The 144179-nt window shown below is 35.0% G+C and overlaps 1 protein-coding gene and 1 pseudogene across 11 annotated transcripts; one reads left to right on the top strand and one right to left on the bottom strand.

Moving 5' to 3' along the window:
* Positions 1-6225: 6225 nt before the first annotated feature.
* Ktn1 (kinectin 1) lies at positions 6226-121404 on the bottom strand. 11 transcript variants are annotated; one of them, XM_071608025.1, is made up of 45 exons: positions 121275-121404; positions 88656-88721; positions 78195-78747; positions 75742-75879; positions 74159-74251; positions 69863-69993; positions 64719-64835; positions 63444-63584; positions 60058-60164; positions 58849-58981; positions 57348-57435; positions 54878-55044; positions 54437-54505; positions 52927-52964; positions 52152-52242; positions 51745-51813; positions 51265-51302; positions 51032-51113; positions 50409-50477; positions 46020-46054; positions 45481-45571; positions 44739-44807; positions 44154-44191; positions 43404-43494; positions 43180-43248; positions 42038-42075; positions 40519-40609; positions 40373-40441; positions 39878-39915; positions 32534-32624; positions 30782-30850; positions 29006-29043; positions 27210-27300; positions 25112-25198; positions 21140-21229; positions 17774-17854; positions 16895-16984; positions 16686-16778; positions 15818-15889; positions 15331-15414; positions 15080-15163; positions 12559-12642; positions 10053-10145; positions 9013-9133; positions 6226-6716 (listed from the first exon to the last, which is right to left on the bottom strand). In XM_071608025.1, exons 3-44 carry the CDS (start codon positions 78715-78717, stop codon positions 9029-9031), a joined length of 3975 nt encoding a protein of 1324 aa, XP_071464126.1. In that variant the 5' UTR covers positions 78718-78747; positions 88656-88721; positions 121275-121404; the 3' UTR covers positions 6226-6716; positions 9013-9028. The 11 variants fall into 11 exon arrangements, with proteins under 11 accessions (XP_071464126.1, XP_071464124.1, XP_027785390.1 ...); XM_071608023.1 differs by having other exon boundaries at positions 45508-45571; positions 74159-74329; XM_027929589.2 differs by having other exon boundaries at positions 74159-74329.
* Positions 121405-126191: 4787 nt separating this feature from the next.
* On the top strand, positions 126192-139317 carry LOC114087888 (serine/threonine-protein kinase 16 pseudogene; annotated as a pseudogene).
* The last annotated feature ends 4862 nt before the right edge of the window (positions 139318-144179 follow it).

Genomic DNA, 144179 nt, shown 5'->3' on the forward strand with positions numbered 1-144179 from the left:
ATGGGTCCAAAGAACCTATATGATTTATCAACACAATTCATATGAGTTAAGTAAGCAAATTTCCATTTCCTACAACTTTAGTCTGTGGATTAAATCAACACCCCATTTTACATTGTGAAATGAATACTGTATTCAGGAACTTTGTACTTGGCATTGAATGAAATCCCAAGAATTTTGTATTGAATAGCTCAGGCAGAACTTACTCTTAACTCACAAACTTCTAACTCTCAGATTCTTCAAAGCAACAGCAAGAGACAACGAAGAAATTAAATGTAAATACAACCTTTCTCCAACTGTTTTTGTTTCCCATGTTTCTAAGACCACCAGAAGATATCCTTTAACTCCTTTCTCATTTTCTAACTGTAAAGAATAACAACCAGCCTGGTATAGTAATTAAAAACGCAAACTACTTCAGATAGTAAAATCCCTTCCTACCAAAGCTTTGCTTTCTTGCTTCTTTTACTTAAAACCAAGCCTGCCCCTCCCCTTCTTTTTTGGTTGATAATTGCTCTTTTTTCTGAAGTCAACACAAATCCAGGAAATTGATGTCATTCAGGTCATGTTCACTGACCAAATGCAATATCAGCAAACAATCCTAGGAAAATCTATGCATGTGAAAACCATAAAACACATCCACAAAGCTCTGAGCTTAAAGGAAACCAAAAAGAAAGTTACATAAAATTTTTATAAACTGCTGACTCTGCAGAAGAATTTATGAATAAATTATGGCATATTCACAGTATAAAATGAACAAATAAAATCTATATGCATAAATTTTAAAGCTAATAATGAGCAAATGAGGCAAATTTTTGAAACATTTACAAATTTATGTTGTCTATGGGTCCATGCATAGGTATTTAACTGTACAACAACAAAGAGTAAATGTTAAACCTCAACCTGAGTGCAGCAGGTGCATCTGAAGAGAGAGGTTTCAAACTGGTGTCAGGGAAAGGTATAAGATGCTTCAACTATACCTATTTTATTAAAAAAACAAACTCAAGTAAATATGACAAAATGTTAATATTTGATAAAGAGGGTACATATTGTTTCGTCTTATTTTTCTGTACTTTTCTATATGCTTGAAATAGTCATATTTTTAAAAAATACAAAGACACAAAAAAGTCCAAAGAAATACATACAGCATAAAATGTATTAGAAACAGGGCCTGAAGTTGTGGCTCAGTGGTACAGTGCTTGCCTGGCACGTGCACCACATAAAAATAAATAAAATAAGGGTATTGTGTCCAATTACAACTAAAAGAAATTTTAAAAATTGTATCAGAAATAAGAATTGAAAATAAATTTTACAGACAGGTTAGTAAAAAGCAGAACAAAAGAATAAATTTTGAAAACATAAATTTATTATAAAACAAAATACATCCAAACAAAAGTGCTGATGTGTTACCCAATAATTACATCTATTGAGGGGGGGGAAGCCAGACCAGGGGCTCTTAAATTTTTGGTCTTAGTACTACTTTAGACTTTATTAATAATTTTATTTTTTGGTACTGGGGATTGAACCCAGGGTGCTTAACCACTGAGTCACATCCCCAGCCCTTTTTACTTTGTACTTTTAAATTTTGAGACAGGGTCTCACTAAGTTGCTGAGGCTGGCTTTGAACTTGTGATCTTCTTGCCTCAGCCTCTGGAGTCACTGGGATTACAGGTGTGCACCACTATGCCAGGCTATTTTAGACTTTTAAGTTTTTTATTTGACATTTCTATCAATATTCAATGTACTAGAAATTAAAACCAGGAAAATTTAAAATTTTCATTTATTTTAATATAACAAGATGACTTCATTTTCCTAAACAAAAAGATCCGGTGAGATGGGTGATATTGTTTTACAAATTTACAAGTCTCTTTAATATCTGGCTTATTAAAAGACAACTGCTTCTACATTCAATCTGATATGTTGTTTTGGTTGAAAAAAAATGAGAAAAAGAAAATCTAGCCTCACACAGTTTATGTTCTTGGAATAAGGGAATCCATTTCAGATGATTATGGATATTCTTTGATTTCACAGCCAAACAAGTGGCTTCTCCCCCACCCCCACCCCGCACTCCCTCCCGGCCAAGGGCCTTACACATGGTAGGCAAGTGCTCTATTACTGAGCTATATTTCCAGCCCTTTTTAATATTTTGAGACACAGTCTCAGCTGCCCATGCTGGCCTCAAACTTGCAATCCTCCTGCCTCAACCTCCAGAATAGCTGAAATTATAGACCTGAACCACTATGGCTGTTATGGTTTGGAAGTGAGGTGTCCCCCAAAAGCTCAAGTGAGACAATGCAAGGTTTGGAAAAGAAATGATTGGGTTATAGCCTTAACCCAATCAGTTAATTTATTCCTAATGGGATTAACTGGGTGGTAATTGAAGGCAGGTGGGGTGTGGCTGAAAGAAGTGGTTCATTGTGGGTGTGACTATGGGGCATATATGGAAAAGTGGAGACCTCTCTCCCTTTTTTCTGATTGCCATGTGAGTTGCTTCCCTCTGCTGCAATGTTCTTCCACCATGATGTTCAGCCTCACCTCAAGGCCGGAGGAAAATGGAGCCGGCCTTCTATGGACTAAGACCTCTGAAACTGTGAGCCCTCAAATAAACCTTTCCTTCTCTACAGTTGGGTCTTTTAGACGCAGAAGAGAAAAAGCTGACCAAAACAATGGCCCACAAATAGCAGTTTCTTGAAGATTAATCAGTTTGGAGTGTGAAACTTATCAGTGAACTTTATGCAGTGTTACACTGAAATTCAATGGTGTATTGACTCTTTGCAGGAGTCTTTTATTCCTGTATGACTTTGTGAAACTGAGCTTTAGTTATTTGGAAAATATTGGTTAACTGAATTTTACAGATCTTCCAAGTATTGACATATTTCATCATACACACAGACAAAATCACATTCTTATCGCTATGGATTTCAACAGAAAATGCATTCTTCAGTGACTGATACTATTTTTACTGGGACTGAGGGGTCATGAAAATACAATAACTACTAGCACATTTCAGGGCCATTGGTTTGATATTTGCTGAGGTGCCATCAATGCGGATGTCAATACAGTGAAAAGGCAAATAATATCTTATGAAAATAACTTTGACCTTGCAAATCCCTAGAAATGGTCTAGGGGATGCCCAGTGGACTAGAGACCACACTTTTGAGAACAACCAAGGTAGATAATCCCTTAGAAAGTACAATCAAGAGAAAATAAGAAAAGGTACATTAACATCAGAAATGTATATAATATGAAAATTTTTCTATGTACTTAATTTTAAAGATACCCTAGTAACTTAAATTATATTCAATATTCTATTACACACACATGTGTATAGTGTATATATGTGTGTACACACACATACACTTTATCTACAAAAGGCAATCGAACCAGATAGCTTAGGTTGAAGATTAGGATCCTGAATTCTCCACTTAGTAGCTTAAAACCCTGGGAAATTATACTAAGTTTCCATAGATGTAAAATGAAGAGGATGATGTAACACTCTTCCTCTGTCCCAATATAACCTGGTTGGTGATACTGAAAAGCACTAATGTTAAATACTTTATAAAATGTCTGGCATGTTGCATAAGTGATGGTGGCTGTTATATAATAGAACTTTGCCAATGAATATGAAATGGCTTGATTTTTCTAGGAAAACATAAATTACAAAAACTAAGTGAATGAGAATAAGCTACCAACCAGTTTGGAGAACAGCCTAAACTTGGTCTCTTTTTGCAACTGTGGTTTCTGTGGAGCCTCCTGTGCCTCTTGTACACACTCAGAACAGATCCCATAGCTATCCAGTCCACCGGGTTATTAATCCAGTCCCACTCAGTTCAGAGTAGGTAACATCAAGGAATCATGTTAATCCTCCATTATCATCGCTTCTCTAGGGACCCATATGATGAATGGAGTCAAGCACAAACATCCCTTAACTGAGGTTGCTACTGCAGGTTCTGGTGGTCTTGGCTTCTCCCATACATGTAGGGAGATTCCACAAGTGGCAGTGCCCATATGCAATCTCTGTTCCAGGATATAAGACATGAGGAAAATCTGGCCCTAGCTTAAATTCTGTAGGAAGCACAGTTATGGCCTGCAGCTGTATACCCCATAACTTCTTGCTGTTGGAATACATTATCTCAAGGCAGCTCAGGCTTGGATGCTTTACAACACAGCATCAATGACCTCCAAAAAACTGACTAGTTTTGCCATAACAAACTAAAGGGTACAGCCTGCCTTACAGGTATGGCTATCTTTCCATTTTCTTTCTTTTTTTAAATGTTAAGGTAATTCTAGGAGGTGACTTCGAATCTCAGATTTTTTAATCTTAATTTATTTCTATGTGGTACTGAGGATTGAACCCAGGGCCTCACACCTGTGAGGCAGGTGTTCTACCACTGAGGTATAGCCCCAGCCCCTCTCTCTCCATTTTCTTTAGGGGTTATCAATAAGTCTGCTCCCAACTATACTCCTTATAAGACAGTAAGAAAAGGCAGACAGTTGGAGACAGATAAAGTGTCTAGTCTTTCATAATTCACTCAAACTAAAGCACTAGGAATATTTAAGTCAAAGAGGAATGGATAGAGCTACCTTTGTATACCTGAACAATCACTGAGTGGGAGTATGGCAAGCTTTTCCTATGTGATTCTGGAGTGAAGAAACAGGACAGACTGATGAAAGTATTAATATAATTTCAAAAAAGAACCATTAAAAATTATAGTTGTCCCAAATTGGAGTAGACAATGTTGTGAACTTCCTGCTACTTCACAGCCAAAAGATGCATGACTTGTGATGCTGTGATGTTGAGGAAGGGGTCAGAATTCAGGAGATTAGATAGTGACGCCAGTGTCCGTTTAAGTTTTAAAAATATTCAAAACAGACTGAAAAATAATACAATTATCCAATTCTTCTGAAAGCTTAATTCTGAAGGGAAAACAAAAGTAATAAGAAGAGGTTGTACAGTAGACAGCAAGAGCTGTTTGTTTCAGATAGCAGAAGCATGAGCACCTTTATAGGCAATGATAAAAGAAAATACAGAGGCTGATGATGTACTATCTGGCCTGCAGATCAATTTCCCAGTGGTGTGCTGCAAGCACTCAGCCAAGGGCTAAGCATTGGCTATGAACAGCCTCTTCAGTTCATCTCTGCCTACTTTAGAAATGTTATTTGGAATGTGTGCTAAGAGGAGAAAAGTTACCAGGCCCTATTTCAGTTAATCCTCAAATCAAAAAATGAATTTCATCCATTCATTTAACATTTGAGCACAATTAAGTGTTAGTACTTTCTTAGGGCTAGAAATACAGCACAGAGGGGCTGGGGTTGTGGTTCAGGGGTAGAGCGCTCGCCTAGCATGTGCGAGGCCCTGGGTTCAATCCTCAGCACCACATAAAAATAAATAAATAAAGGTATTGTGTCCAACTACAACTAAAAAATAAATACTAAAAACAACAACAACAAAAAATACAGCACAGAGCCAAAGAAACCAAGTCTGGCTCTCACAGAGGGATAAGGAGGAACCAAGTATCTATTATAAGACTACAGATATCATAGATAAAAATAAAGCACAATAGGGAGGGTAGGGGGGAATACAGGTTAGTCAGCAAAGACCTCATGAATAAAAGTGACATTTAAGCAGATTTCAAGATGGTAAAGGAGCAAGCCAAAGATGATAAAAAAGAAAAAAGTTTTAAAGAGAGAAACAGAAAAATGCGAAGACCCTATGGTAGAAGCGTGGCTGTTATGTTGAATAAATAGCAATGATGCCATAATATAGCCTAAGAGACACTTCAATTCTAAATGAGGTATTTCTCAATGGTTATTAACATCTGAAGAGAGCAGCATTTTCATCCAATAATGAAGAAAAACTTTCCGTAAAAAAGGTAACATGTAAACTATATAATATACTGCCTAAAAAGGGAAATTAAAAAGTTAATTAGCATTACTTTAAAAAATAGTAGTAATAATAAAAATAAACTAGATCTTTTCTACCAGAAGTGAAATACTAAGTCTGAAACCCTAAATGCCTGCCCCATCCTTTCTGTAGCCCCCAGTATGCTGGGCCACAGCTGATAGCACAGAGCAGAGAGGACCCAGAGCTCCAGTTAGAAAGGTCACAGGAACGTCAAGACCTATCTTATCTTGTTCCATGATTACAATTAATTATTGTGTTCTATATTATGTTGATCTGTAGTGCTAATGCAATCTGTTAAAGCTCAATGAAAATTAGAATAAGTCAAGTTTGAATAATAAGCAACCCTTTATTTGCTGACTGCCATTACAAAAACTGATTACATTAGCAACAAAAAAGTGTTTTCTTGAGTTGATGTCAGAGGCAGTTACTCCCCAAAATGTTAAGTAAAACAGTGTACAATATCAGTATTAAAATGTTAAATTTTACATTGTCTTTACCACTTTGATCTTCTGAACAATTTAATTGAGCAAAATAAGGTAAAAGATTACATGTTTATTTCATCTTCAGGAATGTAAAGGTCTAATTATTCAAACAGTTTTTATTATAAAACTAAACTCTGAAGGTGTCTACAGAGTTGGCTTTTTTAAAATGTTTTTCTTTAAATCAGTAGTCTAACAAGGATTAGAAAAGACAAAACTCTGTTCAGTGTTTCTGACAAAGTAGAAAGGGTGAAAACATAAATAAGGCTTTAATTTGGCAAAATATAATACAATGCCTTCTGTTATCCTCAAACGAATGGTTTCCCAGTCACTTCACTCTGTAAAAGATCAAAAAGAAATTCATTTTAAAACAAAGCAACGAAAGGCAATCTGAATACATTCATTGTATACGAATTCCATTTGATCTAGCTCAGTCCTTTCAAGTAGGCTCAAAGAAATGCACACTAATGATAATCAAAATAAAAGACAAGCCAGTGACACACACGTGTAATCCCAGCAGCTCAGGAGGTTGAGGTAGGAGGATTGAAAGTTCAAAGCCAGCCTCCGAAAAAATGAGGCGCTAAGCAACTCAGTGAGACCGTCTCTAAATAAAATACAAAATAGGGCTGGGGATGTGGCTCAGTGATCAAGTGCCCTTGAATTCAATCCCCAGTACCCATCCCTCCAAAAAAGACAACTGTCAGGATTCAGAAGTTTTCAGGTAAAAAAAATTAATAATGTAAGCCAAATCCTATTAGAAAATATTTAAGAGAACAACATTGGGAACCATTTTTATTAGCCCTATTCAAGAGAACATAAACCTAAGGCAAGTAAGTAGCACAGAAAGGAGAGATTGAAATTTACAACTATCCCCGCCCTCAAATAAATAATGATAAGGTCTAAAGGCATGGGATAAAAGACAATCTTATAAAAGCGCTCCTCAAATAAAACCCTTCCCTTACAACACAAAGGCCTGTTGGCTAACTTTAGAACATTGAGCATATTTAATAAACTTTTATTAGATCCAGGTTTAGGATATTACTAACAATGCTAGCAAAAGTGGTTTCTTTGGACTGGAGTAGGAGAAACCATTCTAGAACAGATATAAGAACTAACAGCAAGGAAAGAAGTTGCACCTACACTGCGAGGAGAGTTTCTTATTTTAAGAATCCCTTGTTAAAGGTGAAGTGAAAAATTAGGGTGCTGACTAGAAGGAAAAATATGATTAAAATAAAACGCTGAGCATGTTTTCAATACTGAACAAAGGGACCATAAAGAGAGAGTAAGGTAGCAGTCATGGGAAGGTGAGACAGAAGAGTTTCCCCATGAAGCCAGGTTGTTTCACAATTTGAAAACAGGAGAATGCAGCAGAAGGGTGACTTCAAGAAACTGAAGAGGTCATTTTACAAGGATGAAAGATGGAAAGGTAGAGTCATTACTTTTGCTAATAGGTTAAAGAATGAGGAAAGTCTTCTGAGAGTTAACGGACTTGAATCAGCATTTTAAAGACAGCATATGCTCAGTTTGGCCATAGGATGAGAAGTCTTTAAAAGTGAGACAGTATGGCCGCCTCAAAAGAAGGATACTTAGTTCATGTGTGAATACTCTACCCTAGGCAGTGTGACCTGAATCATTTATAAAGCAATAAAACCCAAATAACAAGAAGAACAAAACCTGTATATTCACCAGCTAGAACACAAGTCATTTTTAAGTGCTAATCAACTGGAGCTTTCTAAGGTAATATAGACAATAAAAGCTCATTTGGATTTATTTATCCTCAATTAAAATTCTCACTTCAGGTGTTAAAAAATAGATTTCTTAGATCACCCCCAAGACCAACTTCAGTAAAACAGCTTCCAACCTAAAGAATGGAAGTCTAGGGGCTGGGGTGGTGGCTCAATGGTAGTGCGCTTGCCTGGCATGTGTGAGGCACTGGGTTCGATTCTCAGCACTGCATATAAACAAATAAATGAATAAAGATCCACCAATAAATAATAAAAAAAAAAAAAAGAATGGAAATAGGGCTGGGGTTATGACTCAGTGGTAGAGCGCTCGCCTAGCATGTACGAGGCCCTGGGTCTGATCCTCAGTACCACATAAAAATAAATAAATAAAATAAAGGTATTATGCCCAACTACAAAAAAGAAGGGAAGTCTAATACATGCCTTAGGCATAATAAATTTTGTGTTCTTTATTCATGTAAAAATTAATTAATTGTGATGACTTGATTCTCAGATCAGCAATCTTACATCAATAAAAATGTTATGGTCACTTCATTTTACCAAGTCATAAACAGAGGGGAAATAAGAGAATATCACCCAAATAGTTCATTTGAACTAAGATCATAAGAAACTAATGAAGCAGTTATAAGCATTATGGCAATGCCCATACCCTGATAGCCAAGTGACAAAACAGAGTTTGAAAAAAGGTCAAAGTAGGCCTTTTTCTTGGAGAAAAACTCCAAGAAAAAAAAAAAAAAAACAGGCTGTAATCTGAAACTTCCAAGACAGATAAAGAATGAATATTCCCTTTAGTGAAATGATGAGTTTCTTTTATTTGTGGTAAATACACATCACCCTCCCTTCACTATGTCTGTTATCCTTAAACAGACAGCGGAACTTCAATTCTCCTTACCCAAGGCCTGGTAGTGTTATTTCTCCTTTGTGAGCTGTTGGTTTGCTGACTGTAGCAACTGCTGTAACTGTGTGAGAGTCTGATTTAGACTTATAAACATTTTCTCCTTTTCAGAAGACTCCTGAAAAGAAGATATAAGTGATGAACTCCAACACTAGGAAAAGGAATGTACAACCAAAACCAGAAAATATTTTATTATTGTTTCAAATACAAACATGAAAATCTGAAAACATACATGAAAATCAGCAACAGCAAAAAACACAGAGAAATGTTGACTGCTAACTATTAGTGCCAACTATTTGGCACCAAAAAAAAAAAACCTATGCTGCAAAAAATGTTCTCACTTAGCCACCTACAAAGAAATCTGTAATCTATGAATATCAGAAATAAATCCATTTTTTCTTTCAGGAAAAAAAAAAGAGCAGAGTCGCACAAGTCACAGTTAACATATATTGAATTCTTATTGGATGCCAGGCATTGCTACTCACTATCTTAGATATATTAAGTATTAACCCATTTATTCCTTCAACAACCTTACAAGATAGAGTTATTATTACAGGTATTATTTACATTGCCTTTTTTAGATGGGCAACTAAAGCACAGACTAATGAAACAATATGCCCAAAATTACACATGAAGGTATGAAGTCATAAGGCCAGGATTCACAAGCAGTCGAACTCCAGAGGCGTTACCCTTAAGCATTATACCATTCTTTTTCTCCACACAAACCTTGAAAATTAACATAATATGTCACTAGGCAACAGTAAAAACAAACATCAATCAAAACAGTGCATTTGAGAGGTGATATTTTGAAGAAAAGACTTTTAACTAAAAGCAAAATAGTAGTAGAGAACTTGCCTAGCATGCACAAAACCTGGGGTTCAATCCTCAGTTCTGTAATCAAAATAACAACACGAAGAAGAACACAAAATATCTGACAGAAACAGTTTTCTGGTCAGAGACAGATCTTGCAAATATTTAATCTCCACATAGTTTACAAGATATTAGCACAGAGATTTTGGGTTAAAGAAAATATGTACCGTTTCTGAGGAAACTTCACTATTCTCTATAACAATAGTGTCTCCAGCAGCTTTTACTATTTTGGACTGGATAAGATCCAGTGACTGTTGGGCCTGCAAGGAAAGCAATATAGTAGCCAATAAATAAATTTATGCAAAACGAGTGATTCTGTTACATACTTTATACAACATTAAGTCTCCTCTCAAGCCAAGGGCAGTGACACATGCCTGTGATCCCAGGGGCCCAGGAGGTTCAGACAGGAGGATCAAGAGTTCAAAGCCTGCCTCAGCAAGACAAGGTGCTAAGCAACTCAGTGAGATCCTGTCTCTACATAAAATACAAAACAGAGCTGGGGATGTGGCCCAGGGGTGGAGTGCCCCCGAGTTCAATCCTGGATACCACCAAAAAAAAACACACACACACACACACACACTCCTCTCAATGTAGAATTTTGGCATCAAAATGAAAATAGCTACATTCTCCCACCAGATTATAAGAACACATGCTCACTGTTTCAAAAAGTTCAAATCCAGAAACTGTATGAAGAAATTAAAAATAGAAAGAAAGATGATAGATACTTAGGTTAGAATCAGATTTGGGGTCAGTCAATTCTAGTCGACTTTTTGTACAGCTCACATCTGAAAATGTTTTAAATCTTTAAACATTTTTTAAAAAGAAACAAAGAACATCTGAGAGAAACCACATATGGCCCACACATCCTATAATATTCTGACTCCTAATCTAGATCCCTCTCTGTGCATAATCTGTGCTTACAGGAAACTGGCAGAAATTTTAATATAAATGGATTTTAACATATATACTGTTTTACAACGTGTTTTATTAACATTTTTCAGTCAAAATATATATATATATATATATATATATATATATATATATATATATATATGCATTTTCAATTGAGTATTGCACAGAAATACATTATCTGTTGTGTAAATCAAGACAGGTAACTGATAAACCTATCACTGCCATTTTAGCCATCAAAAACAACATGGCCTATCCAAATCTTTGAGCATCTGTTTAATATCTTTAAAGTATTTTCTAAGAAACTATGCTGCTAGATTAAAACTGCATACTTTTAATTTTGATTCAGGGGTCAAAAATTAGAACAACACATCAAAAAAATTCATAGCTCAACCCTGACAGTGTACCACGTATCAAGGTTTGTACTCTAAAATTCTCTAAATTCACATTTTTTTTCCTACATTAAAATAATGTGAAGCAATTCTGGATTCCTAAACTTTTACATAACAATAATTACAAGCTATAAGCATATAGAACCATCAAAAATACTCCTTTCCTACTTTAAAAGGTAATATTTTTAAAAATAAAATATTTATAAAAAAATCTATTAGAATATCAAATATTTAAATGTTTGACAGTATATAATACTGGTGAGGGTATAAGGCAACAAGAACTTGCAGGGAGGAATATAAATCACTATAGGATTGGGGGGTATCAATTTATAGTAACTATCAAAATTTAAGCTGAGTGTGGCAGAGCACACCTGTAATCCCAGTGACTTAAGAGGTTGAGGCAAAATGATCACAAGTTTAAATTGCCTTAGCAATTTAGGGAGACCCCCATCTCAAAATAAAAAAGTAAGAAGTTTGGAGATATAGCTTAGTGGTAGAACATTCCTGGTTCAAACCTCAATTCTGGAAGGGCGGGAGTTAAAGATGTGCATACCCCTTGATGTTGCAGTTCCAAGAAAGTGACATACTTGCTTTGTTAATGACTGTATCTCCCATAAACACTACCACAGTTTTAAAGCACATATGAACTTTACTATTAAAAGTGTCTCATGATAGGCGCTGTGGCACAAGCCTATAAACCAGCAACTTAGGAGACTGAGGCAGGAGGATCCCCAATTTGAGGCCAGACAGCAACTTAACATAGCCTGATCTCAAAATTAAAAAGGGCTGCAGATGTAGGGAGGTAGTTGAGTGTTGTAAAGCACTCCTGGGTTCAGCCCTCAGTATACATACACACACACACACACACACACACACACACACACACACGTCAGAAATACAAATAAACGGTAAATCTAATAAAAATAATAAAATATGCAACCCTAAAAATAATAAAATATGCAACCCTAAAAAATCATCCATTTATTATGAGATTAAGAAATATGCATTTGTACAAAGAAATAAATGAAAGCAATTTCTGAAACAACAGAAATATAGACATCTTTCAGTTTTACCCATAAAGATCAATAGATGTGTACTTTGTAAATGACTACACATGTGAAGTCCCAATTTAAAAAATATGGATGTAATCTGATTTTATAATTAAATTTAAATTTTTACTGTTTTATAATTATAAAATGTGATGAAATGAACTGAATTAAAAATAATGGAAAATAAGTCAAAACTATAAAAAGAGCCAGCTTCAATATATAAGGATACAAAAGAAAAAGTCCAAAATTAACTGTGTTTTCTTAAGATACAAGGTACAACACAGGCTCACAAAATATTGTGTCTCCATGTCAAGCAGCCTTACCTTATATAAATCACCAGCTACCTTCTGTCTTTCACTTTGTTCAGTTTTAAGTTTTATGACTGTTTCATTTAACTGGGTCTTCAACTGTAAAAAAAAAAAAAATAAAGGAACACCACAATTAACTTAATTTGCACGCTTCTTTGATTATACCGATACCTCTAGGACTTTAGAAACTAGAGTATGAAAGAACAGGATCACTAACAGTTATTATGCACAGTGGATTAGCCAATATGCTACACCAGGTGTACAGAAAAGCTAAGCAATGGAGGTTTCCATCTGTAGAGCTACACATAAGAAAAACTATAGAAATGAACTAGAGTTTGAAATAGAAAACTACAAATGCAAAAAACAAATCAAATTCCTGTAAAGCGCCTTTTAAAGGAGTCACTATTCAAAGTTATTGAAATCATCCCAAATTAAAAGGCAAATAAAAATGTTACCAATTCGTTTTTAAAGGCTTTCTTAATCTACATAGTTCAATTAAAGAGTCAATTGTATGTTATTTTTAAAGACACTGAATAGAAGATTACAAATCCAGTAAAATGAAGAACTTAAATGTTGATCATCCATTAAAGACTTGACTAAAAAAAGCAATGCAAGATCATACTTCTTAATAACCAACTTTTCGAGTTATAAAAATCTATAAAACTCTAGTGCCAATACAGAATGCCTCTTCCCTGACAACTGTTTGAATAAAATATGAGGGGAATGAACTATGCTGCCCAACAATAACTTTCTTTTTAAACTTAATCAAGTTAACTGTTTTTGTCTTGCACCCATAGGCATAACTGTCCAAACAGTTCTAGAGACTTAAAAGGGAAAAATATAAGATACTGACATTTAAAATTGGAGGGAGAATTACTGGCCAGGTGCGGGGAGCATTCCATTTGGAAACTGTATTTGGGGTACAACTGAAATACCAAAGTAGTGTTTGCTTCTTTATTAAACTTTGTGTTTAATACTTATGTCAGAGAGGTTAATCTTTTGGTCCAAGAACACAAAGTATGTACAGGCAAACAAAAATTATTCTACCTTAAAATGTGGCAATAGTTAACCTGAGCAAACCAAGACTAAAATAAGATTTCAAACTCAAGCCTAAGGGGAAAAAAAATGAAAGCAAGTACCACTTGAAATGGTTTTTTGACAGAACCATAAAGGGGCAAAAAAAAAATGTTACAAAAGAGAACACCAGGCTAAATGGAGATGTAGCTATAATCCTCTACGCTCCTTACAAGATAGAGGCTGAATCAGCCACTGAACACTAAAGTTAAAAGGCAAAAATCACTTTACAGCTAATTAGAAATGATAATTAAAAAAAAAAAAAACACCCCATTATTATAGGGTAAAGACTTACAACTGTGGCATATCATAATCCTGCTAAAACATATGAACAGATCCAGTCTTACACAGCAGTGGGAATGAGTTCAATTAAAATAAAGCATGGGTAAATAAAACAAATATTTTATTTAAAAAATAGAGATGTGTGTGTTGTGAGAAATAATTTCTCATATAGCCCAGCTCAAAAAACTGATTCTCATAAATCACTATCATAACATAGAAGAAAAATCACAAATGAATTAAGAAGTTTTAACTAGGTTTATATAGTAGTACTGATGAGAAACTTACTGAAATCTTCCTAAAACATGTTCAGGTACTTTAAAAAAAAAAAAAATCTAACTCCATATTGTAACAACTTTTAAGTTACAGGAAAATAGAATGATTATTGTTTGAAACAAAGTAAGATGGCCAACTTCATCTAAAAACTAAGCCTGTCAATAACAAGTATAAATTTCTAGAAACTGAAAAATGGGAATGCAGGTAACTATATGTTTTAAGACATTTAGCTAATTGTAGTCATCTGTAAACCTGTATTGTGTGGACTACTATGTGTTAAGTAATTTGTTGATAAGGAATTTTATAATCTTTTGTTATTTGTAGTTTATAGAAAGACTAGTTAAAACAAGAAACTAAAAGTTTCTGTCCTTGAATAAAGAGCATGTATCTTCTCCCAGATTAGAAAATAAGACGTCCAATTAACTATTGAAGTTAAAGAAGAGAATCTTCGGGCTGGGGTTGTGGCTCAGCAGTACAGCGCTCGCCTAGCATGTGTGAAGCCTTGGGTTTGATCCTCAGCACTACATAAAAATAAATATAAATAAATAAATGACGGTATCATGTTCAACTACAAATAAAAATAATATTAAAAAAATAAGAAGAGAATCTTCAAAACTCGGTCAATCTTTCGTTTCTTTATTCACTGAAAATATTGTGGTTGGAGAAATGAGGCTTTATAAAATGAAGGAAACTTTGAAAAAGAGTTGGAAGCCAAACATGCCATTGTTAGGAGCTAAGAAAAGAAGAATCATCTTAGGAATCATCAGAATATAAAGATTATCTTAAACTTACAAAAAATGCCAAGCTAAAGATGGTTAGCAAAGAATAAGTTTGGATGGTTTCTCCACATGTCAATACAAGTGTTTTCAGAGCCTCCTTGATACCCAGTGGAGAACAAGCTTCTTACCAAATTTAGCTCTTCATTCTGTCTTACTGCTTCAGAATATGAATCATCAAGTTTTTTCTGCAATTCAGTCAACAGATCTTTCAGCTGCAATGAAGTTTAGAGTTTAAGATTGATCTCCTTATGATATCCCATGTTTTGTATACTACTCGGAAGCTCTTCCACAAAAAAACTCATACTGAAATATTTTATCACTCTGTTATAAGCTTAATTTGAATTGAGAAGCAAGGTTGAAAAAATTCTGTTTAAAGTACCTCTCTGACTTCTGTAACATAGGTAGATCGTTCAATTTCTGCCTTCTCTAGTTCCATTTCCAAATGTTCTCGTTCTCTCCTCAGCTAGCAATAAACAAAGAAGGAAAAATTAACACACTAAAGATTTCCTTTTATGACATTTCCCCACAATGACAAGTTAGGACTTTTAGGAATATGAAATTATATCAACTCAAACACTGCCTAAGATATTAAGAATATAACTCGATCATTTTTAGATAAAAATTATCTTGAAACACAGATCTTTGGGGCTGGGTCTGTAGATCAGTGGCAGAGTGCTTATATCACATGTGTGAGGCACTAGGTTCTATCCTCAGCACCACATAAAAACAAATGAATATTTAAAAATATTGTGTTCATCTACAACTAAAAAAGTATTTAAGAAAAAAATTTTAAAAAACACAGATCTATGGACAACCCACAATGCCAAATATTAGTTTATAAGTTACAAGTCAAATAATCAACATACATTTTCAATATCTTTGTTTTCTCTTCTTAATCGCTCTAGCTCTTGCTCTGAAGATGTAAATGATGACTGCATCTGAAATGTGAAACAATTATAAGACCAAGCAAACCACCAAGGATACACATCTTATACCTTGTACAATTCTGAATCATTTAAAAGACATTACAGAGGTTTTGAAATGTGTCTCATTTAAAGTCATACTGATTTTTTAAAGAATTTAAAACATAAGAGTCATATGTAACTTGATTTAAATGTTGGTTAAAACCCATTTCATTTGTATGACAATATATTAGGCCCAACTAAAAGTGAGTAATTTTTAAATTAACAAGTAACTGACAATCAGCTGTATTTAATCCCTAAATGCATTAACACAGAGTACTACCAGTGAGACCCAAAAGTCTGCACATTTTGGCCCAAGAAAGTTAAGTAACAGATGGCAATCCTTCCAAATCCAAGCAAATGGAAGAATTAAGACTACACAATAACACTGAGGTCCCATGAACATAAAAATGAATTATTAATCTTTTCTTGAATATTATATATCATGGATTAATATCAATGTTTTAAAACTAGTTTTGAACCCCAAACTCTTCACCATATGGTATCACAGAGTAACTTCCAAAGCACTTTATATTCTATTTTATCACCCTTTAGTCATACTCTACAAGTGACTTTGAAACATGAGTGGGCCTCAGACACCCAGAGGGCTCATTAGATTAAACTGCTGCCACTCCTACACATTTCAGATTCCAAAGTCTGGGGAAGGGCAAAGACCACGCACTTCTCACATATTCCTAGGTGATGCTGCTGCTGCTGCTAGTCTAGACCACACACTCTCAAACTAATGCTTACGTTTTTCTATTTTCAATACCTGCTTAATAGTCTTTTGTGATTCATCAACCTTAACTTTCCATTTATTTTCTTCTTGCTCCACACTTCTCTGAAGCTTCTGTAAAATTCCTTCCTACAGACAAAGGTATAGTTGTTTGGAAAAATTCATGTTAAACTATTTAGGTTATGAATGAATAAGTTAATGATTTAAAAATAAAATAAAAATGGAGATTAAAAGTCATTTCATACTGTTTCTGCAAGGACAGATTTATATTTTTCACACTCCAGCTGTAAAAGTGTGTGCATTTCATCAGCTTCTTTCAACTTGTGTTCTAGAACCTGCAAAGAATGAAATTTAAAAAAAAAAATTCTAATTTTACAAGATTTGTTCTTCAAATTTGTTTTAGTATTTAATGTTACATTACAATAAACCGTTTCAGACTGTTCACAGTGAAGCACTAAATTTCAACCTTCCAAGCAGCAATGAAGTTAAACGACTTTTTGGTCATTCAGTGTTTACTAGTAAAACTTTTGAAGTCCACTCACTCAAAATAGATTACATAATTTTATAGTCAATTAGTTTATTGCTTTTTAGTCAGATGGTAAAACCAAAGTAGACACACATGTAAAGGTTACAATGTTCATCTTACAGACAGGAAAAGGAATTTTATTCATGCCACTTGAGAGTCAAGAGAAATATTAATATTAAATCCCCTCACTTTCAGTGGTCAAAGATAAACTCCAATTCAGTTTTTTAATACTATTAGTGGAACATATGGAGGCACTGAAGAAAACCAGGAAGACTCTACCTACCTACCTCAACTGATCATTACTTTTTAAACTCAAACTAAAAAGAAAGAGATAATCACATATTGTTTTAGAAATGATTATGACACAGAGTTAGAGAAAGGGAAGACATTAGCTTTGTACATAATCAGATGTAAGGAAAACTTAATAGTATTTTCACTAAACTCTATACAAAATGAAATCACCTTCTTATACTTTCCTCAAAAAATCATGATCCTACTAAAAATACATCTTTTATATCTTTCCAGAGTTTATGAAAACAAGTTCTGATTTACTCCTTTTTCCATGTTTAAATATGGACAATTCACTTTTTATACCAACCTTAACCTCCTCTGAACCTGAAGTTCCAGCTATACATTCTTTGGCCTTCTGTTCAAATCCACACAACCATTCACTGTAATTCTGTAGGGGGAAAAAGACAAAGTCACCGATTTCCAAAAAAAATCTAAAAGAAATAAATCAAATAAAATTCTTTGATAGCATTTAGGGGTTCCTGAAAATGCTACATCAAATTAAAAACTTATATTATAAATTACTTTTAAAGTCATAATGAGAAATGACATGCATGTGCAAACAATTCCTCAAATCCAACAAAAACCTCAACTTGTAAGATATGAAGGATAAGAAAATATTTATCTTGAAACATCAAGAAATAAGCTTCTTTGTTATTAGCATAATTTAATGAAATCATTGGCTTTAAAAAGGCTTTTACACATGAAATAAATATTTTATTGCTTCCTATTGCTGTTTTGATAAGTAGATCCGCATGGAGAGATTAAACTATAAAGACATTGAGGTGTGGGAGGTTAGCTGACATGAATAACACATATTCTAGTTTTAGACATTCTAAATTTCAGAGTAAATTATTCTAAATCTTTCAAGCTTCCTTTGTGAATTTTAAACTCTGATGAAAAGAGTATTTGTTCAACATTACAAATCAAAATTTCCTCTTATACCTCTCTTAAGTCTTCAGTTTAGTTTAACTCAAAAAGGAACACTACGTTTCTGTTAACTCTTATAAAGCATTTTACTTCTGTGGCTGAATCTGAGATGGTCTATCAACTATCAAATAAGAATAAAAATAAGATGCTGAGATCACCCCCATAGTACAATACCTTCAACATCACATTGTTTACATAGCTTTTCCATTTTATAAAAGAATGACATTTTTACATTATAAATTTGAACCACAACTCCAAGTATATGATTAAACTTCTACTTAACAGCTTCAAATATTGAGATTTAAAATTAGATGAAAAACTGATTTAATCACTTAACATTTATAAATCTCCCTCACCAAGGTCATATAGTTTAATCTCTCCATGTTTTGCTCAGCAAAACAGCAAGAGCAAACAGCAAATTAAAAAAAAAAAAATCTAATGTATAAAAGTCTATTAGTTAATGTATTTTTCAGATACAGACAATACGCAGAAGTATTTACTTTTTAATAAGTACATGAACAAAAGCCAAAGAATATCTTCCATGTTTTATTGGTGATTTATAAATTTTTAGTCATTTGGTTATTGTCAAGGGGTTACTACTATTAACAATGAATTCACTGAAATGGAGCAAATTATGCATCTATGAATATGTCAAAATAAACCCTGCTATTATGTATAACTATAGTACACTAATCAAAACTGAAAAAAAAATGAAATTGTGCTGGGCACAGTGGCACATGCCTGTAATCCTAGATAGTCGGGAGACTGAGGCAAGAGGATCACACATTTCAAGGCCAGTCTGGGCAATGTCTCAAAACAAAAAGGGCGGGGTATGTAGCTCAGTGGTAGAGCATTTGCCTACTAGCACATGCAAGGCCTTGGGTTCAATGCTCCGTACCAAAATTTAAAAGAAATCAAAATGAATATGCCACATTTAGAAGAAAATTTTTGCTGTTGGTAGTCTTTCACAATCTTTGAAAAACAGCAACTACCAGTCATTAACTCTCTTGGTTAATACTGCCAAATAAATAAATCTTTAAATTGTATTTCCATTAATAAAGTAGAAACAAAAATAGATATGGCCACAAAAGAAAATTATAAAATATATTCACAGTAAGCCCTCCTCCTAGATTCAATGTAACAATAGCATTTGAATTGACAGTGTATTTCTATGTTTACCCAGGGCTAGATATTTCATCAGTTCAACAATAAGTGAACTGATCTACTAAGCTGGTCAAGCCTGAATGTATCCTCTATAATTAAAATGGAAACAAAAAAGTTTTCTCTCTTTACTTGAATTAAATGTAGGTAGTATAAGACTACACATAGATTAGGCTGTTAAGTTTACTTACACTACCCTAAGCACCCACACTTAAAGGAACCAGAACTCCTTGGAAAAAGTTCACTCCATATTTGGGCAGGAAATGTATACAATAAATGAAAAGCATCTTGTTATACTACAAAGTATAGCTGCTAGCAAAGTTTAGTAAGGTTCTGTTAAAATAATTGTAGTGAAGCCTAAATAAGTTCCAATGGGCCTACAAAAAAGCAGACATTATTGACCTCATCATGATGGAAGCACACATCACTGACTATGAAGTGGTCTTGTACCCATACCACCAAAATATTAAAACTGAATCTGATCAGGCGGCTTCTACTAATACACAAAGGACAGGGAAACATACTGACACCCAGGATGCAGTCAAGCTAAATTCAAACTACAGGAAACTGCAGAGCAAACCTACCAAGTTTAAAAGATGGTAGTGGAGGGATGTTGATAAATAAAAGAAAACTGATACAATTTTAAAAAGACATCACCTTATTTGGGTTCTGATTCAAATAAACTATAATGAGTTATTATTTAATTGAAACAATTTTATATCACAACTGGAGAAATGCAAGCAATGACTAAATATACAAAATGAAGAATATATTTCTTAATGTAATACTATATTTAAAGGAATTCTTTTTTTAAAAAGAAACACTGTTGTTTGAATGCCTTCAAAATAATCCATGCAGTGCAAGATGGGAGGTAAAACAAGACTGTTTATATATTGATACATGGCATATATTGATAATTGCTCAAGAAGGATATTGGGCTCACTATTCCAGTATCTCTTCTTCTGAACACATAAACTATTTTCTATTAAAATAAAAAAGATGTACCCCACCACTTTAAGAAACACGTGCATATTCACTGGGCTTCTCTGCTCTCAAATACTTTCTGTGTAATCTTCTGAACCAAATTAACTTTTCTTTCCTACTTAAATTATGTACATCCTTACATAAATCAAGTTGTTTTCTATTATCTTTAAGATTTTTGCTTGAAGAAGTTAATAAGATGACCAAAATCTTGAGTTTTACAATGTAGAGGTTGGATTCATAGTATTGAGTACATAAAGAAATAAAATGTTGCTACAACTAAGAAGTAATCACTTAAAATTAAGTTCTACTTTGAGCAAAACCATTAAGAATATTATTTGTTTTATTGACCATTCAGAAACAATTCTTTCCCAGATCTGTTTATAATTCTCTAAATTTTATAGAATACAACAAAAGTTTCAGATGAATATATACATGAGTTGTGAAACAAGGTATCTTTTATAACTACTCAAAAGCACCCTGGGTTAATGAAGGGACAGATTAAGGTATCGACACACTATCAAAACCAAGTGTTGACAGCAAATACTGTGCTTTCAACTTTCTTGAATAATGTCATGTTAAAAAAGTAATAAATTATTCTTACCAAATTAGAAGGGACAGACACCTTTGGAAATAATTTTTTGAGAACTTCTTTAGCCTTCAACTCAACAGCTTCTACATGTTGCTGTCTTTCCTAAAGCAGAAAACAGACCAAATCAAACTTAGAAAATAACATTTTTTTAAAAGAAGAGAAAAAACTATGATCTTTTAAGCACTAACGGAGGAAAAAGTCAATGTAAAACAAAAATTACTTTAATACTGGCAAATGTCAGGATTTTTCATTTTAAAATATTAAAATGCTTTCAAAATTAGAAAAAATCTGCAAAATCTCTAAAGCATCCTAAGTAGCAAATAATGTTTTATATTAATCAAGCCAAAACAATATCTGATAATATGGACATTTTCCGTGGCATTAGAAATCAAATGATTTGCCTCTCCAGGAACAATTCCAAACATACACATACACACACACACACACACACACACACACCCCAACCAGAAAGAAGGGGGGCAGGGCGGAAACCACTTCTGTAGAGTTAAAACTTTATAAACTACCTTACCAAGAAATATGTATCTGGGCAACATAAATGACATTTACTAGCTACTAAATCTCGATTAAAAAAAAAAAATCAATCATAGGACTATAATGCCATGGTAATTAATTAAAAATAAAATGGGAAATTTCATATTTCCATCTTCGATATCAGGTGAAGCTATTTATGCTAAACAAAAGAACCACCAAAAATTCATGGGTGGGGGGCTGGGGATGTGGCTCAAGCGGTAGCGCGCTCGCCTGGCATGCGTTCGATCCTCAGTACCACATACAAATATGTTGTGTCCGCTGAAAACTAAAAAATAAATATTAAAAAATTCTCTCTCTCTCTCTCTCTCTCCCTCCCTCTCTCACTCTATCTTAAAAAAAAAAAAATTCATGGGTGGAAAAAAATGGGAAGAAGAAGAAAGAGAACAAGGAAAAACTAATGACATTATTTCACTAATGCTGAGCATCAAGAATACTAATTCTGACACTTGTACATGGACTCCATCAGCTGTAAATTTAAAGTATTACAAATGTATAAATCTAAAGTTGCTGATTCTAAATCCAACTTCAATGGATAATAAACTCAAAACCATTGTTTGTCAAAATTAGGGTGATGATTTGATCATACCTGTCCCCCAAAATCTAATAATCAAACTATCTCCTTAAAAGGAAAAACAAACTATAAAAATGTACATCTATACCAAGCCAAGAAAATCATCACAAAACAACACTTCTGAGGTTCAACAAGTGATAAGAAAGCAAACATGCTAGCAACATCTCAATTATATCTTTCTCTAATCATTTAAGATGGATCTTTGTAATCAATTACTGACTTAAGGTACATACACTTCAATTTAAGAAAATCTAATTACATGAAAATCTAAATTTGTATAACAAAAAGCTAGAGATTTCAACATATTGATATTACTTTATTAAAGACTTTTGGCAGTATTTTCAAATAGTTGTTTTACTGGGGCATTTTCAATAATTCAACAAAGTTCACTAAATTGCAGAAATACACCCACCAGCATAAAATAAGGTGTAGCCATTCAACAACAACAACTTCAGAAGCAATTTTGAGGGTGGTTTTTTTTTTTTTTTTTTTTTTTTTGGTGTGTGTGTGTGTGTGTCTGTGTGTGTTGTGCTGGAGATAGACCCTGGGCCTTGTGCATGCAAGGCAAGCAGTCTACCAAATGACTATATGCCCCGCCCAATTTTGAGGTAATTTTTACCATTTGATCAGTGATTGTCACAGGCAATCTTTAAAGAAAATTAGGAAAAGATTGTGGAACAGAAGCTTTTTGAAAACTTATTTTTTTAAAAAGAACTAAAGTGGATGTTTAACTTCTTTTTGTTTTATTTTGTGTGGTAGCAAGATGGAAAGCTAGAAGCATTCTATCACTCATCTACATCCCCAATCCTTTTTGTTTGGAGATAAGGTCTTGCTAAGTTGCTACGGCTGGATGGAACTTGAAATCCTCCTGCCTAAGCCTTTAGGGTCCCTGACCAGGGCAGTAGTGTCTAACTTGTAATAAGGGCCACAAAGATGAGAAGTTACTTTTATTGCCCACCCCCCAACCCTCAGGGATGAGCATAAAACCCAGGGTTATCACACATCGAGGGCAAGCCTAGGCAAGCTTTACCAATGAACCACACACCCCAACAAGAAGTTACTTTTATTCTATATTAACAATTTTAGCTAAAAAGTTTTCATTTGACATAATAGTTTGGTTATAATCCATTATTCTACTTTAACACCAGGAAAAGATCTAATGTTGGATATTGCATTATAATTTCCTTACCATCTTTAAGTGGTATATATATGTATGTATGTATGTGTGTATGTATGTATGTATGTATGTGTGTGTGTGTGTGTATATATATATATATATATATATATATATATATATATATATATATATAAAATCTTTCATGTAAACCTGTCATTTATAGTAGCTCCTCAAAAGTATTTTTTACTTTAAAAATAGTCCTGGAAAGGCAGTATGCCACCCTCTGTTACATCTTTGGTAAATTGACTGTTACTTATTTCTAATACCTAAATCACTGAAATGTGTTACATGGTTACTTCTTGCGATACAATTTGTGGCTGGGTCAATCAATATCACTTGACACATATGCTATTTAAGGACTGTCTAAATTTTGTTAAAATGGAGAAGACTGAATTTTATTCTCTGTAGATCATTAGCTGTGCAAAAAGCCATCATGCATACAAAATCTAGCTCTCTTTTAGAAACATAATATTCAAACATGCCTCTCGCAGGTGGCAGGTAGCTTCTTACAGGAATGGCAAGATCAGCACTTTCTAGACATCCAGTATTACTAGCAAAATAAATGGTAAAGGGTAGCTCTTAACAGTGAAAAACAAAAGTACAGAAACAGGCAGAACTGTGACTATACAACTGCAACCATTCACAATTAAACAATAATGCCCTGCCGATTCTAGATTTTTCTACTCTGTGGCCTAAATTTCTCGACTCCTAATACCTACTCAACTATTTCAAATTTAAGTTTTAGTAAAAATTACAATCAGGTCAATAGGCATATAACTAAATAACAAATAAGGGAAATGTAAAACTATATTCTACTAAGAAAAGCCTTCAAATGTCTTAAGATTTGTATTTAAAATTCATCAGATTACCTTGGCACATAAACCACTTTAAGAATGCTGAATTAAATTATATGGGTTCTTTCATTAACCCATCTACAAAATTCAATACTCCTGTTCCACGCTGATTCAATTCTCTCAATCTTTAAAAACTACTCCTTTGTTATAATTCATTACAAATCTTCACACCCAATAAACAAGTTAAGCTCAAGGAGAATGTCCTTCATTGTTCTGAAGACAATGAGGATTATGTGTTTCAGGAGTACTTTCCAAACTCTGGTCAAAATAATTAATGCTTAATACTAATATTCCATTTTAAACATGACTCATGTGTCATTACTATCTACCTGCCTCAAAATGTAGAAAGTTTAAGTCCCCTTCTCCTAAAGAACCATTTTCAATAACATACTCAGAACTGATATATCATTACTTGGAGTCTTCCTGGTGTAGCCCCCTTCCCCCAAAATCTTGTTCGCTGTGCATCACAGATACATGCTAGGTATGTGTCTGCTAAAACAGTTAGATTTCTTTGGTTTGGGGTTTTCACTGAGGTTCTCTTAACTACCCCCAATAGGCACACTCTCTGAAAGAAACCTATGTGCCTAGCATGGGCCTTCTGAGACTCTTCAGCAAAAGCTCCAACAGAGATCATCCCAACAAATCAGCATGCCCAAAACTAAAGCCTCAAGGAGTATACGAAAAAAAGCAGAAATGACAAGAGATGATAAATGTGGATGGTAAGATTTTATATTTAAATTGCAGTAAAATTAAATGCTTTAGTCTGATTTTAAGACAAGCTGCAGATTTTCTCTGTTCAGTGGATTGTTTCTAAGAGTTAGCATTACAACCTTGGAAGTCTTGTTCACTTTGTCCTGCAGCATTTTTTCAGTTGATGCCAATGCTTCCATTGCTTCCCAGTTTTTCTCCCGAAGGTCCTAATCGTTTTTAGAAAGAATGATTTCAGTTTATCCATTATTAAAAAATTTTTGCTTTTCACTTCATCAGTATTTTGCACTGCATTTAAATGCTGGTTACTGCAAAATCATTTCAATGGGAAAATATGTATATTAGCAAAAAAATAAAAAGCAATGTTTAGAAGTTTGAATGAGAAAATAAAGATGCCCGCCTTCCATGTTTTAGTACACACACCGAATATGCCAGCTTTAAAAGTAATTACTGTGCACACGTGAAAAAGAAGAAGCATTCAAAAGTAAACACACAAACCAAGATCACAAGTATGATTTCGGGTACGCTGAACATTAGAAGATTAAGGACAGAGCAAATACACAAGTATTGCAAAAAGCTTTTCATGTGATTTTTAAAAGGGCCCAATATTGTCATGGGACTTTCCACCGTAGCACATTTTTTCCTTTAACGTTTTAATAAAGTTAACATATTTCCAGTATACCTAGAAATGACACAGTAATTTACTGTGTTCCCTTTCTTTCATGGCATGGTCAAATGTGTATGCCACAAAACCAACCTGACATAAACTGTACAAACTAGTTGCGTGAGGCAAATAGGCAGCTGGAAAACTGTAAAACATGTTCTCGTACCGGAGAAACAAAGGTCATCGAAAAACTGAGCTCCAAAAGATCTTGATTTTAACAGCATTTCAATAGCAAATATAAGTAAAGACAATCTGCTAACTTTCAGTCTTACTTCAGAATCAGAAATCTAAATATAACCCAAAAGCAAAAAGCCAATATTCACCATGTATTGAATACTTAGGTGCCAAATACTGTATTTGGCATATCACAAATTCTCGCTAATGCTTACAACAATTTATAATATTTATTCCCATTTTATAGAGAGGGAACCATAACTGAATGTTAGGAAATCTGGCCACCAATACAAAGTAAATGAAGTGGCAGAACTAGAATGGACTGACGCTGCACTCTGCTGGCCTCCAGTGTCCTGGCTCTTTCCACGCTTCAAGGCCTCCAGTGCCGTTGCTATTGCTGCTGGTCCTGTATTAAACTGGCATTACCATGCCCTCCTTATCTCAAAATCCCAATAAAACACAGTTAAAATGTTAGCAGGCTATCGGCAAGTTCACCTCAAGTTCTGTTGCTAAGCAATGCTGTTAGTAATGTTACATGACATACGAAGGGCAACTCACGTACCTAATTTTGACAAACTCAGGGGTGCAGGAAAATGCCAACTTGTTAAATTAACAATTTGACCCAAATTTTTAAAAATCTAACTTATACTAGAAAACATATATATTTATTATCAACATCTCCTTAGATTTCAATAATAATTTGGTCTTATTAATCATATTTTTATGTACAAAAATGCATCCTAGAGCAAGAATTTTTGGACTCTATTTATAGGGATCACCTTCTATCTGGTAAGAGAAAATGTATGACATTCACCTAAATTCACCATTTGTCTACTCAGAAAGAATACCAGACTTAGAGCTCCTAAAGAACTATTCCTTCCCATTTTAGTATAAATGCATTCAGGTTCTAGGGCTTCTAACAAACTTAATTACCAAAACACACACTGCATCTCAGTTAAAAAAAAAAAAAAGGAAAGCTCCAGAAGGCTCTGAAAACTTAATTATTGATCAATACTGGCATTACTTCTTGTCTATAAAAAGGCTAGCCTGATCTAAATAGGAGTTAATATCTTTGATTTTAAAATACTGAGTTTGAAAGAAATTATTTTTCCAAATAAAAGCTCAATAAAAAGTCAATTACATTTTTAGTTAAAAAAAAATCCAAAGCTTTAATAGTTAAAATATTTCTATGTGTAAAAATTGTCCTTTATGTATTAAAAAAATCTACTCCTCAATAAAATGATTAATCATGCACCTCTTATCAAAAAAGTTAAAACATAGAAAGCAATAGTACTTTCTTACAAAGATTAAGAAAAATATTTCTGAAGCAACTTTTCAATGTTGAATAAAAAGAAGTTTTATTTTTATTTAGATTTACTTACATTATTTTTCTTCCTTTGGTGTTCAACAGCATCTTTCAAAGAATCTAACTCATTCTGGAGACCAGTTATTTCCTTCTCTCTGTCTGAAATTCTAAACCAGAATATTAGTACATATTTTAGGCAAACAGTGATTTTAGATGAACAGTAACACAACTTCGATATTAGGTGAACAATAATGTAATTTAGATACCTATGTATGAATATTTGTTATCACAAAATAGATGTTCTGAAAACTGTATTAACTTAGCTACTATTTACCACAGAAAGTCCATCATATGAATTCTTAATTTCAGAAATGATTTTTCAAAGAAGTTTACACACATGAAATGCTGAGGTTTGTTCTAAAAAGAAAACAACTCTTAAGAAATAGTTCATGAATACATGAACCACTGTCATCACAGTTATTTTCCTTTTTTACCTGGATCAGCTATTTTCAGAGGAGTGAAAACTGATACAAAGGCAGTCCCCTACATTAATTTTTCTTCCCCAGAAGGCAATGAAACAGTTATGACTTTAAGTAACTAAACCACAATAAAAGCATGATATTAAAATGAACAAGGAGTAATTTTGCCATTTTCACATCTTAGGATTCATTTATTTTTTCCCCATGGTCCTAACCAATGAACTAATTATTTCCCATAAATGCAGAAAGTCATGGCAAAGATTCATAGTTAAGAGTGGCTTGAGTATAAAGTTAAATTACAGATAGCTCCTTCTTAAGAATAAGGCTCTAAATAAGGGGTGCCATGCCCAGAGTCTGTTTTAGTATGGCCTTGAAATAAGCGCTGTTTTAACTTTTTTTTTTTTTAAAGATAAGGTCTCACTATGTTGCTCATACAACATTTTAAACTTAAAATAAGTTTATGCATGTAAATTTATTTTAAGTTTATATTGCTCAGGCTATAGTCTCAGATTCACGACCTCCAGTAATCCACCCACCTCAGCCTCCCAAGTACCTGGAACTACAGAAAAGCACCATCATGCCTAGTCTCCTGTTTTGTTTTTAAAGGTTGAAAAATAAAAAATAGTATGAAACAAAGACCTACGTAGATCCCCAAATCTAAAATATTCATTATTAGACCCTTTCATAGAAAATCTTTACAGATCCAGGATCAAGACTAAAAAATAGTAAATAATTCTAACCTAATAAATGACCAACTTTATAAAAAAGCCAAAAGGAAAATTACTATTTAGATTAAATCTAACCATTTAGATTATCAATATCACCTATTAATATTCTTAATGTGGCTGAGATTTAACACTTGACACATGCTATAACTTATCTGAAATGACCTCAAATGTAGCCTCCTAGCAAAAGTTATAGGTCAAAAAGAACTTTCAGTTTTGTTTTTTTTTTAAAGTTCTACCTTAAAAGAGAGCAAATGGAAAGATTATAAGTTTTCTTTAAAATCCAAGAGTTAACCCAAAATGTGAACCATTATATTGCACAATGAGATCTAGAATAAAGAAGACTCAGTAGGAAAACTGAGGTAACTGAAGGTGATCTAGTAAAGTTGTTAAAGTGTAGTTTGATTGAATATTTTCCTAATGCCTAAAAAAAGAGGAAAAAAATAATATCTCCATTAGCAAGATACTCAAAGAAATCTAAATACAATTAGAAGGAGCATCCACCAGCCAAAGACACAGCTAAACTCCACTGATGAGCAGTTCAAGATATGTAAACAGAACTGTAAAAAATAGGTGATCATTTGCAGTTCCATTAAATTATTTCTGAGAACTCTTTAGCACATAAAATGTTATCACTTCCCAAACTATGAATCAAACTTATTACTCACACTTTCAATAATTCCTCATGAGGGGGGAAAGAAGATACCTATTTAAAAAGAATTAAATGTTATTTCAGAACAAAACTTTCAAGAAAAAAATTTTCTCACATATAAATTAAGACAATACCAAAAGAGAAAATACCATTGTTCCCCATGTTAGCACCTTAACTTTGTGATTGTAATAAAAATCATGTACAAATTTGTAAGATGTACTGAGTACTAACTCTAATCTTCATTGTCACTATATACTTAAACTCTTCATTTAACAAATACTTATTAATTTCCTATGGGCAAAGCACTGAGGTGATATTTAACAAGACTTAAAAGTTGTTTTTGCTAAAAACACTGACTTTTCACCTGGGCTTGCAAAAGGAAAAACTTGACATCTCTGTCTCCAGTTTACATCTGACTGTTTTGTTCTAAATCACCTTGGATTCCAGGTATAAGAGGTATAATCGATAAACATCATGTAATGAGTCAAAACTACTCCCCAGGCAACAATAACTTTTTCATCATCCCAACAATGCCATCCTGACCAATTCTGAAATAATAAAAAACCAGGCCACAATCTGACCAAGATTGCTAAACTCTGCATATTTCTGGTTCCTCTTGTCTATATAATCTGGAAGCTCATGCCAGTATCCCCAAAGACAAGGCTAGAAACACTGATTTCCCTTTTACTTCCTGGTGTCCCACCAAGATTTAAGTTCCTTTCCTGATTTTTACCATTACTTTTTCTGTTTTGTGGGCAACTAGCCACATCTTATTTATTTGGATCCCTGGAGCCAGTCTTCCAGCCTAGGACTCCAGTAATAGAAATAGCTTGAATTTCCATACTTTATAATCCATATTTCACTATGTAAAAATTTTAAGCTTTCAAAAGTAACTTTAAAAAACCCTTAAATGAAAATGAAATCAAAAGGAAAGTTTGGAAACTTTCCTAATATGAAACAAAAAGTTAACTTTTACATAATATGCAAAGGCACACAGCCTTCACATATTTATTCCTTGATGACTTCAATCTCCCAACCTAAACTATTAGAAACTTCTTGTCAACCAGGATTCTACTTCCTTTTTTTTTTTTTTTTAAATAACCTTTATTTATTTATATGTGGTGCTAAGGATCAAACCCAGAGCCTTACTCGTGCTAGGTGAGCACTCTACCACTGAGCCACAATCCCAGCTCAGGATTCTAATTCTTTGCCTTTCAAAATAAATACTATTGTATCCATACATTTATAAATAAAATGGTGGGGAATATGCCATTTAAAATTTTTAAATTTTATTTTTATCAAACAGAGTTACCACCTTGAATATATATTTTAAATACTGGTAGACCATTACTTACAACATACTTGTTTTTCTCCAATTATTGATTTTTTTTTTGAGAAAGCAACAATAGTGTATACATGTTTAAAATGACCTCTGTAAGATTTTAAGTAACTTCATAAGAAAAGCAATCTAGAGGATCAGAATACACACAGACAGATATAAAAAAAAGGGCTAAATTCAGATAATAATATTATTTGGGTATATTTTTATATATTGTAGATTATTTTATCTTGGCTATGGCATAGCAAATTGCTTTGTCTTACAGGAAATTTGATAAATGCTTGTATAAATAATAAAACTCTTTAATCTCAATGAAAATGTAAAAAAAACTGCAAGACTAATTATTGTATAATTTTTATAATATATATTTATTATATTTTTATATATTATAATTTTGTTGGTTGTATAATTTTTACCACAAAGGCAAAAGGCAGGACATTTAATAATACCTACCTGTTGGTAATTTTGTTGCTTAAGCTGCTCAATCTGGGATTGAAACAATTTGTTTTCATCTTGTACCTCCTATTTCAACAAAAATAAGACATGAATACCCAACAGAGACTTTTGTTTTCCATAAGTTTTTGAAGTACATCATACAATCTAGAAAAATTCCAAAATAGTAATAATCTTAGAAGGACGTGATAGGCCTTATTTTAAATATGTAATTACAGTAATTATACTTAGTACTAGTCTGGCAGTGACACATCTCCATGAAACAAAATAGAAGACAGAATAGGCCCAAATATTTATAGGAATTTAGTATGGAGTGACATTTCACATTAGTAGAAATAGGTTTCTCAATTAGCACTAGTGGCATTTTGGACTGGATATTTCTTTGAGGTAGGAGGTTGCCCTATATATAGTAGAACATTTGGCAATTCATAGCCTCCATCTAGTAGGTGCAATAACACCTTTCTTCCAGCTTTGACAACCAAAGTTTTATCTCCAGATATTGCTAAATGTGCCCTGGGGAGCAAAACCACTTCAGAAAAGATGGATTATTTAATAATGGACCTAGCCTTTCTTGATAAAGAATTAAACTTCCAAAAGAGAGGGGAAAACACACACACATAAACAAAAAAGTCAAAAGAAAAACTCAGGCAAACAAATCAACTCATAATAACAAAAGGCTTATTTCCAGGTTTGCCTCGAATGTATGAGGCACTGGGTTCAATCCTCAGCACTACATAAAAAATAAGCAAATAAAATAAAGGCATGCTGTTCATCTACATCTACAAAAAAGAAAAGGCTAATTTCCATTATTGTGTAAAAAGCATATAATAAATTAGTAAGATTAGTAAGTCATTCCAGAAGAAAAAGTATAGAAAAAAATAAATAAAAATTTAATTACAAATCAATTTAACACATGAAGAATGCTTAACTTCTCTCACAATCAAACACAAATTTAAAACAATCTTAACAGCTTTCAAGAATAATATCAAATGTTATCATCTTTTGTCAGTGTTGGAACACTGGGAAGTGGGCCTCTATTAGCAAGACTAAATTAGTAGGAACATTTTTGGAGGGCAATTTAACATTACCTAACAAAATTTAAAATAAACTTACCTGGGAGGGAGAGGCATGTGACAGAACCAACCCTTACAGTATGAAATGTGAGCAAAACTAGTTCAAGACATATACTAACATGTAATGACTTCAAATCACTGTTCTGTAAGTATCTAAACATTAACTACATGAAGGTGACGAGATACTGACTTCCTATTTAAGCTCTTTCAAAACAAAACATCTGCATAAACCTTTGACCCAGAAATTTATAACACAGAGACAGGAGCAGAAGTATTCAAAATGTATTCACTACAGAATTGTTTGTAACACAAAAAACAACACTGAACAGTCTAGGATTCCATCAACTGGGATTGATTATATAAGTAATACAAAAGGCTATTCAAAGTTAAAGCCAGAAATGTACTTCCCTGGAGAGATCTCAAAAACATTGGTAATTAGGGAAGAAAACAAAACAAAAAAACTATATAAATAATACAAGTAAATATACATTTATATATTTTATGTACTGGTGATTTCTCAAAAGATATTAACCAAAAATGACAGCAGTTATCTCTAAGGAATGAGACACAATATTTGTTTAGGAAGGCTTGCTCAGTATTCTCGTCCCTTTTCATAGCAGTAAAAGCATTTTAAAGATAATAACTCACCCAATAATTAATTTTAAGTTATCATATTCACCTGTAACAGCTTTGTTTTGCTAGAAAGATCGCTCTCCCTCTCTTTTAGCACAGCTTCTACTCTCTTCATTTCATTTTCCTTCTCTTTCAACCTAGAATTTTTACAAACAACTTATCTTACTAATGTGCATTGAAAAGGAAAGCCAGACTCCAATATTACCCCTAAGAAAAATGATAGCATAAACAATGCCTACAATCTTTTTCTCTTCATACTACAAACTTTTGAATTTGTTCAAAAGACAGTATTTCCACATCATTCTACTCAAAATTAAGAACATCCTAAAATTGCTACAGCTTATTGTGTATATAACATTTTATGATTTTATCTAGAGAAAACTCTAAAAACAAAAGGTATGAGCAAAACTGTATTTCATGAAACTGTTAGAAAATGTATCACTTAAAAAGAAATGAGTATTGCTCCCAAGAATGTTAGCCATAATTCACTGGCCCTGGAAGTTACAATATACACAATTAATGTGCTAAAAAAGGTGTTACATATAATTTAGTCAGGTACACCCTTATAGTCTTAGTCAATCTAGCCCAAATGAATTCCACCTGACTTTGTCATCTAAGCAACACTTACCACCTTTTTTGTGAGGAGCAAGCAAGCCACTGGGGATTAAAACCAGGGGCGCTTTACCACTGAGCTACAGTCCCAGGCCTTTTATCTTTTATTTTGAGACAGGGTCTAAGTTACTGAGGCTGGGTTTGAATTTGCATATCTTCCTGCCTCCAACTCCTAAGTAGCTGGGATTATAGGTGTGTGCCCCAGCACCCAACTATACTGCTAAATGTTCGCTTTATCCATCTTACCCAAGCAGGAACCCAGTATCTCCAGTGTCTGAAGGTTCTCAGGTATTTGCTGAATGGAACACTATTTTTATCCCATTTAAATCCAAAAAGAATATCAAGATGCTTATAGGTCAATATGAAAAATACAGCCGCACACATAATAAATGTGGGATAAAAGAATGAAAAGACAAACCTTAAGTACATATTGCTAAAGTGAAAGAAACCAATCTGAAAAAGCTACATACTATATGGTTCCAACTATGACATTCTGGAAAAAGCTTAACTATGGAGATAGTAAGATGATCCATGGTTGCCAGAATTCAGGGTGAGGGGGATAGGAGTGGGGAATAAATGAAAGGAGGATAGATAAATGAACAGGTGAAGCACAGAAGATTTTTAGGTCAGCAAAACTATTCTGTATGATACTATAATGAAAATACTGTCATTATATGTTTGTTAAAATCTACAGAGTGAATCCCAACAAAAACCTGACGTTTAGTTTTAAAAAACGTATTGCTATTGTCTATAAACTGCTTTAAATATATATATTACTAATGAAAAATGTTAATAATGGGAGAAATGAAAGGGGGATATGGGAACTCTCGTTTTTTTTTTTTTTTCATATTTTCTGTATACCTAATTTCTCTCATTTTTCTGTAAACCTAAATACGTCCCCATAAAGTCTATTAATTTAAAAATAAAATTCAAGTAAAAGGTAAGGCAAAAATAAACCTAAAATATACACTTTTGTAATTTATATACCAACTACAAAGATGCCACAAGTGTCCTAAGCTTTCTCTTAGAAGATGAGAAAAGCACCTTGACAGTTATATAATGCCCAAGAGATAAATTAGTTGCACAAATGAGCCATCTTGTTGTCAAGAAGTCATCTTCCTTGTATTCATAAATGACTTAATAAATATTCACATTATCTTAATTTCAAAGACAACTTTCAAGAGGAAACTTCTTAAAAACAAACACTGATGAATATTGCTGGGCACCACATTAAAGAAAAATCCCTTTGAAGTGACTCTAGAGAGAACCAAAAAGCTAAGGTCCAGATACCATTCCTCACCAGTGCAGCCTCATTTAGCTTAAGAAAACAGATTTCACAGTATGTAAAATTGGTTTCAGGATGAGCATCTACAAAATCTGACACCTCCTATACTGACTGCAGTCAATATTTTTACTATTCAGCACAGAATAACAAATGTGACAAGTTCTATTTTACCAATATTACAACTATAATTATTTTCTAATTAGAAGTGTTATTCCTCAAATACTAATTTTAAGCTGTGGACATACATGTATGCATATTTATTTTTTTCTCATTTTTAGTATGTTTTTAACACAGTTACTTTTCCTTGCCTTATATTCTAAAGTTGGGGGTTTTTATTTTTATTTTTTTTGTTTCTTTTTCTTATTCCTTTTTCTCCTTTCTTCTTCTGCTAATTGCTGAATTCTCCTATTTTTTTCTCCCTCCTTTTGTGTTCATATATTTTCCTTCTTTATAACCATCATTTGTTGCATTCTATTTGTTCACATTTTTTTCACCAGCACATATCCCCTTTATTAATTAATTACCCAGTATATTCATATTCAACAACTGTGAATGTGGTTCAGGGATCACTCCAAGTAGGAGCTAGAAAGCCAGGGTTCATGAGTCACATTATTCAAAAGACCATGGCAGCTATGCTGTTGATGGTACCTCAGGCATCCCTTTGACCAGGAAACCTTGCTCTCTGGCTGTTCAACCTTGGGGAGGTTCTAGATAATCATTTGTCTGTGGGCCTTTGGGAGCTTGGAGATCAGGATACAGACCCTGTGGCCTGGCTATGGAGATGGTAAAACATTCTAAACTTTCTTCTACTTCCTATCATATAATCTTTTCTCTTAATGAACTGTATTTTTATCATCTTTTAGAACTATTTGTTTTATATAACTCCTGTCCCTACCATTCATGTTGTAATTATTACTGCTGTGGATGCCACAGTTGACACTTGCTGTTTGTTTTAATGCCATATCTAGTTTACAGTTATTTATTGTGTTTGCTGTTGTCAACTGCAGACTCCACCATTTCTGTATTTGAGATAATTAGTGTTGTAAACGTTACAGTAGGCACCTGTACTTATTTGAATGCTGTATATTATTTGCATCAAGTGTTGCTATTATTTCCCCCTTTTCTGTGAAGTGCCAGGAATCTACTGGGTCACTACAAGTTCACAGGGTAGAGATTCTGCTACAGAACTAAACTCAGCCAAAAGATGGTACACCTTGCTCCACAGACAAACTAACAATACTCAAACTTCAGCTATACTTGAATACGAAGAATAGAAGGGACAAAAACTTAAAAGACAAGGCCCCAAATAGGAAGGGTTAAGAGTGGGCCTTCAGGTCCGGATCACAGACAGCCACACCTACAACAAAAACAGAATTAACACAAAGGCTGTGGATATCACACTTAGGAGGGGGTCTCAATCTAGATCACTTAAGGACACTCTCACAAGAGAAGGCTGTGCTCTAAAAAGACCCACATAAGAGTGAAAGAGAAATCCATCCTGATAGATGCATAAAACCCAACATAGGAATGAGAAATTCCTTTAAAAAAAAAAAAAAAAAGAAGCTTCCTAAAGTTCATAATTCACCAGCAACTGATTCCAAAGATATTCAAGTGGAGGAAAGATAAGAATTCAACAGAATGATTAAAAAATGATCAATGAATTTCAAAAACACAGAAAAACTGAATATATTAAGAAAGTCAATATAGGTTATGAATGAGAAATTCAATAAGGAGATAGACATATTGAAAAAGAACCAATATACAAATGAAAGACCCAGTCAAGTCTAATATAGTAGACCATGCTGAGAATAGAATTGCATCTGGAAGACAAAGTGGCCAGCCTTGAACATTCAGACAGTTTTAAAGAAAGGAAGATAAGTAACCATGATCAGAATATACAAGAACTCTGAATATTAAGAGTTCAAATTTAAGATTCATTGGAATTGAAGAGGGCTGTGAGGTACAGGCTAACAGAAATGATAACCTCTTCAGAGAAATTTTCCAAACTTCAAAATGAGATTGATATCCAGATACAAGAGGCATTAAGAACCCCAAAAGACATACTGGTAAAGGGAACAATCCAACAAGAAGATATAACAATAGTAAATACTTATGACCCAATGTTAATATACCTAATTACACAAGAGACACTACTCAAATTAAAGCCTCAAACAGACCCCAGTTCAATAATACTGGGTGATTTCAACACATCTCTCTCACCATTAGATAGGTCATCCAGACAAACTCAGTAGACTCTTTGAACCTGAAAAATATTTTAAATCAAATGGACTTAACAGACATCTATAGAATACTTCATCCAACAACAGCTAAATACACTTTGTCCTCAGCACCTCATGAATATTCTCTAAAAAATAACATATTTTAGACCACAAAGCAATTCTTAGCAAATACAAAACAACTGAAAAAAATTCCTTGGATCTTATCAAACCATATTGGGATGAAATTAGAAATTCACACCAAAAAACAAAAAAAAAATCCTACAGAAGCTATATAAAAACATGGGAACTGAACAATACACATTTGAATGGTGAATGGGTAATACAAGAAATCAGAGGAGAAATTTAAAAATTCTTAGAATCAAATCAGAATAGTGATAAAACACATCAGAACCTCAGGGATACTATGAGGGCAGTTCTAAGAGGAAAGTTTATAGCTATGAATGCTACATAAGAAAATCAGAAAAGAGCCCAAATGAACAACCTAATAATGCATCTCCAAGCCTTTGAAAAAGAAAAACAAACCAACCTCAAAACCAGTAGAAGGAAATAATTGAGATCAAAGCCAAAAAAATCAATGACATTTTGAATAAAAAAAAAAAAACAATACAAAGGACCAATGAAAGAAATGGCTCTTTGAAAAGATAAACAAGATTGATAAGCCCTTTGCCAAACTAACCAAATCACCAGAGACATCACAGAAATCCAGAGGATCATTCGGGACTATTTTGAAAACGAATACTCCAATAAATTGGAAAACCTAGAAGAAATGGATATATTTCTAGACACATACAATCTGTCCAAATTCAATCAAGAGGATTGAAAACCTGAACAGATCAATAACTAGCAATGAGAAAGAAGCAGTAAGAAAAAGCCTTTCAACAAAGAAAAACCCAGGATTCTCAGCTAAATTCTTAAATTCTTAGACTTTTACAGAAGAACTAATGCCAATGGTCCTCAAATTATTCCATGAAATAGAAAGTGATGGAATACTTCAAAATTCATTCTAGAAGGCAGGTATCATACTCATATCAACCCCAGATAAGGACACACCAAGGAAAGAAAATTATAGATCAATATCCCTGATGAACTTAGATGCAAAAATACTTAATATTAGCAAATAGTATTCAACAATATGATAAGAAGATTGTACATCATGACCAAATCCATTTTATCCCAGGAAAGCAAGGATGGTCTAACATACACAAATCAATAAATGGAATTCATCACATTAATAGGATTAAGGACAAAAATCACTTAGTCATCTTAATAGATGCAGAGAAAGCCTTTAACAAAACTCAGCACCCATTTGTGATTTAAAAAATACACCACTGAAGAAACTAGGAATAAAAGGAACCTATCTCAACATTATAAAGGTTATAAACATAGAACCCAAAGCCAACATCAGAGTGAATGGGGAAAAAAATAAAAACATATTCTTTAAAATTTGGAACAAGACAAGGATGTTCACTCTCACCACTCCTATTTAATACTCCTATTTAATACAGTGCTAGAAATTCTAGCCAGAGCAATTAGGCAAGAGAGGGAAATAAGAAATTTAAAAAAAAAAAAAAAGGAAAGAAGTCAAATTATTACTGTTTGCAAAAGATATGATCCTATTTGTACCTAGAAGACCCAAAAAGCTCCACCAAAAGACCACTAAAGCTAAGAAACAAATGCAGCAAAGCAGCAGGTTACAAAATCAACATACAAAACCCAATAGTTTTCTATATACCAACATGAATCTACTGAGAAAGAAATTAGGAAAACAATCCCATTAACAATAGCCTCAAGAAAAATAAAATACCTAGGAATAAATCTGAGGAAGTGAAAGACCTCTATAATAAAAGTATAGAACACTGCAGAATTAAAAAGACAATGATACAAGAAGATGGAAAGACCTCCTGTGTTCATGGACAGGCAGTGTTAATATTGCTACAATGAACATATTACCAAAAGCAATATACAAAGCAATCCCCATCAAAATACTAATGACATTCTCCACAGAACTAGAAAAAACTCCTAAAACTTATTTGGAAGAATAAAACAATCAGAAATCAACTCAAAATGAATTAAAGAACTAGGAATTTGACCAGAAACTATGCAACTCCTAGAAGAAAAAAGCCAACACTCCAACCTATAGGCACAGGCAACAACTTTCTCAATAGGACCCCTAAATAATGTCAAGGAAATAATGCCAAAGAGAAATAAAAGGAATGGCATCAAATTAAAATTCTTCTGTTCAGCAAAGGAAACAAAGAATGTGAAGAGAGAGAATTTACAGAATGGGAGAAAATCTTTGCTAGCTACTCTTCTGACTGATTAATGTCCAGAATCTATAAAGAATTCAAAGAACTTGACACCAAAAAAGCAAATGACCCAATTAATAATGAGCAAATGAATTAAACAGACACTTCTCAAAAGAAGAAATACAATGGCCAACAAATATATGAAGAAACATTTAGCATCATTAGCAAAAGAGAAATGCAACTCAAAACTAGACTGAGATTTCATCTAACTCCAGTTAAAAATGGCAGTCATGTGGATAAAAAGGAACACTTTTAAATTATTGGTGGAACTGTACACTAGTATAGTCACTGTGGAAATCAGCATGAAGGCTCCTCAAAAGATAGGAATGGACCCACCATATGACCCAGCTATACCACTCCTTGGTATTTAATCTGAAGAATGAGTCATCATACAATAGCCGAGACATGCATAACCATGTTTAAAGCAGCACATTTCACAATAGTTAAAACTATGGAACTAGCCTGTGTGGTGTCCATCAATGGATAAATGAATGAAGAAAATGTAGTGTGTGTGTGTGTGTGTGTGTGTGTGTGTGTGTGTGTGTGTACGAACACACATGGAGTTTTATTCAGTCATAAAAAATGAAATTATGTCATCTGCAGGAAAATGGATGAAACTAGAGACCATTATGTCAAGCAAAATAAGCCACACTCAGAAGATCAAGGGTCATATTTACTCGTGTGGAAGCTAGGGAGGGAGAAAGGTGAAGAAAGGTAGGAGGGGTGAGGAATCTCATGAAAATAGAAGGGAGATAAGTAAAGGGTACAGGGGAAGGAGTAGGAGGGGGAAAGGGGAAATACTAGGGAATAATTTGGCCAAATTATACTGCTATATTGTGTGCATGTACAGATACATAAGAACAAATCCAACCATTATGTACAACTATAATGCATTAATAAAAAAAATATAGCAGGAGCTGGGGGAAGCTGGCTAAATGTATACTTACATAATTTCAAGCTCTTCAAATTGTGATGTAGAATACGCCTAAGAAACAGATCCACATTTTTTAACACCAACATCAAAATAAACCAGGTATTACAATAAAAATACAGAATCACAGACCACTAAAATAAAAACATAATTATGTGGTAAATTAAGACTAGTGCTTTTGTAAAACAAAGAATGAGTTTTCTTGATGAAATTTAACTTTTATTATTTATTTTTCAAAGGACTACAGATTAATATACAAACTAAACACAGTTAAAAATGAGCCTGCTGTGCAGTTGAAAAAGGAAGAAGGAAATGCTTATAAGCTTAGGCTGAGAAATCAAGCTGTTAAATATGGCTTGACTGGAATACAAGTTAAGATATTTTAATAATAACAATGGAAAACATGATTTTCCTGGTAAAGAAACTAAGAACACTTTAACTTCTTTACTTCCAAATACAATAAATATTTCTCATCGCTATGTAACAAGTTGGTAATTTGTCTATACTATACCTCCTGCAAGTTATGTTGTGCTGCTTCCTGCATATAAGTCTTCAAAGATTCGTTTTCTTCTTGCAGATCCTTAAAAAGAATAGATGTGAACTGATATTCAAATATTAAAAAAAGGTATTTTTAAACTTTTGTTTGTAAAGTCTCACCTGTAACCATTTCTCTCTATTGGCTAGGTCTTTCTCCTTCTCTTCTATAAGAACCTTCATGGTATTCACCTGTTCCTCCTTTCCTTTTAATCTGACAATAAATTAGTAAGAACTATAAATGAACATGACCATTAAAAGCAAAAAATACTTAAGACTGAAAAATCATATTTCGGGTAGTACTCACAGAAAGAAAGTGACTAAAATAAACTAAAACTTATGTTAACGTATAAAGGCATATAAGATTTTGAAGGCATAATCCAATTAAGAAGTATAGGACTGATTAAAGAAAATTCTAATCAATGAATATGCAGATACTGAATACAAAATAGGGTAGCTCCAATAGCTAAACTATAAAACCAACCTAGATGCCCTGAAACAGATGAATGTATAAAGAAAATGTGGTACAGGGGAGGGAAGAGGAGGGAGGGGACATGAAAGACGATGGGATGAGATGGATATCATTACCCTAAGTACACGTATAAAGACATGAATGGAGTGACTCTAATTTGCATACAACTAGAGATATGAAAAATTGTGCTCTATATGTGTAGTATGAATTGTAATGCATTCTGCTATCATATATAACAAATTAAAATTAAAAACAAGAAAATGAGGTATATATACACAATGAAATATTACTAAGCCTTAAAGAAGAATGAAATTATAGCATTTGCAAGGAAATGGATGGAGCTGCAGAATATCATGCTAAGCAAAACCCCCAAACCAAAGGCCAAATGTTTTCTTTGATAAGTGGATGCTAATTCATAACGGGGGTGGGGGGGTGAAGTAACTTTAGATTGTGTATAGGGTAATGAGGGGTGGGGATGGGAAGGATGGAGGAATAAGATAGGCATTATTACCCTATACACATGTATGATCACACTGCTGATGTGACTCAGCCCATGTACAGCCAGAGGAATGAGAAGTTGTGCTCTATATTGTATATAATATACCAAAATGCATTCTATTGTCATGTATAAATAATCATAACAAATTAAAAAATAAATAGAATAGGATAGTTCAACTCATACTCTTCTATATGACCCTGTTCAATTTAGACAGCTGAGAAAGGAGGGGAGGGAAATGACAAAGTACTGGGGAATGAGACTGATCAAATTATGTTGTTTGTAAGTACAAATATGGCACAATGAATCCCACAGCTATGTGTAATTATAACATCCCAATAAAAAATAAATTAGATGGTTGAAGCGGGAAAGTCACTTCAACAATATATATTCAGTTTCAGGTGGCTATTAAATAGTCAAAGAGCAATATCTCAGCTTAAGTCATACTCAGACTATAAGTCAAGATTAAATAAGACTTCCCATCTTTTCTTCTACCCCCAAAAAAAACTTAAAGAGATTAAGGCATAATAAAAAACTGAAGACTTTAAGGGCCTGTAAAATAATTTTTGATATTTTCTAAAAATATTATTTGAAGCAAATAAAAAGAAGCCATGACTTTCATTATATTTAACTTGTGGAAAAAGAGATATTTGTGGGAATAAAAGAGTACTTACAACTTCTGAAGCTCCTGAACTTGAGAAGTGATAGATAACTGAAATATAAGGAGAAAAAAGTAATTTATAATCCATTCAACAATACCAATAAGCTTTATGACATATTTATAATTCATACACTTCAAATTACAAAGATCCCAGCTGAATTTTTCATGCCAAAACAAGATGTGATTTAATTTCACCTTCCCTTGATTCCAATGACAAAGTTAACAAACTAAAAATAGAACAGGGAGGGGGAAAGACAAAGGAGATGGTTAAAAATGGTAAGTCTAAATATGATATTTCTATAATTGTGAAAATTATTAACTAACTCTCCATATACCTCCTTATAATTATATCAGAGCTTTTCTCCGGCCCAGTTTTAAAAGGTAACTCTTCAACAGTATTCTATATTATCCTTTCATTACGTTTCCTTTTTTTAAAAAAAAAAATCATACATCTTCTAATACTACCTTTTATTCCCATTCTCACAGTCCCTTCAGATCTTGACTTCATTTCCTCAAAGGAGCCTCTCCTGAATCCTCAATCTATATTTGAGAAGTATGATCTTTTCACAAGTGGGAGGAACTCAAAGAGATATTATTGAATGAATCTTTTCAATGAATAAATCATCTTTTCATGCAATTTCACCATCTTTATTCAATGAAGCCTTATCACATTAAATTCAATAAACCCCATCTATTTCCAGTAATCCCATCCACTTCTAGAATATCCCAGTAAAATTTGTGTTTTGTTCTATAGGCAGAAGTCTGAGCAATATATGTATTCTACCAAAAAAATTCAGTTCCATGTAGTTGGTTAGTTGGCTAGATTTTATAAATGGGAGGTTTTGGTAATGAAAGATTTACCAAAGTGTTTTGCATTTTATTTTTAAGTTGTAAACAAATGAAACACTAATCCAAAAAGAGAAGAAAAAGAAAACTTTCCAGGAAAGGACCTTTGATGGAAATTCCAAAAGATATATGGATTATAATATCAGACACTTTCTCAAATCAGCCGCCCCCCCCCCAAAAAAAGCATATAACCCAACATACTTAAGCATACTACTAGAAGGTTTTTTCCTGAGTTAAAAAGAAAAAAAAGTAGCTCATAAATATCATATACACTATAAATCTGTCATGCTATGGCTCTTAGATTTTTACCTGTTGAGCCTTTTCAAGCTGGATATTTCCTATTTCTTCTTTTAGAGTCTCTATTTCCTGTTTCAAATCCTTGACAATGACAAAACAGACAAGATTGGACAATGGAACACAGAAATTGACATAAATGCAATGTACAGACAAACACATGAAATTAAATGATGTTAACTAAAGTTGATAAACAGAAAGCCAAACATGTTCGTTGTTTTCTAAATCTCTTCCAATACCTGAACAGTTTTCTCCTTATTAGCAACTTTGAGAACTTCAGCTTCCAGAAGCTCTTCCACAGACTTGATCTTTCCATCTTTCTCATGGATCCTTAATAAACATACACAGTGTTAGTTTGAATAGAAATCACCAGGATCCACCAACTAAGACACAAAAACAACACTGATCATGAAAAGGCTCTTCAACTCCTATGTTAAGTAAAACAGCAACCTATCTTTGCAGGGAGAAAAAAAAGTGAGGGGAGGGACTTAAACCTACTCCTAAAATAGAATCAGTAACTACCAGATCATTAAAGCCTATGCAGACATGAATTTGGTAATGTGCTTCAACAGTTCGTAAGGAATATAAGATTTGTACCAAGAAGAACATTAGAGATAAGCAAGTTCCTCTCAACAATGGAATTTTCCAGGATTTTGGAGCTCTGGCAGAACTTGTACACAATTACACCAAACTTTACAGACACCTTAAGAAGAGGATACATGCAAGGACATAAATGTCTTATAATATTACCTGGTTTTTGAAAGACAAAAAATTAGCAGTTTGATGGCATATAAAAATAAATCTAATCAATTATGAAAACTTTTTTTAAAATTACACTTGGGAAACAATGACTTTCCTTAGTACATTAATGAAAAAATTTGTAGTATAAGTTAGCATACATCAGGTGTCTCTCCAAAAAGTAAAACTAGATTTGTGAGTACTAACAGGCCAAAAAATAAAGACCAGGTTGAAGTAAGGTTATCACTTACACTTTCTTAAGTTCTTCAACTAAAGATGCAAAAGAAACCTAGAAATAGGAAAATATCTTATTTAGTAAATTGCTCTATTAATGCATCAGAAATAGGAAAGTACAATTTATCCTTAAATTTTCCACTATACCAAATGGGAAAAGTAAACCCAGGAATTCTTTCTAGATGTTTCAAATGTCATAATGATGAAAATAACAACATACTAAAAGTAAAGAGTTTTAAAATTACTTGTAAGTGTAGGCCAAAAGAAAAATCATTAAAGATTTAAATCATTTAGTCATTCTAACTAGACAAAGAAAAAAATACAACTAGGAAACTGTCTAAATTTTAGTAACCTCTTTTAAACATTATTTATATTCCATTTTTATTTGTATACTCAAAACTGCAATGACTCTAATAGTGACTGGCATGCTATAAATTCAACGAACTATAGCAATATTACTGATAATCAAATAAATAGTCATTCATTGATTTAAAAACTATACTTGATAAATTCCACCTTGGAAGAGAAACAAACTTGATATGTTTTTATGTAAATTTCCACTGTTTAAAAAGAACAGTTGTAGAATCTACTATATGCATTACCTGATCATTTTGCTTAGCCTTTAAGTCTTGAACTTCTTTCGTCAGAGATGAATTTTCTGTTCTTATTGCCTTTTTCAAAGACACATAAGTACAACATACTTTTATCTTCTGAAGAATTAGATAGCTTCAAAATACACTCACTTCTCATTTTCCTTTAGCTACTGCTTTTCCTCTCTGTAAAGTCCCAAAATCCCACTTGTTGCATATGTCTACAATTTTGTAACTTCTTTTAGTGAAATGGGTTTTTTAATTCAATTGTCCCAGAACTATATCTATTTATATTTCCACAAATTCAAAAACAGAGTATACTATACCCACTTGTCAATTTTGACACGATCCTCTCTAAATTCAAATATATCTTTTATTTTACTTTACCCAGCAACTGCATCCTTATCAAGTTAGTTAAGACTGATGATAACAATAATAACATAGACCTCCAATACTATTCCAGAGACTTATGAAGTCTGCTAGTAATCATTTGTTTACAATTTGGACATGGGTGCAAGTGGAGAAGCATATACTACTAACTACAGCAACAGTATCAACCTCTTTAATGTAGTGAATGCTACAATCAACTATGCATTTTTCTATTTCTCAAAAATCATTTAAAGTTACAAATTTACAAAATGTCATTAACTAATATTAAGTTTAAGAGCTATGAGAAAATCTTTTACAATTACAGTGAAACTCCTTCGTGTTCACGGAGTAAGCACAAGGAAAACAAATCTACAAAATGCTTTACATTCAGTTCCTCCTCTTTAGTGGCCACCTGAATAAGTCCAGTTTCAAGTAATTCTTCTACGGTCTTTAACTTTTCATCTTTTTCTTGAATGCTGCAATTATAAATTAAAAACATTATAAACTATTGTTAAGGTAAATAATATCATTCCTAAATATTTTACATGAATCAACCCCTCTGTCCATCACTCCTTACAAACTTTAATCCAAGAACGGCTTCTTGAGGATCTCCACCCTCAAGAAGCCGTTCTTGGATTTAGGGTACTTCCTGGTTTTAGGGTACTTCTTCATTACCATTAAGGAAACTGTGCTCAAGCACTGCAGGCTTATATACCAGTCTAAAAGGTCAATCACCACTACACTGACACAGACCATATTATAAAATCCCAAATAAGCAATAGCATATCACACTTCTTCTACTACAAAGGATAAAGAGAATTTTAAGAACATAGATCAGTGTCATTAATAATCCTGTTATCACAAATTTGGTAGAAATGAGTCACTGAAAATTTTTTTTCAAAAAGGACAAATTTAAACTCTTACCATTTTTCCATTTGTTCCACAACATCTTTATTAGGCTGAAAATAAAAATCACCAAAAAATTTAATTCTACCAAGTTTGAATGAAATAAAACTAGATTCGAAACAGAACTCTGTGGAAATTATTTAGAATTCTAAATACATCCAAAATTTAGGGAAATGACCATTATTTGAAAACTGCTATTATAATTTTTAAATTCAAAAGACACAAGATGACAAAAGAGAGGTTATCTACACAAAGGACACAGATACAGAAGTATATGGGGCTGACAAAAATAAACTAGTAACTTATGAATAATTTTTGATCACTATGAAGGATAACCTTGAGGTTCAGGGAAAATTTGCTTCACTTCCCTTATATTAATTAAATTCTTCAAATATAAAAAATCCAAGCCTCTAAAGCATTACAAGTCAAAGAAAGGTTTTCTTTCTTTTTTTTGGACAAAGATTTTTTCCCCCCACATTAAGTTATAATACTTATCAGCAAGTGAACGCACCCTGTTTACAGCTCAATGGATTTTTAATATGTAAATATTATGTAAACACCAGTTAGACCAAAAATAGAGAATGCTTTAAAAAAGCTCATCAACTACAGAAGCAACATAAACATTCTCTTCAATGTCTGACAGATCCTTCAACCTTTGTAACTCACTCTTTCTCCCCATCTACTTTTCTAAAATCTTGGTAGTTCTTGCTTTTTACCAATCTTATTACAACCACTTCTCACAAATAAAAATAAATTTTCCATTGCCAAATCCAAGTCCTAAGGTTTCACTTCTTATATATTTCTAAAATCAACCCCTTCTCTTTAATGAGTAAGTTTAGGTCTAAACCTTTACTCATTTCAAATATCACAAGATCCTCATTCTTATCCCTGTTTGTATGGATTGATTTGTGCAGGGCACAAGAAGAAAGAATGTACTAAGAAAAAAACTGTCCCACCCTTAAAAAGGAGACAGGAAATGTCAATTAAATTAGATTTAAAAAAAAAAAATCATGCAGTAGTAAGTTTACAATCTTCCACAAAGATGGATTTTGTCTACCTTTATTTTTTATGAATACCATCTCACAAAAAGACTACACTATGAAGTCCAAATTACCTGTACCTTAATTATTTGGTTGTATTGTACTTTTAGTCCTCTCTGCTTCTCCCTCTCATAAATCCAAACACCTAGAGTTTAGGAAGATTACCTAGAGTAATCTTCCTAAAATGTTTGACTAAGGACTCATTCATCATCGCAAGCACCCTTTGGTACAAGATCACAGTACAAAATCACATTTGTGAACCTTGACTTCATACTATTTTGATCTAATTCAATCCTATTATTTCCTCTCTAGAAGATTTTCAAATCTGTATCTTATACAATAAGGAACTCTTCTGCAATTCAATACAACTAGGCATTCAGGAAAATAAAAAAAATTCTCTTACTTTTCCCTTAATATTTTTGACCACTTAATCTTAAAAATTCATTGGAATAAGAATTTTAAAAGTTAGGCTGGTCCTACACAAGTCAGGATACACGCCTGAAACTTGGGCTACTTAAAAGGCTGAGGCAGGAGGATTGTCATGTGAGAGGACAGCATGAGCAGCCTAATGATACTTTGTCTCAAAAAGATGGGGGTGAGGTGGGGAATGGGGAATGATGTAGCTCAAAGAGCACTTGCATCAAATGTTTAAGGCCCTGAATTCAATCCCAGTACTGCAAATGAGGGAAAAAAAAAAAAGATAACACAAGAATGTATCCCCCTCCAAATTACTTTGTTCTGAGTAAATGAGATTATTAGTAACTGATTTATCTGCATTACTAACCATTTGCAGGCCTATACCAAATGAAGCCTTCTTTTCTTTCCTATGAACAGGTTACCTTACCTGGTACCTGTTGTCTTTCTTCTTCCTACACCTGAGGAAACAACAACTTGGCACCATTATTGGTTTCTGCTTTAATAAGCACAATCTTTAACTCTAGGATAAAAATCCATGTGGCAAGAAGACTGAAATTTTTTACATAACCAAACTGTTCATCTTTCAACTGTCACTTGGAATTCTGACTAATGGGTAGGAAGAGGTTAAAGAAAGGTAGAAATGAAAAACTAGAAAAAAAACCACAATTCTAAGAATTACCCAATATCAGATCATAAATTAATATCAGAAGATCTTAAATTGGCATCACAAAAAGATTTTGTCTCATCAATAATTCTTTTAAATAAATCAAAAAAATGCAACTATAAAATTTTGTCATAAGAATGTAAAAGAATTTCATCTCATATTACAAGTTGTCATTTTCACAGAACATCTAAGAGTGTATAGAAACATTATAATAGGTAAAAGTCTGACTGAATTAATATGGAAAAAAAAATTTCATATTAATTTCCACAAATGATATGAAATTTTATATCAGAATGGTAATTCCCCTAAAAGAAAAGGAAAATTTAAGGCTTATAATCATAAGCCTTAAATTTTCAATCTTATCTGGTGATGGAAAACACTAGTTTTAGTAATGATAGATGTTTACTGTTTTTTGAAGATTTACCTATTTAAACACAGGTAAGAGTTGCCAGCATTCGGATAGTTAGAATACCGGAATTCTAGGTCAGGTTCAGAAGTTTTGAAGCATTTGTTTCACCTCCATAAAGTTAATTTTAGAAAGTCTAAAAGTTTATAAGTTGAAGTAGATATCACAAAAATCTCAGATCTATTATCTGAGATTTTAGAGAAACTAAATTCTGCTATTCTAGGTAAGAATTAACAACCCAAAACGTTACCAATAATATTTTGTCTAATCTGAACCACTAATGTTGCATCTTTCAGCTGGTATTTTATACTACAAATTAAAAATAGTTCCAAACTGTAATCAGAGACTACAGGATATACCCAGATTTCAGAGATGGTAATGGGGGAGGGGAAGTCTTACAAATTGACAGAGTATTATATCTTTCCTAAGCTATACCACAACAAAGGGAAATAAGAAGACTTAAAATAACATTTAAACTAAATTTAAATGCTCCTTAAACATTTTTTCCTGCTACTTCTAGTTTGCAAGGATAAAGCATATAAAAGAAATAAATAATATGCAAAGAGAGGGGAATACGTGAATTATTTGACAAGCAAACATGTTAAAAATAATTCCAGTGGCACAGCTACTTACGTCAATTCAATACTTGCATAAATGTGGATTTTAAAATAGAAAAGGACACATGCATCTGCCAAAAGTAGAGCTATCATTTACAGTAGCTTAAATTTCAGCTTCTAATAAAAGTCCATTCCAAAAACTTATGCAAAGTTTTTATTCTAATGTGTCGTCTTTTTTTTTTTTGAGAGAGAGACAGAATTTTAATATTTATTTTTTAGTTTTTTTTCGGCAGACACAACATCTTTGTTTGTATGTGGTGCTGAGGATCGAATCCGGGCCACACGCATGCCAGGCGAGCGCGCTACCGCTTGAGCCACATCTCCAGCCCCCTGTCATCTAACTTTTGATATTAAATATCAAAATTTTCTTTAAAAAACCCTAATTTTAAAGAGTTAATTACATGGGAGAAAAATATGAAAAGCCAGAGAACAGACAACATTGAGATCTAGTTTATAGAACAGTGTTTATTCAAAACTGCTATGTTTTTTTTTTGTTGTTGTTGTTGTTGTTCATTTTTCCTTTATTGGTTTTTGCAGGACTGGGAACTGAATCCAGGGGCATTCTACCACTGAGCTACATTCCCAGCCCTTTATATTTATTTTCAGTCAGTGTCTCACTAAATTGCCCAGGCTGGCCTTGATTTAGAATCCTCCTGCCTCAGCCACTGGGATTAGACATATATAACCAGGCCCTGCAAAGTTTCATGGCTTGTTATAAATATAGAAAGAAGAGTGATGATTTCTGGGGGTGGGAAAGAGATGGAAAAATAAATATTCTAATAGAAAGGAATAAAGGTTTAGATACCTGCCACATGCAAAGCATTAGACTAAGCATTTTAAAATTAACAAATTTATGATGTAAGCGTGATCTTAGTGTGAAAGACTTGGAACAAGAGGTATCTGAAATACTAAGCAACTTGACCAATATTACTCCACTTTTAAGTGATGGTAGTAGGTTTCACATCCGTTCTCTTTTCAATGAACCATGCTGCCTAGAAGAAAAAGTTGAGGCTCCAAAACTGTAAGACAGGACTTTTTCTCTATTTTTATATAATTAGAAGTTCTTATGAGCAGACTAGCATTAGCTTCATCTCACAGAAGAAAAAGTTTAATTTAGAAACATGATAAACACAAGATAAATAGAAATGCAACTAAAAAACAAGTTTAAGCAAAATTTCTCAATTAGTGAGCTGGTTAACTAAGAAGAATCAGATCTTATTATATTTTGAATAATTCTACCTTATAATTCATGAAAAGTCTTACCTGTTCAGAAAGAAGAGTCTGTAGTTTCTGAACTTCTAATTGTAATGCTTTGTTTTGGTCATTTAGAATCTGGAACAAAGAATCTCAATTTACCAAGTTTTTCAAGGAAAAAAAGTAACAAAGGAATCATTTCAATCTTTCTTTAAACAATCACACTCATATTATATATACTCCTAAGAACTCATAAAGAGACAGATGAACTGCATGCTGATGTAAAAATTCAGATCTCACTGATTATAGCCTAGCAATCAGATACTCAAATGGATTGGCATGACCAAAAACTAGCACTACAGCAACAGTGGAGATAGATAGAACAGTCACAAATATAAAACACCTGCTGAAAACTGCCCAGGAAAGATTGGGGCAAAATAAATCTCAAAAATTCATTACAAAAATAGATAAGACAGAATCTAGCCCAAATTAAAAAAAAAAAATCTATGATATAATGATATAATCTATGATATAATTTATTTCCTAAAGAAGAAATAAACTATAGAAATACTGTAGAAAAAAAAATACTGTAGAGAGCAAGTTCATATAAAAAGTAGTATTTCTAGATTCACTACAACTGAAAATTACACAAGGCTATTCTAAGAAAACAGTGTAAAAGTTTAATCACACACCTTAAATTCTTCAATTTTGTTTGAAATTTCACACTGTAGCTGCTCTTCCAGCAATCGTATTTTATCATCCTTAATATGAACACTATAGGAAAAAAGCATCAATTAAAAACACTTCACATTCAAAAATTTACATAACCTATGTACACAACTATCAGTTGTTAAGTAGCAACATTTTCTACAACAACTATACTTCAACATTAATGTATGAATACATACAACAACAACTTAATCACCTTTTTTGAATCTTCTCTAATTCATGTGCTGCAGCAGCCTGTGTTTGGAATAAAATAAGAATTTTATTTCTCAGGAAACACTCAAAACTACTTAAGTTTTATTTTCTATATTTAATGTAAAATAATGGCAATATCACACATTTCCGTAATATGTTTTACAGTCCAATATTTTTTACTTCTCCCTGATCTATCTTTACCCTAATAAAGGAGTTGTCCTCTTTAAATGGAAAAAGGCTAAAACAAGGTAGCTAAAACTCACTACTATAATATCTCAGAAATTATCAATTCATCAGATCTAACATTAATTTCAACATGAAATAGTAACATCTAGGTAGGTTGTGAAGAGGAGGCTTTTACAAACACATCACACAGCCAAACACAACCATTAATTATTTACACAAATAAAACTGAAGTTCACAGTACCAATGAAAATACTAGACAAAATTTTGAGATAAATGTTCAAAAGCAATAAAGACCTACCTGCTCATTTGCCAGGGCCTGTAATTTCTGTACTTCAGCTTTTAATAAGAAATTCATATTCTGTATATCCTAAAGAAAAAGAATACCATATTAAATATATTTAATATAATTAAATTTATGGCTTGAAGATATCTATTCTATTTAAGAATTAAGCAAAGGTCTCAAATTATAAGTATCCTAAATCAGAAAGAAAAAAACATCAATACCTGTTGGCATATTTCCCAACTTGCTGCGAATTATATCATGTGAGAAAAGCCATTTGAATTTTTTCTCTTAGAGAACTAAAGAGTATTTTATAGTTTAAAAAGGGGTTACTTTTCATATTTCATATAAATTCATACTGAGAGGAATCGGGGTAATTTAATTTAGAGTTCTGCAAAATATTGCAATCATAAGAATTATTGTACCTTAAGTTCCTCCTCTTTACTTGCTAAATGATCATGTTCATTTGCTAAAGAGTCTTCAGTCTGTTTTATCTGCTTATCCTTTTCTGCAATCCTTTAAGAGAAAACACATTTGTACATTTCAATAAATATTTAGAAGTCACATCACAAATCAAAGGATGAAAAGCTTTTTAAAAAGGGTCATCCTTATTTTCCCATATAATTATACCTTCTATTTCTATAATTCCTTTTCAGTTTACTAATAACTGACTCATGTATTACTGTAACTCCTTAAAATACATATCCCTATTTTAAAATTAAAGGTCAAAAAATTAAGTAGTTTAAGCACATAAGTCTAGCTATGTCAAACCAGATTTTAGGTCTACTGAAACCAACTGATCCATGTCTATGTAAAATTATACAGAACAAAATAATACAGAACTTTGTTTTGTGTATTCTACCAATAGGTACACCCAGAGTAGCTACAATTACTTCCTAGTTTTCTTCCACCACTCTCTCAACACAATTACTTCTTCCACATAATTTCCAACACATACCAAATGAAGGAAAGTTTCCCCAACTCTTTTAATGATGAACCTATAAAATCAGTACAATGTTTAGCCACCCAACACAAACTTAAGTTGGGAAAAGAAAATAAGAGCAAAAGTTGCTCTAAATCCCATTCAGAGTATTTTCCAAACAGGTCAAAGTGTAATGTTAATCATAAGTGCCATATCTAACAAGTAACGGTTAGTGATAAATATACAATTATAAGAGAAATGCAGAAAGGCAGGCTTACACTTTATGTAATTCTTCTGCTAGAACTGAAGCGGAGGTCTAAGAAAGAAAAAACATCGTCAACATAAAAGCACTTAAGAGAAAGTTTAAAAGCTGTAAAATAATCACAACACAGTTTAAAAAACTGTGGGAAATTAATGTATACAAAGTTGTTAAAGAAGTATCTGGACCACATTAAGTATTCAATAAAGAGTAGCTATCATTCTGAAAGCAAGTTTGATCAGCCAATATTAGGGACTTACATAAGACATTTAGAATAAAGCAAACTGGCAGGCCTGGAACTACATAATTGACAAACAACAAATACATAAGAAAAACTGCCACAGAGGCCATTTTTTATCCTGTGCTTCTTTTCTTAGCATTAACTTTTAATGAGCCACTTCATGATCATGATAATTGAGCAGATTGATTGTCTCTGCTCTATAGCTTTCTATATTTAATCCCTGATAAATTTTCTATATCTACCTCTCAGCTGATAAAGACCTCAATTCAATTTGAGTTTGATAAGTCACATACATACATAACCACACTCTCTTTCCTATATTAAATATCTCTTGCCCAATTAATTATACTTTATTATTTCTACCAATAAAGAATTCAGGGGGAAAAAATGTTTATTTGCTCCAAGTTTTGGGAGTTTGAACTTGCCTATACCCTAAAAACAAGTTTTTAATATAAAAAAACATTTTTTTAAATAGAAAAAGATAAGATTTAAAAGCTAGTACTTATGGCTATAAAATCCTAATACTTTTAAAGTTCAACTGAAATTGTAATTACCAGTGTGTATATTACAGAAATAAGCACTTAGGAATTTTCACTTTTTTTTCTGTCATATCATATATACTATGAAGTCTACCTACCAATCAGTTATGTCATAAAACAACGTTACCAAAGAAAAACAGGTCTCAACAATATCATTTCTTAAAAGTTTAATAAGTTTATCACTAAACTGAAATATCAATTTTAAACTTTTTTTTGGGGGGGAGGTTCTTGTAAGATGGACAGAATGCCTTTACTTTATTATTTATTTTTACATAGTGCTATGGATCAAATCCAGTGCCTCACACATGCCAGGCAAGTGCTAAGTCACTGAGCTTAGCTACAGCCCTTAAACTGATTCTTTTGAAATATAATCTCAGAGTTATGGTTAACACACTGATACTTCCAATGGGAATACAAGGTTTTTCATGATTAGTATTTTGTGAAGACCTTTTACACATAAGCAACTCTACTAAAAACCATTTAGCCAATTCTTCCTATTTTGTGATTGAACTGAGGGCATATTTTCCCCATATGGTAAGAGCTCTTTAACCCTCTTCTTTCCGATTTGAATTTGGACTTCTTAATGTATGTAATCATCAGTGTTTGGCACTCAGTATCACCATTTGTTGACTCACTGAAGAGTCTCCCAACTATTAATCCAGTGCTCAGCCCTCAATACATGCTCAGATGGTTGCTAAAATGGGTAGGAAGCCACAAGAAAGCCATAAGCAAAAATAATACATCATTACCTGGGCTGCCATCTGGGAATGGAACTGTTGAATTTGAGCTTTCAAAGCCTCATTCTGCTCCAAAATATCCTTTCATAAATAGCAAACAGAAAGGAAAAAGTGTGCTATTAATAAATATCCCAACATAAATGAATACGATGATTTTTACAGGTTCTCTGTTCATCTTTAAAAAGGCATTCTTAGATTCTTCATATTTAAAACAAGGATTAGACATACTATCCTGAGTTAATTTATAAGATAGAGTTTAAGGATGTTTTCTATTTCTTATCTACTACAAGAAACCTAAGACTTGTAGGATGAGCAAATCTTTGACACAACATATGCACTCAAAGATTAAGTTATATCCACCACCCCTTCAGAATTATATTGATGTATTATCTTCCTTGATCTCTTGTCTAAACACACATATCCTTTATTTTTTTTAAAAGTAAAAACAGATACCTGAACTTGCATTTGTAGAGACTCTTCTTTGTTTACCCTTTTTTGTTCTGATTCCATTAACTGCATTAGTCTTTGCTCCAACTGTTGTTTTGATACCAACGTATCTGTAAGCTTACTATGCAGACTCTGTACTTCATTTTCTTTGGCAACAAATTTACTCTGTAAATCTGTAATAAAACATTACATCTCATGAAGGTCTCTTCCTTTGCCTAGTTCATGTTTAGTATAGGCATTATTTCCCCTAAAAAACTTTCTCAAATCCCTCCCATTTCCCCTCATAATACTCCTGCAGGTGACACACTGCTTAGGGTGAACTTGTTGAAAATCAAAGATTGTCTTTTCTCTACTCCCATAGGTGTACCCAAGGTTTGGCACACAGTAAAATACTCAATAAATATACTAAGTAAACAGTAGATTTTTTTAAATTTTTATTCATTTCTTGAAAGCATTCCTTATTTCCCCAAAGTTACTTCAATAAAGTTATTTTAGTGAATTTCTCATAAATTCAATGAAGTCTGATATCTGAAAATACTCTATACTCTGCTACACACAAAAATGCTGAAGAAATTTATCATCTGAGGGCTAATAAATGCCCTGATTTATAAGTCCTCTGCTTCTCTTTAAACAAAGTGAAGGCAAAATATGATCATAACTTGGCAGAAGGGCAAGTGCTCCAGAACCAAGAGAGGATAATGACAGGAGATGCCAAGTATCCTGAGAGCTGCCTCCCTGCCCTATACTATAAAATGAGTCCAAAATGGGGAGAGGGGAAACCATTATATATATAAAGATAATACAAGGAAAGGAAAATGCACATATGAGCTTGTGTGGTTTGTGTGTGTGTGTGCGTGTTTGTGTGTGTGCATGTGCGCGCAACTGTTTTAAGAAAGGCAAGATGCCACTTCTATAAAGAGAACAATACAACTCAAAAGAGAACTCATGGATATTAAATGTGTAATAGTCACTTTTAGGATTAGACCTCAAGAGAGCATATTTCTTCATATCAACAACAAAAGTTAAATCATTGAATTAATGCCTTCAAAATTCTGTGGAGGCAATATTTATCAACCTAAAACTTGATAACCAGTCAAACCATCAATCAAGTATGAAGGTAGATAATAAAGACATTTTCAGATACACAGGACCTCCACAATTCAAGGGATTCTCACAGAGCTTTCAAAGATTTACTAAAGAACAGCAAGAAAGATGTCAATGACATAGGATCCAGAAAGAAGGGTAGAAAGACAAAACCAAGTCTCAGGAAGACATCTGTGGAGGCAACCAAGAAATAACTAGAATAGAAAATTGAAGACTCCAGGAGGAATGTCACCAGGAAAAACTGGTAAGACTCTCTGTTTACTATCTAATCCTATTAAAAGGCAGCAGATAGCAAGACAGGGTTACAGAAAACTTAACTATAAATGAAGGTAAATTTTTAAACAATGAAAAGATTAAGCAGGTGAAAACAAAGCAATAATTAGCTCCAGGAAATAAACAAATGTTCAAGAAAACAAGCACAGGTTTGATTGTTTTGGTACTGGGAACTGAACCCAGCAGTGCTTTACCACTCAGCTGAATCCCCAGTCCTTTTTATTTTGAGACAGGGTCTCAACTAAGAGACCTTAGTGAGGCCTCCCTAAGTAGCTGAGGCTGGCCCCAAACTTGCAAACCTTTAGCCTCAACCTCCAAAGTCACTAGGATGATAGGTATGCACCACTGCACCTAGCTCAAGAATCACATTTTAACATGCATCTTGGCTTAACATTTCGTGATACAATGATAATGATATAAACAATGAATATTGCTTTCATCAAAAAGTCTACATAACCACATCAAGACAATGAGAGATAAATGGGAGGAATGAGCATCAATATTATGTTTGTTTAGAAATATGGAGTATCACACAAAGGTCTTATGACATAACGTTCTATCTATACTATTGTTTGGAACTTATATTCTAGCTAGCTCCCTCCTCCATGGGAGAAAGGAGTAATGGAAACAAATAACACACATAGTATAAGTTCTACTATCTCCCAGATGGATCCATCAAATTATGAATAAAGAAATAGTAAAAGCCTTTACTAAGTAGACAGCACTAACTGCAACAGTAGCACTCTTGCTGTTTTTCTCTTCACAACATAGGAAATAAGCCTTTTCTTAGAAATGAAAATAAAATGAAGAGTTAATCAATGGGAACTTCAGAAAACAACCCAGCAGCTATGCTCCCATTACCCTATTATGTTCAATAATTTTGCCTACAATTTAATGTTTTAGGCAAAGCTAGGAGGGTGCTTATTTTTAAAAACCCTAACAAATGTCAAAGAAATAAAGACAATCTGAAAGGGCAAACACCACTTTTTGAGCCATAACCAAAATGCCAAATTATACTTTCTTCACAGATGGAGAACAAAGGAAATTTACCCAAAATTATACACTCAGTTCACATGTATGCCTCGTTCCTTCCCCTTACCTTGCTGGGCTGCCTCATGTTCTGCTGTTCTCTTCCTGATGTAGCTTTGAACTTCTTCCCACCTTCTCTCAGCTTCTTGTAGTTGAACCTTGATATTTCAGAATAGACAAAGGAAAAAAATCACCATCGACAAAAGATTTCAACTTTAAAAATACACACACACCAAAAAAAGCATCTTCTACCTTTAGTGTTGTATCTCAAAACTGTTTACTACATTTTAGCAACATTTGAACAAAGTAGGCAGATAAGTACAGTATGACAGCCGTTTACTTATCAGCCACAGACATCCTATCCTCCAATACAGAGGATTAAGAGTGAAGGTTATTTCAGAAACTCAATATTTGTACTGTTGGATCAAGATAACTACTACTATGAACATATCTGATCCACTTAGCTATGACCTACTTTCCATTAATCTTTCTTCAGCTGATAAGCTTTCCAAAAGACAAGATGGTATATTTATTGTTAAATTTCAGTGAAACCCTAAAATTCATATTTTGAGATATGATATTTATTGTACAAAACTCCAATTATGACAATAATCACTAATGTCATTTATCTATTTATCCATAACTGTAGAGAACAGATTTCCATATCTATAAATGCCTGAAGCAAATCTCCCAGCAAAACCAGTCTTAAATAAAAAGACATTTATAACCACCTCATGCAAGTTCCAAGAAAATTTCAAGAAAAACAAGTTACACTATTTTCTACACTCAATTACTATTCTCAAAATCTGTGAAACCCCTACTACTCTGGAAATGATCTCAAGGTATGATTGTGTCACTGATCTAGGTGAGAATCTGTCTAATAGAGTAGATTACACTGAACATACACAAACTGAACTATACTTTCAACAAATCCATTCTCTCAATAAGAGGAGGAATAGACAAGTCTCATCTTTCCACTCAATGGGTATAGGCTCTGGAGTGCAAATGAGAAATGAATCTGCCACTTCCTCAGTCAACCTGAGATACCCCAGCCATCTCTTCACAGTAAAAGCACCTCACGATACCAAGTGTCATTCTGATGTCTGAAGACACAGTACATAATAGCTCAGGTATAAGCCACTGGAGCAGTATTTCATCTTCTGCTCAAAAAAAAAAAAAAAACCATCTATTCCAATGCTGAAGAAAAAGAGGTTTTATTGGACTTACTGATAAAATTCAAGTAACAGATAATAAAAGTACTGTTAGAGATAATTTTAACTACTTGATTTTTCCTTACACATCTAGACTCTAAACTCCATATATAAAATAAATTTTTACTTTTTAATACCTCTGAATTAGCTCATTTCCTTTTTTATATCTTCAGTCTTTAGTTTCAAATTCAAGCCTATATTCAATTCTTTCATGAAGGCACATGCTTCTGCACAGGCAGAACACTTAGACAATGTGTCCCATAAAGGCTCAAACTATATTTTTCAAACCTATATACATATTTAGGTCAACACATACCCACACTATTCATGAAATGATAAATAAAATCAGTAATCAATCACCTTCAACTGAGTAACTGCTTGCTCTGCATTCTTTTTTTGGACTTCCTCTTGCTGTAGCTTTCCTGTCTTCTCAGCCAGCTCATTCACCAACCTAGCATAATCCTGGCGCAGTTTATTGAGTTCTGCAGACTGCCTGAAAACAGTAACTGGATTAGGAATCTTCCATTATTATAAACTCATGAAGAATATACAACATATTTTACATTAGTTTTACTGAACTAGTAAGTCTACTTGTAAACAAATGACAAGGAACACAAGTAACTACTTACAATGAAGTTTGGTTGACTAGAATAGCTAAATATTTCTAACAACAATTACACAAACTCTAAAATCACTATAAAGTATCATGAGAAATGGATAATCACAAACTCATGAGCATGAGTAGACAATGTCACCTCAAACTGGTCTTCTGAAAATCTATTAAAACCAACCAGTTGGCCAGGCATGGTGGCACACACCTGTAATCCCAGAGGCTCAGGAGGCTGAGATAGGAGGATTGCAAGTTCAAAGCCAGCCTCAGCAATGGTGAGGCACTTAGCAACTCAGTGAAACCCTGTCTCTAAATACAATACAAAATAGGTCTGGGGGTGTGGCTCAGTGGTTGAGTGCCCCTGAGTTCAATCCCCCGTACCAAAAAAAAAAAAAAAAAAAAAAAAATCAACCAATCAGAGTACTTATCTGTGCAAACATACTACTAGTTGTGCTAGAATGGCTCTGGAACCAACTATATCCTATCAAAAAGAATATGCCTTCACATACACATTCTTTAGCTCCACCTTAGGGTCACTGGATCAAAATTTTTCGGAGGTAGAACTCAAGAATATGCTTTTTTTCATTAGCATGCCAGGTGCTATTCAGAATAATAAAATTTAAGAACTACTATATTATGGAATAGATAATTTAAAACAAATTCAGTCTCATAAATTTGTAAGCTATTCCACTGATGATAGTAGTAATTATCATACATACAACTTTAATTAATATATTTACATGATATACATAAATGCATATTATGCTATATCTAATACATAAAGTTTATACATAGCTGAAGTTCTTCAAACAGCAGAATTATTGTTTTTTAAAAAGTAACACAGTTTTAGAAGCAAATGTATAAAACAAAAGTCTAACTGATTACTATCAAACACACATTTCTGACAATCCAAGAAAACACTCCACCACTTAATTAAAAATAAACCTTTGGAAACATACTTGCTTTCTAGTTGGTTTGTAGTGTTGCTGACAGCATCTCTCAGTATACCATTTTCCTGCTTCAAGTGTGCTATCTCTGCTTCCATCTGCTCACGAACTTGCTGAAACTAATTATTTTAAACATATTAAGATTTTTTTAAAAACATCAAAAGAGCTTCCTTTTTTAAAGATATTGTATTGTGATGATAATATAAAATGTATTAATAATGAAATCGAAATCATTCTTTTCAAATGAACATATTTAAAGGAAAAACTGTTATTTCTTACTAATATATGCAAAGCAGAAGCTGCTATAGTAATGAATACAAGCAGATGTTAGTTAATATATTTGAAATACAAAATAAAACATAGTTCAAAACTAATAACTGACTTAAAAATTCTTTCCTACCCTATGGATTCATATAGAAATAAGCCTGCCCTCTCTTAGAATATGTCAATTTTACATTAGCTATATTTTTTAAGTATTTAATAACCTAAAGTTTAAAACTGGAATATTCAAAAATATTGTTACAAACTGAGCCATAATTGAATAGATAACACAAAAATCTACTTGCTAAAATATTCTGATCCCTACTTATTTTTATTGTGGTAAATATAAAATGTACTATATCTTAACCATTTCAAATGCAAAGTTCAATGGTATTAAATATATCCATTCTATCAGGCAACCATCACTACCATTCATCTTTGTAACTCTTTTAAAACAAAGCTCTATGCCCATTAACCAATAACTCCTCATTAATCCTTCTCCATGGCAACCATTACTGTACCTTTTTTCTGGTATCTAATTTTTCAATTTCAAAATTTTAGAGTAAGGAGATAAAGAACATTGACTCAAATATTCACATAAGAATGTCTTAATTTAGTGTGAAAATATTCTTTAATAAAAATAGCTGCTGATAATTTTATTAGTAATTTGGTTAAAAGAAACTAATGTATGTATTTATATATTTCAGAACCTATATGGAATCTATATCCTGACCTCTAGAAGTAATTAAGTAAAAAATGATGAACCGCTTACACATCTTCCACCTTCAATAAAAGACACTGCTTCAAATATCTAGTTAACTTTCAAACAAATAGTAAATAGGAATTAAGAAAAGATCAACTAAGGTTAGGAAAATTAGTTCTTTGATAACCTCACTGATGGGAAACAGGAAGTTAAAAGAGTGGACCAAATAAAAGCTAGACACAGTAGATAATAACAATCTCACAATAGTCTCACTCATTTTTGTTTTCAGTGACATTTTGGTGGGAAACAGTTTTAACTTTGACAGCAGTGAAGAATATTTTTTAATTAGCCTATTACAGTTATACATATTACTGGAGTTCATTCTGACATAATCATACAAGCACTGAATATAATTTGTTCCACTTCAGTCCGCAGTACTTCCCCTTTCCCTTCCCTCTTCCATTGTCTTGCTCTACTGGTCGTCCTTCTATTTATTTATTTTTTTTATATTAGTGCTTTATAGATATATGTATAAGCAAAATTCACTGTGATTTATTCATATATGTAAGCAGCAGAGTTTCGTCAATTTCATTCCACCATTCCTCACTTTTCCCATCCCTCCATCCTCCCCCTCAATTGCTTTCACATTGATTCCCTCACCCGACCCTCTTTTTTTTTCCCCCCCCTCCTCTCCTTATTTTGTTCTAGCTTCCACAAATGAGAGAGAATATTTGGCCCTTGACATAGTGAGTCTGGCTTATTTCACATAGTGTGATGTTCTCCACTTCTATCCATTTACCAGCAAATGCCATTATGTCATTCTTCTTTATGCTTGATTAAAACTCCATTATGTATATACACCACATTCTCTTCATCCATTCATCTGTTTACCGGCACCTGGGCTGGTTCCATAACTTTGCTATTTTGAGTTGCACAGCTATAAACACCAATACATCTATATCACTATAGAACTAAAATAGTTCTTTTAAATAAATTTTAAAATATGTTAACAGATTAATATGATCATAGCAACATTTTATTAAAAAAAAATCTCGTAGAAGTTACAGATTAGAATGGAAAAGAGAAACCTATTAATAAGGGGCTATAATTATCCTGGTATGAAATAAACTGAGATTTCTCAGAGTAAAACAAAGAGTACCACAAATAAAGTCTCTTTAAGATTCAGACAATTGGGCTGGGGTTCTGGCTCAGCGGTAGAGCGCTCGCCTAGCATGTGTGAGGCCCTGGGTTCGGTCCTCAGCACCACATAAAAATAAATAAGTAAAATAAAGGTATTGTGTCCAACTACAACTAAAAAATAAATATTAAAAAAAAAAAGATTCAGACAATTTTGTAGACTGGGAAAAAGAAGCCAAAGGATTCAAACATAAAGAAAATAATGCTTTAAACTGGAAAACAAAACCAACCTGATCGATAGACAAGACGATAGACAAGAATTTGACTTCAGACATATATTAAATCTGGGATGAATATGTTGTGGTGTAAACTAATCAATAAAATCAGTAAGAGTGTAAGTTATAGATTATAGATTAGTAAAAAATATAAATTATAGATATAAGATTTTGTTAAGTGACATAAGACAATTATAAAGCAAGATCTGTGACAGGCCTAAGACTCCATTTTGCTGCCTTCTATAAAAAAAAAATAAAATAAAATAAACTGTTGCATGACCCATTTCTGAAACAAAAACAAAAGCTTTCTTTTTTTAAAAAAAAAAAAATTGTTTTTTCTGTACTTTGTACCCCACAGAATGTACCCAACTCAGGATATGGTGGTGGTCGTGGTGGGCTACATCCTGGGTTTGAGTACATTTATGGGTCTACATGACTTTGAAATAGGTTATCCAACTCACCCCACCAGCTGAAACTCACAATATGGTTGTCTAACACTTGTTAGGACCTGAGATGCAGTTAAGCTAACTGCTTTTTTTAGTTTCTGTGATTGGCTTATTTGCATGACACTGAGAAAAGCCCCTAAGCTGTGGTTTTTGTCTTTAAATTGCCATGACACAGGCCAGGAAATTGCTGTTCTCCCACAAAGCTTCAGTCTCCTATGGGTGGGTGACAGTCCTTGGCCAGGTAAATAAAGCTCTCTTTTGAATTCCAGCCTCCCTTCCTCATTCCCACTCAGAAAATTAAGGACAAGGAGTGGGTTTAACCACTGTACGTAGATGGCCCAACATATTTATATAGAAAGTACTTAAAAACTTGCTAAATAAATGAATGCATACAATTCATCTCATTCTTTTTTTTAGACTTTTGTTGTTGTTGTTGTTATAAATGGATCTTTTCATTTACTTATTTATATGCAGTGCTGAGGATCAAATCCAGGGCCTCACATAAGCCAGGCAAGTGCTCTATTACTGAGTCACAACTCCAGCCCCTCATCTTATTTTCAAAGAATGAAACTATACCTTCATCTGCATCTGTTGAGTCTCTTGATAACTGACATGCATTTTGTTCTGAAATACATTATGTTCCTTTTCTAATGTTCCAATCCGATCTTTCATCCTTGCTATAACTACGCTGCTTCTTTCTTTCTCTGTCATCATTTCCTAGAATAAATCAAAAAAGAAATTGTTAAAAAGGAATTATAAGACTATAACAAAAAGAAAACAAGTTTAAAGACCATGAATCTAAAATAATTCCTGCACTCTAATCTGATTATAAGGAAAAACAGTTATTTGCAAGTACCAGTTCTCTTTTAGGATACAGGAAAAGGCCAAGTTGGGGGGGGGGGGGGGGGGGGCGGGGAGGGAGCAAGCCCTACAACAGTTAAAAAAGAAGTCTCTCTCCCAGAGGAGGAAAGAAGGGCATGTCTATATGGTAGAACAGAAATGTGAAAAAGGAAAAGGAAAAGTCAGAAATTTTATCATCCTTCCAAATCAAATTTTAAAAAGGTGATTTCACTGTTTATAAAATTGGTGTTTAAGCAGGTGTTTCCACCCATGTTTTTTATTTACTTCAAAAATCACATTTAGGATTTACATTCAAATAAGGCCATTCTTTCCTTTGATGTTGTTAAGTAGCTAGGTTAACAGGGTCATAAACAAGCTCATTTACTCTTTTGCATTTAGTAACCGAAGGAGAGACAAGCACTTCAGAAGGATAAGGATCTACTTTTCTCTAAGAGTTTAAATTCTGTTCTCAGTCTACATTTTAAAGGTTTGTTTTGCTTTCTTTTTCCTCTCAGATTAAAATTTGAAGAACATGATTAAAAATTATAGAAATTTATCACAACCACCTCCATCAGATTAAAATTTGAAGAACATGATTAAAAATTATAGAAATTTATCACAACCACCTCCATAAGTAAATCACCTATATAAAAGCTTCATATTTACCCCCACAAACTGGATTTTTATAAAGATCAAGTTTCGTGCCTTTACAGAGAATAGACCTAGGTCAGATCGAATTAAAACAAATTCCCACTCTTCTGAACAGAATACTGCTGCTATTCTAAAATTAGAATATCCAATACTGTTATTTTAAATTAATAATTCAACTATAGGTTATATCATAAAAGAGTGAAGACACCTCTTTTCCAAAACTCTAAAAGAAGATGGGGGGGGGGGGGGCGCGATACATTTATTACACAAATAATTAAATCAGGAAGTATAGACAATTTTTAAACCTTCCATTGCTTTTGATTCAAGAAGTACATCCCTTGAACATAAGAATGTCTTCACCTGGGTTAACTGCTTACACCGATCCTTTGTAGCAGCAGCATCTTCTTTTATAGCAGCAAGCAACTTGTCCTTTTCCTGGAGCTGATGCAGAAGTGCAGCCAATTCTCCTTTACTTGACTACAATTGAGAAATCAATACAAAATGAGTAATAGTGAACATGGACTGATGAAGTATGTGAAAATGAAGTATGTGATATCAAGTGTTCTTCAGCCAATGAAGAGCTCTATATATTACATATATATAAAACTGGCCAGTGAAATAAAATTCAGAAAAGTCACTGTAACATTATATATCCTCAATATTTCAGCAGGTATGTACCAATCAAAAAACAAATTTTTACAAAGAATTACAGAGCTTCTAGTTTTAAACCTTGAGTCAAAAATAGCAATATCCCATCATTTTCTTTCTAGAAGATCAAAAGAGATTAGGAAAACAAAATGCTATCTACTACCAATGAAACAGTCATCTGTAATCTCAAAACATAATACTATGAAAGACTGACAAAAATAGTGAAGGTCAAACACAGGTGCTTAACAACCCAGTCTAATATGCCCAAGGCTACTGAGGTACCTAGTTCTCTCAATTTAACAGACATATCCAGAAAGGTTAAAAACAATAATCGGGCATTTGACATGAGAAAAAGCGAAAAGTTTCAATGCAGGAACTTTCTTATAAGGCAGTCTCAAGAAGAAAAAATGAAGAAGAAATCACACAAACTTTACTAAAGACAGCTGACAGCCAGTGAGGAAGAATGGAAAGTGACTCTACAGTAAGACCCAAAGTCTGTGTCTAGGAAGAACCAGGGCAAAAGGACTTATTTGTACATACAGCCCGAAGGAGAACACCAACTAGTTTTTACTGTTCACAACTATCAATATCCAACAGAGAGAAGATCCAAGGAGAGCATCTCTCTTGGAAAAGGAGTACTAGTGAGCAGAGCTCACAAAAAGGAGCTCAGAGAAAAGAATAAAATCACAAAATGAGATGGAACAAAGCTGGTAAAACTCACAGTGGAAGTAACAACATCCAAGCAATCATTAAATTAAAACAACAAACAGAAATGGACATTCCATTGAAAATGGTCAAAGATAATATGGTGTTTTATTTTTTAAAGGACTAAAACAAGCAAAGGAGACCATGTGCTTAACTGACACAAATGATTTCAGTTATTTCAGTAACATAGAAATCTTCTCAGTAATAATGGCTGGCTTGAATTTAATGACTAGAAAGGTAAGCTGGACTGGAGAGAAAAATGACAGATGGGTCCATGCCAAGACATATTATAGTAAAATTACTGATTCAAAGAAACTGAATCCCCTGATGTTTATATAGCATAGCAGTGAGGAAGTCCAATAAACAAATGCTGTTTATTACCCAAAGAATGTTTTTATTTTACAAGTGCAGTTTGACAAAAATACATGAAAAGATCCCAAAATTCAGGGCAGCCTCAGATCTATACCTGGAAATATGAATATAGAAAACAGTAAAATAACAAATCCATTAAAAATTTTCAAAAGAGTGAAATCCAGGAATGTCATACCCCACCCAAACTATCAAACACAAAGACAACAAAGAAGCATCTTAACTTGATAAAATTTTGGATATGCAGTTGCCATGAGTCCTTTTTAAAGAAACTCCAGAAAAAAACAACTTTAGCCAATCTAGAGAAGAATAAAGAAGGTATAACAAAATAACTGGTATTTTTTAGCTATCATTTATCTATAGAATTAAGACTAAAACAAGCATGGAAATTATAATCATAGAGTAGATGTTAAATATTATTAAGTATCCAACAAATGGAAATGCTATAATAATTAACAAAAATTGAGAAGGAAGGACAAGAGAATTTTAGGAAAAAATTAGTATACAGAAGTACCTTCTGTTATACAGCATGGGGCCAAATCTCTGTTAATAGTTTAAAGTTAAAAATTCATATAATTGAAGCAAGTATATTTAAATATCAATGCTGAAAATAATAATCAAATTTTTCTTACTAGTAATCACACTAACAATTTTTGAGCAGTTACTATATGCTAGAAACAAGCAACTAATGTGCATTACCTCATTTAATTCCAAAAGCCTGATTATCATTACCATTTTAGAGATGAGGAAATAGAGGCATTAACTTATCCAAAATCATAAAGTCCAAAGTGACAGAGCCCAGATTTGAATTCAAGAAAACTTGACTCCATAGCCCAGGATCTTAACCTACACTCTACATGTAAAATTTAAGTGTACTGCAACATAAACACAAGGACACATGTCACACATAAAATATTATCTTCTCTCCAATTCTGCAACCCTTCTAGTTTTTACTCTGCTTTTCCCTTCCCAGCTAAGGCTACTAAGAGTAGACACACACACTGTCATCTTTCCCATTCATTTGTCAGTTACATAGTCTAATACTAAGATGAAAACACTTTCCCTAAGGATACCAAACCCAGTTTTTCAATCTTTATCTTCTTTGGTTTCTCTAAAGCATGTCCTCTCACCCTGAACTCTCTTACTCTCCCTAAGCTTCTAAGATTCCACCATCTCAGAAGTGTTTCTCCCACTCCTCCTCTTCAGTATTCTTTGTTGTGACTTCCCTTGCCCTTTAAACACCAGTGTTTCTCAGGGTTCCTTCTTCAGCTTTCATCACTTCCGCCATCCATGTGTACAACTAGTAGTAGTGAATTGTTTCAAATCACTCTAACTGCAATCTTTCTTCAACTTCAGAAAAATAGATACTTAGTTATGAAATAATTGTGTCCACCTAAATGGCACATGGAATGCCTAACAACTTTCTAAAATTCCACAATCCTTAACTCTCTCTTCCTCTATAAACTACTCACAAACGCCATTGTTGCCACATGTATTCCATTACCCAAATAAGAAAACAGTCATCAACCCTACATTCATCACTGCAAGTCCTCTAACTTCCGTCTGGTCTATGCCTGTGCCTATGTACTTACCATTCCCTTTGCTCTGAACTGCTCTCAATTACGTGTAAAGATCCATTTACCTCCAGGACTCGGAAATCTTAAAAATTCTGACCCAACTTAGCTTCCATGATAGGAAAAGGGAGAAATTAAACTTACCTAGACTTTCTCAAATATAGGAGGCCTATAAGAGCAGAGAACAGTAGAGAACAAAACCACTTTCTAAGAAACCAAGCAAGATTTTAATCTAAGGCCAAACAGCTCCAAAGAAGAAGAGATAATGTGAACACTTCAAAACACCTTCCCTATATTAAATGCTGTCTTTCACAAACTTCTTTCTAGACCTATCAAAAATACAAATCAAGGGTAGACTGATTTATCATTCAATCTTTAGAGTTCAAAGCTGTCTCAGACAATAAAATAACTACTCTTATGCCCATAAGTCACCAGCAACAACATTAATCAAAAGAGAAACTCTTAAAGCACTGTTTTTAATTTTAAAAAGCATAATTTTAAATAGCTAGGGAATAATGTAGTAACTTAACCTGGAAGCTTTCTACTGCTAAAAGCTTTTCCCAATCCCCACAAATAACTAAGAACTCTTCAGATAGGTACTTACCAATTATAATACAGTATATCAAAGAACAAATTCTTCAGTCAAGAATATCAAGAAAGTTCTTCATTTAAAAAAAAAAAAAAATCTGGCTTTTGTAGTCAAAGTCACCTAGAGTTAACACATTTACTGACTGCCCTCAAACACCTGCTTACTCTGAACCATTGCTATCACTACATGCAGACGGTCTAACCAGCATGCTACAGTGTAATTGCCAGAGACACAAAAAGCACTGTTAATAGATACTTGAAAGAATGAACAGACTGCTAAAGCTATGACAAAAAACATCCAGATAGTTATGAGAGCAAAGAACAGAGAGAACAATTTACACTGCAAAGACAGGTTATGCTTATATGAGAAAATGATACTAAGGTGGAGACTTGAAAGAGGAATTAAGCACGAGAAGAAACTGGGGAAGGGGGAAAGACAGAATTAAAAAAAAAAATGTGGTATGCTAGAAGAAGCAAAAAAGACCTTGTGTAGATAAAATGGACAGGGAAAATGTCATTAGATGAGGCTTTAGAGAAAAGTAGTTAAGTAAGTAGGACTATGCTCTAAGTGCAAAGAGAAAAGCACCAAAGGGTTTTTACAGAAGTAACCTGATTTACCTCTTAAAGGTCACCTTGCAGTTATATGGGAAAAATAGAGGGCTAAAAGGAAAAACAGAAACATCATTTGTATACTACTGTAGATAATCAGGAGAGAGGTGATGACTCAGATTACATTTTAAGAAATGTGGTCCTTATTTTAAGAAAAAAATTAAACCACTCAAGGTTTTAAAGCAGGTAAACTGGCAAGGAGGGTGTACATGTGTGTGAACACATGTTTTCAGAAGAGAGAGTTTAGTCAATCATTTAATTGAATACCAGACACTATATGATCTTATCTCATGTAAGTTAACACTTGAAAACTTTTACCAGTATGACATACTACACATAATATTATGATAAGTGTAACCTGTAAAAAATAATGTTAACTCCATAAGGTTTTAATTATCAGCCATAGCAGTAATTCTACCATGCAAATAACTTATTCTTGAAGAGAAATATTACCTACACACAAACATGCATACTGCAAATAACAAAAGCCCCCAGATTTCTTTGAATACACTCTTCAATCACAAAAACCCTCCATACATGCTGTCCAAAAATCATTTAACCCTAACTTTAATACGTCTAGACAGAGCAAAGCACTGCACAGCTTAGACAAGTGCCAAAGGACTTTAAAGCCATTAAAATCACCTTGCTTATTTTAAGCAACTGACTTTTTGTCAAAGCATCAGATGATACTACTAAATAAGTGGACTGATTAACATGAATCTATGAAATAATTTCTGAAGATATTCCAAAAGTTTTAGATGTGACCATGTGGCTTAAGGTATTAAGAATGGAAGTAGAGGGGCTGGGGATATAGCTCAATTTGTAGAGTGCTTGCCTCATATGCACAGGCCCTTGGTTCAATCGCCAGCACCACAAAAAAAAATGTGGATGGGAAAAAAAAAAAAAAAAAGAATGGAAGTAGAAAATAATTAATTACTCTGGATGAAGTACTGCTGAGTGAACTTCAAATTACTGCTCATAAATATGCCCATAATCAAAAAACACACTTACCTTCTTTAAAGCATCCTGTAACACACCAGACTTTTCTTTCAGCAAGTCTACAACACAAAGGGCCTCATCTTCAGAAAACATCATAGTCTTCAATGACAGAAGAAAATCTTTAAATTTCACTTCAGCATTTTCTTAATTTAAAAAAAAAAAAAGGGAATCGGCATTTAGAAGACAAAGTAATAACTTCAACAAAGGTAAATATCAAAAATTCCTGACCCAGTAAGTAATTTATACGTTAAATAACAGTAAATGCTTAAAAGGGGGGTGGGGTGGTTGTTTTATCATCTATACTATGGAATGATTACATTAACTAAGAATTTACTCTAAAAATGATAGCATGCCTTTTTAAAAAATCATTTAAGTATCTACTAGACGCTAGTATCTATATTACATATATTCATAATATCTTCATTTAACATTAAAAATACTAAGAAAATAAATTCCAAATTATAAAAGTAAAATCTGATTCAACAAAGATCAAATATATACATGGAATCCTGACATAAGAAAAATCCATGCCTCCTTTATTTCACCATCCTAATTCTCCCAGGGCTCCCATGTTAGGCACCAACTTCCCCTTCTTGAAGAAACTACCACCCATTACTCCCAAAGGAGTCTAGGGCTTTTAACACTTCAGTCACACTGCAACTTTTTTTCTTTTCTTTTTTTTAATAACACCATTATAGATCACTTTTCTGAGTGACAGAATTGTGTTTATATAACAATTTCATTTTTCAGGTGAATGAAAACTATGGTTTTAATGACCTACAATGTAGAAAACTGACTATATCTTCTTAAACCCAATTGTAGTACTACCCCAAAATAATACTTTAGAGATTACTTCCAGAGTTTATCTGCAACTTGAATGCATTATTCTTCTTGTCCAGTTAAGTATTTAAACATAGATGATGAACATAAATCAGGATCAATAGAATGGTACAAAACCTTAGCCTTAGTCTCCCATTATGTTGGGTTTTTTTCACATGGAGGTTGCAACTCTTTTTAATTATGCTTATTTCTTTTTTCCAGTTCTCCACTTCTACCCTCACTCCTCAAAATCCTTGTTTTGTCTCTGTTATCCAGGGTAAAATTTATTCTTTCCTTGATAATTTTATCTTTTTTCAATTACAATTCTTATTACAATTCTTATTACACATAGCTCAATTTTTCATATCTCTGGTTACATACAAAGTATATTCACACCAATTCATGTCTTCATACATGTACTTTGGACAACAATGATCATCACATTCCACCATCATTTATAACCCCATGCCCCCTCCCTTCCCCTCCAACCTCTCTGCCCTATCTAGAGTTCGTCTATTCCTCCCATGCTCCCTCTCCCTATCCCACTATGAATCAGCCTCCTGATATCAAGGAACACATTCAACATTAGGTTATATGGGATTGGCTAACTTCACTTAGCATTATCTTCTCTAACTCCATCCATTAACCTGCAAATGCCATAATTTTATTCTCTTTTATTGCTGAGTAATATTCCATTGTGTATATATGCCACTTTTTTTTATCCATTCATCTACTGAAGGGCATCCAGTGTATATATGCCACTTTTTTTTTATCCATTCATCTAATGAAGGGCATCTAGGTTGGTTCCACAATTTAGCTATTGCTGCTATAAACATTGATGTGGGTGTGTCCTTGTAGTATGCTGTTTTTAAGTCCTTTGGGTATAGACTGAGGAAAGGGATAGCTGGGTCAAATGTTGGTTCCATTCCCAATTTTCCAAGAAATCTCCATATTGCTTTTCAGATTGGCTGCACCAATTTGCAGTCCCACCAGCAGTGTAGGAGTGTACCTTTTTCCCCACATCCTCGCCAACACTTATTGTTGTCTTCATAATACCTGCCATTCTGACAGGAGTGAGATGAAATCTTAGAGTGGTTTGCATTTCTCTAATTGCTAGTGATGATGAACATTTTTTCGTGTATCTGTTGATTGATTGTACATCATCTTCTGAGAAGTGTCTCTTCGGGTCCTTGGCCCATTTGTTGATTGGGTTATTTGTTTTTTTGGTGTTTAGCTTTTTGAGTTCTTTATATACCCCTAAATATTAGTGCTCTATCTGATGTGTGAGGGGTAAAGATTTGCTCCCAGGATGCACTCATTCACCTCACAGATTGTTTCTTTTGCTGAGAAGAAACTTTTTAGTTTGAGTCTATCCCATTTATTGATTCTTGATTTTAATTCTTGCGCCAAGGAGTCTTATTAAGGAAGTTGGGGCCTCACCCCACATGATCGAGATTAGGACCTACTTTTTCTTCTATTAGACCAGAGTCTCTAGTTTTATTCCTAAGTCCTTGATCCATTTTGAGTTTTGTGCGTGGTGGAAGAGAGGGGTTTAATTTTATTTTGTTGCATATGGATTTCCAGTTTTCCTAGCACCATTTGTTGAAGAGGCTATCTTTTCTCCAATGCATGTTCTTGGCACCTTTGTCTAATATAAGATAATTGTAATTTTGTGGGTTGGTTTCTGTGTCCTCTATTCTGTACCATTGGTCTATCAGTCTGTTTTGGTGCCAATACCATGCTGTTTTTGTTACTATTGCTCTGTAGTACAGTTTAAGGTCTGGTAGAGTGATGCCATCTGTGTCACTCTTCCTGCTAAGGATTGCTTTAACTATTCTGGGTCTCTTATTTTTCCAGATGAATTTCATGATTGCTTTTTTTATTTCTATGAGGAATGTCATCGGGATTTTGATCGAAATTGCATTAAATCTGTATAGTGCTTTTGGAAGTATGGTCATTTTGATAATTTTAATTCTACCTATCCAAGAGCAAGGTAGACCTTTCCATCTTCTAAGGTCTTCTTTGACTTCTTTCTTGAGGGTTCTGTAATTTTCATTATCTAGATCTTTCACCTGTTTCGTTGATTCCCAAGTTGTTGTTTTTTGTTTTTTTTTTGTTTTTTTTTGTTTTTTTGAGGATATTATAAATGGGGTAGTTTTCCTCGTTCCCTTTCTGAGGCTCTGTCACTGACATACAGAAACGCCTTTGATTTATGGGTGTTGATTTTATATCCTGCTAATTTGCTAAATTCATTTACTAGTTTTAGAAGTTTTCTGGCGAACTTTTAGAGTCTTCTAGGTATAGAATCATATCATCAGCAAATAAAATTTGAGTTCTTCTTTTCCTATGTGTATCCCTTTAATTTCTTTCTTCAATTGCTCTGGCCAGTGTTTCAAGAACTGTTAAACAGAAGTGATGAAAGAGGGCATCCCTGTCTTGTTCCAGTTTTTAGAGGGAATACCTTCAATTTTTCTCCATTTAGAAAAACAGATGTTGGCCTGGGGCTTAACATAGACAGCCTTTATGATGTTGAGATATGTTCCTGTTATCCCTAATTTTTCTAGTGTTTTGAACATAAAGTGGTGCTGTATTTTGTCAAATGCTTTTTCTGCATCTACTGAGATGATCATATGATTCTTATCTTTGAGTCTACTGATGTGATGAATTACATTTATTGATTTCCATATGTTGAACCAACCTTGCAGCCCTAGGATGAATACCACTTGATTATGGTGCACGATCTTTTTGATATGTTTTTGTATTCGATTTGCCAGAATTTTATTGAGAATTTTTGCACCTATGTTCATTAGAGATACTGGTCTGAAGTTTTCTTTTTCTTAATGTGTCTTTGCCTGATTTTGGAATCAGGGTGATACTGGTCTCATAGAATGAGTTTGGAAGTGTTGCCTCTCTTTCTGTTGCTGAAATCATACTGCAACTTTTAAAGAGTGGTTGTGAGCATGTGTGGGGTGAAGGGAGAACACAGAAACTCTACTTTCTACTCAGTTTTGCTGTGAACCTAAAACTGCTCTAAAAAATAATCTATTTGAAAAAAAGAAAAAAGGCAGTTATAAATTAGCCTCAGGGCTGGGGTTGTGGCTCAGTGGTAGAGCACTCAACTAGCATGTGTGAGGAGCTGAGTTCGATCCTCAGCACCACATAAAAATAAATAAAATAAAGGTATTGTGTCTAACCACAACTAAAACCAAAATATTTAAAAATAAATAAATAAATTAGCCTCAATATCTCACAGAAGGTAATAGTAGCAGGGAATAGGTCACCATATAGCAAAATAGCTGTGGAATGTTGAGCAAGTCAAATTCCAGTGTCCAGGCCTACAACACTGGGAAGGACAGACTAGAGACTACCAACAGGAGTTCTATTAGTCTTTTGCAATGCACTGATTCTATGAGAATATGAACTTGACTCCATGATGACTCAAAAATATAACAGTACAATGTAACTAATTATTGACAGTGTGGATATTACCTTTGTCAGTTTCAATCTTCAACTTTTTTGTCCCAGATTTCTGGATTCCTTCTACTTGGTCAGATTTAATCAGATCAATAACTTCTCTCTTATCTACCACAAGATTTGAGTTAGCATTATCCATCAAAGGAATATAAGTAGTTGCATGAATAGGGGGTTCATCTACCAAGACTGTAATTTAAGTTCAATAAAATCATAATTATTTTGGGTTTTAAAAAAAAAAACAATGATTAAACAACATGGAAACACACTTAAATCTAATGATAAATCTTATTTGTTTTCAAATCTTTAATATTAGCTCAATTTGGTTTAAAATCATAAGTAAAACATTAATTGCATCAATCAACATACTTACAATAAAATAGTCTTGTTTTATAGAACAACACTTAAATATTCTAAAATGGACATACCTCCAAAAGTATCTAATATTTTTTATACACTCTTAGTTCTCATTTGTCTTTTTTAACTTAGATTCTTATCTATTCTCATTTAATTAGTGCTCATGAAAAACTACTAAATTTTATTTATGCTAATAATTTACTAAATTCTTATTGCAACTGATAATTTTAATTAAATTCCTTTCACATGTTAAGTTCAAAACTCATTGTCATTGTTCCTTGCACATAGCTTCTTAATTCTAATAGCTACGTTTCTGATTTCCATAGTACATCTTAACAACACTTGCCCAAAACTTCCAGAATAACATTAAAAATGAAGGAAGGAAGCCTCCTTATTTTGTTCTTATTTAATGTGAGGAATAAGAGTTTAATTATTTAGCCTGACATCTAATAGTTAGAGATACAAATTTCCACACCCAGATAGAAATGTTTATATTCCTTCCTCTGGGGGAAAAATTAAAAAAAAAAAAATCTTTCATGCACATGTAATTCCTTTTTTTATTTAAAATTGATCATGTTTAATTTTATCAAATATATTTAGGTAATATTTCTCTTTTACCTGTTATTTGAGATGTCATAATTTTAATGCAAATAGAATTTCATCTCTTCCATTCCAAATTTACTATTTTCTAGTACTAGTTGATACCACAGCCTAATATTATTTGGCAATTCCTGTTGTTTAATCTATACACATTTAATAGCCAAGTTTTCCCTGAAATTTTCAGAAACCTTAAGATTGCTCTGTCACTTTTAATTTTATGCTTTCCATATATACACCAAATTTTGTTTAGGAAATAGGCAACACAAGGTAATGCCAGAACTAACAAATGTCCTCAACCATTATCTTAAGTGATATTAAAAAGTACAAAAACACAGCAATATTTCAGGAATATTTTTTGTCTATAGTTTATATGCTATTATTTTTCAAAACCAAGAATGAGAACATTCACAAATACTTCACTTTTTAAATTTCAGATAAATTTTTCATCATAAACTTGTAATAGGCCCATCTATCCAAGCATTGCAAAGCCATGAGGCCAGAGAATTTCAGACTTGTATTAGAATTACATTTGTTATAGCATATAATATACTGGGACAAAGAGCATGAGGTCTTCAGGGTCCCTGTCCTGACGTATTTCTCTAGAATTAGCATACTTTATAAAATATATATCTACATATTTTTACCATTTTCTGTCTTCTGCTTCTTTGATGAAGCCTTCTTTTTTCCTGATCCACTTTCTTGTTTAGTCTCTTGATGGAAGGGTAATACTTCTTGCTTTTTTGATGGTGCCATGAGAGTTTCCACCTTTTTGTCCTGATCATCTTTATCAAACAGAAAAAAATTTTAAAAATTATCACAGCAAACAATGACCACATCACAGACAATGCAATCATTAATGAATAATTTCTAGAAAGCTTCACCACCAAAATCTTAAATGCAATAACAATTTTAATGCTCTCACCATTAATTTTCATTCCAGCATTTTTACTCCACTACATCAGCTCTTTAATGTACTTGCCTCTTCTTGTACACCCTATTCTAGCACCATTCCCTAACAGCCTGTGGCATAGTCAGGTCTATCATTTTAAAATATAAAATCCTTCACCACCACTGTAACTACCAGCCTCCTACACCCATTCCCTTCTATATTGACAAAATAGTATATACTTCTTTTTCTTCCAATCATTTTCCAACAAATTGCACCCTGGTTTTTAGTTCTTCCATTCCATGAAAGGATTAACTGAAGTACGCAGTGTCCCAAATGCCATACTCTACATATAAAAACCGTTAGTCCTTCTTTGATTACTCTTTAACATTTCATTCTAATGTCTTCACCTTTTCTTACAATTCCTTTCCATTATACTAAGTGAAATAACCCTATCACAAAAAGACAACTTTCCAATAACCTGAGCTTTCTAAAGACTCATAGACGGTACAATGGTAGCTTCCAGAGTGGGCAAAGTAAGGAATTGTGTTAAATGGGTAAAGAGCCTCAGCTAGAGAAGAAGAAAGAGTTCTAGAAGATGACTGGTGGTGATTACACAAAATGTGAATCTACTTAACACTACAAAACTGCAAACTTAAAAATGGTTAAAATGGCAGAATTTATACTCTACATATTTTACTACAATTAAAAAAAATTCTCTTAACTAGTTTGCCCACATCAAATAACTGCCCCACGAAATCTGTCCTCATACTCTGCCAAAGAGATCTTTCTAAAGTATAAATCTGACCATGTAATTAACCTGCTTAAAAATCTTCAGCAATATCTACCCTAAAAAGTTTCAGCTTCTGGGACAGTATACAAAAACCATCATGATCTAGTTACTGCTATCTTTTCAGCTTTGCTCCCTACCTCGTATTTCATAGCTCAACAGTACACTATATCTTCTACCTCTGTGATAATTCTGCCAATGTGGTATAAAACCACTATTTCTTAGTGAAGTGACTGCAGTACTGAAGACTCAGCTAAACACTGCCTCCTTTCTGAAGACTAACCCTCCTCTATTACCCATAAGTAACTTTGGCCTCTGCATAAATCACTTTGGCCTCTGTATTTCTTCTATACATCTCCTTCATAAAACACATTTTGTTACTGGTTTGCATGTCCTTCTCCCCTCACTAAAAGATATAGTATTTCTCTAGTACCATGGTTGGTCATAGCTAGCAAGCAAATACTTAAAGTCCAATAAAACCAATATTCCTTGATATCCTTGGCGGATAGGTTCAAGAACCCCTGCCCAACACCAAAATCTGTAAAAGCTAAAGTCCCTTATATAATACAGCGTAGTATTAATATATCACCTATGCACATTCTCCCATATAGGTTTAAATCTTCTCTAGATTATGTAGAATACCTAATACAATACAAATGCTATAAACTATTGTTACAATATTGAATTATTTAGGGAATATTCTTATGGCAAGGAAAAAAGTTTGTACGTGTTCAATACAGATACAATTTTTTTCCAATATTTTCAATCCACAGTTGATTGAATCTAAGGATATAGAATCCATGGATATGAACAACTGAACATACCTATTAATAACCCTATTTTACCCCTTCCTATCCGCACCCCCCCCAAAAAAAATAAAATAAAATCCTAGCTAGCACTTATTCAAACTTCAAAACTTGCTCTAAGTGGTCTTCCGTAGAATTTCTACATTAGTTTAGACATAACTTAGATTAGCATAATAAACTTTTTAAATTATAATAACCTATTTATGTTTGTATTTACAGCTAGCATGTGACTACCTGGAAAATGCACTATTCACCTCTGTAGCCCCAGTACCTAGTATAATACCTAGCATAAAACAGATATATGATAAATGTATGTATAATTAACATATGATCAAAACTAATCTTTTTATCCTTAATTCTTACCACACTGATTACAAAGAGTTGGTTAAAATAAATGTAAACATTTCTAACTCCTGATAATTATAATAAAAAAACAAAGTCAGATTTACAAAATTTTCATTAAAGGTCTTTCCATAAGAATTTTAAAATGTTATTTTATGATCAATAGTAATTTCTAATAGCAATTAATGTTAATGAAGGCAAACACACAGTAAAAGAATAATCTTGGGTTCATCTAACTACAAACATGCAATGAAGTTAAATATATTACAATACCGCTTCCATTTTTAGACTTCTTCTGCCCTGGTTTCTTCTTTGAGGAAGTTGCTTCAGAGGGCAGGGTGGGTTGTTTTGTAACTGGGATAGGTTCTACTTTTTTGCCAGGCACCTTTGATACATCACTTTCTTTGATGACTTGCTCTTCAAGTAAAGGTTTTTGTTTCTTTTCCTTCTTCTTTCTTTCCCTAACACTACTTGAAGTTTCAACCACATTCAATGGAACAGGTACAACTTGCTCATCTTCTACAGCCAAAGCATCAGATAATTTAAAGTCTCGAGGTACACTTTCTGAATCAGATTCATGGAGGTTTCCATTCTGGATTTCTTTCTTTTTGTTTTTTTTCTTTTCTGCCTTCTTTTTATCTGTTTTTGTAGGAATAAGCTTTTGTTCTCGTTTCTGTTTCGCAAGAACTTCATCATATAATGTTTCTTTCATGAAAAGCCAGAAGAAGAGGAAAATTACAGTAATAACTATTGAAGGAATAAGGACAATAAAATATGTTGACTCATAAAACTCCATGGTGCTTTTATTAATGTGAACCTATAAAACCTAAATGGACAAAAACAAAAACCTCAGTCAGTCTCATAAAAAATTAAATTTACAAAACCCTTGCTCTTTCAAATGGCATTTCAGATCTAACCTGATCTATAAATCTAAACAATGTAAACAAGTTAGTTATTTAAATCATGTACTTGATTACTCTGCCAACTACAATTCAAACTAAAAAGGAAATGTGAGGTACCTAAAAATTTTAGAGTATTTAAAGCACATTCTTGCATTTGTTAACCATGTGAAAAGATCCTACTGGGAGGAAACTGAAATGTTTTTCCTCCCAAATATCATTTTTTATTTGTTGGGGGAGGGGTTGTTTGTGATGCTAAGGATTCAACCCAGAGCCTCTTGTATTTAGGTATGTGCTCTATCACTGAATTACACTCTAAGCCCCACTTTTGATACGTTTTAGTATTTATCGTTTTTCTTTTTGTTGTATAATGATATATATGTGAAGGGGGGACGGGGTGTCAATTATTACCAACACTTGATATTCATTAAAAGTATTTTGCTTTTAATGGAAAAAAAATAAAGGTAGTTCACACCTTCATTTGTAGATTTAAGACCATCTTTATTCTGTTTATTCTGTTACTAATAGACTCATGTTGTGGTGGAATACATCAAGAATATGGAACTATAATAATATCAAAATGTTAGGTTGTGGCTTTGACAATAAAATACATGACAAAGTAAATGTTTCCCTAATTCAAGGCACCCCTTACTGCATAAAACAAGTTATACTGCAAAAGCAAGACTTCGTCACCAATAGCCTACCCAAATGCTAAAAAGAAAAGGGCTGGCCCTCATTGGTAGTGCATAAGCCCTAATTTTACATTAACCAAATAGCTACAGGAAAGAAAACAGATATGATCTGACTACCTGGTCATATCTACCTTGAATAGATATCATATTCCTGACCTGAGCAGTAATTTTTGCTAAAATTACATCTCAACGTAAAAATGATACTAATGTTCAGTTCTAAATCTCAATATTCCTCTAAGTATATATATAAAGCCACATAAAGGTGGCTTGAATTCTTATGTCCTCTAAAATATGTTACCGAAAAAGGCAAGATGTATAAATGCAGATATAATTAAACCCCAGGACATGCTTAGGAATAAAGCAAGTTAGCTTTTGAATATTTATTGTACAAATCTGAGAATTCTTGAAGTTTAAGTTATCAGTCTTAAAAGTTAAAAACAAGATTAGAAAAAGAAACCAATTCCACCTAAGCAGAAGATCTAACCTAATCTATAAATCTAAACAATGCAAACAAGTTAGTTATTTAAATCATGTACTTGATTACTTATCCTAAGAGTCACTTATCCTAAGAATTATTTTAGACCCTAGAAAACATGCTTTTAAGTTAAATAAATCTAAGTTTATTGAATATAAGGCTTAATTCAAGTTTCACCAGCAATGAGCCAAGTCTGCAAAGAGATGAAAATGGAACCTAAGGACAAAGTAGTTTGTTCAACAGGCACTATAAATCTTGATCACTGAAATGACATTTAACATTTCCCATTTTCATAAGCAATTTTTAAAATAACATTTACACAACCCTCAACTAAGATTTTAACAAGTTGAAGGGGATAAGGAATCACCAACATAGCAAAAGAAACCTAACACAGAATTGTTCCTCCCTGATAACTTCATGTTAACATGAACTATTTCTAAATTATTAGACACCTTTTACTGTGCCTGTTTATAAAAAGCAGAGGTTTGGGGGGGGGGGGGGTTGGTTTTGTTTTAAGCATAGCATCCATAGTATAGAAAACCTGTTCACTTGGTGGGAGAGTTTGGGAAAGAAGACAAACCAATGAGTTGGAACACATTTAAAATTTTTGTTTTGGGATGAAGAGAGGCTAAGGGAGACACAAACCCTGAAGAAGCAACAGCTTTAGAAGCAGCAGCAACAGCAGGTGGTAGTGAAGGAAGAAGAGAAATAGGAAAAGGATGTGGTGGTGGCAGGGAGGGGAGAGAAAAGAAGAGGTCAAGTCAAAATCGGAAAGCCCTGATGAAGCAAGCTACAGTCCTATACAAACCTAAGGCTTAAGAAAGTGAATTTATGTTCAAGCAGAGCATGTCTTCCTGTATAGAAAGGAAAAGAAGCAAATGTTCAGGGAGACTGACAACATAAAACTCCAAGAAGTCTGAAACATTTTTTCTTCAAAGATTCTGACGACTTTCTAGTTTCCTTTTCCAGGTCCCACACAGAACTGAAGGAATCATGTTTCCTGTCTTTAGATTTTCATGGGATTCCTTTCATATAATTCAATTCCCTTTCACTTGAGCTCACTTGGGTTTCATTCTGCAACTAGAGGAGCCTAACCAGAATGCCAAAACATTAAAAATTGAGACAATGTTTCCATTAATTTAAAACAATAATCCTGATTCTTCATCCAAGGAAATGTATTTACAATAAAAAGCATAAAGATATACATAGCAACATTACATAAACTGGAGACATAAAACATGCAACATCATAATTAATTCGAAGTACAGCTATTACAACTATAAATACTAAAGCTATTTGTTCAAAGCAATTCTACTAAAAAGCCAAACTCAAAATTTTACTTTATGATCAAAACATGTTACATATAATAAGTTCAATAACTAAAAGTGAATAAAAATGAATACTAAGTGAATAAATACTTTTACAAAGCAATTAATATACTTCAAATTTACATTATACCCATAGGCAACAATGAGGAGGCAAAAGGGGATTAGGAATAAAATACACGGGAAGTGAGTGGGGAGCAAAATGGAAAGATTTAAGGTGGGGGCAATGAAAAAATAAAGGGGAAAGAGGCTGAAAGAAAATTAATTTAGCTCTAGGTGATAGGCCCCAGTTTTTTTTTTCTAAGTCCACAGTATATAATTCAATAAATGTATGTTGAGTTGATAACACAGACAGGCAGAGGTTCATGTTTTGAATTGAGAATTGGCACAAATCACCAATATTTGCTTTTCCCATATTATCAGATGCCCTAACCTAATCACACATAAATGCTAAAAGAGTCCAATCTGAATGTAATAAACAGCCAATGGTGTTGAAGAAAATTTCTCTGTCAAGTCAATCAGGACTGAAATATCCATGAGATCATAAGAAATCAAGTCCAAACTATTCTCAAACCACATTTCATATCAGTCTTCTTCATTTTTTATTCAGACACAAATCCTTCCAGAAATGGTTTAAAGATACCAATCCTCTTTCTCAAAGAAAGACATATGTACTCATTAATATTTATAATTAATTTAAAGTTTCTGGACTCTCAGAAGTGTATGCACAAACCCCAGGTTAAAAGCCCTGCTCTAGAACAAGAATGGGAGTTTTCATCACTGCATTCTCTGTAAAGAATTCAAAAGATAATAAATTAATAGTATGTAGAGGGTCTGGGGATGGGTACCTCAATAGTAGAGTGCTTGCCCAGCATGCACTAGGCCCCAAGTTCAATCCCCAGCACCACATTAAAAAATCATACACACACACACACACACACACACACACACACAAAATTAAATTAAATTAAAGGACTGGAGATGTAGCTCAGTGGTAGGCCACTTACCCAGCATGCACAAAGCCTGGCATTAATCTGCAGCAAAACAATATTGAAGTTCTCATCTCAGAGTTATGTACTATGAATGCTAATCAACAAAATTCTATTTACTCATCCTTCTATATAACTTATGCTTGCTCTTACAAAAACTGAGCGATGTCACTGAGTTAAATTTTATAAACTTCTCTGAAGGCACAAAAATCTGCTTATATTAATATAAACTAAAATTTAAAAATTAAATATTGTGTAGTTACTAGCCATCAAATAAAGTAAGCATGTTATACATACTCCAGATATGTCCTTAAAAAAAAAGTAAATTATTTTAAGAATGGTGAATAACATTATAACAATACACTAAAATGGACATCAAAAGTCTTTGGCTTGTAGTTCCAATTGTGCCTTCATCCAAGGCATTCCCTAAAAATTAAAATATACAGGTTTCTTACATAGCTTTACAGCCCAAACTATTTGCATGATCTTGGAAATGCCAAACCAAAAAATTTAAGTGGGCCCAAGAGAAGGGAGAAGCAAAAGCATATCCTCTTTAGTGGAATCTTCACTTAAGCCAAGTTCAAGATTTTCAAATACTATGATGCAGATATGAGTCCATGACTCAAATGAAAGAACATGTGATAAGTCACCATGAGCAAAAGGCAGCAGAAACAAGCTAAAGAATTAAAGATTTAAAGTCTGTAAAGACTTAAGAGATTGCAATTTACAAATACAGGTTACAACACAAATAAAAGGGAATTGGAAAAATGAGGAAAGAACTAATACTATTAAAAGTGACTAGGCAGGGCTGAGGTTGTGGCTCAGTGGTAGAGCACTTGCCTAGCATGTGTGAGGCACTGGGTTCGATCCTAAGCACCACATAAAAATAAATAAATAAAATAAAGGAATTGTGTCCATCTACAACTAAAAAATATTTTTTTAAAAAAAGTGACTAGGTAGATTTGAATTAGGATTCTACAAACAAAAAAAACAATCAAAATTTAAAACATCCATATGCCAGATACGGTGGCACACGCCTGTAATCCCAGCTGCTCTGGAGGCTGAGACAGGAGGATCGTGAGTTCAAAGCCTCAGCAATGGCAAGGCTAAGCAACTCAGTGAGACCCTGTCTAAATAAAATACAAAATAGGACTGGGGATGTGGCTCAGTGTTGAGTGTCCCTGAGTTCAATCCCCAGTACCAAAAAAAAAAAAAAAAATTTAAACCCAACAAATTGGTCACAAGTAGGTTCAGAGACCAATTAAAAGGACTTCAATGGTTCAGATATATCTGAAAAGAATAAATCAAATCAATGCAGTCTGTCACTGAGCTATATCCCTAGTCCTTCATTTGCATTCTCCACTTAAATTTTAAAATTTGAACATAAGATGTTTATCAGTGATCACAAATACATATGCTTACCTTAAATAAATTTGTGATTTAGTTTAGAAGGGAAGTACTTGCTATCTGTAAACCAGAACAACAACAACAAAAAAACTAACACAAGCTTTGATGTGGTCCCCTACTCTTCCAATTCAAGTAGCATGTCTACAGCTAGTTCTATGATTCCAGAGCACATATGCAGAATTTTATGAGCTAGCAAATAGTCTTAACAAATAGAAAGGCTGCAGTATACTGCAGTGTGGTAAAGATAAAAGAAGAGATTAAAAAAAAAAATTCAAAAATGAAATCAAATGCAAATATATACAAAAATTTAATTTATTGTATTTCATGTCAGTAAAGTTTGAATCATTCAGATCAAATAAAAACATCCAGATAAAGTTCTATACATAATTATGAAAAAGTATACAGCTAAATAGATGGATTCATTCCTCTTATACAGTTCTACATGTTTAAACGTTTATAAGTATATCATATTTGTAAAAAGCATTTTAAAAAACAAACTTGTTCCTACAAATCAATAAGAAAAAGATGAACAACACAATATAAAAATAACACTAACCACTTCCTAAAATGGCCATCAAAATACAAAAACTCAGGGCTGGGGACATAGCTCAGTTGGTAGAGTGCTTGCCTCACATGCACAAGGCCCTGGGATCAATCCCCAGCATCACCAAAAAAAAAAATACAAAAACTCATCTAAATTCATATCCTCCTAAGTCAGTTACTCTGACAAAAGTATAGTTTCCCTGGAATGCACAATAAAATCATCTTTTAAAGTAACAGGAGAAAAGATTCAAAGTAACCAAAAAACAAAATAATCTAGTAAATCAAATACATGGGAACTCCATTTACAATATTTTTTCTAAAATTAACTTTACAGACTACAATGAAATCTCAAAGATGTAGTGCAATTGTAACATAGTTATTTGTATAACTCACATCTTATTAATATACCCCTAAGTTATTTCAGCAGTATCCATTCTGAAATACTGCTACTACATATGAAGTAAACAATGAAATTTAATTTCTCCATTAGGTCTCATGCCACAAAATTTGAAATTTCTATTAAAATCAAATTTACATTTTTCCTTTAATATGAAAATAGGTAAGTCAGCTCAAACAACTTCTCTAAGAAACTGAAAAGGAATTGGACAGTTCATAACTTTTTTTCTCCCAATGCTAGGGGTTGGAACCCAGGGCCTTGAGCATGCTAGGCAAGCACTCTACCACTAGGCAAGCACTCTACCACTAACCTACATTCCCAGCCTCTAATAATTTTTTTAAATACTTAAGTCTTTCAAATCAATATACAAATCGGTTTCCAAAGACAAATATGAAGTCAACAAAACTATTCAAAAGTTAACATTAGAACATGAAATTCATAGCAATAATGTAACTATAAAACAACTATACTATGTACGGAAATATTTTCTCCCCCTAAAAATCTATGATCTTGACCTACCTTTTCTTTTTACAAGATTGTTAGGTTGGAAAAGGCCATCTAATACAATTAGACACTCAGAGACTGAACCCAGCTAAATGGTCAGACAGCCTATACTTGAAAACCAGGGATGAACATCTCATAAAGACCCTCTTTAGACAAGTTCTTCATACTTTTGATCCAAAATTTGAGATGACTTCCTGTGGTCTTCGCTCTATATTCAATCCTACTATATATTCAATCCTACTATCACAAGGTCATCCTAACAAATGACACTTGTGATCAATTAAATTTATTAGAAAACAAAAATACCTATTTGAAATCTGTCATTTAAAAATTCGCTGTCCCTTAGGAAGTTTGACTAGTACATAACCTTAGATCACTTAACAATGAAAAGCACTAGTCAAATGTTTTATTTTTCTTGCCAAACCCCAGAAAGACATCATACTTAAAATATAATTTACCAACCTCAAAGACAAGGATGTCAAATATAACCCAAAATGACCCTAGGGCAGCTACTAAAAAAAACTTTGCTTATGAAACAAAAGTTTACAAACACTGCCCAAGAACAGCCAAATAAATGCAACAGAAATACCCCAAATATGTATGAAAAGTTCAGTATATCATCAAAATACCATTTCAAATCAATAGGTTAATAAATATAGGTAGATATATATATTTAATGTTAGTAGTAGTGGCACAAATGATAGCCATTTTAGAAAGAAATTAAGTCCTTACATCTCAATTATATATGGATCAAGGTTTTAAAGGTTAAATCATGAAAGAACCAGAGCAAAACACATGGGCATTTTTTTTTAAATCTATTTTCTAAAAGGCTTTTCTATGTCTCACATAAAAGCCAGAGGCATGAAGAAAAAGATTGGCAAATCTGATGAGAAAACAATATATAAAGGCTTACAGGGAAAAAAATAAAGTGACTAAACACAAAAAAAACTGTGATTTTACAATATTTACAAAGTAAAACAATATTAATATATACAGTATGTAAACAAAGTAAATAGTTTTTTTTCCCTTAAATTGTAAAGGTCTGGCTGCCTTGACTTACAAATACCACTTAAAATTTGAGAAAAATGAATGAGAGGACACATTTAGAAGGTTGGTGGGGGGAGGATACTCAGTGTATTTTTTTTTTTAGAAACACAACCTCAGTAACATTAAAGATATGCAAAGTAAAACAGTATGTGTCTTCTTTTCACTTAAGCTATCAAGGGCAGGAACCAGAAATTTTGGAGGTAATACATATGTTCAGTTCCTGGAGGATCATGATCATTTCACCAGTATACACAGAAGAACACATATTGTACACTTCAAACATATGAAAAGTTTACAGTTTGTTGTATGCCAATTATACTTCGATAAAGACATCTTTAAAAATTACATGCTTGTAGGGCTGGGGCTCAGTGGTAGAACGCACATGCCTGGTGCACATGAGGCACTGGATATGATCCTCAGCATCACATAAAAATAAAATAAAGGTATAAAAAAATTACATGTTTGTAAATTTATCTCTCTTCACTATGGTTGGCAAATATTTAAAAGCATGAGCTAGAGAATATGAAAAATGATGCTTTTATCATTTAGTTTGAGTATTAACTAGTACAATACAAGAGAAATTTGGAAAAACCTTAATAAAAACATAAAAACCATGCATCCTCTTCAGAGAAAATTTCTTTCCTGGTAGTTTATACCATAGACACAATCACACAAATACAGGGACTTACTTACTCTATGTTCACTGTTTGTAATGCAGCTTTATAATCCTTGGGCCTACTATTAAGGAAATGACTAACCTTGAAATACAGCTTCACATATAATATGGGTACATATTTGAAATATATATTTTTTCCAGCACTGGGTTTTGAAACCAGGGTGCTCTACCAGTTAACTATGTCCCGAGCCCTTTCTATTTTTTGACAGGTTCTTCCTAAGTTACCCAGTCTGGCCTTGTATTTGCTATCCTCCTGCCTCACCTTCCCAAGTAGCTGAGATTACAGGAATGTACTACTACATTCAGCTTCAAAAAAAAATTTTATATTTTATATGTGTGTGTGTGTGTGTGTGTGTGTATCATGACACATAAGACACAATATATACACATACATGTGTTTGTATGTGTGTAAACACACACATATATCAAACTACATAATAGCATACAAAAAACAAAATTCTTTTACATGAGAGCACATATGAGGCCCTAGGTTTAATCCCCAGTACTGGGGGGGAAAAAAAGGCACGCTTTCTAAAATTAAAGGAAGTCCTGTCTTGAGGAGGAGAAAGATCAAATACTGTTAATGTCTATTTAAAGCTAAGAAAGGAGGATGTTGGCCTGCAATTTCTTGAGGAAATGAAATTGATACAAATTACATAGAATAGAGACTTTCCAAGGGGTCCACAATCAGTGAAGGAGAGACTGAAGTGGGGTAAATCCCCATGTAAACACAATGAGGAAAAAAAGACACAAAGACTGAAGATTTCCAAATGCCAAATAAAAAGTTTCCATTAAGACTTGCATAACCATGGATTCTCAGATTTGCATTTACAGTTTGTAATCCAGACTACCCACTTCCAGCACCTACCAAAAATATTAATGTAAAAATGACTCAAAGGTCATGAAAGCCTAAGACTCTTAGGAAGAAAACAAAATTCCTCCAGGAAAAAAAAAAAAAAAAAAAAAAATTCCTTCTATCCAGTCTAGCCTGCACAGTACAGTATTTGTAGAAACATTCTTGTAGAAGGTGACTTAAAATCAAAAAAAGAACAAACAGAATATATCACCAAGAACTCCAGACAACAGAAAGTGAAAAATTATTAATTTTTTCGATCATTAGAACTGTAAAAGAAATCAGAAAACACTCATTAACACAACGAAAATTAGAAAGACTTGTAGAAACTAAGTAAATTAGGTATCATGTGTGCCAGGTGTGGTGGCTAATCCTTGTAATCTCAGCTACTTGAAAGATAAGGCAGGAGAATCTTGACTTCTAGACAAGCCTTAGCAATTTAGTGAAACCCTGTCTCAAAATAAATTATTAATAAAAGAGTTGAGAATGTAGCTTAGTGGTAGAGGACATGCCTAGCATTCATGAGGCCCTGAATTCAATCCCCAGTTCTGCCAAAAGGAAAAAAAAAAGTGTGTATACATAAACACATATGCACAACACAAACAAGCACCCATAAATTATAACTAAAGAACTGATAATTATGCAAAGTTTAAGAATAATCAAATGGGAAGACAGATCAGACAAAAACTGACAATGCAACATAAAAGGACACATAGGGAAAATATGAAAGAAACCTTAATAGAAGCATATAATAAGAAGGTCCAATAAATCAAATGGGAATTCAAGAAAGGAAAGAAGGAGGGGAATATCTGATCAGAAAATGGCTAAGAATTTTCAAAAATTGTTGAAAATTCTTAGCCATTATGGATCTCCAATTCAAGAAGGACAACAAAATCTGGGCAGAATAAATAAAGTGTTTTTACATACCTGTAGTAACACTGTATAATTCAAAAGGTGTAAAGCAAGTCTTATAAGCAACACAGGAAAAATTACCTATAAAGGAATAAAATTAGACTCACATTAGCCAGCAATAGAAGCCAGAGGATAACGGGATAAAATCTCTGAAGAAACAATAACCAATAACATAGGATTCTAGATCCAAGCTCAATATTGAAATTTTAATTATCAGAAGTGTCACTATGTGTAACAAAACTGACAGTTAATGTCAGTAAACAATATTTTATATGAAATATGCTAAACTAAAAAAAGTAGTATTTTTAAGTAAGCAGTACACCTCTTCCAACCAAAATATAAGTGAGACTACTCCCATATTCTTTCACATTAGGAATTACTGCTGACCTTTTATTTTTGTTTTGTTTTAGTTCCTAATACACTTTATAGGAAGCCAGGATAAAGAGTGCTAGCGCGTCTACTCTCTGGCTCCTCAATCACAAGCTTCCAAGTACAAAGTCACAGCATTTTATAGTCAAGTAGAGCAATTAAATAATACTTGAAAACCTAATTATTTTTTCTAAAACCTTATAATCTATTCTGTAGTCAACAGTTCAATTTCTACACTTTCTCAGTCTACACTGGTTTTAATTTTAATGTCATTCCACAAGCAAATTCCCATCATTGCTATTTAAAAGAAAAGAGATACACAGTCTATATAAATAGCAACAATATGAATAAAAACAAAATCTTGAACATGCTCTAAGTACACACAATTTAAACAACTAAAATAGGTCAAAAAAAAAACTTATGAACTCTTATTTGACTATTAATCCATACAATGAAGTTAAAGAAAAAGAATCTAAAAATTAAGAAATTTTTCCATTCTGATTTACTGAAATTAAGAGCCATTGTGTTTGCATTCATAAACACGTGGTCATCATTTCATGAAAATATACCTCTACAACAATGGATTAAGAAAACATTCGCTAAAAAACTATTTCTCACTTATTATAAAAGGTTCAGTCTATATCACTCAAAGTTTAAAGTGACTATTTATCTATGTTCTTTCCCATCTATCTTCTAGGAGCCCCACACAGTGCCAGATGCATCACACTGTCAAGTTTGTTGCATCCATTATAATCTTGGAAAGAAAAAACAGTTTTACTTTTCTGAATTAAATAATTTTACATAGGCAGTCCTTGAAAGTCTTCACCTTCTTTCATAATGCAATTTCATAAATACAGTGTACATCAATCCTATTTGTATTCACTAGTACTATGAACCACAAAATCAAGATGTTTTAGTATGATATGCTCTTTAAAGCCACAAAATAACAGAAAAAAATCAGAAGTATATAATTACTATGAATTGGAAATAAGTGTAATTTACATTTTGACACACTGAAATTTACAATGTCAAAAAAGTTTATTAAAAAACCCTTAATAAAATATTGGCAATCCATATTCAAAAACACATTAAGAAGATGGTACATCATGATCAAGTTGTTTTCATCCCAGAGATGCAAGATTGGTCTAACTTATACAAATCAATAAATGTAATTCACCACATAAATGTAATTAAGGACAAAAATCACATGATTGTTTCAACAGATAAAGAAAAAGCCTGTGAATTTGGTGTCAACATACCTTATATGATAAATTATGGTGTATTAAGAATTGTAATGCAAAAGTAAATTTAAAAAGAAAAGAAAAGAAAAAGCCTGGGGTGTGGGGGCTGGAGTTGTGGCTCAGCAGTATAGCACTCGCCTAGCACCTGTGGGGTCCTGGCTTCTAGCCTCAGCACCACATAAAAATAAAATAAAGGTATTATGTCCAACTACAACTAAAAAACAAAATATTTTTAAAAAAAGAAAAAGCCTTCGCCAGGCATGGTGGCACACACCTGTAATCTCAGTGGCTCTGGAGGCTGAGGCAGGAGGATCAGGCCAGCCACAGTAACAGTGAAGCACTGAGGAACTCAGTGAGACCTTATCTCTAAATAAAATAGAAAATCGGGTTGGGGATGTGGTTCAAGGGTCAAGTGCCCCTGACTTCAATCCCTGGTATCAAAAAAAAAAAAGAAAAGAAAAGAAAAAAGTCTTCAACAAAATTCAGCACCCATTCACATTTAAACCACTTTAGAAACTATGGATAAAGGAACTTCCCTCAACATCATAAAGACTATATATGACAAACCCAAAATCAACATCATACTGAACAAAGAAAAACAATAATTTCCTCTAAAATCAGGAACAAGACAAGCATGTCCTCTCTCACCACTCCTATTCAGTATAGTTCTTGAAACTCTAGCCAGAACAATTAAGCAAGACAAGGAAATTAAAGGGATAACAATAAAAATAATTAGTCAAATGATCCCTGTTGCCAATGACAACATTCTATAAGTATAAGACCCAAAAATCTCCACCAGAAGACTTCTAGAGCTGATAACCAAATTGAACAAATTAGCAGGATACAAAATCAACAAACAGAAGTCAACACCTTTCTTTATGAATCTGCTGAGAAAGAAATAAGGAAAACAATCCCATTCACAATAACCTCAAAAAAAATAAAACACTTGGGAATAAATCTGAACAAGTAATCTTGTAATGAAAACTACAGAAAAAAAGAAATCAAAGATGACATCAGAAGATGGAAAGATGTTCCATGTCCTTGGATAAGTAGAATTAATATTATCAAAATGACCATATTACCAAACTTGATCAACAGATTCAATGCAAATCCCAGCAAAATACTACTGACATTCTTCAGAGTTAGAAAAAAATTTCTAAAACTCATACTGAAGGACAGCTAAAGCAATACTAAGCAATAAGAACAATGCCAGAGACATCAATACCTAATCTCGAATTATACTACAGAACTATAATAACAAAAACAGCATAGTACTGGCATAAAAACAGACACAAAGGGGCTGGAGTTGTGGCTCAGTGGTACAGCGCTTGCCTAGCATGTGTGTGGCAGTGGGCTCAATTCTCAGTACCACATGTAACTAAATAAAATAAAAGTCTACTGACAACTAAAAAAAATATTTAAAAAAAAAAAAGGACAGACATGAAGACCTATGGAACAGAACATAAAACAGAGAAGAACCACTTAGATACAGTCATCTGATTCTTGGCAAAGGTGTAAAAAATATACATTGGAGATAACCTTCAACAAATGGTGATGGGAAAACTGGTTATCCTTATGTAGAAGAATAAAACTAATCGCTATTGCTCACCCTGAACAGAAATCAAGTCAAAGTAGATAAAAGACCAGATAAAAGACCAGAAACAACTGCAACTTTTAGAAGAAAATACAGGGTCAACACTACAACATATGGGTACAGGCACCAACTTTCTTAATCAGATTCCAAATCAATAAATGACATGGTTTCAAATTTAAAAGCTTCTGCAGAGCAAAGGAAATGATTAGGAGTAAGAAGAGACAGTCACCACCAGTATGGGAGAAAATCTTTGCCAGCTACTCTTCCAACAAAGGATTAATATCCAGAATATAAAAAGAATGCAAAAAACTTGAGCTGGGGATATATATCTATCTATCTATCTCAGTGGGTAGAGTGCTTGCCTCACATGCACAAGGCCCTGGCTTCAATCCCCAGCACCACCAAAAAAAAAAAAAAAAAAAGATTGCAAAAAAAATAACATAAATAACCCAATCACTAAATGGGCAAATGAATTAAACAGACATTTCTTTAAAGTAGAAACACAATGGCCAACAGATATATGAAAAAAATGCTCAACATCCTTAGCAATCAGGGAATGCAACCCTTAAATTTCATCTCACACCAGTTAGAATGGCAATCATCAAGAATACAAATATAAAGTTAGGCGTCTGATGCATGTTTGCAATCCTAACAACTCGAGATGCAGAACAATCACAAGTTCAAGGCTCATCTCAGCAATTAAGCAAGACCCTGTTGTCAACCTTTTTTTTTTAATTAAGTTTTTTAAAAGAGCTGGGCATGTAGCCCAGGGTAGAACACCCCTGTGTTCCATCCCCAATATCACAAACAAAAAAATAATAATACAAATTTTAAAAAATATTAGCTAGGATATGAGGGAAAAGGTTGGTGGGACTGCAAATAGGTATAAACACGTGGGAAGCAATATGGAAATTCCTCAACACTGAAAATGAAACAACCATACAACCTAGATATCCCACTTGGAATTTATTCAAAAGTACTAAAATCAGCATAGTATGGTGATACATGCACACCAATGTTTATAGCAGTGCAATTCAAAATACCCAAGTTAAGGAACCAGCCCAGGTGCCCCAGAAACAGACAAAAAAAAAAAAAAAAGAAAGAAAGAAAATGAGACAGAACCTATAGAACTCAATATCACAATCAATAACCTTGACTTAACTGACATATATAGAATATATCAACCATCATCAAGTGGATATACTTTTTTCTCAGCAGTACATGGATCCTTCTCAAAAATAGACCATATATTATGCCATAGGGCAACCCTCAGTAAATATAAAGGGGTGGAGATAATACCATGCATTTTATCTGATCATAATGGAATGAAACTGGAAATCAATGATAAAAGAAGGAAGGAAAAATCCTACATCACATGGAAAATGAACAATATGTTACTGAATGATCAATGGGTTACAGAAGACATAAAGGAGGAAATCAAAAAATTCTTAGAGGTAAATGAAAATACAGACACAACATATCGGAATCTATGGGACACAATGAAAGCAGTTTTAAGAGGGAAATTCATTGCCTGGAGGTCATTCCTCAAAAAAAGGAAAAACCAACAAATAAATGAGCTCACACTTCATCTCAAAGCCCTAGAAAAGGAAGAGCAAAACAACAGCAAATGTAGCAGAAGGCAAGAAATAATTAAAATCAGAGCGGAAATCAACGAAATTGAAACAAAAGAAACTATTGAAAAAATTAACAAAACTAAAAGTTGGTTCTTCAAAAAAATAAATAAGATCGACAGACCCTTAGCCATGCTAACGAAGAGAAGAAGAGAGAGAACTCAAATTACTAACATACGGGATGAAAAAGGCAATATCACAACAGATGCTACAGAAATACAGAAGACAATTAGAAATTATTTTGAAAACCTATATTCCAATAAAATAGAAGATAGTGAAGACATCGATAAATTTCTTAAGTCATATGATTTGCCCAGACTGAGTCAGGAGGATACTCACAACTTAAACAAACCTATAACAATGGACTACCAACCAAGAAAAGCCCAGGACCAGATGGGTATGCAGCGGAGTTTTACAAAACCTTTAAAGAAGAATTATTACCAATACTTTTCAAGTTATTTAAGGAAACAGAAAAAGAGGGAGCTCTGCCAAATTCATTCTATGAGGCCAACATCACCCTGATTCCGAAACCAGACAAAGACACCTCAAAGAAAGAAAACTACAGACCAATATCTCTGATGAAACTAGATGCAAAAATCCTCAATAAAATTCTGGCGAATTGGATACAAAGGCACATCAAAAAAAATTGTGCACCACGATCAAGTAGGATTCATACCTGGGATGCAAGGATGGTTCAATATATGGAAATCAATAAATGTTATACACCACATCAATAGACTTAAAGATAAGAACCATATGATCATCTCGATAGACGCAGAAAAAGCATTCGACAAAGTACAGCATCCCTTTATGTTCAAAACATTAGAAAAACTAGGGATAACAGGAACTTACCTCGACATAGTAAAAGCTATATATGCTAAGCCTCAGGCTAGCATCATTCTGAATGGAGAAAAATTTAAGGCATTCCCTCTAAAATCTGGAACAAGACAGGGATGTCCTCTCTCACCACTTCTGTTCAACATAGTTCTCGAAACACTGGCCAGAGCAATCAGACAGACGAAAGAAATTAAAGGCATAAAAATAGGAAAAGAAGAACTTAAATTATCACTATTGCAGCTGACATGATTCTATACCTAGAAGACCCAAAAGGGTCTACAAAAAAACTACTAGAACTAATAAATGAATTCAGCAAAGTGGCAGGATGTTGAGAGCCACAGCCGAAGGGGCCCCAGCAAACTTCCAGCTGCCAGCAATCCAGCTGCCGGCTGATGATTGGCTCACAGCGGCCCCAGCAACATCTAGCTGATTGGCTCCTCGGCCCCAGCAACATCTAGCTGATTGGCTCCTCTGCGGTGATGCTCATTGGACTGTTTCCCTGCCCTTTCAGACCACGGAGCTGCTCATTGGGGGACTTTTTGGCTCTGCCCACGTGACCCAGCCAATCGGCCTCAAGAGCAGGAGGATTGTGGGAGGTGAAAAGAAGCTTGTGGGGGGAGAGACAGGCGTGTGGTAAGCCGGTGGTGGCAGTTGAGGCTCTGAGGATTTTTCCTGAGAGGCTGTTTTGTTTGGCGTGTTTGGTTCTAAAAATAAAGTTAGTTTCTTTTGACAAGTGGCTTCTGATTGTGCCCAGCCAGACTGCGGCATTTGGTGGCCCGTACGGGGAGCGACTGAGGGTAAGTGAAACTGCTCGCCCCTGAGGGCAGGGCAAGAGGATGGGTAGCCATTTTAAGATTCTTCTTTTGTTATTTTGTTTCACTTTTGTTTTAAGTTGCCTGTCCCTGGAGATGTGTAAGATGGAAGAAAAACCGCTCACATCTGAGGAACAGATAGGGAGAAAGGACGGATGGACATTTCAGGAGGCTATTATAATGATTTTGTGTTGTTTCAATTTTGTTTCACTCTGTTTCAGTTTTGTTAGGCGTCATCTTGTTGGGTTGTATTATAGTAGAAATACGGGATCAGAAATTAGTAAAAAACAAACTGAAAGAGTGTTAAGTAAATTGTTAGAGGAAGGAGGCATCCCAGTAAAATCAATAGCAGTCAGGGCATACGTTGATACAATACAAAAATGTAGCCCATGGCTTTTTAAGGAGGAGTTGTTAAATATATCACAATGGAACCATCATGGTGAAGATTTAAAAAGAATAGAAAAGAAAAGCCCAGGGACTCTGCCAGTTGGCACATTGCCATTGTGGACGTTCATATCTTGTTTGCTTAGTCCAAAGCCTTCAGTTCAGACGATGGTAGAGGAAGGAGAAGACATATTGATTCAAGTAAAAGAGAAGGTCTCTCAAGTTAGTCAGACAGAGGAAAAGATTCAAGTAAAAGAGAAGGCCTCTCAAGCTAGTCAGACAGAGAAAGAAAGTGTAAAACAGAAAAAGCCATCAGGGGGAAAGTTACAACAGGAGACTGCTACTAACACCTTTCTATCACCAGAGGACGTAAGTGTCCAACTAACAAGGCCACCTCCATACGCTGGGAGGTCCCCAACCCCCGCAGTTGATAGTTGGGATCCTGAGACAAGATCTCAAATATTAACATGCCCTGTATTTGAGGCAGGAGGGCAGCGATTTTACCAAGTTTTAAATTTCAAAACAGTGAAGCAGCTAAAAGAGGCTGTAACAACCTATGGTCCTCAAGCACCCTTCACTGTAAGCATGGTCGAATCCATTAACAACTTGAACATGACGCCAGCAGATTGGGCTAATATGTGTAAAGCTGTGCTAAATGGAGGACAATACCTGTTATGGAAGGTTGCCAATGAGGAATTTTGCAAGGAGACGGCTAGGCGAAATGCAGCAGCTGGTTATCCTCAGAGAAATCTAGATATGTTGTTAGGAAAGGGACCTTATGAGGATCAGCAGCAACAAATTGCATATGATCCTGGCATATACGCACAAATTGCTGCAGATGCAATTAAGGCATGGAAGACTTTACAAGGACATGGAGGTTTACAAGGTCAATTATCTAAGGTAATACAAGGAGCTAATGAACCTTATGCTGAATTTGTAGATAGGCTTATTCAAACAGCTACCAGAGTTTTTGGGAAAACAGAACAAGCAATGCCATTACTAAAACACCTGGCTTATGAGCAAGCGAATCGTTGGTGCAGAGATATCATTAGACCATGGAAACATGAAGATTTAAACACATATATTAAATTATGTAGAGACATTAATGAACAAGAGCAAGTCGTGGCAGCTGCAGTAAAACAGGCTTTAGATGCCAGAGACATTAATGAACAAGGGCAAATTGTGGCAGCTGCAGTAAAACAGGCTTTAGATGCCAGGCCAAGAACATGCTACAATTGTGAACAAACAGGACATTTTAAAAGGAACTGCCCCATTGGAGGAGGGTTTAACAAAACTAGGTATCAAAGGAGTAGAATACCAGGTATTTGCCCACGATGCCGTAGAGGGAGACATTGGGCTAATGAATGCCGTTCTCAAACCACCATAGAGGGTACTCCATTATCAAAAAACGAACAAGGACCAGGTGTTTATCCACGATATCGTGGAGAAAGGCATTGGGCTCCATTGCCAAAAAATGGACAGGGGGGCCCAATGCTCCAGGGCCCAAAACCACAAATATACGGAGCACTGGAGGAACCCAGCAACCCCATCAGGGTAGTGCCCAGGACACATTGTCCATCAGATCCCTCATCAGACAAACCAGAGGGAGCGCAGGGTTGGACATCTGCGCCTCCGCCAGAGCAGTACTAACTCCAGAGATGGGAGTTCAAATCATTCCCACAGGGGTGAAAGGACCTCTTCCCAAAGGAACAGTAGGCTTATTATTGGGACGCAGCTCTTCTACTCTAAAAGGACTTATGATAAGTCCTGGGGTAATTGATCCCGATTATGAAGGTGAAATAAAAATTATAGCCAGTTCTCCAAAGGGTATATCAGTAATTTCACCAGGAGATAGAATAGCACAGTTACTAATAATACCCAGCCTACATGATAAATTTTCCAGTCGTACTGTAGAAAGAGGTTCCAAGGGATTAGGCTCCACAGGTGTAGATTGGGCTATGCTTTCTTTAAATTTAGATTCTCGCCCCATGCTAAAACTAAATACTCAAGGACATGAATTTAATGGGCTACTGGATACAGGTGCAGACCTTAGCATCATCTCTCGTCAAGAATGGCCAAAACATTGGCCATTACAACAAGCCACTCAAACGCTTCGAGGCCTAGGAGTGGCGACTAATCCCCATAGAAATGCAATGGTATTAGATTGGAAGGATCCTGAAGGATGTGAAGGAACTATACAGCCATATGTATTGGATCATCTTCCCGTAAATTTATGGGGACGAGATGTCCTAGATCAATTAGGTTTGACATTAACAAATAACATCAACCAAAATGCACCCACTATTATGACTAGACAAGGTTTTAGGAAAGGAAAAAGATTAGAAAAACAAGAACAAGGTATAGCAGCACCAATACAAATAGATCAAGGAACAGAAAGACATGGGTTGGATTTTCAGAAAGGGCCACTGAGACAATAAAAATTACTTGGAAATCAGAAAGACCAGTATGGGTTCCTCAGTGGCCCCTGACTAAAGAAAAGATACAAGCAGCCCATGACCTGGTCAAACAACAATTAGCGGAAGGACATATACAACCTTCTGTATCTCCCCATAATACTCCCATTTTTGTCATCAAAAAGAAATCTGGTAAATGGAGATTATTGCAAGATTTAAGAGCCATTAATAATGAGATGGTTATTATGGGACCTGCTCAATCAGGGATTCCTCAGTTGTCTGCTTTGCCAAAAACCTGGTATGTTTTAGTTATAAGATATTAAAGATTGTTTTTTTTCAATTCCAATTCATCCTGAGGATAGTCCACGTTTTGCATTTACTATCCCTGCACTGAATCATGAAGGTCCTGATCAGAGATATGAATGGAAAGTACTCCCTCAAGGGATGGCTAACAGCCCAACTATGTGTCAAATTTATGTTAACAAAGCAATCCAGCCACTTAGAAATCAAAATCCTGAACTACAAATATTTCACTATATGGATGATGTATTATTAGCACACAAAGATAAAAACACATTGCTAGAATGTTATGCCACACTTACAAACTTATTAAAAAATTATAATCTAGAGATAGCAATAGATAAAGTACAATTAAATTTTCCAATCAATTATTTAGGAGTTCTATTATCCTCAACCATGGTCCGTCCACCAAAAATTCAAATACGAGTAGATCAACTCAAATCACTTAATGACTTTCAAAAGTTATTAGGAGACATAAATTGGATAAGGCCTTATTTAGGTATACCAACAGGAGAGTTGGGACCTTTATTTGATATCCTAAAAGGTCCATCAGATCCAAATTCACCCCGAATGTTAACGCCTGAAGCAAGAAAGGCATTAAAAATCATTGAAACATATATGGAAAATGTGCATTTGGATAGAATTGATATAAGTTTGCCTTTATTATTTATTGTACTACCAACAAAAAATATTCCTACAGGAGTATTTTGGCAAGAAGGTCCATTATTATGGATACATTTATCTTATTCTCCTAACACTATTCTTACTAGGTATCCTGAGGCTGTAGGACAATTAATACTCAAAGGAATAAAAGCAGCAAAGGGAGTGTTTGGAATTTCTCCCAATAAAATTATTACTCCATATACTATGAATCAAATTGATGAGTTAGCTAATGAGTTAAATACTTGGGCAATAATCATGTGCAAATCTAATGTTTCATTTGATAACCACTTACCATCTAATCCTTTATTGTCTTTTTGGTCATTGCATCCTGTAATTTTTCCAAAAATGACAAGAAAAACACCTATCATGAATGCTCTAAATATATTCACTGATGGGTCAAATAATGGTACAGCAGCAGTAGTTACCCCTGATCAAACTTTTACATTTTTAGTACCCAAACAATCAGCTCAAAAGGTAGAGCTTAATGCAGTTTTACAAGCTTTTGTGATGTTTAAAGATTCCATATTTAATTTATTTTCTGATAGTCAGTATGTAGTTAATGCTATAGTATCTCTTGAAGATGCTGGTAGGATTTCCCCTTCTTCTACTGTTTTCTCTTTGCTTTCCACTATACAAAGTCTAATCTGGGACAGAAAAGATCCATTCTTTATAGGACATATCAGGGCACATACAGGATTGCCTGGAGCCCTTAGTTTGGGCAATGATTTAGCAGATAAATCTACACATGACATACATATTTTCTCTACACTAGAAGAAGCTATAAATTTTCATAAAAAGTTCCATGTCAATGCTAATACTTTACAAAAGCGTTTTAAAATAACTAAGGAACAAGCTAGACAAATAATAAAACAATGTCAAAATTGTGTGACCTTTTTACCACAAGTTAATCTTGGAGTCAATCCTAGAGGATTGATACCTAACCATATTTGGCAGATGGACGTCACACACTTGCCAGAATTTGGAAAATTAAAATATTTGCATGTTACAGTTGATACTTCTTCTGGATTTTTGATGGGCTCCCTTCATGCCGGAGAAAAAACTAAAGATGTCATAGCTCATTGCTTACAAAATTTTGCCACTGTGGGTGTTCCAAAACAGTTAAAAACAGATAATGCCCCTGGTTATACTTCTACCTCTTTTAAACAATTTTGCTCAACATTTGGCATTACTCATGTAACAGGAATCCCATACAATCCACAGGGACAAGGCATAGTTGAAAGAGCTCATCAAACTATTAAAATGTACTTATTAAAGCAAAAAGAAGGAATTGGGAAGGGGTATATATTCCCCAAAGATAAACTTAAAATAACCCTTTTTACTCTAAACTTTTTAAATTTGGATTCAACAGGACTTAGTGCTGCGGAAAGGCATATGTGTCCAAAAAATGTGCATAAGCCCAAGGTACTTTGGAAGGATATTCTAACAGGACAATGGAAAGGTCCTGACCCAGTAATTGTCTGGAGTCGGGGGTCTGTTTGTGTGTTTCCACAGGGAGAACAGCAGCCGATTTGGATTCCAGAGAGATTAACCAAGGTCCTGACCCAGTGATTGTCTGGAGTCGGGGGTCTGTTTATGTGTTTCCACAGGGAGAACAGCAGCCGATTTGGATTCCAGAAAGATTAACTAAAGCGATTTCTACAGACCAAAAAGAAGATGATTTGGCTCAAATCCATAACAACTGATATCCAAAACTCCAGTTTGGCTATTCTTACATCTGCAACAGAACCAGGATGCTTTTTTCAATATCTATTTTATTATTGCCCTTTGCCATATCATGAAGTTCTATTTTGTTTTTTGAGCTCATACAGACCTAGGTTAATGTTTTGCTGATCAGTTCTATTTTTTGACTATAGAGTTTTTAAACATTGCAATGGAGATTTCACCTGTAAAAAGTTATAAGGCCTTTACTATAATGTGTTGTATGTATTATATTATGTGTGCACACTTGTGTTTTGTGTTATATGTTTGAATGTATGTATGTCCATATATCATATATGATGAGCGCTCATGATAAAATGGATCCAAATATTTTTTTTTTCACGTGATTTATATGGTTCAATTTAAATTGGGTAAACAACTGTTGAGGATTGTTTTAATATGTAAACAAAAAAGAAGGTTAACAGATCTGTTTGTTTACTTTCACCTTTCCTTTTCATTATATTTAATAATTCTCTTAAAGATAATGTAAATTGTTAAGAAAATTGTTTTCTTTTAGTGCCTTCTGTAATGTTACATAATTTTTTCTTTAGCCATTATTGCCAGAATTCCTATCTTCATCCCAGTGCCGGTGAAGACAATGTAAATTGTTAAGAAAATTGTTTTCTTTTAGTGCCTTCTGTAATGTTACATAATTTTTTCTTTAGCCATTATTGCCAGAATTCCTATCTTCATCCCAGTGCTGGTGAAGTCAAAGATAAAACCAATCTACAGCTTCTACAATAGCCATCACTGAACTGCTTGCAGAACTTTCCTGGACACATTGTGAGCTCACCTGTATGCATTGTGAACTATCTGTTGGTGCAGCGACTTGTGGTAGTGTTGGGGTATTTTTGCTGATGATGTCACCGGTGGTACAATTTTTCAAAGGAGCCCTCAATTGGCTTAATGTCATGGCATTTTGCATCCTCCTCTACTAGTGATGGTCTAAAATTTGGGGGCCAACAGAGGTGAGGCAAAGAACCTCACCCCCCCACTGGTGCAAAGGCCTATCCACAAGTATAGCTGTATGCTGGACTGGTAGTCAGTGACGGGTATGATCCAATTGCAGTGGTACCAACCTAAGACAGGAGGCTGACGCCTAGAGGTCAGTTCATCCGATGACGGGTAAGGACCATATGTTGAATTGGACTGCCTAACAGACACGGTCCCTAAGCCACATGCTTGTTGTTTAAACAGAGAGGGGGAGATGTTGAGAGCCACAGCCGAAGGGGCCCCAGCAAACTTCCAGCTGCCAGCAATCCAGCTGCCGGCTGATGATTGGCTCACAGCGGCCCCAGCAACATCTAGCTGATTGGCTCCTCTGCGGTGATGCTCACTGGACTGTTTCCCTGCCCTTTCAGACCACAGAGCTGCTCATTGGGGGACTTTTTGGCTCTGCCCACGTGACCCAGCCAATCGGCCTCAAGAGCAGGAGGATTATGGGAGGTGAAAAGAAGCTTGTGGGGGGAGAGACAGGCGTGTGGTAAGCCGGTGGTGGCAGTTGAGGCTCTGAGGATTTTTCCTGAGAGGCTGTTTTGTTTGGCGTGTTTGGTTCTAAAAATAAAGTTAGTTTCTTTTGACAAGTGGCTTCTGATTGTGCCCAGCCAGACTGTGGCAGGATATAAAATCAACACGCATAAATCAAAGGCATTTCTGTATATCAGCGACAAAACTTCTGAAACCGAAATGAGGAAAAACATTCCATTCACAATATCCTCAAAAAAAATAAAATACTTGGGAATCAACCTAACAAAAGAGGTAAAAGATCTATACAATGAAAACTACAGAACCCTAAAAAGAGAAGTAGAAGAAGATCTTAGAAGATGGAAAAATATACCCTGTTCATGGATAGGCAGAACTAACATCATCAAAATGGCGATATTACCAAATGTTCTGTATAGGTTTAATGCAATGCCAATCAAAATCCCAATGGCATTTCTTATAGAAATAGATAAAGCAATCATGAAATTCATATGGAAAAATAAAAGACCCAGAATAGCAAAAGCAATTCTAAGCAGGAAGTGTGAATCAGGCGGTATAGCGATACCAGACTTCAAACTATACTACAGAGCAATAGTAAGAAAAACAGCATGGTACTGGTACCAAAACAGGAGGGTGGACCAATGGTACAGAATAGAGGACACAGAGACTAATCCACAAAGCTACAACTATCTTATATTTGATAAAGGAGCTAAAAGCATGCAATGGAGGAAGGATAGCATCTTCAACAAATGGTGCTGGGAAAACTGGAAATTCATATGCAACAAAATGAAACTGAATCCCCTCCTCTCGCCATGCACAAAAGTTAACTCAAAGTGGATCAAGGAGCTAGATATCGAATCAGAGACTCTGCGTCTGATAGAAGAAAAAGTTGGCTCCGATCTACATATTGTGGGGTCGGGCTCCAAATTCCTTAATAGGACACCCATAGCACAAGAGTTAATAACAAGAATCAACAAATGGGACTTACTTAAACTGAAAAGTTTTTTCTCAGCAAGAGAAACAATAAGAGAGGTAAATAGGGAGCCTACATCATGGGAACAAATTTTTACTCCTCACACTTCAGATAGAGCCCTAATATCCATAGTATACAAAGAACTCAAAAATTAGACAATAAGATAACAAATAACCCAGTCAACAAATGGGCCAAGGACCTGAACAGACACTTCTCAGAGGAGGACATACAATCAATCAACAAGTACATGAGAAAATGCTCACCATCTCTAGCAGTCAGAGAAATGCAAATCAAAACCACCCTAAGATACCATCTCACTCCAGTAAGATTGGCAGCCATTATGAAGTCAAACAACAACAAGTGCTGGCGAAAAGGGTACTCTTGTACATTGCTGGTGGGACTGCAAACTGGTGCAGCCAATTTGGAAAGCAGTATGGAGATTTCTGGGAAAGCTGGGAATGGAACCACCATTTGACCCAGCTATTGCCCTTCTCGGACTATTCCCTGAAGACCTTAAAAGAGCGTACTACAGGGATACTGCCACATCGATGTTCACAGCAGCACAATTCACAATTGCTAGACTGTGGAACCAACCCAGATGCCCTTCAATAGATGAATGGATAAAAAAAAATGTGGCATTTATACACCATGGAGCATTACGCAGCACTAAAAAATGACAAAATCATGGAATTTGCAGGGAAATGGATGGCACTAGAGCAGATTATGCTTAGTGAAGCTAGTCAATCCCTAAAAAACAAATACCAAATGTCTTCTTTGATATAATGAGAGCAACTAAGAACAGAGCAGGGAGGAAGAGCAGGAAGAAAAGATTAACATTAAACAGACACATGAGGTGGGAGGGAAAGGGAGAGACAAGGGAAATTGCACGGTAATGGAGGGAGACCCTCATTGTTATACAAAATTACATATAAGAGGTTGTGAGGGGAATGGGAAAATAAACAAGGAGAGAAATGAATTACAGTAGATGGGGTAGAGAGAGAAGAGGGGAGGGGAGGGGAGGGGAGGGGGGATAGTTGAGGATAGGAAAGGTAGCAGAATACAACAGTTACTAACAGGGCATTATGTAAAAATGTGGATGTGTAACCGATGTGATTCTGCAATCTGTATTTGGGGTAAAATTGGGAGTTCATAACCAACTTGAATCTAATGCATGAAATATGATATGTCAAGAGCTTTGTAATGTTTTGAACAACCAATAAAAAAAAAAGAAAAAGAAAATGAGACATATAACACAATGGGGTTTTACCCAGCCATAAAGAAGAATGACATCAAAGCATTTGACAGTAAATGAATGAAACTAGAGAACATCATGCTAGACTCAAAGAGTCATGTTTTCTCTCATATGCAGAAACACTACAGATTTAAATTAACCAAACTATGCTATGTGCATATATGAATATATCATAATGAATTCCACTTTTACGTATATCTATAATGCACCTATTAAAAAAGCAACAAATTAACAGAAGGAAGACTAATAGGATAGAGAAAGGGGATCAGAATGCAGGTCAAAAGGCGAAGGAAAGGGGAAAAAAACACTGGGGATAGGAATGGTGCAAATTATATTATATACACATATGAACATGTCAAAATGAAACCTACAGTTATGTACAACTATAATGTGTTAATAAAAATATTTTAAAAAATGGCTCTCTGCTGTTTGTTTCATGATAGTAGGGTCTGAACCCAGGGCCTAGACCTTTCAAGGCAAAGGTTCTACTACTGAGCTATATCCCTAGCCCTTTTTAATCTTATTTTAAGACAGTATCTCCCTAAATTGCCCAGGCTGTCCTCAAACTGATGGTCCTCACAAGTATCTGGGATTACAGGTATCCATCACTCTGCCTGTTGAATTCCATTCTTTTGACAACACTCCCAATAATAAGAAACCTAAGCAAAAAATATTGACAAAAAAAATGATCTTATTAAGAAGAACCTTAGGGAATGAACCCCAAGAAAACATAGTCTTTATGATTTCACTAGCTAAATTTCCATAATCTTCAAGTTGGTCTAAGTTAACATAATTTAAACACTGTATACCTTCAAAACTGTGACTGCAAAGACTCCTTCTTCCAGACAACAGAAATGAGTTAAGAGCCTGAATGGTGATCACTAGAGAAACCTAAAATACAGCCACAAGTAAAGGCCCCTATCCGGTGGCTTTCCTGCTGGATATTTTCCTTAGAAACCTTGTTACACAACAGCCTCTACCACTCTGCAAAGATAGAAAGTGTCTTCAACACAGTGCACAGTTGCCACAATCCTACATGTCAAATTCCATGAAATGCTTCTGCTTTTTTCCAAAATAGTTAAGGGGGGGGGGGGGGGTAAATCAAGACAATGCCATTAACTAAAAAAATGTAGGTGCATGAAAAGTCACCTGTTATAAACCAGTCACTACAAAGAGAAATTATTTCAATGTCTTATTTTTAATAAAAAGGTTACTATATCAAGAAAACCCAATGCATATTATATAATGTCTGATTTTGGCAGAATACTTAATATGATACTGTTAAGGACAAAATAGGTAAGTGCTGAACATAACTGAATAATAGCATAAAAGGAGAAATATTTTAAAAGTTAAACAATCACACCCCAAAATTGCCAATTAATGGTTTGTAAGGTAACTTAATCATATATCAAAGTACTCTGTCCTTAACCTGACCTTACTAATATATTACCAACTGCTTGGATAAACATAAGCCTGCTAGTTTATAAATGATGTGATGAACACAAGGATGAGAACAAAATGCAAATCAATTCATGTTTCATAAAACAAGATCATTTTACTCTTTGCTATCCTTGGCTACTCTTTCAGTTACCTACTTGGAATACCAGAAATTTCAACAGCTTGTTCAGTTCAGTTCACATAATTAATTGTTCAATTAGCTGGTTTTCAAGCAATATACACACAATATTCTATAAAGAGTGAAATTTAGACATTATTATTTCAGGCAGACACACCTAACATTTCATTCAACATAACAGTTTCCAGTCAGAGTACATCATACATAATATGTGCTGTATGCCATATTTGGAAGAACCCAGACATTCTGCTTTATATACATAAGAGACTACAAAGTCATCTGTCTTCTCTACATGTGCTCTATTTTCATACTGTTTAAAGGACTTGTGTTTAGCCTTTATAATGTTTTTCTGCACCACAACTTACCTTTTAAGTGCAAATTAAACATAAGATAACTGTGAGATCCAAAATGGTTGAAACTGGTGAAGGAAGTTGTAGAGAAAGAACAGACTTTTGAAAACTGACACCCGACTAACCATCACCACTCACTATCCAGTTTTCTCTTTCTACTTTGGCAAATGCAATGAAATGAAAAGACTTCATTATATCAAAGTACATTTTATGTAAAAGGTATATTTTCTTCGAAACTGTTTATAATTACTAACTCATCTTCACAGTTGGATTAATATTTACCTACATAAGAATACTAGTAGAAATGTTACACACATAATTTCCCACTGAAATTAATGTAAATACTTTCACTTAATGGTTTTTCACTTAATAGCCAGGTTTCCAAAACTGAATTCAAGTCATTAGACATGTGATTCTCAAGTTTGAGACACCTAGCAATAATAGTTCAGATAGCAAGAGATACCAACCCTACCTCATAAAAGAATATACTCTATTTAGCTTGACTTGGACTATCAAAACTACAAAACAAACTGAAAAAACAGAATGAGTAAGATCAACTAGCAGGAACAATAATCACACCAAGGTTAAACAATATGAACAGTTATAATTATAAATTATTCTGATACTCAAATCAAATTGGTTCTATAGAGTTGAATAGAATCCAACAAGATTGAAAAATGACATATTTAAGCAAAACTAAACTATTCAGGATACACTGATCACCCAGAATACATAAAGCTGGGCTTCAAAATACAAGTGTTAGATATGAGTTGTCCCCCACAATGCAAGAATTTTCAGAGGTAAAATGATTATACAATGAAAGGTATGACCTAATCAAGTGGATTAATCCACTGATATGGATTAACTGAGTGGTAACTGTAGGGAGGAAGTAGGTCACTGGGGATATGTCTTTGGGGTTTATATCTTGTCCCTGCAGACTGGAGCTCATTCTCTGCTTCATGGTTGTCATGTCCTAAGCTGCTTTCCTCTACCCACACCCTTCTACCATGATGTCCTGCCTTGGGTCCTGAGCTATGAAGTCAGTCGACCATGGATTGACTGAACTTCTAAAACCATGAGCCAAAATAAACTTTTTCTCCTCTAAATTGTCCTTGTCAAGTATTTTGGTCACAGTGAGGAAAGACTGACTAAAATAATAATTTAAGTAGGTAAAATGAAGAAGATGGAAAGACCTTTTAATAAGGATCCTTCTATTCCAAACACTAAGTAATGGCATGAAATATAAAAAGAGATATTTAAAAGACAGAAACTCAAAACTAAGATAATCACCTCACTAGGTCAGAAATGTAATTAAAATCAAAACTATCAACCATATTTAAAATGGAACAGAGATAAAAATGAATGGAGAAGAGGGCTGGACACTAGCTCTTAAATAGGCAAGTCAGAAATTTACCTCCTAAAGTAACAGCAACAGAATAGAACCAGGTTCAACGTTTGACACCAAGGGGCAGGAGACAGGGATTGGTTTTGCAGTTTGTAAAAAGAGCTTTTTTAAAAAAAAAAGGTGGGGAGAAGAAAGGAGTAGGAAAAAAGTATGAAAATCAACTTGCAAACCCAGTATATGGAGCTATAGTTTTACATAAGTTCTGAGCCAGAAGTGGAAAAGAAAAAACACCCAGTCTCGTAATGGATTTTAAAAAATCAACATTTGGGGCCTGGCACTATGGTGCTCTCCTATAATCCCAACAACTCAGAGGCTGATAGGAGGAGTGCAAGTTTGAGGCCAGTCTCAGCAACTTATCAAGGTCCTAAGGAACCAAGCAAACCCCATCTCAAAATTTTAAAATAAATAAAAAGGGCTGAGGATGTAGATTAGTGGTAAAGTGCCACTGGGTTAAATACCCAGTATCAAAATTTAAAAATTTTAAAAATCAACATTTGAGACGCTGAAGCAAGAGGATCCCAAGTTCAAGACCAGCCTCAGCAAATCAGTGAGAACCTGTCTCAAAATTTTTAAAAGGGTTGGGAATGTAGCTCAGTGCATTTGCCTAGCAGGTTTGAGGCCCTGGGTCCAATCTCCAGTATTATAAAAAACAATTATTATTTGAAGTCAACTATCAAACCAGAGCTCACATCTTCCCCATCTGCTTTGTAAACATTTTTTTGTTCTTCTGTGACTGATATACTTCCTGTCTCCTTTCATCTACCATCCCTGAATTTCTTTGTTGTTCAATTTTTTGAATGGGAATGGGGACAACAGGTAGCTATCAATTTTCCAAATCTGAATTTGGTTGATGATATCCCCACAGTGTTTAACAAAATCTTTTGTCTTTTCTATTTCTTGTCAACTGGTACTTGAGTTTAAAGGCTAGATCAAATTTCAGGGTTCTGAGTACAAAACCAACATGCAGTATGACAGATTTTCTTTGGAAAGAACCTAATATTTGGACATCTCTTTGTATATTAATAACTATCAGTGATCTTTGTCTAGATCTTATTCATTAGAAGATACAAAATGGGGATATTCTAAGTAGATCACTCCTTTATTAGCTTGAATACATCTATAGAAACTTTTTGCATGACCAATTCAGTTATCCAAATACAGGAAAAATAGGTTAAATGCTTATTTCTCTTTAGTTGTCAAAATAATGAGCTGGTACAACAACCACCAATAACAAGACTTTCTTTTTTTTTTTTTTTTAATCCAAAACACTAAGAATTTTAACAAGAAAAAATAAATCATCAATAAAAACATCAATTCATACTATATGGTATTGATTTCATGAAACAGACTAACAAAGTTTTTTTTCCGTATTTTACAACTGTAATAGAATATTCCAACTATTCTGTATAAGTTGAAAACACTGTATTCAGGCACAAATATGTTAGCAGGTAAGGCTGCACACACGCTACACATCTGGTATGGACACAGTTATCCCCAGCTGCCAGAGACCAGCACCACCACATACTCAGAAACATCAAACCAGCTGCCAATTGGTCAACCTCACCCATAGCTTTTAAGACAAAATAAGTGGTAGGGTCCAGAGATGGGGTTGCTGAGAAAGCAAGATATAACTTCCACTGCTGCCTAGTCCTCACTAGAGGATGAGGAACCCTGGTCCTTTGGCTACCACCCACACCAACAGCAGCACCAGTTTTGTGTGTCACGGAACCAGCTCCTGCCCTCAGCAGCACCACAGGAAGCAGTGCTCCCACTGGAACACACTCTGGTGACCAGCCATTAACCAGGTCTCACTAACAGGAAACATGAGTGGCAGCGTGAGTTCAAAGTCCTCCAAGCATCAATTAATATATATGAGGATGGGATACTAAGCTCCTGCCTCAAAGGTGTATGCCACAACCCACCCATTCCCTTGAAAACTACCACACACACACAAAAAAAAAAAAAAAAAAACTCTAAAAACTGAGATTGCCAGGATGCCAGAGCTACAGCAGCTCTCAGCAGGCTCAGTATCATCAAAAGTGTGGGTTCCTCAAATCAAAGCAGGGCCCTGGGAGGCACCATAGGCCCTCCGCCCTACTCCATCCACATGTTCTATGGCCCCCAAGGCAGGCCTGGAAAAGCGCAAAGCTGCAGGTACCAGAACAGAACCTAAGGAAATTTCAAAGTCATGCATTTGAAAGTGCATTAGATGTTATGAGCACTGTCCATGTGCTGCAGCAGAACTAGGCACATCCTGGCAGCTGTCCACTAGTGCCAACCAGGCCATAGCTTCTCACTGTGACTTGTACTCTGCTGCTGGCTGGGCTTTTTCTTGGGGTTAATTTTGGCATCATCCTCATCTTCCTCCTCTCCTTCTTAGCCTTCTTCAAAATTGTCATTATCCTCCATGGTCTCTCCAGTGAAACAGAACACAGCCCAGGCACTATCCACTGACAGAAGAAGTGTCCAATCTCAAAATTAGAGGCTCATGTGAACTCAGAATTTTCATCCAGTGAGTCTCCATTCCCCGAGGCTTTCAGAGAACTAAAGGTGAAAAATGACTCGTTGGGGACTTGCTTAGTGATGGTCCTAAAAGTGCCCTGGCCCCTTGTGCTTCTGGCTTCTTCTTGATGGTCTTGACCATGACATTTCTTCCTTTCTTCCAGCCAATGGTACACTCATCGCAGTCCACTATTTCAGGACCTTCAAAGGTGAAGGGGTCAGCCCTGTCGTGCCCTGACTTCATCAACAAGAGAGGTTTTTAAATAAAAAGTTTACAAAACAAAATTGAAACAGGTAGATTTGAAAAAGCAATTCAAAATCTAAGAAATGAAAATTGTGCATACTGGCATAGAGACTCAAATAGATGGAATAAAGTCTAGAATGGACTAGGTAGAGGAAAGGTTCAGTAAATTGCTAATTCTACTGAATTCACCCAGTACAAGACACAGAAAATAAAGAGAAAAAAATAAAGCAATTAAGAGACACCAACGATAAACCAAGAAACTCCAACATAAGTCTATTGAAAGGTAAGAAAATGAAAATAACAAAAGAAATTATGTATTTAAAGAGTTGAGAATTTTCCAAAATTGAAGAAAACATTGGTTCCTCAGACTATAAATACGCTCTGCAATTATGCTAAGTGAAGCTAGCCAATCCCTAAAAAACAAATGCCAAATGTCTTCTTTGATATAAGGAGAGTAACTAAGATCAGAGTAGGGACAAAGAGCAGGAGAAGAAGATTAACATTTAACAGGGATGAGAGGTGGGAGGGAAAGGGAGAGAGAAGGGAAATTGCATGGTAATGGAAGGAGACCCTCAGGGTTATACAGTGGAGGGGGTAGAGAGAGAGGAAGGGAGGGGAGGGGAGAGGTGGGGAGGGGGGAGGGGGAGGATGGGAAAGGCAGCGGAGCACAACAGACACTAGTATGGCAATATGTAAATCAATGGATGTGTAACTGATGTGATTCTGCAATCTGTGTATGGGGTGAAGGTGGGAGTTCATAACCCACTTGAATTAAAGTGTGGAATATGATATGTCAAGAAATTTGTAATGTTTTGAACAACCCACAATAAAAAAATTTAAAAATAAATAAATAAATACGCTCTGCAGTTGCAGCTGTATATATAAAAATTTATTCACACTTCAATAGCACTGTGGTAAAAATGACAAATACTAAGCACTTTATCAAATGTCCACAACAACTTAAGGAAAACATTAGCATCATTTTGAAATGTTTACAAATCTCAATGTCACAGGGGTTGAGTTGGAGACACCAAAGTTTACTGAACAGGGTTGGGGATATAACTTCAGAGGTACACAGCTTGCCTGGCAACATGGAGCCATGGGTTCAATTCCCAGTACCACCAAACAAGAGGTGATAGGGAGTTTACTGAACTATCCATACTTTTATTTTGTTGGTACATTTTAATTATAAATAATGTTGGAATTCATTGTAACAATTGGTACATGCAAATAACATACTTTTTTAAACATTCCTACATAGTTATTTTCTTATAGCTCTAGAAGCAAAGTGTAGATGCAATCCTCAAAATGACCCTATATTGTTCGAGCAAACAATTAAGAATTAGTTCAAGGCATCTAGTAAACAAATATATTTTAGTCTTTAAAAAACTTGAAATATTAAGCAATAAAGAACTTGGAGAAAAGTAAACAACAGCTTGAGAGAGAAGAAATTTAAAAAGAACTTCAGGGAAAAATTCTCAGACAATATAAAAAATAATTTAGGACAAAAACCCAAGGCTATCTTTCTAAACTTGAGGTAGAGAAAGATATCTTAAAATGGAACACAAAGTATAAATCACAAAAGGAAAATACTGATAAATTAAAAACTCTTTAAGTTATTATTAATAGAGACATCATAAAAATAAGACCAACCACAAAGTGGGAGAAGACATTTGTGATACATAATTGACAAAGAATTAGTATTCAGAACATATAAAGAACTCCTACCAGCCAAAAAGAAAACAAACCACCCAAGAGAAAAATGAACAGCCATTTCTTAGAACAAGAAACAAAAATATCCTGCACAGATAAAGATCTTATTATCTTGAAAAGATAAAGGTTTTTTTAGTTACTAGAAATTCAAAAATCTACTAGTATCAATGCATACAGAACAGATTCTCCCACTTGAGTTTTTACTGGTGTCAAGTATAGCATAAACGTGGAGACTATTATAATACATACTTACTGGCAAGGGGAATAAATGGTACATTTACACTGGAAAACAACACTGAAAAACAATTTGGCATTACATAGTAGAGCTGAAAATGTACTATCCCCACAATCCAGCAATTTCGTTCCTAACTAGATATAAGCACTAAAATCATTTATTCAAACTGTAAATCTCAATTCATTAGTGGATAGCAAAAATCAACATAGTGAGTCTTAACTAGCATTTTTGTTTTTAATGAAACAATAGTAAGAACCTCAATACTAAAAGGTTGGTTTTTAAGTAAATTCTGTTGCATGTGTGTACCTAAAAATGTACTGACTCATAATGTCAAATGAATTCTTATTGTGAATGGTTAAAAAAAAAAAAAAAGTTTGAAAAAGTACTATCCTGGAGACAATTAAGTGCATTAATGTACCTATGCAAGCGGCATTGCTTATAACAAAAAAAAAAAGGAAAGAAAAGGGAGGGAACACCTGGAAACCCAAAGGTCCATCAACAGGAAACAGATAAATTGTAAAATATTCACACCATGAAATCCCATGAGAAGTGAGCGTAAATGAATTAGAGGTATACACAACATGGTCAAAATCATATCCATAAAGTGATCTATAAAGTCTACAAATAAACTCATACAAAAGGGTAACATTTCCAGAGTTCAAAAAGATACAAAACAAAAATAGGTTAGAGATATAAGTAGATGTGGCAACATGAAAAGCAAAGGTAAGAAAAACATTGATTACTTGGAGGGGGGGTGGGGCACGACAACAAAGAGTATACAAAGGAATAAAAGGAAAATGTTCTTGAACTGGATATTAGGTACAGAGCTATTCATTGTATCTTTGTATCTTATACATAGTTCACAAATATTTTATATGTAAAAGAAAAAACTTAAAAAGCTGAGAGAAAGACATACAGACAGGCGTTCAGTACATAAGAATTTTACTTTTAATCTTTAAACTATACAAACATTCTGTATTCTTGTACTTCTAATTATTTAATATTTAATTTCAAGTAGAAAGAGATAAATGCAAATTATAGCAGACAGGTAAATATGGTATAACCCTCCCTACTTATTTAATCTACACAATTATGATAACAGTGCTGAATAACTTTAGAAAAGTTATACTTTGGAACAAATTCTTCCCCCCAAAAAAGAAAAGCAAATAAAAATAAGAATTCTAATTTTAAAAATCTCACAGAAAATGCTTAGGGTTTTCTTGACTTAGTACAAAGCTACCGTAGGAAATCAGATGGACACAGCAACAAAAAAAAAATAATAATAACTAAAGCTTCTCTTTACACAAAAGACATATTATTATAAGTATTAAATGCTACTGGGACTTTTTGCCTAAATGAAGGTTAAATAACAATAAAAGGATATGAAATGTATACCTATTTGTACAAAGTAAATAATGCTAGAAGATTAGATTTTGTTCAGACTTAAATCTGAACAAAAATTTTTATTAAATCGTAACAAAAATTCAGTTTTGCTCATTTTACAACTAAGTAAAATACGAATGATTTATTTTCTCCCCCTATCTCCAGACAAGGTAAATGTATGGGTTATATCTTAGGTTAATCTTAAATGTACCCAAAACTTCACATTCAGAAATACTTCCTTCAAATTAAAACTAAATCCAATTTTGGGGACCAAAAACAAAACAAGCAAAAGAACTAAGCCACCTTTACAACGGATCCAAATTAAAACTTAAAATTACTGTAAACATTTAACACAAACTAGAAGTAGTTTAAGAAATGATTCCCCAGTCATCAGGAAGAGTACCAACCACAAAGATTATTATAAAGCACATTATCTGAAACTGTATCCAGAAATAATGACAAGCTTAAAATTTTCACTTCATAGAAATCATGACATTCACCCAACCTTAGACATCCAGATATGAAAACTATGTAAAATAATTATAGAACATATTTCAAATAAATGTGACTTTCCAATAACCTAGGTAAATACAGGTGTATAGATAAATAAATTCATCCTGAATTTGGATATTAAAGATTAAGAAAAGTTTTAAATGCTCATCAACATAGCATTTGGGACATTACGGCACTTTCCATGTAAAAACCTTAACTTTGTCCAAATTTATTTCAAAGATTAACTGGATCTAAACACATGAAATCCCTTATTTATATATAGATTCCACTCAGAATAAATTACTGATCAATAAAACTAACTGAAATACAGAAGTATTTTGCTGAAATTGGGCTTTGAATTGTTTTCCATTCCACTCTTCCAAAAGTAAATCTGAAACTCTATCCCATAAGGTTTCACTTCACATGGCATTTCAAATACGACTCAATTACCCACACTAATGGAGGGATGGCACAAATGACAATTATCAGTGAGTTCCCCAATTATTTTCAAAAATCAGGCCATCCATTCATTCAAAGTGATCATTACCTAAGTGCCAGAAAAATACAGTCCACAGTAATGAATAAGACAAAGTTCTTACCTCATAGTGCTTCCATTCTTATAGGTGAGACAACCATTAAGCATATAAACAAACATATATTGTAGTATCAGGAACTGACTAAAGGTGCAATGAAGAAAAATAAAGCTGAGACAAAGAATAGAGGGTATGTGTTTTAGGTAGGGTGATCAGCATTGGCCTTTCTGAGATAACCACTGAACAATGTCCATAAAACCATAAGCAACCCATAATGTACATACATAGGAACTGACACAAAAAAAATTCTTGCAAACTACCCATTGCTTTCCATTATAACAAAAACATGGATCATTTCATTTTAAGTAGCTTTTATTATTTTTATTATTTTCTCCACTTGAAAAACTTTCTAACCTTCAAATTTAAGTCATTAATTTCAAAAGTTAATCTTCTCTTATGAGGAAAAAAAATCTTTGTTATCTTTATTTTGCTAACACCTAACACCAGACAAATCACACTTTAAAAATGGTTTCCACCTGAAGCATTTTTACAAAACAGCTCAATGATAAGAATGGACTCTAAAATCAGCATAACTCAGTTAAAATGCAGGTTCTTCCTCTCCTTTGCTGTCTCTGGGCAAACTACTTAACCTCTCACCCTAGTTTCCAAACAATATCTACCTCATAAGATTGTTAAAAGGATTAAATGTGATACTGTTCATAAAGTATTTACAGAGCCTGACAGCAAATAAGCACTCTAAAGTTAGCTATCACTTATGTAGCAACTACCAAGATAAGAACATAATTCTTTAATGAGCCTCAGGCAGGTTAAGATCACACATGCAATAAGTGGTACTAACTTCCAAAGCCAAATTCAAGTCCAAGCTCTTCAGACTCCCTAGAACTCATATTCTCTCCAATATACAATTATATAATTAAAGAACTCAGCAATAAAGAACTTGCATAAAATCTTAAGAATTAATAAGATCTAAATACATCTCCTAACTACTAACTCAGCTTATTACAAACTGTTTTCTTCGCAAATTCAAATGTGTAAAATGCATGTGTAATAATAAATAACAATTGTCCACATTTTCCAGTGAGGATAGCATAACATCACATCTCTTAATAGTGTACTTACAATTCATAAAACTAATTATAATTAACTCTGATAACTAATTGCAAATTTACTCAGAATCAAAATAAAGAAATGTGGGTGTATGACATTCTCCTCTACTAATGGTAGGCTCAAAAATTCTATGACACCTCTGAAAAACAAAGTGTTAGTTTACAAAACCTAAAATAAATCCTTCAGAAGCCCTTGATGAAGAATTGGAAAAATCTAGAAGTACTTTTGGAATTTCTTAGTGCCTACATTTTCACTCCATTTTAAAGAACCAAATACTATAGGTAATGGGTATTGATTTAGGGTACAAATTATGGAAGGAAAAACAGAAGACCTTTTCTCAGCAAAAGAATGATCCCAATAAAAAGACAAACAAAATGTTTTATGTACAAACATTTAAGGTGCATATTTTGAGTCCTTGCTTTGGCCAACTTTTTAAGTTATCTAACCAACAGTCTTTATCATGTGGGGCAGGTAAGGGATTCTCTAGCACATTAACATCACTCCCTTCTCTAAGGAGTTCCAAAAGCTCCCTGTTACTTTCTTCTGCTCTCCAATGGTTCCTAGAAGAGAAAAGGAGCAAACAGAAAACTACATGCATCCAAGAATGTGGTATCCATCAAAGGAAGGAACTGCAGGATAAAAACTTAATGCTTTAATCTGCCAAGTTCTTATTGACCAACTACTATGTGCCAAACTCTTAGTTTCGCTTAGTTCAAAACAAAAAAGCTCTGCCTTCATAGAGATAATATTATATTATGTTTTTGGAGACAGGGAAAAAAGACAATAAACAATAAGAAAACTGCATAGTATGATAGATGACAAGTGCTATGGAGAAAATTGATCAGGGTACAGGAATCAGAAGGGGGTGCCATTTTAAAGAAAATGACAGCCTTTTTGAAAAATTGACAAAGAGTAAAGACTCAAAGTAGATAAGGGAATAAGCTGTGCAAATACCTTATGGGAAAAATGCTCCAGGGAGGGACAATTTCTAAAGACCCTAGGACAGATAGGAGGGCTGGAGGGAAACAAGCAGGGGGAAGAATGGCAGCTAACTTGAGAAGCAAGGGAGATGAGGGGAATGGAAGTACCCAGGTTCTATGAAGGTCTTATGGGCTTTTATTCTATGTATGAGAAGTCATTGCAGAGTTCTGTGAAGTGATATGGTCTAGTTGCTATGTTGAAAAGACTATAGAAAACCTGTATAGAAGCAGAGCAACCAGTTAGGAGGCTAACTGCAGAAATCTAGGCAAGATATAATAATGGCCTGAACCATTCTTATGATTGGTGAGCAGGGTGGTAAAAAGTGACAGGATTCTAAATATATTGTCAAGATAAGAAAGAGCACAATACCAAATCTGAAAAAGATAAGTCAGAGATAACCCCAATTTTTTTTTTTTTTTTTTTTTTTTTTTTTTTTTTTTTTGGCTGAACACTGAATGAAGCTGCATGGGATAAGTTACTGCACCAGAAGTTAAGAATATGGAAGTTTATGCTGAGTGTACATACAAGTAGATAGGCCTAACAGGTTGTCTATAGCTCAGGAAGGAAGTTAGGCTGGAGATAACAAATACAGGAGGAGCCATCAGCATGTAAGTATGGAAAGCCATGACACTATATGAGATCATTGGAGGAATATAAAAAGAAAAATAAACAAAGGACAGAACATGTCAACTTTTTAAAAAAATATTTTTTTAGTTGTAGATGGACACAATACTTTTATTTTATTTGTTTATTTTTATGTGGTGCCAGGGATCAAACCCAGTACCTCACACATGCTAGGCAAGTGCTTTACCACTGAGTCTACAACCCTGGCCCCAAGAACATGTCAACTTTAAAAGTAGAAATTTATCTATAAAGACTGGGGCTGGGGTTGTGTCTCAGCGGTAGAGTGCTTGCCTAGTGCATGCAGGGCCCTGGGTTCGATCCTCAGTACCACATAAAAATAAATAAAAAACAAAGATATTGTGTCCAACTATAACTAAAAAATTAAAAAAAAAAAAAAGAAATTTATCTATAAAGATAAAATGAGCAATTAGTAAGGAGAAAACCCAAAAAGAAGATTTTCCTAGAAGAGGAAGACTATAAACAATTTTTTGTTACATTTAGGATACAAATCACTTTGCTGAAACCAGATTTAAGTTACTGTTAAAAAGTTCTTAATTAGCCTGTAGTAGTTAAGAGGCTATGTAAATTCCAAAACATAACTTTTTAAAAGGGGGTTGAGCATTTCTTATATAGTTCCTAGGAATATTAAATTTCCCATTAGTCTCTTCTATAACTATTCTTAGTATTAAAATTATCTTGCCTATTTACAAATAAAAGCCTACACCATTTTATAGAAGTAAAAAGAAACAGTCTAAAACCTCCCTCAAAGACCAAAAATAGGGGCTACGGTTGTGGTTCAGGGGTAGAGCACTGGCCTAGCACATGCAAGGCCCTGGGTTCGATTCTCAGCACCACATATAAACAAATGAAAAGTATTGTGTCCAACTACAACTAAAAAATTAATTTAAAAAAAAGACCAAAAATATATTTAAGCATCAATTCAACCACCTGACATAGTTATAAATTGTCTGTTTTCTAGATCTCAGATACAGAGTTAAGTTAATCAAACTTAACTCTAAATTTCATGGCATCTAAGGTTTTTCCCCTTAGTGTTCAATTTTCATTTTGGGGGGGGGGGTTACATTTTTATTTGAATAAACATTTTCCCAGTGATTTATATATAAATTACATTTTTCAGATCAGAACATCCTAAATCATGTTCAGAGAACTGAAAGGGGAAGCAATGAAATGCAACTATTTGTTCAGAATGATCAATGTCAGTTGTAGAGAAAATTATTTGCTTCTAGCCTTTAAGTATACTTTGTATTTACTTTCAAAGTAACTAAATTTATAAACAGAACAAGCAGCTGATAAGATGTCATCCTCAAATATTTGAATGTTCTCATAAAGCACAGTTCTCTGTAAGTCAGAATCCTAAGAAAGATAAAAACCTTCTTGGAGCCATTAAGTTTATTAACAACTTAAAATTTTTACAAAGTATTGGAAATCTTTTGGATTAAAACTTCCTTTGCAGGCTGGGGTTGCGGCTAGAGCACTTGCCTAGCATGTGTAATGCAGTGGGTTCAATTCTCAGCACACACGTAAAATAAAGGTTAAAAAAAAAAAAATTCCTTTGCTATAAAAATTTATGGTGAGCACATAAATATACATCCAGAGCTAGGTGTGTAGCTCAGAGATAGAGCACTTACCCCGGGAGAGCCTTCGTTCAAAGCCCAACAGCATGCACAAGCATGCGCGTGCACACACACACACACACACACACACAAATATTCCAAATATTTCAAGTAAGACTGAAGTTAAGAACTTACCAGCAGTCACAGTCTTCACATGGGTCCTTCAGAAGTTAAGCCTCAGAAAAAAAGCCTTCACTTCTTAGGCCCTTTAGAAAAGCCCTAAAACTGACATTTAACATACAATTCTTAAAAACCTCTCCCTACCAAAAGCAGATTAAATCCTATAAATTAGCAAGTATTTCGGGGTGAGAGATTTTTTTAGGGAAAGCACTCTATTCAGCAGAAGAAACTTCTGATATCAAGGACAAAGAAATATCTGGATGGAAACAAATTAAAAACTAATAGCTTTTCATAAGACTAATCCTGAATCATCAAGAAATAGTTAAATACTGGATATCCTTTATAATCTTAAAGTGTTTAATACACTGAAGAAAATTTTTCAATAGATCTTATTATATTTCAAGTTTCAGTATGCCTCAGTAAATTAGGAACACCTTATTCTTTCTAGAAACCCATCTGACAAATGAGACACTTAAGGTGTGCTGAGGGCTACAAAATTAGCAGAGATTTTTAACTCAATGTTGGAAGGGCATTGGGGGGGGGGGGGGGGGAGGATATTAACTTTTCTCTTAGAACCTACAAACAGTAGGCCCAGCAATATGGTGTCAGATCCTTGAAAGAAAGAAGGGGGGGGGGGGGGGGAAGCCTTGCTTTTTTCATATCAAATATGAAAGTCTATACTGCAAAGCATCCAAAAATACAGATCAACTAAAGAGTACTCCAGCGCTGCTCTTGGGAAAATTATCTGAACTCATCAACAACTGCTTTTAACCAAACTTAAGACACTGTTGTCACTTGCCCACTAGGCGAGGTAGGGTGGAAAAGTGCAACCTAATTCATCCAAAATTCAAACTTTTAAGTGAATAGCTACACAATTCCAAGTGTTTAGTTGACCCCCAAGGTGTTTATCTTTATTTAGCTTACTATGAGTGTCTGAATTTGTCAAGCATCTCAAAAAAAAAACAACCCAACTTTTAACAGTTAACTTTAATGTAGCTTTTTAAGCAGTTCTTATTCAAATAGCTGCTTCGGAATCCGTTTCTGGTACAAGCCCAGCAGAGTTAAGAACTTGGTTTCCTCCTAGACGGAACAGCTAACTTTAAACAGCCCCCTACTAACCTAATCAAGGTTGCAGCTAGACAAGGTCAGGACGCCTTGGGGGCCCACCTTTTCTGCTGCACTCAGGCTCCTTCACCGGCGGCGAGGTTGCACACCCCCCACCAGGTGCTGGACTGACAAACGACTGCTCTACACTGCCAGTTTGGTTTTCTTTCGAAGTCCTCCACGCCAAAAACCTCATTGTTGGAAACCGAAGTGGCGGGGTGTGGGGCGAATCACTGAGGAAGACACACCCCTCGGGGAGAGGAAAGGATAACTTCGCCCGTCTCGGGAGCGGTCCTCTTTTTCCAAACTCTCCCCTCGTGCTGCTTTCCCGTCCCGGTTCGCCTCCCACCACTACCCCGGGACACTCACAGGACAGTGGGAGCGGCGCCAGGGAAGGGGCGAGCACCCGAAAGCGGGTGCCCCAAGTGCCGGGAGGGAGCGGCAAGGGCCGAAATTCCAGCATGGCGTAAGCATGGCTCAAGCATGGCCCAGCTCCGGCCCAGGGAGCCGCCGGAGCCGCACTCCCTCGGTCCACCGGCCGAGGAGCGGTAATCCGCCTTCCCTCCCGGGGGCCCTTAGGCCCGGCTATAAATAGGCGCCTCGGTCACCCCAAGGCCCTCTCGGGCCGACCTCGCCCTCGGGAGACGTCCCCAGGGGAGTCACCGGCCGCACTCGCAGGCGCCCGCAAAGCCTGGGTCGGGCCTGGGCGGCCCGGCGAGGCCGAGCGGCCCCCGAATCCCCGCCCGCCGCGGGGGTCCGGCCCGGGCAGAAGCCCCGCGGCGGTAACCAGGACCCGAGGCCTAGCCGACCTGCCGTGTCCGAGTCCCGCGGCCGCGCCCCCCGCCCTCCCGCCTGCCCCGGGACCCCGCGGCCGACGCCGCCCTCCCCGTGCCGCTCCCCCGGCCGGCGCCGGGCCCAGCGCGGCCTGCTCGCCCTCACCCTGCGCGCTGGGGAAGGAAACCGGGAAGACGCGGCGGCGCCGGCACCACAGCACGGGCCGCCCGCTCCAAGGCGCCGCCGCCGCAGTCACTCAGGTGCCGTCGCGCCGCCCCGCAGGAAACGGGCGGCTTCGGGGCGGGGCGGCCCCGGCACGTCCCGGCGTCGGGGCGGCGGTGCCGGGAGACCGGCCCCTTAAAGGGACAGGCTTCCGCCCGCCTCGGCTCCGCGCGCCAGCCCACGCGCGTCGGACCGGCTGCCGGCTGACTTGTGACTACCGGGTTTTCCTGCCGAGACGGGATCCCCCACCTTTGGCGGGTGGCAAACTAGGGTCTGGACGCGCAGCGGAATGACCTTCATTTACTAGCGCTGCTTTCTCTCTATCTCCGTCCCCTTTATCCCAAGGCTGGTTTCCTCTTATGAGGCCCTCTCTCCAAAGCACCACCTGGCCCTCATACCGGGTGATTTTTATTTTTATTTTTATTTAAGCCTTAAATTAGTGCTACTAAACTTCTCTCTGGCCGTCCTGGATTTCTCCCTAGAAGTCACAGGAAAACGAAACCTCCGTTCCTTCCTCCAGAGTTCTTTTACTGAATTTTCCTTCGGGCAACTCTAGCTCCAAGCCGAGAGAGGAATAAAAACCGACCCAAATAAATTGTGTGCAAATATTATGAAGCTGTTGTGTCTGCCAGCTGGTGGCCATTCATTAAGCCGGGGTAAATAACGAGAAATTTCAGCAGAAAGGAGGGATTGGACAGAATCCCTGCTTATGTTTGCTTTTTGCTAAGAGGATGGCAGCGAAATTCCTGGTACACGGGCAAATGAAATGTGTTGATAATCATTATTTATTTCTTATTAATCTCTCACAGTGCTGGGTACTGCCCAGACATGTACAAAACACTCCGAACTCTCCTTAAATGATTCAAAGGAAAGTCCAAAATGATTCAAACGGTTCTGGAATGTGGATACAGATTCATGAAATTAGGACTCACCATCAACACTTCCCCCCTGCATCCTGACAAGGTAGGAATAGGAGCAATCTTGAAGGATGGAACTGGGGAACAGTTTATATACCAACAGAATTGCCTTAATCTGTGCTAATTAAAAGTATACTATGCCTTTGTGACCACTTATACATACAAATTTATATTATATATATTTGGGAGGGGTGCTGGGGAGTGAACCCAGGGTCTTGGGCATGCGAGGCAAGCACTCTACCAACTGAGCTATGTCTCCAGGCCCCCTCTAATTATTTTTTTGTAACCTTTCTAGAGCACCTCCAAAGTTCAGTGAAAACTGAACATTATATAGCACCTTGCAGAGTTGAGATTCCACCAGTCTTCCCTCACTCTGTTCTCCAAAGACACATTCTGTCGCATTTGAACTCCAGCAGCATCTTCTTTTTCCCCTTTCTTAGAATTACTCAGCCTCTCAGTGGCTCCAGTGCCCTCAAGACAGAAGATCCAACTTTGTTGGAAAGGGAAGCCATTGGTGTCTTAATACAAAGGGGAAATGTATCATTTCTATAACGGAGTTTAAGGGCTATTGATTAGTTTATAAGCAAATTAGCTAATGTGATTTCCTCAGGTTAGTACTAAAGCCAGTTTTAGGTTAAAATAAAAATTTCTATCATTTTCCTGGCTTTAGTAAAACCACAATATCATTTTAGAAACAGTAATATTTAGGTACACTTATAAAGAAACATGGTTTGCCTAAAGTACTGCTGCTTTTAGTTAAGGACCATTTATTTCTGTGTTGCATAGTTTGAAACAAAGGAATATAAATGCATCCAGTACTTCAGCTTTTGTGAGTAATTGAACTTTGACTTTAAAAGGGAAGTGGTTGGATGCTTCATTCTTTATAAGCTTTCTAATTATTCACATCAAAACAAAAAAAAAGATTTATTAGAAATGTTATGCATGGCAAGCCCTATTAGGAATTAAGACCAACACTCTAAAGTTTTGAAGTGTAATATAGTGTAATATAATTAACTGTAATTAACACATATAATTAACCTAAGATATAATTAACTTCGGCTGCTACTTACTACCCTCCAATGTCACTGAAACCTGTAACTATCTTGCTAAAAAGGATTGGGGCACCCAGCATTTGAGCTATCTCTTTTAACAACTAAGAAATTGAACTTTAATATACTATAAGGTATAATGTTGTGACCTAAAGAGTACTTCTGTGCCTCTCCTTCCCTCCCCACCCCCAAATCTTAGTTTACAAAAGTGCAATTCACTGGAGACTATCTTCTGACTTTCCACATATAACAATTCCCTTTGTGCTGAGTTTTGGAAAAGATTTAAAGACACATAGTATAAATCTCTCCAGCAAATGAAGAGAAAGCTGTCTATTCCTGTCTTGTCTAGGATGGACTTCCCAGAAACAGAGTTATGTGGAGATTTAAATAACGTGTGAGTAACACACTACATCTCCTGACACCACCAGATCAGGGATGACAGAGATGAATTTTTATTGGAAGCAAGTCACAGAACTAAAAGTGAAGATTCCAGGTCCACCTTCAGCCAAATAATGGAAGTGAAGAGATTCTTGGAAACTTACCCAGCTGTAGACAAAAAGTAACCAGCTATTCTAACAAAGTATCTGGCACATAAATAGTGGTCTACATTGTGCTCCTTTGGCACATAGTCTTTTCAAGTATGTGATATCCTGTGCTTTCATGACAGATTAAAGATGGCTACAAATTATTTGCCACTTTGAGGATAAAGAACTGGGAATTGACATCCCCTCTTCTTTAAATCTGGTAGGACTCTGTGATTGCCATCACACACACACGCGCGCACACACACACACAAATGAAGCTTTCTTGAACTACATTACAAACTAAATACCACACTTGGTATACCCAATCACTAACACATGAGGCAGAATAATCACCAAACAAGCCTGAATCTGACCTCACAGAATTCTGACCCCATAAAAATGAAATACCTTTTGTGGGTTATTGTTTTTTAATGGTTTGTCATGCAGTAAAAGAAAAATGGAACAGCTTTCATTTCTTCCACTTCTCTAAATAACTGCAAGAAATATCATTTAAGTCAAAAGGAGTTTCTATGCTGTTGACCATCCCAACAATGTGTAGAATACCTTTATTTTTTAGAAACACCCCATCATTGAAGTATTTAGGAATAAAAAACATGAAGTCTATAACTTACTTTTTTTAATATTTATTCTTAAGTTTTAGGTGGATACAACATCTTTATTTTACATTTATGTGGTGCTGAGGATCGAACCCAGTGCCTTGTGCATGCTAGGCGAGCACTCTACCACTGAGCCACAACCCCAGGCCCCCTATAACTTACTTTTTAATGATTCAGCAAAGATAGGTAAGCAGATAAAGAGATGATCAACCCATCAATCAATAGATAGATGGATAGATAAAAGATAGATAGATAGATAAAAGATAATATGGAAAAATGTCAAAACCTGTTGAGTCTAAAGTGAAGATGTACAGGTACACATTGTACTGTTTTTCAATATTTCTGAATGTTTGATATTTTTCACAATAAAATATTGAGAAAAAAATTAAAAAGAAAGAAATGGCTATTGGAGAAAACAAAAAAAAAAGTTTAAGGACAAAAGTCAGTGTCCTTTTCAATCTTTTATCTTTTAGAGCGGTTGCATTTCTTTGTAAATACTTGAAGAGCTTATTAACATCTGCCTTGGGGTCTTCTCCATTCTCAAATTCAGTAACTTACAGATCTTATTTTTCCAGTTCTCTGCTCATCTTGAATTCATCTATTAAACATTTTTCCTGGCTCTCTTTAATAGTAGCTGCTACACTTTTACTAGCAAGATTGCTAAATAACTCCATGGTTGTGGAAGATTACTTAGTGGTTGTTTACTCCTCACATGACAAGTTTTTGTTTGGTAGATGAGATTAGTCTCAGTTGATTAGTGTTAGCTCTTCAATAAGGCCTGAATACAAAATTTTATTCAATTACAAGTGGATCGCATCTCATAAGGGGAAATACCTCTCTCCCATCACCACTGCACAAATAACCTTCACCCTGAAGGACTGAGCCATGGCCTGAGGAATCAAGCAAGAGAATGTCAATATTTCTGCATAAACCACCACACTGCTGCCAAAAGAAGCTTGTAAGATTATGGCCTTGTAAGACAAATCTGTAGCAATGAATCAAATTAAATCAAATCAGCAAACATTCTCAATGCATACAACATCATGTTAGGTGTTGAAATGTAAAATGTTCATTTAAAATTTTCAGTTCTCCAGAATGGTGCTGACTTTTTAAACCACACTTCTATTTGCTGACTCGTATCCAGCTTCTCTGTGGTAACTCTTAGATCTTAGCCAGTCCCTGCCCGGTATTTTTCCCCCCTGTAATACAGCATCCCTGTAATTGACCCTCATAGGCTTTGCTCCATTTACTTCTGATCATATGTCTCCAAATTACCAATTTCTTTTGATCTAGATCAACAATTTTTCAAAGCTACCATTTGGTACTTGTTTGGGAAATTTTATATGTATGAGAAAAAGTAAACAGATTCCAAGCTCCATTACAAATCATTATTTTGTGAAGGCTCTAGAATAATTCCTGTGGATGCCAAGTCTCATGACACAGAGTTCTGGATGTCAGCCCTCTGGGCCTCCTCAGGGACCTCACTCCATCAGCAATGCCCTTTCTGTCTAAATTGTCAACCTTTCCCTCTCTGTCAGCCATTAGTGCAGTCAGGGCTCTTTCCACTTAGATGGAAATAATTTTAAAAGTACTTTCAAACTCCAGACCACTCCATCTATATTATCCCCTGGTTGGTTGGGTGGTTGGAAAAGAGGTACTTCTTTATCCAGTGACTTGAGAAATACAAAATGGCCTTGTATTCTCAGTATCTATCAAATCCTTATATTATGGCAGTCAGCTCCTGCATCCACAGATGGATTCTGAAACACTTCCTAATGACATTCCGGCTGCTAATGCCAATGCAGCATATCTGAGTGTATCTGGTAGAACCTCTCAGTCATATGTCACAACTATTGATTATTTCTTGAAAAGCTTAACACAGCTTCTGACAAGGGAACTCATTTTCCAGCAAAAAGAATGTAGCAACAGGCTAAAGCCCAAAGATTCACCAGAAGTACCTGACATTACAAAATGGTTGACATGTAGCTGGGGTATGATGATACACACTGGTTATCCCAGTGACTTAGGAGGCTGAAGCAGAAGGTTTGCAGGTTCAAAGCCAGGCTTGACAACTTAGTAAAATCCTGTCTCAAAAATAAAAAGGGGTTGAGAATTAACAGTGGTAAAGCACCCTGGGTTCAATCCCCAGTACTGCCAAATGATAATAATAATAATTAAAAATAATAAAAAATAAAATGTTTAGAATGGCTATTAAAGACCTAGTTTGGGTGACAAATGAAAGACCGAGACAATGTCTTCCAACATTGGAGTGCTGTTCTACAAGATGCAAGATATGCTCCAAACCAGCTACCATGAAATGTAGGTGCAGTCACAGACAGAATAAATAGGTAAAAGAAGAAAAAGTTGGAGTGGCTGTTATTATTGACAGAATGATCTGCTTATGAAAATTTTGTTTCTAATCTCTACAGGCTTAGAGGTCTTAGTTCTCAAGGAGGATGGCTTCCACCAAACATGGTCCTATTGAACAGAAAGTCAAAGCTTCCATCTGGCCATTTTGTTTTTCTCAAGCCACTGAACAACAGAGAAGGAATATGCTCTTCTGACAGGAGATATCTGACCTTTGCTTGGTTCTCTCATAACTAGCGTAACAAATTCATGCCAATTTGCCTGATATTTTCCTAGTTTTATCACTAAAATCACATCCTAGGAAATCCCTTAGTTCTAGGCAAACTGGGACAGTTAGTTATTCAACTAGTTTCCCTGAGATTGAAGATACACAATACATTTGCTTTAGAAGGGATCTTATTTATGTTAGGCAGAATTTATCCTACCTCCAAAATATATACTCAATGACACTCAAACTTTTTTTTTTTTTGCATTCTAAGGAGAAATATTCAAAGATTGCACAGGTTTGCCCTTCACTGATTCACCTCTAATTATAGATATCATCTTTGGGGGCTGTATGCCTTTCAGAACAGAGTAATATTTCCTTGGCCACTTGAAGGGAAAGTGATGCATGCCACACAATTTAGCTCTTTATTCATATTTTCCAATATTTTCTAGGAATGATGTACTCACTTCAGCTTTATTTTACATGTGAATTCTTTTATTAATGTAATTTCTGAAGAACTATGGAAATTTTATGTTAGTTCTGGAAGGGATCATAGAAATCATTTAATCTAAACCCAAATGTAGCATGTTCATTTGCAATTGCCCTACTATTATTTAAACATCATTATTTTGTTTTAGTTTATGATTTGTCATGTTCACCAAATATTCATTTCCTCAAATGACCCCCAAGTTATACTTGTACACTTAGCCAATATGTAATTTATTTTCACTTGGGTAATGATGCTGAACTCTGACTTTCAAAACCTCAGTGTCCTATAGCATCTTATGAAATATCACTCCTCAATGAAAGCTTGTTGATGAGGGGCCTGGGTCTCTTGAGTATTGCACATCAGTCCCATTTTCTATTGTGTCTTGGTAATGACATCTGTGATTGTCAAAAGATCTGCTTCCATATGGAGCTGGCTTACAGCACCAACCACAGAATAGAACTCAAAAACCAAGATTAAGATTTATTTCATTTCAGAGGAGAAACAACTGTGATAAAACAATACCCTCCCACAAAACCACTGGTGTTGCTCTCAACCAAATAATGACAGTAATAGATCACTGGTCTTCTATTATGTTCTTATGAATCAGTGCTCTAATTTGTCTAGGACAACAATAAAGAAAAGCAGAATTTGCAGAAACAATTAACTGTGATTACAAATAGTAACCAAGAAATATTCAGTATGCTTGGAAATTCACACTAGTTTGTTAGAATTCATCTCCCAGGAAAGAAAGGAAATTTATTTTTCTTTCTTTCTTTTTTTTTTTTTTTTTTTTTTTTTTTTTTTGGTGTGTGTGTGTGCGCGCGCGTGTGTGTGTGTGTGTGTGTGTGCATGTGCCTGAGCCTGCTACTGGGGATTGAACCTTGGAGCCCTCTGCCACTAAACTATATCCCTACCCCTTTTTATTTATTTTGTATTTTGAGACAGGGGCTCACTAGAAATCCCCTTCCTTAGTAGGCACAGTGGCACACACCTGGAATCCCAGTGACTTGAGAGGTTGAGGCAGGAGGATCACAAGTTTGAGGTCAGCTTGGGCAACTCAAAATGGAAAAATAAATAAATAAAAGGGACTGGGGATGTAACTCAGTGGTAGAGCAACCTGGTACCATAAAAGAAGACAGAGGGAAGGAAGGGGAGGAGAGAAGAGAGAAGGAGTGGGAAAGGGAAGGGAGGGGGGAAGAAAGAGAAAAATTCTAATGGAAGATTTGTTGTTGGTGGTATTTCCTTTGTTTTAGTTAGATTTTTCACTGCTGTTGACTAAAAGACCCTACCAGAACAACTGTACAGGAGAAAAAGTTTATTTGAGGGTTCATGGTTTCAGAGGTCTCAATCCATATACAGTCAGCTCCATCATGGTGGAAGAGTGTGGCAGAGAGAAGCAGCTCACATGATGATCAGAAAGCAAAGAGAGGTCTCCACTTGCCAGATACAGATATATACCCCAAAGCCCCCAATTCCCACTACTTCCAGTCACAACCTACCACTTTAGTTATTCAGTTAATCCCTATTATTATTAATAATAATAATAATCAGGGGATTAATTCACTGATTAGGTTAAGATTCTGAAAACCCAATCATTTTTCCTTGGAATTTTCTTGCATTGTCTCACATGTGAGCTTTGGGGGGATATTTCACATCCAAACCATAACAATCTTCTTTGACTTTTTATTATTTTATAAATTTATTTTCTTCTTTTGAGGGTTTTAGGGTTGTTAACAGTAATGTCAGTTTCTATTAGTTAAGGAGTTTGCAAAAAAAAAAAAAAAAAAAAAGCAAGATTACAAGAATGTAGAGGTCAACAGCAACAAACTTCTATAAGCATCTAGCTTGACAATAGCTGACACATGTTAAGTAAAAATTCCAGACCAAGCATTAATGCTCCACAGAGAAGTTGTATGAATACTCATGTCAAAGTCATCCAGTACTGAGAAAAGAGAAATAACAGATATCTCTGAAAGAAAAAAATATATGTTTTGATTAAAAGGAAGTGTTCACAGTTGGAGCATTACAAGAAGCTTCAAGTTTGAATGATCCTAAACTCTTTTCCAGCTTCCTTTAAGGAATCTTTTAGTTGATCTTGTCCCAGCAGGAGTCTATTGTCAGTTGCAAACAAATCTCAAATGGCTTCAGAGCAAAAAAGTTGTAAGATCTTTTATTAAGAAGACAGGGAAACTTGTGATGGTGCCTCATAGACCATTGCAGACTCTAAGGTCATTGTCCCACAGCAGCAGCACAGGGAGTCCAAGTTGAATAAGAGCTTATTTCAAATAGATTTATGGGCTTGTCTTTTATATAGTACCGCAGATTTAAAGTGACATTCAGGGGGCTGGGGAGTTAGCTCAGTATTAGAGCCTAGACTACATGAGATCCTGAGTTTGATCCCCAGCACTTCAAAAATAAAATAAAAATGTAAACAGACACTCAGAAAATTCACAAAGTTTTAAAAGTAAAACTTGTGGTTTTGATCTCAGAAAGACAGAGATAGTGTACCTGATTTTACCAGCATTTCTCAAAGATAATTCATAAATTACTCATGATCCACACCCCATCTCTTGATCTTCATTATTTGAGGAGAGAGGAATCAAGGGATGACAGAAGGAAGCAGATCCAGGAACTGACATTTTTAATAAATAATATTTATGGTTGTTAAAATTTTGGCATCTACCTCAGACAGACCTACTTGCTCATTCCTAAATAATTATTTCATTGGTATTGGTTCCCATTTTCCTCATGTTGGAATACCTCTGCCTTCCATTCCTCACATACTATCCAGAGTTAAAATTTCATGCGTCCTGTCCTTCAGTAAATCATGGTGGATCAATTGAACAAAGAGAATATGATGATTGTCTCACATTACACATGCACAAGAATTTAATTTGAAGCTTTAATCATGAGGCTAAGAAGGAGGATTGCAAGTTCAAAGTCAACCTCAGAAAAAGCAAGGTGCTTAGCCACTCAGTGAGACCCTGTCTCTGAATAAAATACAAAACAGGGCTGGGGATGTGGCTCAGTGGTCAAGTGTCCCTAAGTTCAACCTCTGGTAAAAAAAAAAAAAAAAATAATAATAATAATAATAATAATAATTTGAAATAGATTATAGACCTAAAGAAGAAAACATAAAAGAATATTTTCAAAATCTTAAAGTAGATAAAAATTTATCAAATGGGAGACTAAGGATGTAAGCATAACATAAAATATTTAAAATGATACTTCATTAAATTAAAAATTTGTTTTCATTAAGAAACACCATTAAGGGCTGGGGTTGTAGCTCAGTGGTAGAGTGCTTGCCTGGCACGTGTGAGGCACTGGGTTCAATCCTCAGCTCCACGTAAAAATAAATAAAATAAAGGTATTGTGTCCATATATAACTAAAAAATATTTTTAAAAAATCACCATTAAGATAGTAGAGTGCAAGCTAGAGCCTGGGAGAAGATATTTGCAATACAGATACCCGACAAAGTACTTATATACAGAATATGTGAATAACTCCCGTATTTCTAAAAAAAGAGACATCCTAATTTTTTAACAGGCAAAGTACTTGAACAGGAACTTTAAAAGTGGCCAATCAGCTACAGAAATATGTCTAATATCACTAATCAAAAAAATTACAAATAAAGACCAAATTAAGTACAAATAAGAAGAATAAAAAATGTTTAATGTTATTAACTCACTAAGGAAATTTAGAACATAAATCCTACTGTGTACCTACTAGAATGGTTGAAGTTAAAAATTCTGACAATACCAGGTGAAACTCTACAGAAACACGGAAGAGCTGTTAAAACCCTTCAGAATCAACTGGTTCAGGACACTGGAAGACAGTTGGAAATAAATGCTCCAATAAGAATAGGCCACAGAAACCTGGTGGGAGAGCTTTGGGTACTTCTCTTACCTTGCTCTACACCTCAGAAGCTACGAAGACAGCGATCCAAATTGGAAAGGGAGAAGTGAAGCTACCTCTATTCACAGATAACAAGAACTTTCAGATAAAAGACTTGTATGCTGAAAACTACCGAACACTGCTGACAGAAATCAAAGATCTAAATAAATGGAAAGATGGCCTGTATTCATCAACTGGAAGACTTAATATTATTAAGATGGCAGTTTCAATACAATCTCTATCAGAAGCCCTCTGACTTTTTTTTTTTTGCAGAAATGGAAAAGTCAATCCTAAAATTCATATGGAAATCAGGGGATGATAAGTCAAATGATCTTTTTTTTTTCTTTTAAAAATATTTATTTCAATTTTATTAAACAACTGGTTGTACATAGATTTAAAAGTCAAACGGGGTACTGGAGTTGTGGCTCAGTGGTAGAATGCTTGCCTAGAGTGTATGAGGTCCTGGGTTTGAGTCTTAGCATTGTATATAAGTAAATAAATAAATAAAGGTCCTCAACAGCTAAAAAATATAAAAAGAAAAAAATCAAATAGATTTTTTAAGGCTTGTAATGAGAATTTTTAATGTGTTCTACCCTATGTCCCAATGATAATTTTTGTTCCCAGAGGTATAATCATCAACTCTGTTGGTGTTTACCTCATATTTCTTTTTTCCATATTTTTATTGGTGCATTATAATTAAACAGAATAATGGGATTTATTGCTACATATCTGTACATACACATGATATAACAATATAATTTGGCCAATATTGAAAGCAGTCTTTTAAAAGATCAAAATTAGAGGATTTTCATGTCCTCATTTTTAAACCTATTACAAAGCTACAGTAATCAACACAGTTTGGTGCTGAAGAGACATGTAGACCAATGGGATAGAGTTGAGAACCCAAAAGAAAATTTATGCATCTATGGTCAATTGATTTTCAATAATGATATCAAGATAATTCAGAGAGGGAAAAAGAATAGTCTCATCAACAAATAGTGCTGGAACAACTAGACCTCCACATGCAAAAACAAACAAACAACAACAACAAAAAAAAACAGAATTAGACCCTTACTTGGCACCACTGTTTTACTTTATTGTTACTACTATACCAAAAGAACTGAGACTGAGTAGTTTATAAAGAACAGAAACTTCTCATGGTTCTGGAGGCTGAAAGTTTAGGACCAAGGCACAGGCAGGCTCAGTGTCTAATGTGGGCCTGCTCTCTCTGCTTCCATGACAATGCCTTGATTCTGTATCCTCCAGAGAGAACAAATGCTGTGTCCTCACATGGTAGAAGGCAGAAAGGTCAAACACTATGTGCAGCCTATTTAATAAAGGCCTTAATTCCACTCAAAAGGAGAAGCCCTGACCTAATTACCTCCTGAAGGCCTTGCCTCTCAATATTATCGCATTAGAAATTTACTTTCGACAGGAGCTAGGGGAGGATGATAAAACATTCAAAGCATAGCAACAACAATAAAATTTAACTCAAAATGAATCAAAGATCTAATAACAGTATTATAGCCAAAGCTATAAAACTCTTAGAAGAAAACATGAGAGGTAAATCTTTATAACTTTGCATTTGGCAATGATTTCTTAGATACCAAAGCACAAACAACAAAAGAAAAAAACATAATTGTTCTCCCCATCAAAATTAAAAAGTCGTGTGCATGAAAGTATACCGCCAAAGAATGAAAAGACAATCCCCAGAATGGGAGAAAATATTTGCCAATAATATATCTGATAAAAGTCTAGGGTCTAGAATGTGAAGAACTGTTACAACTCAACCACAAAAGACAAAACCCAATTTAAAAATGAGCAAAGAACTTAACTGGAAATTTATTCAGAGATGATACACACTTGGCCAATGACCACATGGAAATTCTCAATCTCATTAGTCACAAGGAAAATGCAAATGAAAATTATAATGAGATGTCACATCGAACCTAATGGAAAAACTACATTTAAAAGAAAAAAAAAATGTTGACGAGGTTGTGGAGAAATTGGAATCAGTAATGCATCTCTTTTGGGAATGTAAAATGATGAAGCCACCATGGAAAACAGGATGAAGGTTACTCAAAAAATCAAACCTAAATTGCTACATAATCTGACAATTCTGCTTCTGAGCATATGCCCAAAAGGATTAAAAGCAGGGTCTCAGAACAAAACAATTGTATACCAGTATTCACACCAGTGTCTTTTTCACATTTTATTGATTCATTATAGTTGTACATAATGATGATTCTGTTGTTAAATTTTTGTGCCTGCACACAGTACAACAGTATAATTTGGCCAATATCAGTGCCCCATATTTCCTCTTTCCCTCCCCTCCTCCCTGCCCCCATCCCTTTCCTTTATGCTACTGATCTCCCTTCTGTTTATATGAAATCCCCCCACCTTTCTTTACTTTTCTCCTCTCTTGCTTCCACAGAGAAAAGATATGACCCCTGACCTTCTAAGTTTGGCTTATTTCACTTAACATATGGTCCCAAGTTTCATCATTTTCCTGCAAATGACATAATTTCATTTTTCTTTTTGGCTGAATAAAACTCCATTTTGTATATATACTACATTTTCCATAGTTTGCTATTGTGAATTATGCTGCCTATAGCAGCATTAACATTTATTTATTTATTTTTTGATACAAGGGGATTGAACTCAGGGGCACTTGACCACTGCACCACATCCCCAGCCCTTTTTTGCATTTTATTTAGAGACAGTGTCTCACTGAGTTACTTAGGGCCTCAATAAATTGTTGAAGCTGGCTTTGAACTTGAAATCTTCTGTCCGCAACCTCCAGAGCCACTGGGATTACAGGCATGCGCTACTGTGCCTGGCTAGCAGCATTATTTTTAAAGACCAAAAATTAGAAGCAACCCAGATGTTCAGTGACCAATAAATTGATTTAAAAAAAATGCAGATGTGTCTATTAAATGGAATATTATTCAGCCACAAAAAGAATGAAGTGCTGAATCAAATTACAAAGACAAACCTTGAAAACTTTTGGCCTCATAAAAAAAGCCAGACACTAAAGGTGACATGTTGCATGTCACCACTTTATATAAAATATTTCAAATAAGCCAATCCACAGAGACAAAAGAAGATTAGTGGTTGTCAGGGGTTGGGGGAAGAGAAAATGGAAAGTGACTATTTAACATATATGCGGTTTTAATTTGGAGTGAAAGTTTGTTCTAGAACTAGACAGTAGCAATTGTTCCACAACATTGTGGATGTATTTTATGTGAAGTGGAAAAAGCCTGACACAAAATGGTCAGATTCCATTTCCCTGACATTCTGTGCCCAATGTTGTCTACCTTGGGCCAGTTTCCTGATGTCTTTGAACCTGAAATTCCTCATAAGTAAAAAGGGCGAGAATAAAACCTAAAGCTGAAGAGTGGTGAAACAAGATATGTGAGCGAATGCCACTAGCATGATCATGGAGTCGGGGTCCACAAAACACATTATCTTTCACTTCACTGTTTGTCACCTTCAAAGCTTTCATTTGAAGGAAATTTTCCAGAGCTAGGCCTGTTTCATTTGATAAGGAGATTGAGTACCAATTGTGTGTCTAGCTTTGTGTGACACTAAGGGGAATACAAAGAAGAACAAAGACAAGTCCTACTTATGCTGAAATGATATGATGACCCCTGCTACTTTCCTTCTGAAAAGCTATAGGATCTTCTAAATATAGAATCATGTCATCAGCAAATCGGGATAGTTTGGGTTCTTCTTGTCCTATCCGGATGTAATGCCAGATTCGTGGGAACTCAACAGACCTCCAGGAGCCAAATCCGAGGCAATCACACAAGAGCCTTTATTGCAAGCTGGAGCCTGGACTCACAACCGTTTCCGACACAGCGGTCCCATGGAGTGAGTCCTGGTCCTTTGTCCAGTGAGATTTTATAGGTTTTGCGTGGGGGTGGGGGGAGATACTCTACGCGTCACAACATCACACAGCAAATCATTTCATACCGAGGAAAGTCAAACAACAACTCTTAACATTGATTAGCACATTCACTGGCGGGAACAAGTTGGGTAGGGGTGATTTGTTAGTACAAGAGGGGGACTCATTTAAACTGATTGGTTTAAGCCACGAGGGGTGTACATGCTGAACTACATGGTTTCCCAACATGTTATCAACCACCATAAACTACTGGGGGGTCATCTAGCATCCCAGGTATTTTCCCTGTCTCATGCTGATTGAAGGTTGCTAGGGGGTTGCTATGGGTCCTCACCTAGAGTAACTGAGTCAGGGACACCTGGTGCCACAGATCTCTCCTGTTATTTATAGACAACAATTCAGCAAGATGGATAAGTGCTTAGGAGTGCTCTGTGGATTTTTCCCAGGACAAGGTCATGCCCCCTTCTTTAGGCCAGGCTTTGAGGTAGAAGCTGGTTTCTCAAAAATGGAGTCACATGAGTTTCTCACGTATCCCTTTAGCTTCTTCTTCTGTCCAATTGCTCTGGCTAGAGTTTCAAGGACAATGTTGAATAGAAGTGGTAATAGAGGGCATCCTTGTCTTGTTCAAGTTCTGAGAGGGGAATCCTTTCAACTTTTCTCCATTTAGAATGATATTGGCCTTGGGCTTTGCATAGATAGCTTTTACAATGTTTAGATATATTCCCTAGTTTTTCTAGTGTTTTGAGCATGAAGGGGTGCTGTATTTTGTCAAACACTTTTTCTGCATCTATCATCATATAATTCTTGTCTTTAAGTCTATTGATGTGATGAATTGCATTTATTGATTTCCATATGTTGAACCAACCTTGCATCCTTGGGACAATCGCCACTTGATCGGTGCACAATCTTTTTAACATGTTTTTGTATGTGATTTGCCAGAATTTTGTTGAGAATTTTTGCATCTATGTTCATCAGGGATATTGGTCTGAAGTTTTCTTTTCTTGAGGTGTCTTTGTTTTTTGTATCAGAGTGATACTAGCTTCATATAATGAGTTTGGAAGGATTTCCTCTTTTTCTATTTCATGGAATAATTTGAGGAGTATTGTTGTTAATTCTTCTCTTAAGGTCTTGTAGATCTCAGCTGAGAATCCATCTGGTCCTGGGCTTTTCTTAATTGGTAGGTTTTTGATGGCGTCTTCTATTTTATTGTTTGCAATTGATCTGTTTAGATCTTGTATGTCCTTCTGATTCAGTTTGGGTAGGTCATACATCTCTAAAAACTTGGCTGTGTCTTCAAGATTTTCTATTTTATTGGAGCATAAATTGTCGAAATAGTTTCTGATTATTGTCTATATTTCAGTAGTGTCTGTGATGATATTTCATTTTTCATCAAGAATTTTAGTAATTTGAGTTTTCTGTCTCTCTTCATTACCGTGGCTGTTTATCAATTTTATTCACTTTTTTAAAGAACCACCTTTTGTCAATTTTTAAAAATTATTTCTTTTGTTTCAATTTCATTGCTTTAAGCTCTAATTTTAATTATTTTCTATCTTCTACTGCTTTTGGTGTTGATTTGTTCTTTTTCTAGGGCTTTCAGATGTAATGTTAGGCAATTTATTTGTTGACTTTCTATTCTTTTAGTGAAAGAACTCAATGCAATGAATTTTCCTCTTAGCACTGTCTTCATAGTGTCCCAGAGATTTTAATATGTTGTATTGCTATTCTAGACTCCTAAAGCACAATAAGTAAACTCAAGAATCACAAAATGGGATAGTATCAATCTAAAAAGCTTCTTCATAGCAAAGGAAACAATCAATAACATGAAGAGAGCGCCTACAGAATGGGAGAAAATCTTTACCACATGCACCTCACATAGAATTCAAAAAACTTAACACACACACACAAAAGTAGCCCAATCAATAAGTGAACAGACACTTCACAGAAGAAGAAATACAATTGATCAACAAATATATAAAAAAGTTCAACATTTATAGTAATGAGAGAAATGCAAATCAAAACTACACTTTGATTTCTTTCATTCCAGTCAGAATGGCAATTATCAAGAATACTAGCAACAATAAATGTTGGCAAGGATGTAGGGGAAAAGGTACACTCATACATTACTGATGGGACTGCAAATTGGTGCAACCACTATGGAAAGCAGTATGGAGATTCCTTAGAAAACTTGGAATGGAACCACCATTTGACCCAGTTATCCTATTCCTTGGTTTATACCCAAAGGATTTTAAAGTAGCATATTACAGTGACCCAGCCACATCAATGTTTATAGCAGCTCAATTTATAATAGCTAAGCTATGGAACCAACTGAGGTACCCTTCAACAGATGAGTGGATAAAAAAATGTAGTAATATACACAATGGAATATTACTCAACCTTAAAGAAGAAAGAAATTATGGCATTTGCCAGTAAATGGAGCTGGGAACCATTCTACCCCAAATAAGCCAATCCCAAAGAACAAAAAGGTCAAATTTTTTCTTTGATATATGGTTGCTAATTCACAATAAGGGCTTGGGGGCTAAGGAATAATAGAGATACTTTGGATTAGATAGAGGAAGGTGAAGGGAGGGGAGGGATAAGAGGGTGGGAAGGATAGTAAAATAATTGGACTTTGTTACCCTATGTGCATATATGATTACAGGTCCAATATAACTCTGCATCATGTACAACTAGAATGAGAAGTTATACTCCATTTATGTATGACGTGTCAAAATACATTCTACTGTCATGTATAACTAATTAGAACAAATTTTTAAAAAATTTTAAAAAGCTATAGGAAGCATCAAAGTGCAGGAGAAGGTCTGGGAGTCCGAAGACTCCATAACATTCTGGAGGCTTGAAAGCAACCACACTAGTACCATTCCTCCTCCCAGTCCAGATTCTGAAATTTTTGAAAATTAAAAGAAATATGACCCTGGTGCTTTGCTCTAGCTTGAACCAGGGCCATCTGGATTATACTGGGCCAACGACCCGATTTCTTCCCGGCATGATCCACTGGGCTCCCAGGGCATCACTAGAAGAGCCCACTCACTCTGGAGGAGCCCTTTGGCAGCCAAAGTCTGTCCTTGAGAAGGATGACTGAGACATTGTGGGACACGCCCTGTGTGTCTCCTCTCATGGAACTGTCACGTTGACAATGAGCATTATCTCTTCTTTCAGAAACCTGAGGGGAGGGTGAGTTCAGCTATGTGGACCTAAAGGAGGAATTACATAATAGTATGCCCTAAAGTGAATCCTGTGTCACAAGTAGCTGGACTGAGAGGAGGCTCAGCAAGAAGCAGACATGCATCGCCTCTTCCAGCTTCCCAACATCCTTCTCCCCGTGGCTTACTGTCTGAGAGAGCCGAGTGCTAAGCATGAGGCCTGGCTGCTACTACCTTTCTTTAAGAAAGGTAGCTGTGGAATGAGATAGAAAGGCCAAAGACAAAGGCAAATTCCTGACTGGGATCAAATCCTTCAGCTGCTGCTGGTATCTGCAGAGGCCTCGAGGCCATTCATGCCAAAGGTTATGACCACGGGGACCTGAAGCCCACCAATATCTTGCTTGGAGATGAGTGGCAGCCAGTATTAATGGACTTGGGTTCCATGAATCAAGCATGTAGTCACATGGAGGGCTCCTGCCAGCTCTGACTCTGTAAGACTGAACAACTGATCCGTACACCATCTCCTACCTGGCCCCAGAGCCCTTCTCTGTGCAGAGTCACTGTGTCATCCATGAGTGGACTGATGTCTGGTCCCCGTGCTATGTGCTTTATCCTGTGATGTTTGGAGAAGGCCCTGATGACATGGTGTTTCAGAAAGCTCACAGTATGGCCTTTGCTGTGCAGAACCTACTCAACATCCTGCAAAGCCCCAGGCATTTTTCAACACTGTGGCAGCTGCTGGCCTCCATGATGACTGTGAACTTCCAGCAACGCCCTCACATACCATTCCTCTACTCCTCAGTCAGTTGGAGGCACTACAACCCTCGGCTCCTGGTCTGCACACTACTCAAATCTGAACTAATCAGTGGCCATGTTGAGATGGCCCCATGTGCCTTGGAAAGAGGCTCTTATCCCTCATTGGAAGTTTATTTTTTTTTATCCAGGACTGCTTTTACAGTTGGGTACCAGCTATGGGGACCATTATCTCAGTCCTCTCTCTGCTCTTTTACCCCAACACATAGGCAAGGGTCCTGACTGGTGGTGGAGCTGGGGGAGAAAGTGAAACTGAGAAAATATGGTGTACAACTCTGAGCTGGACTGCTGGGCTCACATCATGTTCTGCTTTCAAATCTTGAAGCAGGAGGATGTATAAACAGGAGAATAAAGTGAAAGCACATTGGTGTGGAAAAACAACAACAAATATGAGTCACATGGAGGCCAAAGTACCAACCTCATAACTGATGAAGATGAATTGGAATTTCCAGCATCATTGGCCAGGGCAGACTTCACCTTCAGGCAAAGCCCCTGGAGGGAAAGAGAAAGGAAGTAGAGCCAAAACAAGCCAGGTAGAGCATGCCATTTTGCCTCCCAAGGGTGTGGTGAACCAAAACCAGAAATGGGGAATATGTTCCCTCTAGCACCAGGTTTTGCCACTCTTCAGATGTGTGATGCTGGACCAGTCACTTAACCCCCTATTCATCATCATCTCTCTAAACCAGGGGGTTTTGCCAGGTCATCTTTGAAATTTAATCTGGGTCTAGAACTATGATTACATAAATCATAGGTTCATAGTAAATCATCTAAGAGCTGATATGACCTTATTCAGAAAGGAAATTAAAAATCTTTTGCACCTTGATCTGGAATTACTTTCATAAATGTGAAGTCACTCTGACAGGAATTACAATTTTGTTTTGGGGGTTGGTTTTATGAAAATCCTTAGGAAGTTTAAAAATTAAATGAGACTTTTTTTTCCTTAACTTTGAGCATCCACTTGAAGTCATTTCAGGCCTGCAATAAGAAGTCACAGATCCATGGGCTGGGGTTGTGGCTCAGCAGTAGAGCGCTCACCTCCTATGTGCGGGATCCTGGGTTTGATCCTCAGCACCACATAAAAACAAATAAGTGAAATAAAGGTATTGTATTCAACTACAACTAAAAAATAAATATTAAAAAAGAAGTCACAGATCCATGAAGTTACTTCCTCCTGCAAGCTGGGCAAGTTCCAGCGTAACATGGAACATAGCACTGCACAGGCGATTCAGGAATGGTTTCTGCTGGGTTGAGCCTGCTGACTCCACGAGGCCCACATCTCTGGCCCATGCTGAGAGACAAGAGCTTTAGGTACCACAGAGAGAAGGGAAATAACAGGAGGAGCCCTTCTCTTTGAGATATGAAATGAATGGAGGCTCCAGGGTCAGAGGTTCAGTCCTGGGTTGGCTGGCTCCATTGCTCTGGGCCTGAGGTGAGGCAGAACATCATGACAGAAGGGCACGATAGACAAAAAACTGCTCAGCTCATGACAGCCAGGAAGGGGGGATGGGGAGAGGGGAAGAGAGAGAGAGAGAGGACAGATGCAGTCCAAGGCCATGCCCTCAGTGACATACTTCCTCCAACCACACATCACCTACCAATAATTACCACCCAGTAGTGCATTCAAATTATTTTCCATCAAATGAATTAATCCATTGATGACGTTACAGCTCTTATTCAATCTTTTCACCTCTGAACATTGCTGCATTGCTTAACACATGAGCTCTTTGGGGGAACGTTTTAAGACTCAAAACAAAACATTCCAAAAACTGCCATTTCAAAAAACTCTTTGTTCACAGATTGGCTCAGACATGCCCATTAGGTCTCAGCTTGAAGCCTCTTCGGCCACTTCCTCTCTCTTTCTATCAGAAGTCTCATAATGCATGGTGCTGGGCCCACAGCCTTGTATCATAGTTCTTTATTATATTGAAAAATGATGCAGAACAACAGTGTGTTGTGTTCAACTGTTTGGAAAGTTGTGTTCTCGTGAGTGTGAGTGTGGTTGGAAAGATTAATGAAAGGTTTGTATTTCCATTTGTGGCTTTGGTCACTGCTTGCCTCTCTGCCCTCAAGCTGCCCGTTTCAATTCAGATTAAGCAGTGCTTCCCAGACTGTGTGTGCCAACATGCTGTACGTGCAGCTGCTGCCTCCATCCATCACAGCCTCACTTACCCATTCCAAGTTCCAGGTCAGCATTTCCTGATTGCATTCCTTGTCCCCGTCATGCTCCGAGCTGCCCTACTTCTAGCCATTCATCACCCAGCAATTGTTGCTGTTAGCTGTCTTTCTCACATGACCAGTCCTGCAAATTGTGCCAAATAGGAATGCCAGTGGGCTGGCTGCATGCCAGGATGTTGATCAGGATTTGTAAGTGATCTTAAGTATCATAGATAGATGTCACTGGTGAAATCTGTGCTGAAACTACTTGCAATATTCAAGGGCATCGAAGGCCTAGTACTTTCCCTAGGAAGTTAGACAACATCCTTGAATCCGTGCTTATGCTGCAGTATGGACCAAGTACTTAAACCTACAAGCTTTTGAGTCAGATTCTAGGAGTCTGCCACAAACTTGAATATCACTTTAGCTCTGCACTCACATGTCCATTCTGAGGACTAAGGAGTTAAAATATGTCAAGCAATTAAAACAATGGCTTGCCACCTTAAGAGCCCTATAAGTGTCAGCTATTGCTATTTTCCTGCACATTCTGCTTACTATGCTTGGACTGAAACCTCAGATCATTTATTTATTCCTTCAATCAATATTTACTGAGTGCCTATGATGTTCCAGGCACTATGGACAATGATCCATTTTCTTTACAGTAAGCCTTGTCATGGTCATCAGGAAAGCCATTTATACTCCACATTGTGCTACTATGGAAACAAGACCCCAGAAAACAAACCACTGTGTGCCTAGGCTGGCCCTCTTGCTGCCCATCTCCAGAACAGCACAGGAAGAACAGAAGTAGACAGAGTCATGGAAGACACAGCACTGACCTGACTAGATGCTCACTCCTATCCTCCAGCCCTCTTCTCCCTGGAACTTTGGCATATTCCCAGGCAGGAAAGGAGGTCGAAGGTAGGTAAGGTGAGGCAAGTGAAAAGGGAAGGTGTAGAGAAATCCTGCAAATGGCTGAAATTAACTTTCTATACAATGTGACAAGATGAAGATTCAAAATAGAATTAAATTCATTTAGAGAAAAATTGCTAGGGCAAACCAACTGAAATTCCTCAAAATTAGACAATTTTTGACTTTCAAAAATATCCAATTCATATATTTCAAACTAGAAAGAGTGCAATATTCTCTGCACCCCCTCCTCTCTCTTTCTATCAGAAGTCTCATAATGCATGGTGCTGGGCCCACAGCCTTGTTTCATAGTTCTTTATTATATTGAAAAATTATATTTCAAATGTTTTATAGATCATGGCATTTGCAGGGAAATGGATGGCATTTGAGCAGATTATGCTAAGTGAAGTTAGCCAATCCCCGCCCCCCCCAAAAAAAACAAAGGCTGAATGTCTTCTCTGATACAAGGGGGGTGACTCAAAATGGGGTAGGGAGGAAGAGCATGAGAAGAAGATTACCATTTAATAGGGAAGAGAGGTGAGAGGGAAAGAGAGGGAGAAGGGGAATTGCATGGAAGATGGAAGGAGACCCCCTTTGTTATACAGAATACATGTATGATGATGTGTGTGGGGGGGGAAAGAAGTGTGTCACATTAGATTTGGTAGAGAGAAGTGATGGCAGGGGAGGAGAGGGGAAAGGGGGATAGGAAGGGCAGCAGAATAAAATAGACACTAGTATTGCTGTATGTATATACGTGACTGCATGACCAATGTGATTCTGCAAACTGTACACTCAGAATAATGAGAAATTATACCCCAATTGATTCAAATGTATGATATATCAAGATCATCGTACTGTCATGTGTAACTAATTAAAACAAATTTTAAAAAATTTTAAAAAAGAAAACATTTGTAACTGCCACACTTGCCTTAAATTTTTTATTGTCTTAAAAAGAAGCTCATGTATAAGAAATTTTCATGTAGAGTCTGGCCTTCAATTGCAAAGTGAAGACAAAGTTAGGGACCTGGATTCTTATGTAAGGAATTTGATGTATGGTGTCTCAGAAGCCCAGATTATAACTGACATGTAGAAGCCTTACCCCACTCTACAAACCACCTTCAACCGGCTGGATTTATTGTTTTGCCTGTTTTTTTTTTTTTAATATTTGTTTTTTAGTTGCAGGTGGACATAATAACCTTTATTTTGTTTTTATATGGTGCCGAGGATCAAACCCAGTACCTTATGCATGTTAGGTGAGCGCTCTACCACTGAGCCACAATCCCAGCCCTGCATTTATTGCTTTAATCCACTTTATAGCTGGATCCTACTAATAATCCTTCACAAAATAAGTTTGTTTAAAAGCCCAGAAATCTCTGAAGGTCTCTAGAACCTTTTAAGGACCAAAGTAAATGCTGAACTATATTCCTTGCCAGTTTCTTTATCTTTATTAAATCCTTAGGTATATTTTTTTTTTCTGGTTGGATTCAGAGTGTAGACTACTTACTCTTTAAAGGGTGACTCTGCAAAACCAAGATCATAGACAGTCAATCTAAAATTAATGCCAATAACTGAGCATAGTGGCACACATCTTTAATCCCAGCTAATTCAGGAGACTGAGGCAGGAAAGAGGATCACAAGTTCAAAACTATCCTGCGAAGCTTAGTGAGCCCCTGCCTCAAAATAAAATAAAAAGAGTTGGGGATGTAGCTCACCGGTAGAGCACTTGCCTACCATGTGAGACCCTGGGTTCAACCCCTGTTACAACAACAACAAAATTAATTAATTAATTAATTAAATTGAATAAACATGTATTACACATTTGTAAAACAAGTGTACTAAATGTTCT

Source organism: Marmota flaviventris, chromosome 2, assembly GCF_047511675.1.
Source record: "Marmota flaviventris isolate mMarFla1 chromosome 2, mMarFla1.hap1, whole genome shotgun sequence".
Taxonomy (NCBI): domain Eukaryota; kingdom Metazoa; phylum Chordata; class Mammalia; order Rodentia; family Sciuridae; genus Marmota; species Marmota flaviventris.

What these genes read in the sequence shown, in the direction of transcription:
- Ktn1 (XM_071608022.1), bottom strand. Translation starts at nt 78,717, where the DNA reads ATGGAGTTTTATGAGTCAACATATTTTATTGTCCTTATTCCTTCAATA. An exon ending in TTAGAGAAGATTCAAAAAAG is followed by an intron (nt 51,114 to 51,264) that starts GTGATTAAGTTG and finishes TTTTTCCTATAG; the next exon opens with TGTTCATATTAAGGATGATA. An exon ending in AAAACAAAGATATTGAAAAT is followed by an intron (nt 15,415 to 15,817) that starts GTATGTTGATTA and finishes GTTTATTGCTAG; the next exon opens with CTGAGGAGAGAACGAGAACA.